Below are 125839 nucleotides of genomic sequence, written 5' to 3'. Positions count from 1 at the left end.
GCCTGCCTCGTCAGGTGGACAGCTGGAAATCCCACCCAAACCGACTCAGTCATCAGTCAACCCTGAGTAAGGAAGAGCCGCTAGCCCCAAGAGGGACAGCTTCCCCAGAATTAGCAGAATTTTTTTCCTGAAACGACTCAAACGAGGTGACCGGCCCTAATGGAGAGGGGCCAAACGAAGGATGACGATGGGACCCCCCACCCCTTTCTCCTCGAATGCCAGAAATGCCTCACTGTGCCAGTGTGCAATTCAGCCGGTGCACTGGCCATTGATGCTATTTTCCTCTCCTCGAGTCCTCCCAGGGGTATGAATTTTTCACCCTTTCCCCACACGACAGGGCTGCTGCGTTAGTCACCTTCCCGGGCCAGATTGGCGGTTATTGCGAGTGACACTTGGCGCTGGAAGACATCTCCAACTCTCCAACCGTCTCAGGGGAAGGAGAGGGGGGAGGAAGCCCTGAGGGGGCGCATAACCCCTCGGATTGTCGGATTGTCGGTAGTAGTGCATGGTTGTGTAAATTGCAGTGCATTCAGACATTTGCGAGAATTCTGGTTCCTGAATGGTCATGACAACCGAGCCGGTCCAGCCGGCAAATCGCCGGCTCCGCATGCATTACTGGCCTGAGGCGGCCAGGCGGCCACGGGAACGGTTCCAGTGAGGTTCGACTTGCTTCTTCCCCGGATTTTCCTGCCGGCATGGCTTGTTTCATCAGTCAGCATCTCCTCTAAGTTCTGAGGAAATAATCTTTCCCCTCTTTCCTAACCCCCGCGCTGCTGAGCATGACGTCCCCAACCAAACTTCACCTTCCTCTGAACTTCCGGATCATTACTCCGTAGCGAGGTCATTCCCCAACCCTCGGCTGATGCTGGATCACATTTTCCCCAAATGCTGGAAACGCCGACTACGCCGATTTGTGGGGGTAATGGCAGCACCTGATCATTACAAGTCCCTGACTCCCCGCGGACAAGGTCATGAACCACTCCTTACCGTCCCTTGAATCCGGGGATAGAGTGATACGTGTAGAGATCCAATTTTGGACCTCGAGTACGCGAGAGGCAAGAACATGATGACTCACGGGACCAGCCCTTCTGCCAGTGGCCACTTCGTCGACCTGCTCGGGGCGTTCCCCCTTCCCCCAGCTGCGGTGCAATTACCATCCAAGGAACCACCCCCGGGGCTCCGGATTATCTCCTCTGCTGCCCTGATGATCATGAATAATCCTAGCCAGTCGAGACTTTTTCAATCACCGTTTTTCGAGGTGTTCTGCATGGTTGGATATTCTCTATTTGCTGCTTTCACCTTCGCTTGTTTGGCCTCCTGGCAATGCAAGGTGCCCAACAGTCGAGGCTCGTTTGGGCCTCGATCTCAATAGAGGATCTCATTGTAAGAGCAAGGAACCGAGGGTCGTTTGAGCTTCCTTCCTTCGTCAGAGTGACTGTTGTGGCTCATTTCTCTCGACCTTGTCGTAGACATAGATAGTGGCGTCAACTGTGAGTCAACTCTACCATCTTCTGATGTCTAGCTGGCAGTCTGCGAGGCTGAAATCTGGTCGGCAAGTGAGTTCATCATCTGCTCGGTGTATAGATCTCGCCAGATGGGTCTCATACTCGCGTGGAATCCAGTTTGTCATGCCCGCGGCGTTCTATCGGTAAAGCCAACGTGCAGCAGATATGGATATATGTTCTAGGACAGCCCACCTCGAGACTGCTGATCGTGATCAAGGCAGTTGCTATCCGCCGCAGACAATGGGAAATCACTCGCAGAGTGGATGCATAGCCGTAGTATAGCATAGTTGGCACAAGACCACATGCCTCAACAAACACATTTGAACACGAGGAGATCTCTGGGATCATGCAAAACTTCGGTTTCCAGTCAAGATATTGCACCATTACACTGTCCCACGAACAGTCCCCGTTGTAGCATTGAATCTTTGGCAAAGTCTGTGAAGGGACTGCTGTCTCACCAGCTCAGGATAGTTTTCGTATCGACTGATAAGAAGTCCACACATATGCATGCACGCAATGTGCCGACTTAATGCAGCTGCTTTTCGGCACGATCCAGGAACTGTTCTATATATTGGATGCCTGAGGCTCCAAGACCGGGCTGAGTATTCTGCCCAATGATACCGCCTTGATATCGTCTCGAACTCCGCCGCCAGTCATTCGTCTCCGACTCAGTCAAAAATTCCGAGTATCCAACAATTCTACGCGCTAAACTCATACCTCAACAATTTGAACACCCGACTCTCATTTCTAGCTCATACGAACCGCGCTTCACACACTTTGAACGAACCGTCCCGTCCAAGCGCAACGCGCCGATCGAGCGCTGCTGAGCGAAGCTTAATCCGCCTCCCAAGAGCAATCGCTATCTCAAGATCAAGATGCCCAAATATAAGTATTCGATCAGTTATTTACCAGAAACCTACTGACTACTCCTCACTCTTCTGTAGGTCATATTCTACTCTTACACCATTCTCGACCTACGCGATTCCAGTGGTCTCGTGCCTGCGACATCAAGAACTCCGTGCACATCGCGAGATCCCATCCTAGTACCTTCCAGCCACGCCACAACTGAACTGACCGACAACTTTATACAACAGGTGACTACTGCGATGTCTACCTTACGCATGACTCGATGAGTGTGCGCAAGGCGCACAACTCTGGCCGCAACCATTTGAGAAACGTTGTGGAGTACTACCAACGTACGACGTCCCTCGTCCGATGTCAGCCCTGCAATGAGTCCGCAACCATTATCTAATATCTTCACAGAGATCGGACAAGAAAAGGCTCAATCCGTCATTGACTCCATCACATCATCATACGCCGCCGAAGGCCAGGCTGTACCCAACCCTGCGATGGTTCCTCCGGGCGCCTACCCCCCTCCCTTTGGATTCCCCGGTATGTTTCGCAAACCGTGCCCCAACGCTCCGCACGAATCGAAAGATTGATCGACGACTGATTGATTGCTTCCAGGCCGCCCAGGTCAACTGCCTCCTCCTCCCTTCGGGATGCCCGCACCTGGCGGAGCTCCCGGAGCCCCAGGCATGCCTCCTCGTACGTGCCCCCCAGTGCATACATACCTTGCGCCTCCCGCACGCAGCACTCTGCCCTCCTTAATCCCAAGCTATATAAATGTATAGATATATCTAGCTAACAAGACTCGCAGCCCCTGGAGCAAGAGGCCTTCCCTTCCCACCCCCGTTCCCCGGCGTCGGCGGCCCCGGTGCCCCTGGTGGTCTTCCGGCCCTACCCAATATGCCCCCCGGCGCCCAGGGATTCCCTCCCATCCCACCCCCCGGCGGATTCCCCGCTGGATTCCCCACGCCTCCTCCCGGTGCAGCAGGGTTCCCCGGCCTGCCTCCCCCGGGCCAGCTTCCGCCAGCCGGCTACAGTCCCAGCCCGACCCCCGGGATCAATGGCCCGCCCGGGTCCGATGCATATGCCCATGCTGCTCCACCCCCTGGCATGGGTCCTTCGTCTCTGCCTGGCCCGCCTCCGGGGTTGGGTGATAGACGATGAGAACCCTCCCCTCGAGGAGCTTAATGTCTTGATTGTTTCTACACATTGCATTTGATCTCATATCTTTTCCGCACCAAAACATCTCATGGACTCTGTCTGTCCCCACATGTTCGAAATTTACCTTTTATACCTCCCTCCACCTTGAACGCTTGGTCTGTTGCTTAGACTGTACTGTGGTCATGTTTCTCTTCCCTCTCTTTTCTCCATTTCTTCAAATCCTGGCGTGGTCTCTGAATATGATATTTGGGTTTTATCTTATCTGGTGTTATCATGTTTTTTTTTCCCTCTCTTTAAACGAAAGAAAGGAGGAGTGGAAACAGTTGATTAGGAGAATGAATAAGATGATGATTAGAAGCAAAAAACTTGTTGGCGTTCAGAAAATGGGCACCAGGCCTTGTGATGGGAACGCGTCCCCGGCGGCTGATTCGCTGGTAGATCTAAACCGCGCCGGTTTATATACGTAGCTGTCCCCCAATCTACAAGGTACAGCACCTGCAACAACTCGGTACATTTCCCGGCACGCATAGGGAATCAACGTGTCAAGTTCCATAGCCTACGATACTTCCGTCTTCTGTTCTCTTCTTCCCGTTCTCAAGGTTCCCTTTTCCCCGATACTCACAAGGAAGACAAACATACCACGGGATCGAGATCAATATACGCGATCTGGAAAAGGGACACACGAAGAACCAATCAAAACAAGCCTCTGCATTCTTCTTTCCCCCGTCTCCTCCCTTTTCTTTTTCTCTATTATTCGTACATCAAGGAAAGATATAAGGGAGAAAAATAATATATAGGATGAAAGTGTAAAAAAAAAAAAGAACAAAAAAGAGAATAAGTATATAAGGTAAAGCAGAAACCCCCCATAGCACAAAGAGTATAACCGATATATATCCAGGATCCTTTGTTGATTCAGAACGCCAGCGGTAGTAAAACGTGAGAGTAGCAGTAACAGTAGGAGGGAATAGGGAAAGATGGGGTTGATTGTAAGGAAGGAAGTAGTGAGCCCCCCCCCTCCGCCGGCCCGTGGCTCCCCCTTTTGGGAAAAAGGGGCGCCGGATGTCGGATCAGAGGTAGATGGATGGGTAATAGGTAGGTGTAGGCGGTCTAGGAAATGGAGAAGTCGGGTTGATGGGGAAGAGGAAAAAGGGGGCGGGAGGGGGCTCTCTGGTATATCATAGTATACGACAAGGGATGTAGGCAAAAAGCATGATAACAGAGAAAATGGATGAAGGTGGAAATCAGAAAGCGAGGAAAAAAAAAACAACGCACCTGGTGCGGGAAGAATTGAATAGGTAGTAGAAAGCTAGAATGGCTCGTGAATAGAATAGAATAGGAGTCAATCCATGCCTTCTCCCCGCACGCGCACACACACAAGGCCATAATTTCATCACAAGCAAGGCTAGAAAGCAATTCAGGTGAATTCTTCAACTTCAGTGATCATATCCTGCTCCTCTTTGCCATGGACTCGGGTTGTTTTGTTGCCGGTATGCGTGTGGGTTTTGCATGGGAGAGGAGGTGTAACCACGCGGCACAGGCGATGGTGAGCGTCCAAAATTGGCGTCATGCGAGCCATTGCGGTTGTCGCTGGGGAATAGCGGCAACGAAGGGTCCACAGGGGAGGCCGGCGAGCGCGCAGCGTGGTTCGGCGAGGGCTCAGGAGCCTCAAGGTTCTGACGGCTGACACTGGCCCCGTTACCGCTGGAGAAAGACGCGTTATCATCTTCAAACGGACTGGACTTGTAGGGCGAATTCTTCATGTCGCCACGGGCCGTCGCACCCAAGGCATCCAGTTCGGTCGTCAGCTGGCTGCCCGACTTGATGAATGAACCCCGGTCATCCCTCATCGGCTGATAGCGTGTGTCCGGGTTCTTGGATACAATGGCGTAGATAGAAGCGACCAACACCATGATCAAGAGCACGAGGGCGAAGATTGCGTTGATCACGAAGAACACGACGCCCATGACACCAGTAACAATGCCGGGTTGATTGAAGACATTCGAGAAGAAGAGGAGGAAGATGACGTTAAGAAAGTTGATCGCAGCGATGGCGATGTTGTAGATGTTGGTTTTCTTATCCATCCACGGACGCAGCACACTAACTGCGATGAGCATGCAGGCCTCGATAATGACCAAGGCAATAGTCTGGACAACAGGAGCCGGTTGACTCAAGCCAATGAACATGCCCTTAACGAAGATATAGCCGAGGAAAGGAAGAATGAAGTAGTATGCAGTTGCGCGATATTGCACATACAAGAAACCCCACTTGTTCAGGCAGGTTGGGTCAGAGAAGAGAATATAGGCCGGATTTTTGTGCATCACAGTTGATCGGTTTGCTAGGCGGAGCACCTTGAGAGATGCCCAACCCAGAGCGGCGACCACCGACAGGAACATGACGATGGCCAGAACCACCTCCGCAGCCGAGTCGCGCTGGGTAAGCTCCCATAGACACAAAACAGCCATTTGGGGAAAGCCGATCAGCGTCAGCCGGAAGAGAATGCCACGGGCTACCACTTTCCAGCCGTTCCGGAAGTCCTGGAACTTGTTGCTCTTCATCCTACCCTGCTTGGCTAACAGTTCACAGCCAAGCTTGAAAAGGCCGACCAAGATCATGACCAGAGCAACAAAGACAACAAAGAAGATGAGACCAGTCATAAAGATGTTCGTCGATTCGATTTTGGCCTTGAAACCAACACGCTCGATACCTCGTACAATGACAGTAGAATCGGTCGCTGTCTTGCTGTTCCCTGAGGCACGCTTGCGCATATAATTCAGATAGCCGCTTGCTCGTCTGAAAATGCCTTGTTCCTCAAGCTCGAGGTCACGTTTTCTACGTTTGTAGGTTGCGACCGAAGTTGTTGAAAGACTCGATAGTAGCGTCGCAGCGGTACCTCCGGTGGCTCTCTGATACCAAGTACAGATATCCTCCAAAAAGCCGACATGGATGATACCCATACTCCACTGGAAATTTTGGGTCCACGCTTCAACGATCGGGGGCATATGCACCGATGTCATGCCAATCATGGCCTGAGACTGCATGAAGCTGAACAAGGAAAGGGCATTGGCTGCGACATGGGCTGCGGTGTTTGAGTGCCCCAATCCCGAGGTGATGGCAGAGGCGGCGAGACCTAATCCGGAGATGACAGCAGTCGCCCAGCCGACACCCTTTTGATAAACCGTCTGGCCGTTCGAAAGCTCCGCCTCCATGCAGGTGATGCTGGAGTTCGTTGACGTGGAATTGATGTAGATACGCACACTAGCGTCGAGATCGGGAACAGTATAGGCGATGCCTGATAGGGAGCGGTTAGCAGGCCAAGGCGCTGGAAGGTATCGCCCTTGCCATGGGGCGCTACTCACCTGGGATATCTTTGATCACCGACTCGGGGATGGTCAAGGTAGCTTTGGCAACATCAATGGCACCGGTGTTCATAGGACAGAGACCCGCGATGCCCATTTCACATGGATCCAGGGTCTCTGACAAGACACTGATGCCGTAGGCTGTGAGCTGCAATTCCGCAGTGACATAGCCGGAAATCGCTGATACTCCATCGAAGCTGAAAGCGAGTGAGCGGTTGCCGGGAGTGAATACGACGCTGAAGTAGGTAACAGTGAAGTTGTTGCTCGCTTGACATAGATTGAGAGCGCTGGATTCGATCAACCTGATGGCAGTCACCTGCAGGGTGTTGAGCAAGGCGAGGAAAAGCCCGAAGAGGATGGAGGATAATCGCATATTGACCGAGCCGTGTCCGACGACAACAATATCATCAACTGCCACGGAGGGGATCTGTCAAATATTTTATGTAGTAATGCGGAGAAGACGTAGTTATCGGGGCGGTCAAATCGAAGGGTGGTACTCCAGAGCACCAACTTGGCGCGAGCCGAAAGCGGAAGTCGTGGGAAGTCGAATGTCGTCCTGCGGGAGGGTTTTAATGAATCAGGTTCCAGGGAAGAGATGCTTCCAAATGGTCGATGGTTGAGATGGTTCGGTAGTCTAGGAACGTATCGTTGCGAATTACGGTTCACAACGTCATTGATGGCTCAAGGCGGTAGTTGGTAGAAGAAACAGGGTAAATGATCGGCTAAGTAATTCTATTTAGTCAAAGGAGTGACGAAGATGCAGTAGTTCGAGTATATAAGCGAGTGTCAGACTGGAAGTCGAGTAGTTTTTGAGAGAAAGCGAGTGTATAAGTTTTTTTTTAAAAAAAAAAAATTGGAGAAATTTGAATAATGAGTGAGCGTGGACGGTGACACACACAGTATGGCCCTGGAAGGTTGTCGGGAGGAGGGGTGGGTGGTGGTGGTGGTGGTAGTGGAAGAAAGGGACAGGAGACCGGGTCGAATTCGGGTGCCTGAGTCTCCTCCCTTAAAGTGGGTGCGCTGCTTAAGAGACGGACGACGTTCACACCCTCCTGCAGTCAAGTGAAGGGCAAGTCGAGCAGAACGAAAGAGAGAGAGAGAGAGAGAGAGAGAGAGAAACGAAGGGAAAAGAAGGTAAGTACAAAGTACAAGGGAAGCGAAAGAAGAGAATGGAGAGACCTCTCTTCTGTAGATACTCTCTCTCACTATCAGATTTCACTCTCTCGTCCTCTTCTGCTTCTTCGTTCAGTGTTTTCTTCAGGGGAGAAGAGAACGAAAGAGCGAGCGAGACCCAGAGCTGGTCGTAGGAGAGACGGTCGGGAATGCTTGTGAAACCACCTGAGACCCTCTTACCGGCTGACTCAGCACGGGGGCAGTTGGTCGGGGGCCAATCAACAGCCCGGGTGGCCTTGTCACGGATGGGTGGGGCTCGACTCGATCAGGTTAAGTGCCCTAGCCTGCACCTAGTAAATGGAGACTGTATCCTGATTACATATTACCTGTTGAGTACCACTCCTCACTCACTAAATGATTACTACAGTACAGTAGTTACTGAATATCAATCCTGGATCTGGGGGAGCAATATATATGAAGAAAGGCATAAGAGAGGCATAAGAGAATAAGAGATGGACAAAATGACAGAAACTGGCTGGGGTCTTCTTGTTCCGTGGGGGCCCTGTTTCCCTTCCAGGTATGCACTAATGCTGACAACAAATGATGATGAAACTGATGCTGATGCTGATGCTGATGCTGATGCTGATGCTGCTCCCGCTTCTACTCCCGCTGCTATGCTGATCAAAAAGGGCCAAAATGTCAATCCAAACAGGAATGAGAATTTTGCCGCTGATGCTGGCGCTGGTGCTGGTGCTGGCAGAAAGCTAGGCATACCTCTCTGATGACCTCTACAGTATGGTCATTCGTACTCATACAAGGTACAGTACCAATATGCGTAGTACGTGCACGCGCGTCCCTCAGGGGGGTTGGGTCTGGGCCGAATGCGGGTGTTCTCTTGCTCCGCCCTCGACTTTGATTTGCCTTTTACTTACCGCCCAGAGTGAAAACCTTGGGGCGCTGGAGTGGGAATTGGGAAGTCCCATTCTACCCACGGATTCTAAGATTTGGAGTCTACGCTGGAGTTCCACCCGACTGCTACCTACGTTGTGTCGTTGTCGTTGTCGTAGTCATAGTCATAATCGTCCACGTTACGTTTGGACTTTTTGAGGTCTGGGACACCCAGTGAGTGAGTGGATCTCTTTTTGACTACGAGTACGGACGTTCATAGCTCTGGATGGTCAGAGTGAGTTCCATTGATGCCCGTCAGTCAATGCTACTACGGTAAGTATGGATGTGCAAGACTGCGACAAATCAGACCTTCGCTCTTTACCTTCTCTTGTTGCACATGCACTTGACCTCGCCGGCGGTAGTGATATTCTTGCTATTTTTAGTCGGACATAACCACTCTTACTATTTACCACGAGCGAGAAGCTGAAACTGGTCGGCGCATATTGATCCAGTAGTACAAGCGGGAGACTATGTTGATCGATTCCGCCCCGTGCCTTTGGCCATTTTTGATCCGCCCGCGAACTATGGTGTATAAGGCTCTGGTGTCTAGTACTGACTTTCCATTGACCATTGGATCACTTGTCGCCGACTGCGCCTAGATTGTTTGAACTGGTAGGGCGTTGAGCTTGGCTTGTCATTGCGAACTTGAAAAAGGACAGACGGCTCAATTGACCGTACGATAGATACACCTGCTACTCCGTACTTCAGGTTGATCTAGCTGATCCTCAACGTATTCGTATCCTTTTTGCCTACCTAGGAGTTACCAACAGCCCAAGTCTTACTGCACAGCCCCCCTCTGCAGCAGTTGCTTAACTCCAGGTCATTCCCACACAGCACCAGATGTGGGACTATGAACTCCTTTAATCAATCTCAATCAAAGTTGTCTCTTTTACAGTGTACAACACGATCTGACCGCTAGCATTGTGAGACAAATCGTACTATGCCCTCTCCACCACTTCGTGATTCACAAGCACATGAGCCTTATGGAGTACTCGTACTCATACATGTTGAGTAATTTGTTTGTGCTCGACATCTTTTGTACGTCCCTGATCAACAAGCAGTCGATCTTTTACCACTATGAACGGTAAATTACTCGACACTTGGCCGTCCGTGTCTGCGCATCATGACGTCTTTCCCCATTGATCCACTCCAACCCCATATATTATTGATCATAGATTTGACTATGGGATATCATGTCTCAACCAGCAAAAGAGAAGACGGTCACGCAGCAATCGATCGTAGAATATCTCCAGCAACGTTCTCCTTGAGGGGCTAACGAGCACCTGCACCTGCACCGGCACCAGCCCTCAGACCAGTCGGTACCTTAATAATCAGAAAAGAAAAAGGGTCCGAAGTTCAGACTCACTCCAACATGCTGGGCGCTGCGAACCATGGCACGCCCCCCTCCTATTTTTGGCATGGGAACTTGCAAATTCTTTTCGAAAATAAATCAACCAAGGTTTGCGTGGCTGTCCGCCACACGATCCATTGTGGAATCTAGTCCAGCAGCGGTCGTTCTGCTCCGCAACACAACCCTATTTTTTCCCGTTGCGCATTCTTCCAACCGACATGATCTTTCAATCTGATCTCTCAGCTGTCAATGATCTGTTACACATGCAAGGTGCACTTTCCTACAGTCACTTCTCACCCCTTAAATTCTGGAGGCTCTGCTCTGTGCAGTCCATGTTTATCTAGTCCAGGCTCTTAGCCAGCAGCACGGTAAAATGTATCCGAACTTCCGAGCGAACTTAGTCATTCGGTTGCCTAACTAACACGCAAACACCTTGGCTGGCTGGGGATCTTGTGTACGCATAAACCTTCTCAAGACACGGCTGGGAAGCCTTAGTAACCCCCCTGCTGTACCCATGCAAATATGTCAATCCTAGTATGGGCAAACAAGAACTCTCAATGGCATTCAGTGTTATGTGGACGGATCTCCGGTTTCCACATTACTATGACGTGTCTACGTGCTTCGAGTCTCGGCTGCCCCAGCAGGCCGCACAACAATGGCATCCATGTTCCAGCACACGCTTCCAATGAGAATCTTGCTATCCAATCACCGAGCTTGCAAGGCGAGCATGAAGCGAAGGATACAGTATATACATACCGGAACTCGCACTGGGTTACAGGCCTGCTTCATCGGAATATCACTCGCGTGTCTTCAAACTTACCAGTTGGACTAGCAGGATAAAGGCTACAACAGCGAATCTGTCTCACGATTCTCTTGTCTTTCTGAACAATTGAAGAGCTTGACAGTTTGCTCCACAGCGGCTTCTTCTCCTTTCACGCCATAATGAACGAAACTAGCAAAAAGGGGTATGCTGGCGGTTGGCGCAAAGCGCCAGGCTTCCACGGAATATACGGTCAAGTTCATGAATCTTGTTTATCTTCAAGAAGAGGTTTACATCGTTCACGACCACACCTATTAAAAGGGTGAGGCCAAGCAGTTCCAGGAATCGCCGACTGCTGCTGTTCTTCTCTTTATCATCAAATTTCATATACTGCCCTACGTTTTAGTTAGAGATGTGACTTACTCCTGTGTTATCGGATCCCGACACAGCTCTTCTCCTTTTTTTTGTCATTCTTCGAATATTATTTCATGATCCTCATGGCGTAATTTTGTGGCTATGCAAAGGGATTGATTGAATCACAAGGACTTGATCGGGCTAAGGCCCTCAAAGAGCACCGCAGATTGCGATACCAAGGGCAGTAATGTGATTGAGTGCGTATGCGCCAGGCAGCATAATTGTTGTTTCTTGGAGCAGCATTCTGTCTACTTGCACTGATTCCTCAGGACCAACGTCTACACGTACCTCGAACGTCAGGGCTTGCGCCTTATTCCAACGGAGTAGAATGAGCCCAAAGGCTGAACGGACGCGCTTTAAGCGACTAGTTGATTTGGTATAGTATGTCCTATAGGCACGACACCTATCATACTGGTCGATGCAAAGATGCCAACCTGACGAGCGGTGAAGCCTTTACATTCAATCAACATGCGCGTAGCCTGCCACTTCGTAGCTTCTACATCCTTCTATATTGGTCATATTGACAACATGCCACGTACAGGGAGATTACCAGCCGTGGATTTGAGTTTTCTGCTATTGGAGCGCGGCGGAGGGATGTGCTGATAGTTTATTCATGCCTCAGGCATGCATCCTATGTGGCCCACCTTTATCACCGTCTTATCAGCACGTGACGCGGAGTTTGGCAGAAACGGAGGAAAAAAAAAAAGAGAAAAGCGGCCGTCGCGATTCCAGGCCCTGCACTTCCACCACCAGAATCTATTTTTCGCCGTGAGGATTTCGTCGACACCAGACAACTCGCGAAAATGCCGATCCCCGTGGACTCCGCAAAGTCTCTCTCCAAGAAGCGCAAGAGAAAGCACGGTGGCGGCGCCCGCCCTGCGACCGACAACGAAGAAGCCTCCCCAGTCCAGAATGAAGCCGTGACCGAAGTGGCTGATGCTGTGGAGGAGGAAGTCGGCACGACCCCCAAGAAGAACAGCGACAAGAAGAAGAACAAGAAGGAGTCCTCCAAGAAGCGCAGAGTCGACAACTCCGACGAGGATGAGAACGACAGCGACGAGGAGATCCGCCAGGAGGAGGTAGAGGCAGAGGGCGAGGGTGAAGAGAGCGCCGATGATGAGAAGACTGCCGGTGCCGACCTTCCTTCGATCGATACGGTCCGCCTGCCTACCACGGACTCGGAGCCTAAGAAGTTCTCAGAATTGAACCTCTCGGAGAAGACGATGAAGGCTATTCAGGATATGGGCTTCGAGACCATGACTGAGATTCAACAACGGACCATCGGCCCGCTGCTCGCTGGCCGTGATGTTCTCGGTGCTGCGAAGACTGGTTCTGGAAAGACCCTCTCGTTTTTGATTCCTGCTGTGGAGATGCTGAGCGCTCTGCGGTTCAAGCCCCGTAACGGTGCGTGCTCCATTAGCTCGATCGTTCGATCCGTTTGCGTGCTAATCCACTTGTTATAGGTACTGGTGTTCTTGTGGTTTCCCCCACCAGAGAGCTGGCCCTGCAGATCTTTGGTGTCGCTAGAGAGTTGATGGCACACCATTCCCAGACGTATGGTATCGTTATTGGCGGTGCCAACCGAAGAGCTGAGGCTGAGAAACTCACCAAGGGTGTGAACTTGCTTATTGCCACCCCCGGACGTTTGCTCGATCACTTGCAGAATACCCCCGGATTCGTCTTCAAGAACTTGAAGACGCTTGTTATCGGTACGTCGGTATTAAACAGTGTTAACTTGGATGGTCTAACATCTTTTAGATGAGGCGGACCGTATCCTTGAAGTCGGTTTCGAGGATGAAATGCGCCAGATTGTTAAGATCCTGCCCTCTGAGGAAAGACAGACGATGCTGTTCTCCGCTACGCAAACCACCAAGGTCGAGGACTTGGCTCGCATTTCGCTACGACCCGGCCCTCTCTACATCAACGTTGACCACCGCAAAGAACATAGTACGGTCGAGGGCCTGGAGCAAGGCTACGTCATTTGTGAAGCGGACAAGCGCTTCTTGCTTCTGTTCTCTTTCCTCAAGCGGAACCTTAAAAAGAAGATCATTGTTTTCTTCTCCAGCTGTAACTGTGTCAAGTACCACGCTGAATTGCTCAACTACATCGATCTTCCAGTTCTCGACCTTCACGGCAAGCAGAAGCAGCAGAAGCGCACCAACACCTTCTTCGAGTTCTGCAACGCCAAACAGGGAACCTTGATCTGTACTGATGTTGCTGCTAGAGGTTTGGATGTACGTTACCATGATTCACCACTACGAGCCACAATTCTGACATTCTTCCTTTCTAGATCCCGGCTGTCGACTGGATCATCCAGTTTGATCCCCCAGATGACACCAGAGACTACGTTCACCGTGTCGGTCGTACGGCTCGTGGTGTGAACGGTAAGGGACGCAGTCTGATGTTCCTTCAGCCTTCCGAGGTCGGATTCTTGAAGCACCTGAAGGAGGCCCGTGTTCCCGTTGTGGAATTCGATTTCCCCGCCAGCAAGATCGTCAATGTCCAGTCTCAGCTTGAGAAGCTGATCGGACAGAACTACTACTTGAACAAGGTAAGCTTGACTACTGTCTTCGTTGTTCTGACGCGGATATTAACTTTTCATCCAGTCCGCCAAGGAAGGCTACCGTGCCTATCTCCAGGCTTATGCCTCACACTCGCTCCGCTCCGTCTTCGACGTGCACAAACTCGACCTGGTCAAGGTGGCCAAGGGCTTCGGCTTCTCGACGCCACCCCGCATTGATATCACCCTGGGCTCCAGCATGAGCCGCGACAAGAAGCAGCAGCAGCAGGGACGGCGCAACTACGGCAGCCAGCCCAACAACAAGGGGCTGAAGTTCAAGCGGAAGCACGACGATGAATGAGTCAGCGCAGAGCAAAAGTGATTGATTGTAACATTGTGCGGTTTTTGAGTTTTGGCATATAGTCTCGGAGTTCGATACTGTGGATATTTGGCTTGTCTACTACATATGGTTGATTCACAATTGTAATTGTTCCTCTTTTCATCCAAGCATCCAAGCAGAAGAGCAAGAGGTCGGATTTTGACGTATTGAAGTCATAGCTATGAGGAGATATTGAATACTCTCTGATTCATATGCTGAAATGCAATTCAGTAATTGTTGAGTAACATCGCATCAAAGTCACTGAGCCAGTCTTGCTCCATCTCTTCGTTATGAAGAAACTACAGACTAGCCTGTAGTCCCATGATTCGTGATCGAAGATACGCCTTTCATCCAAGATTGGGATTGTTGACAGTGCCTGCGGTAAGAAGAGTGGTACAACCGCCAATTTCATGCATTTCCTGTCAGATGCAAGCTCTGAACAGCTCCGAGCTCAGCGCTTTACTGCACATCAACAGCAGTTAAACCGGGATCTTAGCTACCTAGAATGGAATAGATTGAATTTGAATAACTTGAAGACCAAGTACATTGTTCTACCAAAGTTGACATCCACCGAGTATGGCATGGTCACCAGCTTGCCAGGTGGACGGTACCCCCTTAGTTAGGAGGGCGGGCAATAGATCTACCCTGCCTAATTTGGCAGCTAAGAATGGAGGGCTGTGAAGAGAGATTTCTTTCTACACTTCTCAGTGACCAGAAAACAACTGAACTCTTCCCTTTCCGCCTTCTGCTCGAATTCGCCATTAACTTATTGGGTACAAACAAACCCCATACGGGCGGGCACTGCTAGTGTGCACAACTGTTCTTTTGCAGGAAAAACAATCCATGCGACAAAAGAATTTGCTTGCTGCCCGGTCCGTCAAACGGCTGCACGTCCGATATGCGTCTTGACTCCTGCCTAACTGCCGGCTGCCATGGCTTGCTTCCCCCTCCGATCGGGTCTCTCACCGCAGGACAGACCTCCAATTGTGAAAAAAAAGAACCAGCGTCGGGAGTTAGATGCATCTTGCTTTCAAGCCTTGTCTCCTACTTGCAAGGAGCATAGGTGGCTGGTCGGGTAGAATCTCTCTTCTCCTCCCCTTCTGGTGGCTGGGAGAATAAGTGGCCTATGGATGGATCCCCCTGCCGTCGTTCGTCCCGTGAATCCACCCATTCACCTCCACCCCATATGGCCACCAGAAATCCGACATTCAAAAAAAAAAAAAATCAACGTTGCATGCGACATGGCAGTAAGCAGCCTGAACCTTGATCGTTGTGGTCCTACTGGATGACCCTCGTAACGGTGGTCACCAATCACCGAGGGAGTCTCGCAATCGACGGGATGTGATGAGTTGGCAGATTTTCCATCGTCCGAAGAGACCGGAACGTTGGTCGTCCTGGAGACCCGCGTGCAGTCAGCGGGCGGGTGTTCAAGACAGAAAAACGAACAGGCCTTCTCGGTGGGCCTTGGCCCTTGACTACTTTGGAGCTTTGCTCTGCCTGCGGCCTGGGGAACAAGTCAGACTCTCGAGCCCGCGGGTCCGCGACGGGTCGGACAGGCCCACTGCTGGGATAACCTGGATCGGTCTCCCTCTGCGGTACCTACACTAGTCGTTTGAATTTGATGCTATCCGCTATGAGGCAGACGATGATGATGATGGTGGTGATGATACTGGAATGGTATCCATAGTGGTGATGGTCCATAGTGACGCCGCTTCGTTTCAGCTCTGAAGATCGTGGCGAATTTATGATGGGTCATAGAGAGGGCTGCTTTTACAAATGTTCTGGTTGCTCGTGTTTCATGCTCTATAAATCCCAGCCAATTCCCTGGTCGCAAATCGCGACAACCTGTTATTCCCCAGCTCATTTCCTCGTCAGAATGGGGGGATAAAAGACGACTCGCTCTTTTGTTCGCTTTGGCTCACTTCCCCTCTCACACCTGTACAACGGTTATAGGGCCACCCAAGACACAGAATGCCAGACGGGCAGGATACAGATCACATCTTGGGTTGCACCACGGAGGCAATAACCCGTCTGTCGCTTCATAGTAGGTATGAAATGTCGACACCATCCCTGGAGCGGAAGATTCCCATCCTACGGAACTCGAGGCTGTCTTGCGGTTCAGGTTGAGTGCGGCAAGACCGGGAAACCCGAGAGGAGAGCGATTGATATCGAACGATTCGAGAAAACACCTCTGGAGGTGGATAGGTGGTACTTATACTTCGATCCCAAGGGGAGGTTCAGATCATCGCGCAAAGCTCGGTCACCTTGCACGGATCTCACTCTGCTGGGAAACGCTCACTCACACACAGAGACATACACGTAAGAAGGGAAAGCCCACTTCTACCGATCCCAGCCGACGTGGAAGAGAGCAATGGACACCCAAAGCGAGGACGATCCAAGCTCACTTACATAGCAGAATATAAGGTGGGAAACCCAAAGAGAGCGAGGCTGGAGAGTGATGCTTATGCTGTTAGTGGAAGGGCGGCAGTGGTGCTCTTATTGTTTCGATGTTGTTGTTGTTGGGTGACAATTCTTTCTTTTCTTTTTCTCTGTCTGGGATTTGATTTTCTGTCTCGGAAAATCGATTCTGTGCCAGCTCATCCATTGTAATCGGCGTACCTTACTTAAGCTTGGCTGGGACGACGAGGAAGAAGAAGAAGGTGGTGGTGGTGGTAGTGGTGGCTATGGTTTATGAGGACTAACTTGACAGCCAGCTAAATCTAACTAGCCATCATCAAGTGTTGATATTCCTTGACCAGCCTTCTGCTTTTTTCTTGTTGCTTGCCCACTTTTCCCCTCTCTCACTCTCTCTTTCTCTCTCTGTTAGCTTCGGAGTTATTCCCGCCAAACCCTGTCTTGTACCTGATTCCATCTCCTTCACTCCTGCTCCCTCTTTGGGCTGATAATTGGATTTCCTTTTCCTCCAGGTGTTCCTCCGTCTAGATTCCTTTTTTTATTTGATTTATTTATTTATTCTGGTCTTGTATTACTATTTGTTTCTTTTTACAACCTAATTTGCCTTCCTTTCCATCCCCCCTCCCCTTCTGTGATCTCTGGCTGGACAGCCACCAATGCATGGGGACTCTTGCGGTGAATGCACATGGCCACCAACTAGATGATTGATTGATTCAAGCATCCACTCCCACTGAGCGATCTTCAACAACTCGCCTCTTCTTTCCCTCTCGCGCTCTGTCGCACGTTCTCTTTTCTCCCTCTCTTCCTATTCTCCCAGTCGCTTTTCTCACCAAGGTCATTCTATCTTGCTGAGTTCTTCCGCGGGTGATTGTTGCTACACTCGCGTCTAATCTCCAACTGTCCAACCATCCATTCCCCCCACCACCTTCTCCAGTGCTGGTACGCTGTTCTTCCTTTGCTTGTTGCTGTGATATTGATCGCATCCTTACCTATCCTGCCTCCATTCCCACTCCCTCACCTCCATCTCTGCTTGTATCTGTTTGTCTGCAGTTGTCTGTCTGCAATTGCCGCCAACCCCAACCCACTTACTGCATCTTCCGATCGGTCCGAGCTTGTGGTGAGACTCCAATCTGCTAACTGGCAGTCGGGGATCCAGAACCAGTTCCTGTCATTCATCTATCCATCTATCCATCCATTCCGTTCATCACTTACCCTTTACTCTTCCTGTCTCATCCCTTCCCTCCTTTCTTCTGCACGCTTTCTCCCCCTTCTCCAGATCTCAGATCAAGACCCAAAAGAGATCAGCCCCCCCCCATCCTTTCAAGGTCCTAAAAAAAGAAACCCGAACCGAGTATGATTCGGGTTGGCTGAGAAAGGGAAAGACAACGAGACTGACTCCCTCGAATTCTTTTCCTTATCGACCATGATGGGCGTCGAAACGCGCTGCAGACCGGTCCTGCCTGCCCCCACTGAATCCATTGTCGACACCAACACCACAGGCGGCAGCGTTACAGGCACTGATCTGGCAACTGACATCTCTCGCCGCACAGACAAAACCTCTTACTCCATTCCAGACGACGGGACTCCCGTCACTATCCCCACCCGTCGGAAACACCACCATCGTTCCCGCGGGGACGATTCCAAGCTGTCCCGCTCGTCGCAACACTCCCAGACCTCCCTGCTCATCGAGTATTTCGAGGGCGGGAAGGGTTCTGGCTCCCTGGTTTCTCGGCCCAGCGTCCGTGTTAGAGTGACCCCTTCCTCCGCGCGGAAGCTGAAGGACCAAAGAGACCATATTCAAATCACCGAGTCTAGCGGCAACCGTAAACCGGTTTATTCCCGCCGCATTTCCCTCAGTTCGCCCCACAAGCACCGGTTACTGGCCGAGTCCGGCCCCGATGATCAAAGTATAAGCTCCTCCAACTCAGCGACCGATGAGAACCAGCCTCCTGGTCATTCCCCCGTTGAGATCGAGCTCATGGATCGCCACCGTGGTAGTGAGGTTTCCAGCCTGTCGCGCGACACACGGTACATGCTGCCCGCCTCGGATATCTCCTCCATGCCTGCAGATAGCATGCTTGATGCCCCCTCGTCTGGCCTCCGTCGCAAGCGCAGTCAAAGCCTAGAGCGGGGTCCAAGCCACGAGTCCAAGGACTACCTGAAGACCCCGAGACGGCAACGAAGTCGCAGCTTAAGCACCGAGCGGATCGCTCATCGCGTGGCAGAAAAGCTTAGCAACGATCCTCGCGACGGCACCCGACAGCGTCGACGGGCAGAGAGAAGTAAGTTCGACGACAGTGAGGAGGCAGATCTCAAGTCTTCACGGCATCGAGGACACGACGACATGATCAGTCCCGAGTCCAGCCTCCTCAGCGCCTCGGCCGTCTCCTCGCATCGCCGATCCGGTGACCAGTACTCCTTCCGGTCCGGGACCTCCAAATCGTCCATCAACAACCCGAAACTACTTGAAACCGTCGAAGACGCGATTCGGAGGTTGATCCTCCCCGAACTGAAAGAGCTGAAGAAAGATCAAAAAGTCATGTCGAATACCTCCAAGTTCGACCGGGACATGAACGCCTCGCACTCGTCCGCCAGTACACCCTCACGGGATGGACTCGGAAGGCGACTGTCAAAACATGCAAGTGCGCCTGACGTTCGAAAACCGAAAGTTGTTCTCAACAAGGATAGTCGTGACGAGGGAATCACTATCTCGGGAGATTCGGTCCCCTCTCGGGCCGAGCGACGATCGAGTAAGGGTAGCGAGAAGTCTCCAGATATTGGCTACATCAAATGGGCCAATCGACCAGAGTTGACTGAGCAAGAAAAGCTGCGGCGCCAGCGAAGCAAAGGGCTGCGCGAGGCAGAAAAAGCGGGCATCGTCGGTAGCGCCCTAACAGCGGCGGCTCTGCAACATCACGATTCGCGGTCGAGCTTGGCTAGTAGCGAAGGAGGACGCAGAAGCAGCGGCCCCCACAGCCCGATAGGAGGCATCAACGAAACTGAACTGGTCTTCCAGAGACACAACGTTGCTCCTATGCCGTTACGCAGTGCAATCGAGTCAGATCTGACAAGGGCTTCGCTGCTCTCAGAGCAGTCTGCCGATCCCTACCCTTACGAGGAGTCTAAAGAGCACGACCTTTCGCGTGGGTCGTTTTATCAGACCATGTCCCCAACTCCACGCTCCCCGGGTCAGGCTTCTGTGGGCTCGCAGCATGATTTGAAACTCAAGCACAGCAACCTATCTAGCCATAACTTGTCTCTGCGCAGCGTCTCGAGTCATTCGTCCGTCGGAGGTGCTTCGGCCGGAGCTATTGCGGCGGCGGCTGCAGCCAACTTGCTTGATGTACATTCAGGGCATCATGACACCGATTATAGTGACCTTACAAGCCGACGACGGACACTTAGCCCAATTCAAAGCGTGGCGAGCAACATTAGCCAGTCTCCGATGAAGCAGAACTCGACTTCTTATGATCACCACGACTTTTCGGACGATGAAAAGAGGCTGGAGCCACGTTTGTCGATTGACTCGCTCTCGTCTGCTCCCAGCACCAACCTCGCAAGGTCAACCCGCCCGGAGGGACTCAGCATCAATAGCCAGACCGAATCCCTTAGAAACCAATACGACCCTGGACACGAGCTGGGCTACGAGGAAACGCCTAGAGCATCGCCACGAGGCAGTCGCTGGGTTGAACATTCAGATGGAGAAGACGACGGCGATGATTATGCCCACTCGACTGCGAGCACGGAGCGTAACAGAATGCCTGGGCACAACGAGGACAGCGAAGTTACTTTCATGGACCACGCGAAGCAAGGCCAACCTGTCGCTGAAGGCGTCGCTGCCAATCCTCGCTTTGTCCATCCCCTCGCCGTAGAGTCGGCAGTTGCCTCGCTATTGGATCCCACTATTCTGGACACCAAGTCCAGCCAGTCTGCTGCTAATCGCTCCATGCACGACATTCCTGAACAAGCAGAGAGCGACCTGGATGAGGCGATGGAGAAATCGGAGGAGACTCCTCATGCTTCTCGTCAAGGAAGTCCCCTCAAGCAAGGCCACACTGTGTCCAGTCCTGATGCTACATCATTTCCGAGGCGTATGGGTGCCACTTCGCCTCCGCAGAGTGTCACCCAGTCGTACGAAGACCTGACAGATCCGACTCATATGTTCGCCGGAATCCGTGACCAGAGCCCCCTTCCCGAGGAAGACCCACTTCCAGATACTGAATCGGAAATCAATACCAACCCTTCCATCATCCAAGGACCGGCGGCTCAAGAAGCTAGTTGGTCGTTCAATCAGACGCCTTCCAAAGATGCTCCGTCCCCTCTCTTCGATAAGGGTGGCGCCGTTGCTGGTGCGGCTGCTGGTGCGGGTCTGGGTTTGGGGTCGGTCGACCACGCGCAATACGACCAGGAATATTACCCTGAGGACGAATATGCAGCGAATGACTACTACGACCAACAATATTCGCGGCAATTGTATGGGACTCCCCTTGGAGCTAAAGACGAGGGCTATGTCTCGGCTGCCAATCCCCGTTCTCCAAGCGTTGATACGCCTGAACCACTTAAAAAGGGGATGGGAGGGATTGATGCCAACATGGGTATGTTCGACAGTCCCTTGGGAGCTGATGATTTCATACCCGGCCATCAGCGACAGCTGAGTGGGTACTCCCATGGGGTTGGATCTCCGCTATATGACAGTGCCACCGGCAAAGGCATTGACCGTATTCAGTCCAAGGATATCGTCGCACTCATGGACCATGTAAGTCCCAGTTCCCTTTCACCAATACTCAGAAACCTCTGCTGACACTGTCTAAGCTTACTGTTCGCGATGCGCAACGAAACGCAAGAGATACGGAGATTCTGGTGACGCTGGTCCGAAGCGCGGCCGAGATGCGCAACTCGTTCGAGGAGATGAAGAAGTTCATCGCTCAGCAAGATGGAATGCTCATGGAGGCCAGCGACAGACAGCACGAGCGTACATATCGGGCTGTTGGGGGGCCACGTCCACTGCCGGTCAGTGCGCGGAGCGCTCGTCAAATGTCTATGGACGACGGCGAGGAACTGAGCCAGAAGCGGAAGAACATCTTCAAACGGGCGCTTAAGGGCCTGAGTATGAAAAACTCGAATGATCTGACCAAGATCGAGGATATGTTGGAGCAGTTGCTGGAGGAGGTTGAGGCTCTCCGTCAAAACCAGGATCACGGGTTTGCGCGTAACGGTAACCGGGCTGCCAGCGTGGATCCAGAAGGCTATGAGCCAGAAGGTCATGCGGGAACTTCCTCTCCTGGGAACCCCTCTGAATACCTTTCGACGTCATCACAGCTCGTCCAGGATCCCAATCAGTTCCGGAAAGGCCTCGAGAACCGTGTGAGCACGGTCCAAGAGGTTGATGAGGATTTGGAGGACGACCGCGGAGAGTTCCTGAGCCCTCACCTGGTGTCTCAGCCAAACTCTAACAACCGACAGGACCGAGCTGGCTCGGCTCCTGTCTCGACACCCCCTCGGGAGGCGATGGCTTCGGGGGCTCTGAGCACTGACACCACTCCGAAGACTACCGAGAAGGCAAAGAAGCACAAATCCAGCAGCTCTTCGTTCTTCCCCAAAATCTCACGTTGGTCGAAGACCACCGCCTCGTCGATGGGTGACAACATCCGTAACAGCATTCAACCGAATCGCAAGGAGCGGGCGTCTTTCGATGCTTCGCGCTCCGGGTCCGACCTTGCACAGGGGCCATATCAAACGACGAACTATTATGATCCTCAGGGCGAAGATCGACTGCGCTCCACTTACACCTTAGATGACCAGCAACATGAGAACCGACCTCCGTCGCCGTTGGTGCCATCTCAGGTGTCTGAAACGCCCAAATATCGGGCTCACCGCGGTAGCCTCGATCTGCACCATCCCCAACCCCGCCAGGGACCCACCGGACGGTACCAATCGCAGCTGGAAACGCAGGCTCAGGTCTACACCGCACCGTCCGACCAGTGGGGATCGAATCCCAGCCTGTCGGGTGTGAATGCCAACCCGCGCTACAGTGGTGGTGGCCGGCTATCTCCCATCTCGGACGCAGGCTATTCAGAAGCAAGTTCTCGCCAGACGGGACCTCCACGCCCCCCGAAGATCAAAGACGAAGGGCCCCTGATCCCGGAGAGGCCCCCGAAGATCAAGGATGATGACGAGCGATCGTATATGGATCGTGTTGTTTCACGGGTTAGTGTGCATTCCTGGAAGGGACGGCTGAGACGAGCCATGCTGACGAGATTTCTGTAGAGTTCTGCTGTTCAATCCCCACGCAGCACGCCGCCGCCGCGCAAACCGACGGGGCCTCGTCCCCTCAACTCGGGCAGTCACCACAGCCCGGCCCGACGGAAGCGAAGCCAGTATCGAGCGGCCAGTCCGGAGCAGGTTGATGCCGAGCTTGACTAGACGTTTCTGATTTCAGTTGATACCCTTTCTTTTTATTGTTTTGTTGAATGCGGACCGTTTACGACATAATGACATGACTAGTTGCACCATGTGCTATGACCCGCGTCTTGCATTTGTGCGAGCGTGATTTTTCTTTTTGTGTGGGTGGACGAGGTTGCGCCTGTGAATTTTGTTATACCATGTATCCCTTGCTGCTGTCGTATAGTGATGCGCTACATATTGAGTTGATTTGATGCACTGGGTGACTGGGGTGTAAACTTGTAGATGGTTCTACCCACGAGTTGATACTTGTTAGTATGTAGTTAGTATACGTATACAAGGTCATAAGGGCATAAGCAGCGGCCTTATGCATAGTGAGTATACTCCGTAGCTATCCATGATTGCCCCTAGCTTATCGGCTTGTGGTTGCTGGCATGAGAGGGGCACAGTATGAGAAGAATGGGGGGCGTGATAAGTGGGGGTTGCATAGCTGTCCTGTTTGTCAGTCAATTTACTACCTGCTAGTAAGTTAGTCATGATGACATGGGGACTCCAACCGCCATGGCCCTGCCATGGATCTGAGCTCTATCGTGTTTGATGGCCCATGAACCACGGAAAGGTTCCTTATGCGGGGTAGTCAACACGAAGTATAAGACCCAAGACGCCCCCCCCCCCCCCCCCTCACCAGGAATTTGACCATCTGCTCCTCACCTCTCGTCCTGTCCTCAACCTCTTTGCATGATAGCTTCAACTTGTATTTCCAATCCACCATGCCAGTCTCACAATCATCATCGTCATCATCCCTCGACCTCATCATCTGCGCAACATGCGGCACGCAATTCCCGACCACCTCCCCCCCACCCAACTGCAAGATCTGCGATGATCCCCGCCAATTCATCCCTCCCACGGGGTACGTATCGCCACTCCAAGCACGGAGTCCCATCCGTATAGCAAGAACCCTTGAACACAAATTCCGTCCCTACCTCCCCTCCCCCTTCCCCAGCACATCATTCAGAAGACTAACCCGGGGCAAGCACAGACAATCATGGACCACCCTCCGCGCCCTCCGCCATCCCGACCAGACCCATGCCCAAAACCACGAAACGCACCCCTACCACAACGAATTCCACCCCCTCCTCCCCACAGATACCCCCGACGCAGACCTGAAAAAAGCAACCCTGATCTCAATCCACACCGTCCCCAAACTCGCCATCGGCCAGCGCGCCTTCCTCTGCCGCACCCCCCGCCACGGCAACATCCTGTGGGACTGCATCCCCTTCCTGGACGACGCGACGGTCGCCACCATCGCGGCGCTGGGCGGCCTGCGCGCCATCGTCATCTCGCACCCGCATTACTACGCCACGCACCTCGAGTGGGCCAGCGCGTTCGCGTGTCCGGTCTATCTGGCGCGCGAGGATGAGGAGTGGGTTGTGCGGCGGGGTGAGTCACAGGAACAGGTTTTCTGGGACGGGGCACGGTTGGATTTGTTGGAGGTGTTGGGGGAGCAGCTAGAGGGGCAACGGCAGCAGCAACAGCAACAGCAACAGCAACAGGACGGAAGTGGGGGTGACGGGGGTGACGGGGGTACTCTAGGCCAAGGTGCAGGTCAGGCCCAGGGGCAGGGCCAGGGCCAGGGGCAGGACAAGCTGGAGGTGATCAAGACCGGCGGCCATTTCCCGGGGAGCACGGTGCTGTGGTGGCGGGCGTGGCGCACGCTGCTCATTGCCGATACGATCGGGACGGTGCCGAGTGGGATCTATCATGTCGATCGGTTGCCGGGGACGGCGTCGTTTACGTTTCTGTGGTCGTATCCGAATATGGTTTGTCTCGTCTTGTGGTGTTCCTTTCTTTTGTTGAGGGGGTTGGTGGTTGAGTGCAGTGAGAGATGAGATATGCTGACTCGGACTTGACGGTAGATACCGCTGCCGCCGGATGAGGTGTTGAAGATCTGGAAGGCGATCGAGCACACCGACTTTGATTCGACGTATGGCGCGTTTGTGGGGATGCATACGCACGGGGACAGCAAGAAACGGGTCTTGGAGAGTGCTAAGATCTTCGTCAGGGCTATGGGGTATCTGGATCATGCCATTTACAAGGAAGTCTGTTTGTGACGGAGCTATATAAGGTATACACTGCGCGCGCGTTGCTTTTCCGTTATTGTACAGTACAATCATACCAGGTCCCTGTCAGTGCGGATGCATGAATGCTCTCTCGCACAGCACGAGAAGCCTGTATACTCTAAGGTACAGTTGAGTTAATGATACTTGCATCTTTGACCTGACAACACTCCACACACACACTACCTTAAACTTCGGTACAGGGCCTCACAGCAATCTGCAACCCAGGAGCAGTGGGCGAGTTGTTTTCTTCATCTTCTGCCAGCTCAGCACCAGGGCGCTGCGTCGCCGTAGCCAACCAGCTCAACTCCACCCCATCGCTGATGAGAAACTGGCCCGGATAACTGTCCACCGAGCACGCCGGCTGCAGCCGGTCCATCGTCTCCTCGACCAGGACGGGCTCGGCGCGGTGATGCGCTGGCACCTCAGTACTATCCGGCGCGACGACCGAGACCATCGACCACGGCTGGCTCAAGACGCTGAACCGCAATCGCTCCGTCATGAACCCGGAATAGCGGATGTGGGGCAGCACCATACTCTGGCGGCGCTCCGACCCCAGCGACAGACTCCTCCTGAGGGTGGCCGAGTAGATCGAGTCACTCATGCGCGGCGGGTAGACGACGTTCTGCTGCTGCATCCCAGTGATTGGATCTGCCGTCTTGCTGCCAACCACGGAGTGGCTAGTCACGGCGCTGTCTCCTCGACTACGCTTCACCGGACGGTTGGACGGCCGCAGGGAGAGGATGCTCGCCGTTGGCAGCGGCCGTTTCGGTCGGAGCGAGGAGCCGCTCACTCGCTCGGTGGCCGCGGGGGACGACGTCGCGAGACTCTGCATCACCTGCGCGTCGACGGTGGAGTGGCGCGGATGCGCTTCGGGGTCATCGGGGTGGGAGGGGTCGGCGGGCTCGAGGCCCAGGATGAGGGAGCTGAGGTGGATGATGCGACGCTCTTTGCGGCGGATGGACTGGCAGAGGCCGTTGCGGTGGCACAATTCGGACGACGGGTCGATGTCACGGAGGAAGGCCACGAACAGTAGCAGATTGAGCATCAGGATGGTGGCCGTGAGGTGGAGGGCGCGAGCGAGGCTGGCACCCGGGAGGAAGGGTTGGTCGCCGCGGCGGCGGACAGCAGCAGCAGCAGCAGCAGCAGAGGAGGAGGCCATTTTCGTGATGAACGATCGAGCAGGTGGGTTGGGGCTTGTAAATGTGGCAGTCGGGAGAGGGGGTGGTGAGATAAAAAAAGATAGTAAATGCTTCCATGGTGTGGTTTCGAGACTACTTTGTTTAGGGGAGGCAGGGCTGAGGAGTGGTGGTGGTGGGAGGAGTGAGGAGGATGTGCATGGGCTTTGCAGGAAGGAACCACCCTGTGGGCTGGTCCTTACATGCCGAGTTTCAATGGACATGATGAAGAAGAAGAAGAAGAAGAAGATGGATAATGAGTATCTGCATTGCAGAGGAAACACGAATCCAATATTGACCATGCAGTTCTTACTTCTGTATAGTTAGTAGGGATGTGTTACTACATTGTCTCCGCATTCCATCGACGATGACTTTCGTTATCTTATCGGCGGCTGCGGAGCCACTCGGACCCGCAAACGTCAGACTTTCTCCCCTCCTCTTCCTCCTCCTCCCTCTCTCCCTTTCTCCTTCTCCACTCTCTCCGTCTCCAAATCCTGAACTATCCTGGATTGACTCACAAGCTTGCCTGATTCAATGATCCTTTCTCCCTTCAAATCATTGCGTCTCTCCCATCGCTTCATGGCTACTCTCTCCTCAGCAGCAGCTCCGCAATCCCCCCTGCGTCAACGACGCTTCGCGCCCCTCAATGCGGAGAACTCGCGAGATTCCTCCGCACCCGCGCTGAGGGGCATCGTCTTCGATGTCGACGGCACATTATGGTGAGCTTTCAGATGATAAACCACATACTCTATTCCTCCTCTTCCTCCTCTCCCTCCTCTCTTTCAACCAACCCAAAGAATCTAACAATCCTCACAAAGCCTCCCCCAGAACTACATGTTCGCCGAGATGCGGTAAACCCAAACCCCCCCTTTCCCCGGCATACATCCCCGATCCCCAAATCCACCCATCCATCATCCTAAACCTCCAAACAGAGCCGTCCTCAGCATTGACCATAAAACCGACATCCTGCACCACATCGCCGGCCTCCCCACCGCCGCCGCCCAACTCGAAGCCGCCGACAAGATCAAGGCCATCGAACGCGAGGCCATGCGCCATCAGCAACCGCAACCGGGGCTGGTGGATCTGATGGATTACCTGGAGCAGCGGGGGATTCGACGGGCATTGTGTACGCGGAATTTTGAGTGCGCCCTCCGTCCTCCCTTTCTCGCCTTTTGCCTGGGAAGGGCTGCGGCCTGCTGACTACGGTGGGGATAATGAAATGAATAGGGCTCCCGTGACGAATCTCCTGCAGAATCATCTCCCGGCGCACGTCTTTCTCCCGATCATCACCCGCGAGACGCCGGGGTTGATGCCCAAGCCGGATCCGGCGGGGATTTTGCATATTGCCAGCGAGTGGGGGTTGGAGGATGGTGGGGAGGGGTTGATTATGGTGCGTTGGTTCTCGCCCTTTGCCTTGACGGGTGTGGGGGTCAAATTTGAGTCAGACGGACTGAATGTTCCGCTAATGCTGAATCCCGTGGACAGGTCGGCGATAGTCTCGATGATATGACGGCCGGGCATATGGCGGGGGCCGCGACCGTGCTCCTCCTCAACGACCACAATGCTCATTTGAAAGACCACGAGCATACCGATCTCTGCATTGAGCGCTTAGATGAGCTGGTTGACATCCTTGACCAAGGGTTCGTCGGCCACAGAGGTGGAAACAAAGTTCCCACGACCGATGCACCCACGGCCGCGGCATCGGCCCAATGATTTAGATCAATAGAGAAAAGACAATGGCTTTTTGTGGCATTTGTACATAATGCTCTGAAGAAAGGACCTGCCCTGGCTCCTTTCCGTCTCGAGGGAAGATACTAAGACAAACAGAGAAAAGAAAGTTAATCATCCCGGGGTATTTTACCAAGCACGCAAACATGCATCTATACCCGCAGCCACTCGTAGAGGGGGTATCAGTCGTGTCAACTCAACCAACCATTCACATCCTGCATCGATCCACGCCTTTTTACCAGCGACGCGACGGACGGTACGCATCTCCACCAGGCCCTCCTCCTCTCTTCCCACCCCGACCACCACCACGTCCTCCCCCGCCGCCTCTGGTCGGACGCGAGGGTGCGGGTGGCGGTCTCGCATTTCGACCTCCGGACGAGGGCTGGTAACTATCTCTGCCTCTTCCACCGCCGCCGCCGCCGCCGCCGCCGCCACGACCACCGCGACCCGGGCGGCCGTTCGGCGACAAGGACCGCTGTCGATAACCACCACCAGGCGGTGCAATATTCCTATTGTTCGCGCCGATGCCAGCTCCGAACCGAATATGTCCGCGATTGCTGTTGTTGTTGTTGTTGTTGTTGTTGTTGTTGTTGTTGTTATTGTTATTACTGCGGTTGACGGGCTGACGCAGCCGACTCATCATGTCGTCGCTGTCGGAGGACGGTGGGCGGTGCTGGTCGGCCCGACCGCGGATCTTCATGCCGCGGGGGCCCGGCGCTTGGCCGCCTCGGTTGCCGCCGCCGCGTCGGGAGTTATTGACCACGGAGTTGGTGTTTGTGATCATCCCCGGTTCAATGCCGTGGAGGGTCCAGGTGGATGAGAGAAGGGGTTTCTTGAGAGAGGGACAATCGCCGATGAGGTGGCGGTTGCTGCAGCACTTGGCGCAGGAGATCGAGACGAGGACGGGGCCGGACGTGGAGTCGTGTGGGTTGCTGAGCTTCCACATCATGTCGCAGTCGAGCTCGAGGTGGTCGGACGAGCCGCACAAATCGCATGGGGTCTCGGAGGCGGAGCCTTTCAGGGCGGAGAAGCAGGTGTCGTCGTCGTGGCCGCGCTCGCGACAGCGTTGGCAGCGGCGCCAGGTGGGGCATAGGCTGCTTTGGTGTTCGTTCCAGGCATTGCAATGGACGCACTGTCTCTGGTCAGCTAACTTTTGCAAGTGGGCGCTATGATCGGGGAAAGCAGGCATACCTCCTTCGAGGGACAGACTTCCGCCAGGTGGCCTTCTTGTAAGCACTCCGTACAGGCGATCGGGAGCTGGAGATCGATGGCGTTGATGTCCCGGTCGTAGAACCTGTACTTCGCCTGGAAGTCCATGTCCTCCCGGTGAAGATCGGCGAGGACGGAGGGAGCCGTCGGGTACCTCTGGGCATATCGGCGGTGTGCGTCTTCTTTCGACATCTTCGGGGAGTCGATGAGATCGTCCTGTGCGCCGCGTTTTCTGTAACCATTGGTGACCGGCTCGTACTCATCGTCGCCGTCTGGGGTCAGAATGCCATCCTGAGTCTGACCAAGATTCTGGCCGGGACCCCGCTCGCCGATATTCAAAAGGATCGAGTCGTCCGCCTCCGAGTCCAACGAGTCCGAATCATCCGAGTCCACCGATCCCTGCATCTGGCTCGATTCCGCCGAGCTCTCCGCCTCGTCTACCTCGCCCTCCTCCATCTCATCGTCGCGATCGGACTTGCTCGGTGCGGCATCGCCGCGGTCACTGGCCGAGGAAGTCGACGCGCTCCGGCTGCGCCAGAATTGGTCGTTGACCGCGTCGAACTTCGACGCAGCGGGCTTCGGCTGATTCCCCTCCGCTGCGTTGCGACTCCCGCGGAGTGACGTCCGAATCGCACTCTTGCTGCCCTTGTTCCAACTGACGGGCGGTGCTGCTGCCGCGCCGGCCTTGTCCCCTTCCTCTTCGGAGGAACTGGTGCCCACGGACTCGCTGTCGGAGCCGGAGGAAGACGTCTCGTCGTCGGGATCGACATCCAGCGAGTGGGCGCTGAAGGTGGCCCCCTGGGGCACGAAATCCTGGATCTTGCGATCGTCCGCGGCGCCGTTGCGTCGTTGCCGCTTGCGAGGGTTCGGGTTCGGGTCGTGGGAACTTTGCCGGGAGGAGCGAACGGAGGCGCCGTTCAGCTGTCCAACGGCGGCGGTCCGGGAGTCACCGTCATCGGACGGGGGAGCAGACATGCTGCGAGAAGGAAGGTATTGGCGGGGCGGAGGAGAGTTGGATTTGGAGGACGATGACTGGCGCAGAGTCGGAAGTGCTTTTGTGCAACGCGAAGACTAAACTTGAAACTTGAAAGTTGAAAGTTGAAGCATGATCGGGGAAATTTACGGAAGGCGGTGTGAGAGCCACTGCCTTACCCGATTGGGATGGTCCGACCGGGTGCCAGGCAAGAAAATGGCACATTATTATTAGTAGCAATGCTATTATCTTATTTTATTCTGGTGGTTACGTACCTCCGTATGCATTATTTGCTTCCCAGACTCTTAATTGGACTTATATGACTTGTAGTTTGCCCTGCAGCAGATCGATGAGCGTCTAGACTCTAGAACAATGCCTCTGCGTCGATTGCCGAGGAACTAATGGCTGGATTCTGGCGGACCGACCGTTCGGTCGGTTCGTTTGGCTTTATCTATTCTTAGTTGTCTGTGTCTCTGTCTGTCTGTCTGTTTGTGTCCGTCTCCTGGAGCCCCCCTCGGAGATCAGGGCATCTGTCATCTTCTCTCTTGTTTTCCCTTCTGCATCTCGGAAGGTATTCAGACCTTACTTGGGGTCCTTTTGCATCTTTTGCATCTTTTGCATCCATTACATTCAGGATCCCTTCCAGGTCCTTATCTGTTTCAGTTAATTGTATTATTACTGGCTGTAACCACTTAATTCTCCTGACAGTTGAGCTGGGGTAGCAGGAATAGAATACAGCCGGTACCGGGAATACGGTACCGGTGCTCCCGTGACCAGTCGGGGATCCTCACCAGATCTCGCCCGTCTCGCCGTCGCCTCTAATCGAAAGTCGAATTCGCATCGGCCTTCCCCCCATCCCATCCTGCTACCTGCTAAACCTACTACTTACTTACTCTTTATCTCTCTTTCTTACGTGCTTTTGTTGTCCACCTCGATCAATCTACCTCACCCTCTCCTTTCTTTTCCTCCCTTTTCCTTTCTCGATCTCTATCAATCCATCTTCCTCTTCCTCGACTCCTACTCCTCTAACCTGCAACTCTCTCTTTCCTCGTGCCAAGATTCCCACCTCTCCTCCTTTCCGACTATCCCCTCCTCCTGCTCTTGCGATAATACCGCCAAAGTGTCTTCTCTACTCGTTCCCCGTGCCATCTCCTTCCCTCCGGAAGTCGACACTGGCCGACATCGGCTGACTCCGGACTCCAATATGTCTTCAGGCAAGGCTGGGCGGAGGAGACGGTCGAGCAGTATCATTTATCAGGAGCCTCCCGAGTCCATCGAGCGGACCAGCGACCAGGCTGCCCTCCCCAATCTGAACGCAAATTGGGTCAATGCTAAGGGTGAGTTAGGACAGATGAAGGCGGGCGCGAATCCCAGCGGGCAGTCACGCACAGCATGAACGAGGTGGCTGACGGTCTGTACGACGACAATCTAGGTGCCTGGACCATTCACTTCGTCTTGATCGTGGCTCTGAAGATCCTCTTCGACATCATTCCTGGCGTCTCGCAAGAAACCTCCTGGACGCTCACCAACATCAGCTATATGTTCGGCTCTTTCCTCATGTTTCACTGGGTGCGGGGCATCCCTTTTGAGTTCAACGCCGGGGCGTACGACAACCTCAACATGTGGGAGCAGATTGACAACGGCGACCAATACACGCCGACCAAGAAGTTCCTGCTCTGCGTGCCCATCTGCCTTTTCCTTCTCAGCACGCATTACACCCACTACGACCTGACGTATTTCACCATCAACTTCCTTGCTACGTTGGGGGTGGTTATCCCGAAGTTGCCGTTTGTGAGTTGGGCCCCACCGTCTCAGGTGGCAGTATCGCAGTACTAACCCGTCTCTCTCTGCCAGTCGCACCGTTTGCGAATAGGTCTCTTCTCTGACATTCCCGAGGAGTAGTCGCTCGCTGCTCCGGCTCATCGAATTTCCTTATTTTAATCCAACTCACATGTTCTCATTTTCCAGACTTGTCCTCCTTCCTATCTTTTTTCTCCATTCTTGCTAATATTCTCCACTTGGCGTCTATGTTGTCTTTCCCCTGCGTCTCTCGCTGTCATCACCTTCATGTCCCCCTTTTCTTCCACCCCACACGGTCCGCCATCGGGGCAGGACCTCCGGTCACATTTGGGGAAGACCAAGTGGGGCACTTTTGTTGCCAATTTGTGCCGGTGTGTTTTTCCAGGGTACCTTCCATGCGAAGTGGAGAGGACAGGACTGTCGGGGGCGTTCCTCACTCTGAAACTGGAAACTGGGGTGGGAAGACAATTGAATTGTGGTTTCATCGTCGAAGAAGAGGATTGGGCGATGGCGTGAAAAGGGGACGGCGCGCTACACTAGATGAAGAACCCAAAAATAGGGGAGAAATTGAGGGGTTCTTGTACTCCTATTCTCCATGCTCTCGATATTATCCTCACCATCATCACTACTACACACTACCTACCACCTACCTATATATCCTATCCATTAGTACTTGCTGGTGCATTGTCTTGGTAGTTCTGTTGTGAGTAGGCCTGCCGTGTTACTTGCGTGGTTCGACGATAAGGTAGCCTCGGGATAAATACTGGTATAGAAAAGGGGTCGACGCCGTGGACCTCACTCTTGGGATTGACACCCTCGCCCAGTCAAGGATGATAATGATGTTGGCGATCCGCCTGAATATCACGCAGTGTTGAACCTCACCTTTTGAACCTCGTCACGTGCGGTATACAACATCACTCCAAGGACTGAACGTCAACAGTCAGGGCATCCCAGGAGGTGCATTAGCCCACTCATTGCAACTAAACTCTCTATCGAGTCAGGTCCATGTTTATTTGATATGATGCAGAGAGTCACTACATGCCACAGTGGTGCGCGGCGGGAGAGTTCTTCATCGTTCCACATCCGTCTAAAACAAAGCCATTATCGCTTTGAAGTCCCAGCACTCGAGCATTGTCCTGAGGTTAGCTGCGCTGTCTCCGAAGAACTGATAGCAGCATGCACATCCAATCCCCACTCAGAACAGGATTCCAGATTCTTCATCGGAGGATGCCAGGTGGAATCCTTCCTTTATCCCTCCTCACCCGCGCTCCTTGTCCTCGGATCTCAAGCAACTCAGCTTCTTTATCTTTCACCATGCCCTTGACCCCATCCCTTTACACCACCCCAAGATAATGACATGCTACAGGAGAACTCCACAACCTCGCCTTTCATCCCAAAGCTATAAAATCCCCGCCCACCATGCCAACCATGCCAGCATTAAGGCTCCATCCCAAACCCCAAGCCCAAACCCCCCAGGGATCTCCAAGATACCTGATCCCCAAGCTAACCCAACCCAAATCCCCACTCCCCAAATCCCCACCTCCGTCAACAAAAACTAACCCAAAACCCCCGGCCCCTCCTCCTCAGCAGAGCTGCAGCTGCGACGCCCCCAAAATGTCCACCTCAACCCCCTCCGGCAGCACCAGCACCCCCAGCAGCACCCCCAGCAGCGCCGCCGCCGCCAGCATGCAGCGCCCGGTGCTGGCCTGCTACCCGGAGTGGCGACCCTTCCTGGACGCCTGGCCCGGCAAGACCATCATCCGGCTGATCGTGCTCCGCGCCCCGGCCACCGCGCCCACCACGCTGCATTCCGAGGAGGGCTGAGCGCGCGCCCGCACCGAGCTCCTCTGCCGGATGCGCCTGCTGCGCGACCGCTGGCCCTACCCGGGGGCGCGGCGGTTCGGCGGCGCCATCTTCTGGGCCGACCAGGTGCGCTTCTACACCGAGGTGCTGGAGTCGGATTATTATACGGTTCCTGGTGGTGGTGGTGGTGAGGAGGTGAACGGCCTGGTGAACGGGGACGCGGATGCGGATACCCGTGGGCTGGAGATGGTTGACTGCGGCGGGGGCCAGGGGGGCCCTACGCCTGAGGCGGTGCGGTCGGTCGAGGGATGGCTGGCGACGGTGGGGGATAATGATCCTCAGGGCGGGGTGTGGGGGTTGTTGGTTGATACGGTGGTGGTTTGATTTTTGTGGGTTTGGTTTTGGGAGGGTTGGTGGGTGGAGGTAGGTGTAGGGTGTAGCTGATTCGGGGATGATGCCCTGCGCTCAGTTCTGTGTCTTGATGGTTTAGCTACCTACTACCTAGTTTACCTAACCTGAATCTCCGTCCCTATCCCTTCCCCCCCCTCCTTTTCTTTTGTAGTTCTTGTATAATGTTTGAAATATTGAAAAAACTGTCGGTCACTCTCACTGGAGATGGAAGATTCTTTGATGGTGTGTGTCTGCAATTATTTGTGTCTGCAATTCTTATTATTATACTTATACCTTGAGATTGTTTTTTGTATATTGGCTTCATTTTCGGATTTAGTAGATGTGTTTTTGGGGTTGTAGGTTGGTCTCTCTATATAGGGTTTGCCTTCGGGACCCTAGACTGTACATACGAGGGGTGTGGTATGGACGGCATACTGTTAGCCCTAGTTTCTCTCGGGCTCCAGGTTTCAAGGTTTGGTGCGGTCTCATTCTCGGTGCTATTCAACTGCGACTACTCCTCCGAGAGAACTTGAATTGTTCACCTAATATGCGGTATTGCCCATCGCATGCATACATAGACTCATATTCAATTTAAGCAGGTCAGACTGAACCCGATCATCCTGCGGCAGCAGCATTCCTAGACCCCGACGACCCAGCCAGCAACACGAGAACCTATCAAACCCCCGCAATCTTCCCCACATACACGTTGAAGTTATAATACTTGTTGCACTGGCTCTGCACCGCCAACCCGCCCTGTCCACTCAGAATCGTCTGCCCGTTCCGACTCACGGTGAACGTCTGCGGGCCCGTCCCCATCGAGACGTTCGACGTCACAATCCCCGCGGGCACCTCGATCCGCACGGGGCCATTCGACCCGCTGGTCACCGTCAGCGTCGCCGGGCTGGTCAGCAGGGTCGCCACGAAGATGCTGTCCCCGAGCATGGCGATCCCGTTCGGCGGCCCGAGGTTGTCCTCCGGGCACGAGACCCCCTTCGGCGTGGGCCGGTACCAGTACACCAGGCTGTCCTTCTCGACCCGCGGCGCCGTGGCCCCGGCCTTGTACGCGGCGATGTAGGGCTGGTACAGGTCCCGCCAGGCGTCGTGCGGCATGCCCTTGGCCCACTTGGAGGACCCGTCGTCGCTGTGGTTGGCCGCGTAGGGGCCGATGTAGTGCGATTCGCCGTAGTCTAGATTCAGTGTGGGTATGTATACATGCAGTAGGAGGGTGATCCTGCTACGGGCTCATGGAGGATGTGCCTACCATTCCACGAGATGATCTCAATCAAACTGGGCCGGAGCGTCAGCATCTGCTCCCACCGGAGGGTCGGCAGGTTCTCGCAGATGAAGACCCAGTTCTTGCTGTTGAAGTGGGTGGCGAACCAGGGCGAGACGGCTGTCGCTCTGTTAGCTCGGTAATACCCAATGCTGACAACCACAGCGACGATGGAGCACTCACGCGCCATATAAGTGGTCCCGGCCAGGTCCTTGACATACCGATCATCCCAGATCGTCGTCATGGGGCCCCTGATGATGCTGTTGCCGCCGTCGGTGGGCCAGGCGTACCACGAGAAGGCGCCGTCCGCGGCCCGCGCCCGGTTGCTGGACGCCTCGGCCGGGTCCTGCAGGTTCGGGAGGGCGTGGATCGCATGCGAGGTCCCCTGCTTCACGGGGCCCCAGTTGAAGCTGTCGCCCACGAAGGTGCTCACCACCGCGCCGCCCCGGTACTGCATCTGCGCCGGGTGGGCGGCGTACTGCTGCATGTAGGCGGTGATCTTGGCCGTGTCGCCGTTGGTCCAGTACGCGAAGTCGAAGGAGATGAACACCTTGAAGCCCACCTGCTGCGCCGCCTGGTACGCCAGCGCCAGCTGCGTCGGCGTGTACTTGTCGATGCTGGCGCAGTTCAGCGCGAAGGCGTCGATGCCGATCGCTTGCGCCGCTTGCATGTCCGCGATCCAGTCTTCTACTTGGTAGTTCTCGACGATGCCGACCTGTGGGTGGTTAGCTTAGGTGATGCGGTATTGAGGTGTGAAGAGACATCTTGACGTACCATGAAGTGGGCAAAGACATATCGGTTTGAGGCCTGGGGTTCATCGCGTTCAACCTCGACAGTGGGGAAACCCCAGACTGATTGAAGGATACTGAGCACAACGACGACGAGTTGCAGAAAAGTATTCCAAATCATGCTTGCTTCTTCAGTGAGCTGTTCAAAGCTTGAATAGCTTCCTCATATCCTGGGGAAAGAGCCCACCCCCGCGCTTTTATGTTGGACTCGCCATTCTCCCCCGATTTGTGCAATCGAGCAGAAGGGAGTACATTTCCCCTCCTTCTCTTCATCCTGGAGCACATCCATCGTCGTTTCCCCTAGAGCAAGACACCTTAGAGGCTCGAGATCGCAGTCGATGAGACCGGTGTAACCCATGGCTGCACCTCAGAAATAAGGTTATGCGCGAGGTTGAACCACGTGAGATGCTGCAAACCGTCCGAGACCTTCTCCCGACGGGCTTTTCTCGATCCTACAGTAACACTCGGAGATTTAGTCTTCCACTCGATCAGCGCTGGCAAGCTTCTGACCTGGTCACATTCATGATGGTGGCTCGGCAGCGATCGAAGTGACAAGACGCCCTGCCATCATGCATGTCCAGGTACGAGCCGAGCCGCTTTCCGCGTCGAGAGCTTCTATGGACAACGTCCTCGATCTTCGCAGACAGCGAGTATATGACTCAGAGCAAACGGGTGCGTTTGTCACGATGCAACAGTCTGATTTTCTTGCTTCGCAATGCCCTGAATTGGCGGTCTGCAGCTGAAACTGCGAGTCAAACAGGTGTACATTCATGTCACCGCACAAGTCTCCACGGCATTGCCGTCGTGCATGCAAGCCGTGTACGACGTCGGTTCAACTGCATCATGCGCAGGGCGTATGACAACTACGGAGGAGAGTTGTTATTCACGTCGGACCAGAGGCTCAGCGTTGGATTGTGTGGGGATTGGCATGTCGCAACTAATGTACGGTACATCAACTACAGTAACCGGCTAGGGACTGTGCGTCGCTCCAGTCAACGAGCTAAGATACACCTTGCAGCGGATTCAACCACACCAACCACAGGAACTACCCACCGACTTCATGCCCCAGCATCAGTAGCTTCTCACGTACAGTGTCTGGCAACACGGATAAGCTGGGCCTTGAAATCCCAGTGAAGCGGATAGTTCCAAATCCTCAAGTACTCCGTCAACGAAGGCTGGGTCCCGAGCATGACCGTCCTCAGTTTCTCCAAGTCGGGATCGTTCTCCTTGCTGCTGCTGCCTTCCCATGCCATGTCACGGTTCGCTCGCACCCACGTCCCCGTCACAGTGGCACCCGATACCTCAAACCTCCACAGCTGTTTCCCTTCCACCGCCTCCGTCGCATACTGCCTCTCGTCATCCTGCTGCTCATGGGCCACCAGATACACCACTTCTAGGGCCCGCCAGTGCCAAAGGAGATGGACCAGAACCGCCGGCTCTTCCTGGATCATCCTCACCGACAACGCCACGTGCCGGAACGCCCGCTCCGCGGCCGAGTAGTTGGCGAAGGGGTACGCGGGCATGCTCCCCACCGTGGGTTTCTCGCGACAGAACCCATTCCACAGATCGGCGGGGATGTAGAGGGTGTCGGTCTCCGGGTGGAAGGGCCGAACGAGTACGTGGTGGTTGTGGGTCGGTCTCTTCCACGACGAGAGGGTCTCCGTGCCTTGCTTGCCCACCCAGCGCAGGGCGGTTCTGCGAGCCTCCCAGTTGACGAATAGGTGCGGGAGCTCGGCCACGCGGGGGTGCACCTGGCCGTGTCTGAAGTCCATGCTCTGCGGCATCCCCTCCGGGAGGGAGCCATCGTCTGCGGGGGTGTCACGGGCGCAGGTGGTCGGGCGCTGGCTGTAGAAGTACAAGGGCTGTTCGATGAGCTCGGGTAGGGCTTCTTCCCAGATCTTGAGGCGCAGCTCCGCGGGCAACTTGGAGAATTTGGGGAAGGAACTTGTTGCCATGGCTGGTGAAATCTGTTCGAAAATGTTGTGGTATGGAGTATGGACTTGGTGGAGTTGGTTAGGAAAGGCTTATTTCACGGCAAATACAAGATGCCTTACCAATTTAAGTTGATGTGCAAGGAGCGATCAGTCTTCCGGATATCGTCACTTTTCAACACACAGCAGTTTACTCAAGCCAACATTCTTGAAGATCAGGCAGTGGGATGTGTGAACAGCGTTGAGATGAAGGTGCTCAGGGTGATCCGATACTCCTAAAGTGAGGTAGATGAACATTGAGAACAGCTTCCTCTTGAAAACACTTAGTGGGATCTCACTTCTTGATAATCATAAGAGTGGGTGTTAGATCGATGAGGGTGATCTGAAGGCATAACTTCTTTTCAAGTTGCCTTTTTGCATCAAGCTTAGTGAGGACGTGTCCCACGTCTTCACATATCAATATACATTCACATAGAAAATTCATTCACCAGGAACACCGGTATGATCTGCCCACGGTCTTCACAGCAACAGTGCTTCGCCCATATGAACATCACGTGAGCAACCAGCATCTTGCTGAGACCTGAACTCTTCTACAGTCTCATATCCTCTTTGCCAGAAACATGCTGGCTTGCATCGATCGTTGCCTGTGGGTCTCATATTAAATTTATAGACTGTGTTTGGGGTATTTACTACTGCTGGATGCGCCAAGACCAGAGAAACTGCCTTTGGTAGTAGAAGTATAGAGTATACCTGCATATATCAAGTAACTCGTCAACTGTAAAGGCTACCGAGGAAGGGTGGAAGGTTTGCGTAGGCTACAGTGGGAACTAGGTCCTAAGAGATCCGTTATCTGTATAGCTGATGCTTATAGTTATGATGTATATATCAATATCGCTGTCGTGGAAAGCAGTAGAAAAAGCTGTTCTATATGTCCTACTTATGCAAGGAAATTCCGGTCATACCTGTATATTCTATGACCGCAAAGATTAGGATCGGTTATATACACCCGCAGACAAATTGGAGTAATAGACATGTATGAACCGCAACGTTCAAGTACATAGCTGGATAGATGTACTAGGATGCTAGGCTATGTGTTGAGGCTGCCTCCGCACGGCCCATCTGGCTCCAGAAGCAAGAATAAATTATACACATATGTACACGTATATGTACGGATACAAGTATCAAAGAGCTGGGTATGGTTGTCAGTAAAGGGCTGACTAATGCGCACTGATGTGTACTGTAATATGTATACTATGCAACATTCTAGCATTGATTGAAGGGTGGACAAGTGGTCACAGTTCAAGAAAACTACTAGAGAATGTGATAAAGTGTCTATGGCTGAGGAGACCCTGGTGATAAAGGATATTACCGTCGCCAATAAGAGGCGCAGTAGTCAAGTAAACTCAATTGATAAAGGATATCACTGTTGTTAGAAAGAAGGAGCAGTGCTCTATTGTCAAGTATATCGACAAACACTCCAGGCGATTGAGAGACGCCTGCAGTCCACAAGGTGTAGTTACCTCTACTTAAGTCAAAATTTGTACTTATAGCACTAAGTTGAGGCGGATATCACAACAACAGGTGCTGTGGTCTAGTGGTATGACGTCACGTTGTGGCCGTGCCAGCCCCGGTTCGATTCCGGGCAGCGCCACTTTCTTTTTTGGTTTGTTTTCTTTTTACTCCTCATAACATGTTGCTCGCACCCAGCTGGAATTATTTTGTGCCTGTACTTTGTCAATTTTGAACATACCGGTCATACGAAAGTCGAACAGGCTGTCTGGCTATCACTCATCTCATACTTATATACACAAATGGCTATATACAAAGCGGCAGGCGGGACGTGAAGCAACACGTCCAATGCGGCTATCGATAAGCGCCGCGTTTCTTTGACCGGCTATCAGCCATTATCGGCGCGATTCTTTCTCTCCGCGCATCGCATCTCTTCCTCTTCAATCGACTCCTACATCATCCTCTGCGGCTTTTGATGGCTATCCCAGAAGGTGCAGAGGCGTCTATGCCTCTCTATCGTCCTGCGAAACCACTTCCCTTTGAGCTGGTCCAGCACTCCGGCATCTTCCTCGAAGAGAAGCTATGTATGTCTCGCTCTATACAGTTCATCTACTCCTTTGTTTGCGAACGCTCACATTTCCCACCAGATACACAAGCTCTTAACTTCCTATTAGAAATTCTCACCGCGGGTACTATTGCTTATACGCCAGCCTACGTTCCACCACCTCAGCACCTGGCTGTCGCCGCGACCTTCCTTGTACACCCCTCCACGACCACTCGCGCAAAGACAGCCGAGGAGGAAGAAGCCCCCAATGCATCCCTCCGTCTCCTCCGCCTTACCAACGCGCTCGTTGGGCCCAAAGCCGCCAAGTTTGGCCTCGCATTCTCCTTCAAGCACTTCGAAACATCGCGCCATGGCCGCCGACGTCGCGGGGCCGACAACGCGCTCACCTCGCCGGATGCGACAGAGGATATCATGACGCCGATAAACCTCGACCTGGGGGAATCACAATCCATCTGGTCCCGTGCGGAGGACTTCTGGCATGCCGTCGGGTGGGCATTCCAGTGCTCTGTACTACACCACGAGCGCTGGGAACACTGGCGGATCTGGCTCGAGTTCATGTGCGAGGTGCTCGAGAGTGACTGGAATGAGCGCCATCGACAGTGGATAGAGACCAAGGACGCCAGCACGGACGCCGAGGATGTGAACACTACGAAGCGCAGGTCCAAAATCACGACCAAGAAGACCGATGCAGCCGATCAGATACTGAAAGACAGCCTCATCGTGCGCTACATCGAAGGCGCGAGCGCCACCTACGGCCGCAATCGTCGAATCGTGAAATCTATCTTCGCCGACGGCCGGGCTACAACCTCCAACGAGTTCCGCGAGGTCTTTGAGAATGAACTCAAGCATGGCAAGCACAAGAGGTCCAGCCACAATAGCAAGAAGCGCGGGATGCGAGTCAACATCGACGCGGAAGAGTATGGAGATTATTTGACCGACGACGAGGAGGACGAGGACAGTGTTGATGCCGGTGACACCACCACGACAGATGACTTTATTGTCGGAGACGTCGAGCCACGGGCTCTACAAGGACGCGGCCGTGGTCGCGGTCGCGGTCGCGGCGGTGCAGGGACTCCAGCCTCGTCGAGACGAGATGCTGGTGGTGGTGGTGTTGCTCTCCGACAGTCAAAACGAGCCCGACGAGGTACTCGCCCGCAGGAGACCCGCCCAGAGCCCACCATCTTCACCACACCGGCGAACTTCAAGACACCGGACAACTACGGCACGCCTACAGGCACGTTCAAATACTCCGATCCGACCTCTCAACGCTATGTCCCGGACGACCAGATCCCCCCCGGCCACCTCGCCACCATGCACGCCGACCCCTGCACCCTCGGCGGCATGCGCTCCATCACCCTCCGCCAACGCCTCCTGCACCTCCTCTCCACCGTCTCCGAGACCATCCCCCAACACTTCATCCCGCTCGAGGAGCTGTATCACCTCTTCGCCGAGAACATCCGCCACCTGCCCCTCCCCTCGTACCAGGCCTTCATCAGCCCCACCGCCCTCCCGCACTTCACCCCGGCCGCCCAGACCACCCTCTGCGAGTACCTGCTCTTCCGCATGCGCGAGTCCGCCGCCCCCGACACGGACGACGAGTACCTCAGCCAGGCGAAGCTGGAATACTGCTTCCTGCCCTACGGCGCCAACACGAACTCCCCCGCCGACAACGCCAAGGTCTCCATCACCCTGGAGGCGCTGCTCATCCTGCTCGCCGACAACGACATGCTGACCGTGACCCCGGCGCTGAAGGAGGCCGTCGGGGAGGGGATCATGGCTCGCGAGCAGCGCCCGATCCACGATGGGCGGAAGAAGCGCGAGGCCGACCTGCACGCGGGCGACATCGAGTGGGCGTGGCTGTTGGAGAGCGGGCGGCGGTTGTGGTTCCTGATCGACGAGATCATTCCGCTGACGCAGGGGAATGAGGATCACGGGATGCCGGTTGCCGCGGTTTGAGACGTTTGGGCTCCTGACGCGAAGATTGATTGTGGATGGTGGTAGTGGGCGGTTGAAGCTGCGAGTCGGGCATTTTCAAATTTGTCTTGTGCTGCACAGCCTGTGCTTGTTGATCGTGTTGATCTCTTCTCCTGTTTTTCTTTTTTTTTTTTGTCATGTTATATTTCCGGGCGAATTTACCTAGGAAGTGCTTCTTTCTCGAATAGCCAGATAGATACCCTGTTGTTGTGATTGTAGCAGAGATAAATTTCTTGAGTTGAGCATCTGAATTACATTCTTATTTCGATTATTCGTTCTTCCTCTACTTATTATTCTTCTGAAAGAAACATTCGTACTACAGAATCCACCAAGCCATGGTCCCTTTCCAAATGGGCCTGTTAACAAAAGCAAAACCAACAAATCGCATGCAAAATGCATCTCAATTCCAAATATTACCATGCTGATAGACCAAAAAAAACGGGTATAAGTACGAACATCCTCTCCCGCAGACTAAATCCCCTCCATCCATCACTAAATCCTCAAAACATCCACCAGATCTTAGCCAATCGCTACCTATCAACCACATCACCAACCACATTTCCAACCACATCTGCACCCACATCCCCAGCGCGAAACCCAACCCGAGAATTCGAAATAACCGCAGTGAACACCCTGCAGATACTAGGCTCAAGGCGCAGGCCGCGGCCCGATAATCTGCCTCCGGGCGCCGCCGACGCCCAAGCCGGGCCCGCCGCGGTTCTGGTTGTCGCCGCCCATGTAGCCGTACTGGTGGACGTCCCAGGCGCCCTGGCCGGGGCCGGAGCCGAGCGAGCCGTCGCGCAGCCCGCGGGCGGCGGCCACCTGGGTCTGCTTCTGGCTCTCCTCCCACTCGCGCTGGCGCTCGCGCTCGCGCTCCATCTCGCGCTCCAGCAGGGACTTGGAGGCCCAGCCGCCGGCCTTGGTCGTCTGCTGGGCGGCCAGGCGGCGGCTGTTCTCGGCGTCGACCTCGGCGGTCGTCGTGTAGTCTGCGGGGCGGTGGGTGGCTGGTTTGGGAGAACTGGGGGGGTGGTTGGTGGAGAGGAAGCGGTCGACTCTGGTTGCGGGAGAAGCGGGGACGGGTTTGCGGATGGGGGACTGCGGGGGCGAGGTGTAGGTTGCTGGGTCGGGGAGGGGGCGCGGGGGCATTGCTGGGGATTGTGATTCGGTGGGGGTGGGTTCGGGCAGAGGGCGGCGGGCGGGTAGGGATGGAGGGGGTGGGCTGGAGGGACTCTCGGCGATAGGAGTGGGGAGGTTGTTGTTGTTGGTGTTGTTGTTGTCTTGCTGCTGGTCGTCGTCGTGGTGCTTCTGCCACTCTCCGCGGAGGAGTCTGCGTTCTTGCTCGAGGGAGGAGAGATCGTAGCTGGGCTTGGGGGGCACGGGGACCGGACGCGGGCTCCGCGCGGTCTCCGGGGACGTTGCGCGGGTGGCATCGTCCCGTTCGCGCTCGTACTGCCGCTCGCGCTCCTTGGCCCGCTCCAGTTCGTGTTCCAGCTGGCGGATGCGGTGGCGCTCCTGGGATTCCGACGTCGCGGCGGGTTTGCCGGCCCCGGCGACCATGCTGGCTTGGTACTGGCTGAGGAACTGGCCGTTGAGGCGGCTGTCCTGCGCTTCGCGGCGCTGGAGTCGCTCCTTCTCCAGCCGTGCCTCCGTCTCGCGCTCCTCCTGCTGGCGCTTGTCCTCCTCCTCTTGCCACTGGCGCTGTTGCTGGTCCCAGCGTTGGCGCTCCGCCTCCACCTGCAGGCGCTCCTGTTCGCGCGTCCGCGCCGTCTCTTCCTCCCAGCGACGTTCTTCCTCGAGACGGGCCTGCTCTTCATCGACCTCCTGCTGCTGTTGGCGGCGCCGCTGGTCCTCCAGCTCCTGCAGCCGTTTTCTCTCCTCCTCGTCCCGCCGGCGCTTCTCCTTCTCCGCTAGACTGGGGACGTGGGGCGCGGCGGTGGTGATCTGGCGCCGCGCGCCGAACGCAACACCCTGGTTGCCCTGGCTGGCTCCGCCCATGTAGCCGTATTGGTGGATGTTCCAGGCCGGGGCCGTGCTGTGCTCGTCCGACTTCTTGCTCCAGGTGCTGACAGGCTGCGGCGATCGCGCTGGGCTGGAGTGACCCGAGTTGCTACCGCCCAATCCGAGCGACTTGGTGGGGGTATAGGCACCGCCCTGGCTGGACCCCGTCACATGTGGACTGAGCGAGCTGCCCTTGGACTGGGGGCCAATGGCGTAGGGGAACTTGCTGGGCTGGAGAGCGTTGGCCCGTCGGCTGAACGAGGTCAGGCATTGGAGCACCTGGGCGGGGTCCTTGGCCTCGTAGAGATCGACAGTCAGAAATACGTCATGCGGGGGCAGGCTGAGAGGTGGCATCTGGCAGGCGCGCAGGAAGTGGGAGATGTTTTCCATCTGCACGAACGGCATGGATGACTGCTTGTATTTGACACCCGGCGATACGGCGAGGTTTACTAGTCTGTGAGCAGGCTGCGATCAGTTTGCGATTCCCATCCGGAAGGGAGTTGTCTCTATCAGACGAAAATTCCAGCTCTTACCTGCAAAGAGCCACTCCATCTTTCAGAGCTTCTAGAAGATCTCCTGCTGGGAGTTTGTCATGGAGCACTTCTTCGATCCAGCTGCGGACTTCCGCGGCTGCTTGCGGGGTATAGCGGGACAAGCGCAGATTGCGCAAGTCCTTATCCAGGGATGTGACGGAGGCCATTTTTGATTATCACACTCAGCTGTGTTTGCTCACAGATGTGTGAAGCATGTAGAAAGATCCTAGAAGAACCGAAGATGGCGAGTCGGCGCTGAAATAGGGGTGGAAAGGGGGGGCAGTGTAGGGCTTCTGTTTATATAGTGCCTAACAGCGAGTGGGACGAACCGCGGTACGTCACAGGGGGGGGAGGGGGGGAAGTGGTGGCTTAGGAGAAGACTCGCGGATCGAACGGATGCGAGATTGGAATGGAATGCGAAGGGACCAGTGGAGAATGATTGAACTAGAGGATTATGTTATGCCAGTCAGCAGAGGAAGAAGAGAGAGAGAGAGACACTCTCAGAGCTGATCGATGAGGACGAGGACAGGAAAGTCAAAGTCGAGAAGAGAGTCAGTCAGTCAGTCAGTCAGTCAGAAAACGAGGGCAACAGGCGGAATGCGGGAATCTTGGCCTCGTAATACGCCGCCAATACGATCGTTCTCGTATCGCTCGTACTGTACCGGCCGGTATGCGCCGATGACGTTCCGGCCGCAATAATAATTAATTCTAGTTATTGCTTGCCATCCCCAAATCAACTCCCTTCTGAGTGGATGAAATACCGAATACCGCATCTCATCTTACACACGCCCCCCCCCCCCCCGTGTTGCTGCCTGACATCGTTGCTCCCAGGCATTTTCTGACTTGCGTCGGGCAAATGAGTCCCATCAACAGTCTCTGGTTCAAGTGGAAGAGCCTGAAATTGCCGTGGCGCACTTCCTTTCTCGTGGGTATGTCCGCTCCAGTAAATCGCATTAACACAAAAAGACCCAGTCCAATGCTAATTCTGACACTCGCATCGCAGGCCATGATTTGAAGGGAAACACTTATTGGGAATTTAAAGATGCCCTGAATGCGAATCGGTATCGTCGCATCGTCAAATGTGACCCTAAAACCCACCTCTCCGATGTCCAAGTCAGCCGTAAGTGCTCCTAAGCGTTGGGTCAAGCCTGCAGTGCCACTGTTAAAAACTGACCTGTTCTTTCGTCTAGCACAATGGCACCAATGGCTTCGATACGTACGAGCGGACCCTCCGTCGATTGCAGAACAGCAACAGGATATCATCCGACAGATCCAACTCAAGGAGTTGGCTCGTCTCGCTGACGAACGGTGGGCGAGCAAGGCATCTTATCTCGATAAGCCGAAGACTCAGCAACCTGTCCCTGCTACTCAGACCAGCGACGCTACATTGAACCCTCCGAGGGAGGAGGCGCAGGCAACGGAGGCTACCCCTGCTGGTCCTCGGAACGAGAAGAAGGAGAAACCAGCTGCAAAACAGGACCCTTGGGCAAAGGCCGCCAGTGGACCTGGTGAGAAGTGGCAGCCGGATTCCTGGAATCCGACCTCTTCCCAGAGATGAGCTGGTTTCTTGCTTTGATAAAGTCCGACCTCAATCGCCAAAACGTCGATTGCTACCCCAAATTGCGTACATGATGCGAAGCAGGCTACTAGACTAGCCGTGTATCCTCCAAAGCTGCTGAAATCCTGGATGACCGTCTTGATGTTGGCAGGATTCACCCTCTCCACTCTCTCTCCATTTTACTTCAGGGGTCATGAGAATTGATCGGCGTTCCTCATCAGATCGGAGTGTCGGCGCGCCATGTTGGTGTGTAAGAAGAGGCGCATTAAGCATCAGTGATGCATAGAGGGGTCTCTGATGCAGGGACTTGCGAACGCACTGGTGTAAGCTTCGGGCGGCGTTGTATATTACCTACTTGAAGGATGTACTATATATATTGAACTAAGCGGGGCAAGTCCATGGCATTCTGACAAGTCTTCTGGGTACAACGGGTTCGATCATCAAAAGCTCGGCGCCAGCTTCGCATGACACTCAGAAAGCACATTCAAATGTTGACATTGCACCGGTCTCCAACAATTCCCCGGTCCAGTCAAGTCCAGTCTACTGTCTACATGCAGTGTTCAACTCCCCATTTTGAACTGGCAGAAAACGCGTCGTAAATGGAAAATACATGTTCAGAATTTCAGTCTACAGCCCCTTCCTTTTTATAGTACACGCGCGACATCAACGACGACCATCGAGACCCCTTTTACCTTTTCGCTTCTCTCCCCTCCGCTCTAGTTAAACACCTGCACATTAGGCATGCGACCCAACCCAGCACCCCCCGTCTTCTTACTCTTCGCTGCATGGAAGCCCGTTGCGCTATTATCGCGCACATGCGCCCGCAGCAGCTCCAGCACCTTCGACTCCTTCCACCGCGTCGGCACGGGCCGGTATGCAGCCTTGTAGGCGCCCACGGTCTGCGCCCACTCGCCGCTCTTGGCTCCAGTCTGCTTCCAGGTCTCGGTGACGGTATCCTGGGCCCCCTGGGCCGTGGAGGAAGGGGACTGTTCGCCGCCATCGGCCGGGGGATCCTGCGTAGCCCAGTAGTAGATATCCCAATCGTTCTCGTCGAGGAAGCGGTCATACTCCTGCAGCTGCGCCTGGTTCATCGTACGCAGGTAGACATCGGCGAAGGTCGACAGCAACAGGTCGGACTCGAGGATGCCGCGCTTTCTGCTCTGATCTGTTTCACCCAAAGACGATTAGTGAACGTTTCTCTCCCCTACGGTCCTATGAATTCGACAAGCGGCATGAAGAGCAGAATCATCTCGCACGAGGGGTAATATAGATTAATGATGCCAATAGCGAGGAAAGGGTAAGACATACACAACAACCGCGCGCGCATGGTCGTTACATCCTCTCCCGAGCGGCGGAGAGGCTCAACCCGGAAGGTGATACCCTCCATCTCTCCAACTCCCAGCTCCGGCTTCTGGGCCCCGGTCTCCTCGCGCCCGCCGGTGAAATGCTCAACCTTGCCGGGGTACGGGTCCGCCGGCTTGTAGTTCGGGTCGACGGCGCCCACGAGGTCCGGCGGCGCGGACTTGGCGCCCACCTTGGGGAAGTCCTTGGTCATTGTGGAGGTCGTGTTGGGGACATTGGGGTTGTGGGGCTTGTTGATCTCGTTCTCACGGTGCTGGGGCGCGGTCGAGGGAGCGCGATCCTTCACAGCGCCATCGCCGTTGAGACGAACAGCCGAGTTGCCGAAAGAGCGACGGGCAAAAGTGGTCGTCGTGGTGAACGAGAGGGAGGATGCGGAGGGCCGCACGAAGCGGTGGACAAGTCTAGATGCGGACATCGTGTCTGTGTGTCAGTATCTCGAATGAGTTACTGGGGGGCAAAGGAAAAGTCGTGAGGATAACGATTTTTTTGATCGGACTCTGGGGAAGGCCGTCGGCAATAGAGCAATTGATCCGGCGAATAAAGACCGGGTTGACATCATCCGCAGATGAAGCTGTTTGTTGTGTTTGCACGGCACGATGCAACCAACCGCAACCTGCTGATTTCGAAAAGTGGCAGCTTTCGCCTCTGCCCAGTGATGCTATCATGACTTCAGTCGAGGATTCTCTTTTGATTGGGAAACTGTGGGAGTTGTCGGAGAGAAAGGATATCCTATTCGCTGAATCTAGTTGGTTTGGGTGCTTTGATAATCACCAAGTGCGACTTGCCCACCACGGCTGTCATAGACTACAAACGATCAAAAAGTTGTATATGAATGCAATTGGAAGAAAGTCCATATATTGGTCATGACAAGTAGAGAAGCATCAACCTGTAACCTCCTCCATCCCCACAAAATACACCCCAAGCTACAAAGAAAGAAATCTAGATAAGGTGCTTGGATCTGAATGCAAAAAGAATTGGAAGGATTAGCCAAACCTTGCCCCAGATCCAGATCACCAGATACGCAATCAGGCAAGAGAAACGAGAAAGGAACATACCGGAAGTAGGCCCGCAAATAGACCACCTGCCAAGCGCCCAATCCAACCAACATGCCCATAGTGCCGAAAGCGAACCACTTGACACGCTCATTCGTGCTCTCGTTGGTGTCGCGCAGCTTCTGCTCACGGGCGCGCAGGTATTCCATCTCGCTAACGATTTCCGCGACCATCTCCTCGATGCGACGGAGGTCGGTCTCGACGGGCTTGAGCTTCTCCTGAACCTGGATGCTGGACCAGTCGCGGGCGTCGGCACCGATCTCGACGTCGAGCTCGATCGACTTGTAGGGGTTGGGAATAGCGTCTGCGCGATCACACCCAGAAGATGGTTAGCTATGGATTCCACTGGGTACGTTCTTTCGGAAGACTTGAAGGGAGAGCAAGGTGAGACGTACGGCGAGTGGTCAGCTGGTTGTCGAAGCAAACATCGAAGGCAGTGTCGGCAGGGGCAGTAAAGGCCTGGCGAGTCTCTCCAGCAATGTCCTTGGGACGACCGTGCTCATTGCCCAGGGCATCCTTAATCTATTCCCAGCATGTATAGTTAGCTGATTGATTGTCCCGACCCCAACCCTTCGTAGATCACTGGAGAATCACGACGAGTTCGACGCTTTGCTCGAACCGACGTCGTAAATATAGCTCTGGAATTATTGCCACGTACGTGCATGTTGACCACTTGTCCGTCACCCTTGTTGCCGCTGACAATGGCAGTGACTACGACCAGCTGGTCCTTGAAGACGAAGTTGCGGATACAGCGCTCATTCTTTCCACTGACGGCAGACAGGTCAAACTTGAGGGCAGTAGAGAGTTGAACAAAGAGAAGGAATAGAAGGCCGAAGAGAGACCTCATCGTAAAGTGAGTTGCCGCCATTGTTAACGGCGATTGTCGCAGCAGCCGACAGTAAGGTCTAGGAAATTGACAACGAAGCTCGGAAGCGGCCAGTATTATTGATGCCACGCCGCGCTCCAGGGGATCGGGCAAGGCCGGCATAACATTGATCCGGTTATCGCCCCCCCTTCCCGTTTCAGGTTGGAACAACAACGCCTACCATCAGCTATTGGCTGCAACATCATACTTACACTATATGCGACATGGCTCGTGACTCGTGGCTACAAGCAGTGACTGTACACAAAAGCCCTAATTTTTGGTCGTAGACACTATCATTCTGCGTCAGACAGCTAAATTGTGTTGCTATGTACAATATCGGCACAGGAGCCCCATCCTCTCCATACAAAGTAGGATGTAAAGATGCTTCGAGGAACCAAAAGTGACATCATAGGACGTAGATCCCAGATCGCATGATTCTTGAATTGAAATTAGTGGTTCTGGGAGTCACCGACAGAAAAGAAAAAGAAAAGATGAGACTTTGGGGGAATCAACCAAGAAAGAAAAGAGAATCGCTGCAAACGAGGGGTGGTACTGTTCGAATAGAACATGGCCAACGAGGGTAAGGGGGTGGGAAAAGATAGAACGAGTAACAGTTCCAATGTAAGAAATAGTGTCATTATGGACATGGAATGGAAAAGATTGAAGGTAGAGGTATCATCATCAAAAGTCACAACGCTCAGAAAGACAGGTCATTTGCCAGTGATAGCATGTCGTGTTCAGGGCCGCAGAGAAAACAACAGCTGTGATCAAAGAAAAAGAAAGTCACGGTGGCATGAATCAGACTTCAATCTTCTTTCGACGTGCGAAAAGGCGCGAGAAGCCTGATTCCTTCGGCTTAGTTGGGGGAGCGGTTTGCGTAGGTCTGGTCACTGGAGGCTCAGGAGGGCCAGTATTCCTCAGAAAGTCGGCTAGCGCACTAGTCTCGGTTTGCCTTTGAGAAACAGACGGTAAACCGTAGGCAGCATTCATGGATCCACCAGATTTAGTCGTATAGTTGTTGTTTGCCCCAGTCATATAACTCTCAGACGTCTGGCGGAGGGAGCTCCTTGAAGGTTGTGCGAGGACGTTCTTTTCGGTAGCCGTGGTCCGAGAGAGCAGGGTCTTCACAGATGAAGCACCAGCAAAGCCAGCAGATGAGCCCCGCCGGGCACCCATATTCGTAGTCAACGGTTGCGGGGGAGCTGCAGATGCAGGGGGTGGTACGTTTCGCAGGAAATCCATCAGACTTTCCTCATCGCGCTTTGGTTTCGCGGGTTCGAGAAGATCTTCAAGGTCGTCATCATCCGAGTCAATTGCATAGGGGTCTCGGACGCGACGCTGCGTTCGTTTCGGTCGAATATCTTCTGAAATCTCCTTGCTATATGTGGTGGGAGTGCTTGACCGAAGACCTGTCTCCAGAAGGCCGGTGTGGGAGCCAACGGAAGTTAGTGTATTTGCCGTCAGCGATCCTTGCATACTCGGACGCCCCGACTCTAGAGCCTGCAATTCGTCTGAGTCCATAGTATCACGAAATGGCGCCACCGCACGTGAGATCCGGTGAGCTCCGGGAGTAGGCGGTCCCTCGCGGATGAAATCAATCAGATCGGAGGTCTGATCTCCTTTCGGGGCCACAGCAGGGCGTGCTTGCAAACGTGCACTGCTGTTACGAGCTGAAGCACTCGCTGGTCTGGAGACCCTGCGTGAGACATCTGTCGCATCAGAAACGCGGCGCACGCTTGATGGCTTGCCAGAACCGCTTTTGTCAAATCCAGTGATCGTAGGAGTACCTGATCCAGTAGAATTGATGGATGTCGGCGATACGATACTTGGCTCGGTGGTGGGCTGTGGTGGGAGCACAGAAGGAACCACGATCGGGGTGTATTTTGGTTGGTCCGATGATTTGCACTTGGACATTGGAGCAAGGTCCATGATGCTCTTGGAAGATGCGTGAGATGTTCTTGGTCGCGCGATATCCGATTCGGACGGGGTGGTCTGCTGGGCTCGCCATCTGGGTGAATCAGGCAGCTGGTTTGACAATTAGTGGCATTCCTTGACGACTTCATGGTTGAGGGACTCCAGACATACCTCCATTTCTCTCATGTTTCTAGGAGTCAGTGTGAAGTGTAGAGTTTCTTCGCTACGGATAAGCTCATCTAAGCCGGTGGTGTCATCGAAAGCTGACTCCTGAGTTGACACCCTGCTTATCTCAGACGAGTTTCGCAGGCGCAAAGAGTTGGAATCCCCTGTACGGACGATCAGGCCTTTCAGCTTGCTTGAAGCGGATGATGAGCCGGACGTCACAGGACGCCTCTCGCGGCTGCTGCCGAAACTGTCCGAGCGGCGCGGTTTGGAATAGCTTGAAGATGCCACCGAGGTGGTTGGTCGCCCTGACAGTCTTTGAACGGCGGCACGCTCAATGCCGGATTTGACAGACGAGATTCCAGGGCTGGACCGCCCGTAGCGATGATTGGTATCGTTGGAGAGGGGGCTAGATTTGGGTAGTTTCCGCGAGACGTCAGAGGAGGCGCTATCTCCAGAGGTAGAAAGGGGCCTGGAGGCCTTGTACGAATTGCCGTCATCGGTCGAAGAACGAGTGGTAGGAGGGGCTACAGACTCCTCGGATGATAACTCGTCGAGATCGACAGCGGGCGCTACCGAGGCGGAGTCAGCCCCTTGCGTCTGCGGTGCGTCTTCCTTGACCGTTGACCCAAATTGTTCCTCCACCAAAACAGGAGTAGCAGGCGGTGACCGCTCTTCGTAAATCGATGATTCTCGCATCGTTTTTGGTCGTGGTCGCTGCGCAGAAGCCAACCTTGGTCTTGCACGTGCCCCTTGACCCTCGAGTTCTGTCTCGATCGGTGACGTTGGGGACACCGGAGTGATCACCTCGTGGGCGACGGCAGAGGTGGCTAGAACAGTGGTCGTCTCCGGCACTGAGTTTGTCTCTTGGTCTACTTGATTCACGAGTTCAATAGTTTCCTCCTTGTGTTCCTGGTCGGCATTCCGCTCGTCATCTTCATCATGTTCGTACATGGTCTCCAAGCGCCGCCGCTCCTCGGACGCAGTCGGTGACGGTCGCTCTGGAAACTGCTCAGGTTCCGGAGTCTCCTCCCCGGGTCCAGCGTTGGGCAACGATCTTGATCGAGCATGACGGGTGATTGTCATGGTCTGTAGCTTAGGAGTAAGGGGCGAGTTGCCGTTCGATGATGGCGATCTCGGGGAAGGCAGGGTGAGTACCATAAGACTATGGGGACGAACTTTGTGGGCTACTACAGCCTGCATGGTCTGGATCTCGCCGGCCTCAAGCTCTGGCAGATAACCAGGGACCTCGATTTCCTGGATATCGTGGTCATTAAGCGGCAAGGGTACCAAGGTTGGGTCGACATCTTTTGGTGTTTCGGGGACTGGTGAGGTTGCCGAACGGACGGAGAATTCATCTGCGGTGAAAACGCTGCTCTTCCTACTGCCGGTAGTGGTGAACACGCTATGGCGGCGGCGCATTGATTCTCGTGAAACTGCCCGCGACAGGTTGGACCCCCGGACGCGTTTGCGCCATGTTCGCCAGAGTCGGCCCAGTGTCGGGTTCAAGGCCAACTTCTCCATGTCATGATCCTCCACTACCAGTCGGTCCATACTTGCGCGATTGATACCAGTCTCCATAGATTCTTCAGAATCTTGCTCGAGCTTGGTCGACAATCGTGACCGAGCTGTCTCACCCGCGATGATCAATGCTTGTTCGCCCAAATGCTCGATAATCGAAGTCAAGAAAATGGCTGCGGCGGGTGTGATATTCCCTACGTGACTAGCCAGTCTTCGCGGGACGCCGTCTTCATCGGCTAAGCCTTCCCGTGCGATATGCTCTTCCTCCTCGTCCTCTTCCATGTCCCCCAGTCGCGTGTAAACCATACATCGCAGGCGAGTGAGCTTCCACGAACGAATCAGGTCGAATTCACCGCCAGGGGTCTGGCCGCCACGGAATTCGAGCTGCTCGTCTTCCGGGCCACCCAAGACCTCACTCAGCTCATCGTCCGCTGCCTCTACCACTTCCTTAGCGAGACGGGGCTTTAGGACGTCCGCCACCGCTGGTCGGATGCAGGCCAACTGTGTTGATTTTGCTGCAGCTAGGATATCAAATAGAAGGTAGTCAAGGAAACCGTTGAGGGCTGACAGAGCCTCGCGAGTCACAAAAGCACTGGCAGGAGAGCCCGGTCCATCTTCATCGGGAACGAAGTCGGCCGCATTAAATTCCTGGTCTGTGGTGATAATCTGGGCTGCAGCGGAAGAGGCGATAAAAGTGGGCGCTGGTGTAACTACTGTGGGGGCGAGCAGATGGGCTCGGGGGAGTTGGGAGTCGCTGGAAATACTGGTGCTGCGCGAGCGCGAGACCGTCCTCCCCATCTCCGGAGAATCGGGTCCTTTGCTGTGCTGCATGGTCGTAATGCGAGGATCACATACAGTCGCAAAGAGGTCGGCCTGAAGATCGCAGATCGAACAAAGAAGACGGGAGCGGGGTGAATTATTATTCGGGGTGTCCAGCAAGCTCAGGAGCGAATGAAGGGGACTTTAGTATCCTGAAACGCGACAGAGACATTTGGTCAGCCTTTGAACAATACGAAATGAGTTGCACAGCCCATATTGGGGGCCTTGCGACTTGATTTTTTCTTTTTTGGGTACTGCCTTAACGGTAGATGTCGTAAGATTGCGTCAAGCCACAGAGCATGCGGCAAAAGCAATTATTAAAGCATGAAGAACAAAGGAAGATCGGGTAGAAGAAGTAAAAAAAAGCAAAAACTGGCAGCACCAGCGGAGAGGCGCACGCAGTCGCAAAATGGGGTCGAGGCTAGAACGTACCCGGTGTAACGAACCAACTAACAGAACGTAGTGTGCATGTCGCAGTACTTGACTTATGGAGGGATTGAGAGACCGAAATCCGAACGATCAATGAAGATCTGGACTATGCTTTGAGATAGGGCTGGTGTTGTGGTTTTAAGGAGAGGGTGATTCAGCGGATGGTCGGAGAGAAGCGTAAGGGAGTGGAAATGTGAAGAAGATGAGGTGAGGTGTAAAAAGGGAAAGCGAAAGAAAGAAGAGAGGGGGGGAAAGAGAGAGAGAGAAAGAGAGAGAGAGAGGAAGAGAGAGGGGGTTCGATGAGTAGGGAGAGAAGAGAAAGAGTATGAGTGAAGGACCTTATGGGAGGTGGTGAAAGTTCAGGAGTAACAGTCAAGCCATCAGGTAGGAGTTTGTATGTATGTACAGTACTGTATGTACATAGAAGTGGCAGCAACAGCAACAGCGACAGCAACAGTCAACGAATGTGAATGGACGACTGCCCCCGTCTACACCGTCTCTGTAAATTAGGATCCGAGAGATTCTTACAATTTACAGACAGACAGACACAGCAGCGGGACTGAAAAAGTGACTACTAGCAAAATCAGGAGAGGTGGAACCCATCATCCGCTTCAATTCCACCCGGAGGGTCAAGAGAAGCAAATGAACATCGTTGTCGGGTGGTGTGGGGACTTATACGCTTTGGCTGCACAGGAACTGGAACTGGAACTGGAACTGGAACCGGAAGGTAAGAATAGGCCAGTGATTTCCCTTTTTCCTTTTTCTACATAGTACCGAATAACTTACCAAGGACTGACTGACTGACTTATCTTCTACACCGTCCATGCTTCTCCGCTTTGTGCATCGAAGGGGGTGACTGGAAAAAGCAAGCTGTTCATGACTTATGACTTGTTAAAGTTTCCAACCAGACCATCATTCTGATGGGACCCCCACGAGTCGGAATGCATCAAGCACGAGGGCTCTGGCAAGATCGACATTGGCCTCGGGGTCGCCACCGACTTGAGACCTTCTCGGGTCAGGAACAGCTTGGCCTCAGATATCGGTTTCGGGGAGAGCGACAATCCATGGACGAAGCACTGCAACTAGTTCGCCCGACAAACGGCCAGCACCATATTATTCCACGGTTCCTCCCTCGATTTCGATAAACATGAGCCGTCTGTTTTCTGTTTTTCCGAGCATCATCCGGAATCATGGTTGGAACGTCCGTTGGTCATGGTCATGGTCATGAGGCTTTGAGCATGATGAGAGAAAGAGAGGCCAGCATCCGGACCCCTACCATCAGCCACCAGCATCCAGGAGAAGTGGCCAGTCGGTTGCGACTAGAAGCAAATAAGAAAAGGCACCGAAGCCCAAGAAAACCGACGATCGCCAGAGCCGAACTAGTGAAAAAGGCCCCACCAGGCAGGCAGGGAAAAGAACCCTAAAGGATTAGTCACTTTCACTAAGGATGAAATACCGTCCCGACTGCAGGGGCACGAGGGGGAGTTAAGGGGGCGCTACTGCAAGCCGACTGGAATGTAAGCCTCCCACCCTGTCTCGTTGCTCTCGCCTCTCGTAGCGAGCCGTGTCTCATGCTTGCATTCAATCATGTTAAATTGACCACGAAGAAGTGCAATTTGAATCCACCTCCGAAGTACTCAGAACAGGTGCAAAGTGATAGTACTGTACTGTACTCCAGTACTTTTACCGGATATAACCGAGGAGATACTCATAGAAATTCAATCTAACCCAACCCCAAGGACAAAATCCGTCCGTGATCCCGCTCCAAGTTTCGGTTCCCCCCCTCATCTCTTCCCGAAATCGGTCTCAAGCCCAGGCACCATGGAACTCAAAATCTGATTGCTAAGTACTGTTATCCGCCCGGTAAGCAAATCATGGCAATGGCCACTGTCCGGTGGCTTGCATGACCAATCAAGCCACTATCATCACAGGAGCTGTTTCAACTTTCAAGAGAAATGGATAATCGTTCGGAGATGTTCTGCATAGGTAAGTACAGTACACAACCAAGAAACAGGAATAATACACTCGACTCGGGAACACTCCCTTGACCCTACGTTGTGCCCCCCCGGAGTAGAATAGGAGGCCGCGCAGTCGGACAGTGATCTCTAAGCTGACAAGGGAGATCACTGGTGGGTGCACTGATGATGATCGTGGGACATGCCTTTCTGGTATGCTGGTTTCTCCATACCCCATATACTACTGGATTTTGCTGTGGCCCGCGGGGAGAATTAAAGGTTAAAAAGGACGCCTTGACAAATTGTCCATGTCTATCAGCTTGCGATGCCTCTAATGGGCTCCTGACAGCACTTTCCTTCTCGAGAGTCAATAACATCTGATCTGCTACAGTGCTCCTACAGTTTGCGAGTCAGGCATCCCCTGCTTTGACTTTCGCAGCCTCCCACCTCTTGCCGTTCACACGCGGCCTTCGAGACTAGGGCCAGAGACTTTCAAATTCTATTTCATCCTCCCGTTCCCACTTTTGTCGGTCTTTTCACGAGTCACTGATCACTCCCACGATCTTGGATTGTGAGTAGGTTCGAGAAGAGACGAATCAAGCACCGAACTATCGCCTGAATCCCTGCTCTGCATCGGTGGGACCGGTGAACTGGCAGCAGGGATCCAATCAGGGAGGGATCCATTTCCATTTTTCTCCCCAGCGGTTCAGGCTGGTTCACCATGACCATGTCGTGCTCCCACACCAATGGTTCCGATTCCATTGAAAGTACAGTAGGCCTCTTCCGGGCAAGCCAGCGGGTAAGAGACATAGTTAATCGGGTACACCTCGCCGATGGCCGCCTATGATTGGGTTCCAGACTCCGATTTAATATACGATTGTGGGAACGTATCAACAATCCACTCTTCAGCTGAGGTGCAACTTGAACCCAGGCCCATTGCCGGTGGAGGCGGGCGCAATATATGATACGAGCTGAGAGGGGGGCTTTCCAGGCTGGGTTTTGTGAGTACTATCGATTTTGCCTAGACTAGGTGTTGCTATATTCAGTCTCCGTGGGTGGTGGGATGGATTAACCGATATCAGCCCGGTAGGGAGACCTCAAATGCAACAAGCAACACCAGAACAAGCCAGTACAATACTAACGTAGCTGCTGTACTGCAACCCATGGATCGTAATCTCATGATCTCGAATTACATCATCCGAGAGGCTTATTGTTTCTTCGATCCGTCAACCACGACCGGGGATGAGGCTGCCCCGCTACATATTGTACAAAAACACGACTGAAATTTGAGACCCTAACTTTCGACAGGACGGTTCAACACATCATTCCTCGCGCCTGCAATTGGTGCCTTTAAGCACTCTATCTTGAAATATCCGGCCGATTATCCAGGTCGCGGAACTTGACCATATACCCACCAGACCAGCACGCATGAGTTGGAAGCGGCTGCTACACCCGATAACATACCTATGCATCCACCTGGCACATGCATCCTCATCCCCAAAGCGCAACGACTAGACTCAGACACATGTAGCCACCAATCAAACAAGTAACCCCATAATTATATCTACGAGCATAAATAAACCCCCAGCTACCACCCCGCCAAGACCACCTTATCTCCATCCCAACTATAAATCCTTCCCTGCGTGCATTGACCTCGACAACCCTACACATCAGCACAGTACATGCAGCCCCAACCCTAAGCACAGGGCAGGTAGGCAGGTAGGCAGGGCAATAAACCACCGGACTAAGCCTCCATGGAGCTGGGGCTGATACAAGGCCATTCAAGTCTAGATGCAACCAACCAAGGCGCCCCCAACCCGGCCCCCAGACATGGATAAATGGACCCCAACGAACGAAACACCTCGTCCACCTCGAAACCTGTAACCAACATAACATGGATGTCTCCCCAATCCCGCAGCGGATAGGCCTTTCCCTGTCAATACAGTAGGCAGCCAGCAATCCATATACTGTATATGCATGATCGATCAACCAGCCAACCACGACATAATCCAGCACCATGATTTTTGGGGTAGGATCTAAGCGATACGTACAATAGCGCCGGAGGGAGGCTGTGATTCATCGCCTATGCATGTTTGCATGTACATGTACATGTACTGTGTACTCCGTACTCGCAGTGCATCTAGTGCAAGAATCCGGAAGGCCTTGATAGGTGATACCCATGCTAGTAACTAGCGTGGCAGGGATCAAGTCTCAGCGCCTGGAGTTTCGGATCGTATGATATGATGTGACTGGATGTGTCAAGATCCCCGCTGCAAACGTCATGCAGCGGTGCGTGCCCTGCAGTGCTTTCCTCCCATGCCCGATAGAGCAGATGCATATACCGGTAGTCACAACCCAACAACCCTCCCTTCACCACCATCACTAGATTTGCGCAACCAGATCTGACATCAGCGCATATGACTACCTCAAGCGGTACAGTACGCATAATATAGCCCATCCGTCTCAACCCCAACATTGACCCATCCATCCTCTTCCTATTTGCCCTTCGTATCAACCGGAGCGGATGTAGCACGGACTTCCCCGAAACTCCCGCCTCGCCCCATCTACTCAGCAGCCTGCATCCAGAGCCTCCCTTTTCCTCTCTTCCTCTTACGGTTCCCTACGGGGGTTACCTGTGGCGTAATCTGGGATCCTACTGTCTCGAATACCATCGAAAGTCTAGACCTCCGGGGTCACTATCTTCCATAGGTGTTTTGTACTCAGCATGAGTACACGGATCGAATGCTTCCGATTGGCGAAAGACTCAATCAGTGATCGACCGGGTCTAGCCCTGCATTCATCACATCGGCACCCTCATACTCCAAGTGTTTCAGTTTGATGGGATACTGTAGGGGAGGGGTGGACGTGTACGGTAGGGCACTGCATAAGTACCCATGAGTTATTACTGAGTGAGTATAGTGCTGATGTGTTATAGCCAGCGCCACAAAATATGCGTTTCGAAAAAATCTCTGAAGTGCGGCAGGGGTGGCGCGTTGGCCTCATTGCGTGGCAACTAAGATTGACCCTTTCAGGGGGTATATTCTGCTCGGATTATAGTTGCGATCTTGCCGGGATCAGGAGTTGTGCTTGCTGATTACTGGATGAGTGGTGTACTGCACACTGTACATCGCCGCTCGTCTACGAAGTCACACTCGTTGAGAAATGGAGATAGAAAATTTGGGATTCATAATCATTAACGATGCGGATAATCCCCGCTCGTAAGCTTTTGCGAAGTGCTTTTTATTCTTAGGCCATAGCAAATGAAATAGCAACAATTTTGAGCCCCTTGGGCATCTTTCGGCTCTTGGCCATCTTTTTTTTTGCTTTTATTGTTTTTTGTTTCCCTTCGTGGTTCTTCATGGACAGCGTATCATATTCATCGCGTCATGTAACTGTTCCAGTGGTCTAGAGCGTAGGCAAGCCCACTGGTGAAGAAGCTCAACTCGTCAGGCCCGATATTGACGACATCTGAGGCCAGTCTCTCTGAGAGGATATTCTCAAGCTTGGTCAAGAGCTTCTGGTTGATGCTCCCACTTGGCCCTGGGGAGCAGCCCTTGACGTGGCTGAGGTCAACAAGTTCGTTGAACTCCTCCTCGGCGACGATGTTGCGGAACACTCCGATAACGTGGTTGAGCGCGTTATCGATGTACGCACCAGTAGTGCCATCCTCGTCTAGATATGGCGTGTGTGCACGACCAGACTTGATATCGTCAACGCGGCTGCGAAGGCGAGATTTGTACTGTGGGTCGGTAAGCCCATTGATGCCATTCATGTAGGCGACGAAGAGACTCTTGTCCAAGTCAACAACATCATCGGGGTGCTCTTCCGGGAGCTGCTTCAAGGTTTCCAGGATCAGACTATCGTCGTCCTCGCAGTCATCAGGGTGATCTCCAGGACCTGTACCCTCTTGTAGCCGCAGGGTACCAGACGCTCGTGCCATCTCCATCAACTCGTGGCAAGTCAATCCGGCCTCAGGACTTTCATCATCGTCCTCTAGCTCTGGCGCTTCGATATAGCATATGTTCGCATCAAACTGAACATGAGCTCCGAACTCAATGAATGAGCCGTCTAGTGACGCGACATCGTCTTCCTCTCCATCCGATTGAGACATGATGTCAGAAGCTTCATCCCAATCTGAGATTTCACACATGTCATCATCCGACTCGTCAAAGCTATCATATCCGTATTCGGATTCCTCAGATGCGTAGCCAGACTCTGCCTCTTCGTCGTCTTCTTCAATTTCTGAATATGGTCTTTTCAGGATCGGCTTCAAGATCGACTGAAGAGGCGCCGCTACCGCGGTGACCAAAGATGGAGCGTCAGGAGTGTGGACGGCAGTGGTAGGTTTTGCAGGGGCGGAGTATTCATCAGAGGCATAGCAGCTGTCATGGGAGATGGAAATTTCCAGCTGGGAGAATGTCGATGACAGGGACTCCCACGACTTCCTGTTCATGTTTTGGCTGCTCATGGCGATGCGATGAGTGTCCAGATGCTGGCCGGCCTCCCCGGATTTTCCGCGCCGGTAGCTCAAAGGACTGGTTTGTCCTGTGACAATGAGATGTAAACGTACAAGGTTTAAATCCCACCCGTACCTGTCTTGGCGACTGGCGACTGGGAACAGAGATGTTGCTTTATAAGATGTGAACAAAGAAAGTTTTTTTCACGTTCAAACCGTGGCTTCCAAGGCCCCCAATGGTTTTGAAGGAGTCCATCGTGAAGCACAAAAACTGGGTGAAGATTTTCACCTAGTGAGAGCCGGCAAGGCCCTGAACAAAGATAACGTTGATAGACATGTTGGTTTTCAATTAGTTCGCTTCAAAATTCAATGTTGGTGAAGGTTGTGACACATGCACGCGCAGTCGTTCCGATTGTATGCAGTCAGATGACAGTATTTCAGTCCGCCTTCCTTCAAAATGCGATCGTTTTTGATGGATGATTTCGAGTGATACATATAGACTGTAAGACTGTAGACCACTCTGAGGCGACTAGGTCAAAGACGCAGTATGTGACGAAGGATCAAACACTGCGACGCGTGGTGCCTGAACGTACTCCTCAGTATCGAGGGTGAGCAATGAAGATCTTGACGGTAGGTGAAATGCCTAGGGAGCGGCAGATCGATTCTCGGTGAGGGGCAGGGACCGATGAACGACGCGCAGGCGCTAGAATCTTATGCCCACTTTTCGTTGGGGAGTGGTTGGTGATGGTGAAGCGGGGGCAAAGGGCGAGGAAGCGAGGGGTAATGAGCAAAACCCGTCGGCAGTTCTCGCAGACAATATCTTTTTAAACAGGCATATGCAGCTCGACGTAGTTTCAAGTCGAGAAGAGTCTGGAAAAGATGAGAAATGGCACCGGATGACAGTGCTTGGGCAGAGGAAAGGGATTAGAAACAAGGCGAACCTCGACTGTCAGATTTCCGTCATCACCGGGCACCTGACTTGGGCTTTGTTGCCTCTCCTTCCGGCCTGCTCGTCGGGCCGGTTTCGGAAGTCCCCGGAATGGCTTAGTGTACAGGGATTGCACTCGCGATTCTGTCGGGTGGTCGTCATCCTGAGTCAGCACGGCAAATCTCATTCCCGAACCGCAGTACTCAAACCTACCCCAGATTCACAAAAGATTTATGTCATGACTGAGTCAGCGGACATAGCAGCACGTGACTCGCTTGTCCTGGCTTAGGGTTGGGCGAGGCGCACAACAACCAGTCGGGCGGGCACGCTAGTTAGGGCTCAGGCGGGCACGCTGTCTCCTCCATCCTCGAAACAGTTGCTGTGCATTTTTACTTCCCAGCCCAGAGTCAAGGACAATTGCTCCGCCCGCGTTCATCCCTCTCTCCTCATCGTCACCCAGACTCCAACATGGCTGAGCAACTGGTCCTCCGCGGCACCCTCGAGGGTCACAATGGCTGGGTTACCTCCCTGGCTACCTCCCTGGAGAAGTAAGGGCACACCAAACACACATACCGAAAAATTACCACACAACCCCAATCGAAGTGCGATTTTTGTTTGCGAATCTGCGAGGAATGGTGCAGGGCGATGGAACAATTCTATATATGCTGCGCCCCCCAAAAAGCCAAAATAAGAAGAACGGATGTTTGGAGTGGTATATATAGGTTGTTTGATTGTCTGCAGCAGGAATCATGAAATGATGGCAACAAAATCGCACTAGGTTGAGAAAAAAATGATAGTTGATATGGACAACATGAGTTCTGACATTTTCTTGTTCTTGTGACTTCTAGCCCCAACATGCTGCTCTCCGCCAGTCGCGACAAGACCCTGATCATCTGGAACCTTACTCGCGATGAGCAGGCCTACGGTTACCCCAAGCGCAGCCTTGAGGGCCACTCTCACATCGTCTCTGACTGTGTATGCTACCGATCTCCGTTCCATTCTCCAACCACCCGTGTTCAACCCGAGGGCCAAGCGACTGCCACTCAAGGCTGTTCGAGATTAGGGAAAGGGCCAAGAAAGAAGGAAAGAAGGAATGATGGGCTGACCGTGTGCGGGCTTCGTTTGTATAGGTGATCTCCTCCGACGGTGCCTACGCTCTGTCCTCCTCCTGGGACAAGACCCTCCGCCTGTGGGAGCTCTCCACTGGTGAGACCACCCGCAAGTTCGTCGGCCACACCAACGACGTCCTCTCCGTCTCCTTCTCTGCCGACAACCGCCAGATTGTCTCCGCTTCCCGTGACCGCTCCATCAAGCTCTGGAACACCCTCGGTGACTGCAAGTTCACCATCACCGACAAGGGTCACTCCGAGTGGGTCTCTTGCGTTCGCTTCAGCCCCAACCCCCAGAACCCCGTCATCGTCTCCGCCGGTTGGGACAAGCTCGTCAAGGTACGTTCCATTGTTCGGGTTGCGTCGGTTATTTTCTCTTCGATTCGTCCAGAGGATGTTTGCATATCTACGTATTTGCTACTTCAGAGCCTTCTGGCCATGAGACAAACAATCACCCAATGCCTGATGGACAATCGACATGTATTTGCTTTTCTGTGCTTGCGAGAATGGTGGAATTTGAAATTCGGATCCAGCCAATGTTTGGTTTTCTACTTCCAGAAACTAACCCGAAATTGTTAAATAGGTTTGGGAGCTCGCTTCCTGCCGTCTCCAGACCGACCACATCGGTCACACCGGTTACATCAACACCGTTACCATCTCCCCCGATGGATCCCTCTGCGCCTCCGGTGGCAAGGACGGTACCACCATGCTCTGGGATCTCAACGAGTCCAAGCACCTCTACTCCCTCCAGGCCGGTGACGAGATCCACGCCCTCGTCTTCTCCCCCAACCGCTACTGGCTGTGCGCTGCTACCGCCAGCAGCATCACCATCTTCGACCTCGAGAAGAAGAGCAAGGTTGACGAGCTCAAGCCCGAGTTCATCGAGAAAGGCAAGAAGAGCCGCGAGCCCGAGTGCATCAGCTTGGCCTGGAGCGCTGATGGCCAGACTCTGTTCGCTGGTTACACTGACAACAAGATCCGTGCCTGGGGTGTCATGTCGCGGGCATAAATGTGCTCCACCCACCTTTTTAAAGCTTAATTAGGATCTTGGCGGGGCGGAAAAGTGTGAGAGGAGAGAGAGAGAGACAATATCAACTTGAACTCATGTTTGTTATTTTTTTTCTTTTTTTTTTTTCCCAAGATCAAAAATAAAAAAGGGCAGGCATTGGTTTGGGATGTATGAGCCATGAGCAAATGATAAAAAAAGCACTCTGGGTTTTTCTTTCCGCCTGGTGTTTCTAACTCTCACTCACCCACCCAACTCACCCTACCCTTCACCTCCCCGATTATCCCCCTCTATACCCATCCCGTTCATTCGGGCTTCTTTCCCCGGGTTATCATTTCTCTCTCTTCAGCATGTCTACCTCTTACGCAATTCGTGGCTCTCAAAATCCCGATGAATTGTCTGGGGGATCTTCTGAAGTATGAGATGTGGATTGTTCGAATACCATTCAAAAGACGTTAAAAACTTATATCTCTGCCCCCTTTCCCCGGAGCCTGATGTAATTGGTGTCGTAGTGTTCTAGACTTCATGTATAAGTTCGTACTCTCTCGATGAAGTCATAGTCCTGTCAGTTAGAGCAATACTTCAAGTCCTGCAGTAGACTTCGGCCTACTGTCTAGATCGTCCGCACGCCTATTTCGAGCACCACTACGCACTTACTAGATCTACACGGGCTTCCGAAAGAGGAAGCGGCAGAAGGAACATGGAGATCGGGGCGGTCAGAACAACCTCCCCTCGTTCGCCAGGCTTCGTAGGATTATTACCTTCGAGACATTCTTTACGTTTGTTAGATGCACATGCACCGGGTCAAGACCACCAGAGTCGAATAATGTACATTTTGTGGGAGATGTGTATGCAAGGCCACGGTTAACCCAGCCTAGCTAGCGTTAGCTGATGACGAGGTCCTTCATTGCGCCTTGATCTCTTTCAGCGCCGCCTTGACCCCCTCCACCAAGCCGGGCTCCTCCAGGCGCTGCGCGATGCTCAGGGCGTCTCGGTAATGCTTCCTGGCGACGTCCGGCTTGTTCTCCAGCCGAGCCAGCTCGCCGAGACTCTGCAGCGCGGCCACGCAGGCCTCGTTACATTCCGCCTCCTGGCCCTGGGGGTCAATCTTGGCCGCGACGTCGCGGGCCTTGTCGAGCCACTGGCGGGCCTGCGCGATCACCTGCTCGCGCGGGGCCCGCATCCCGGCAATCGGCTTCGGCGCCGCGGCGATCTCGCCCATGGTGGCGCCGATCGAGGACATGAGGAACGGTTGCTTGCACGTCGGGGCGTCGCCCTCCGCGGCCTTCATCACGTCGCTGGCCCGGATGAACAGCGGCAGGCAGAGATCGTACTTGCCCTGGGTGAAGTACAGGTCGGCCAGATCCTTGAGGGCGACGGCGATCTCCTCGAGGTTCATCCAGCCATCGTCCTCCTCGCTAGCTTCGGCGGTGGTGGCTGGTGCCTTCGTCTGGTTCCCCACGGGGAGGCCCAGGGCCACCCGACGGTTCATCTCGGTCAGGCAGAGCTCCACGGCTTGCCGCTGGTTCTCCTCCGCCTTCTCGAGATCCTGCATGTAGTCGCTCTCGTAGAGCTCGGCCAGCTTCATCGACATGCCGACGCACTTCTTGAGCACCTTGCTCTGCTGGCGGTCCTCCCACGCCTGAAACTCGGCCTCCTTGGCTGGGTCCGGGGTATTTTCGGGTTGCTCGTCGGACGAGGCTCCGACGGCCTCTCCGGTCGCCTGGCGGATGCGCTTCTCCACGGCTTCCTTGCTGGTGTCGTTGGGATCCACGGGCGTGGTCACCGTCGGCTTCTGCGGGAGCGAACGGGACCGCCGCGTGCGATACACCCAGGCCAGCGCCCCGGCCCGCGTCTGCTCCAGCACCTTCACCGCCGCCGAGACCAAGCCGGCCTTCTCCAGCATATGCGACACCTGCAGGTGGACTCCAAGGACTTCGTCCGAGTACTGGTGCAGCCCCATCTCGAGCCCGATGTGGATCGCGTCCTTGTACGCCGCCATCGCCTTCTGCGGCTGCAGGTCCACGTCCGTGTAGTAGACCGCCGTGCGCAGCCGCTCCGCCATCGGCGGCGGGAACTTGGTGTACTGCGGTGCGACCTGCGTCACCTCGACGTAGGCGATGTAGGCGAACAGGCAGGTGGCGCTGAAGACGGAGAGGAGGGCCAAGGGGAGCACGATCGGGTTCTTGCGCCAGATGTCCTTGCGGGCTTTGCGGAAGCCGAGCTTCCATTTTTGGGCCGTGGTGAGCGTGCGCCGGCTTGCTTGGGTGGTGGTGAAATTTGTGAAATGCGAGAAGAGGGGGGTCGTCGTGGCTGGGAGGCGCGGTTGGGAGGCGATGCGTGTCGTTGAAAAGGGATGGCGAGCATTCTGGGGTGTGAGGGTTCGGATTCGGGGGAGGGCGCTGGTGGCGCGCCGGGAGAGCGTGCTGAGCATTGTTGCGGTTTGTCTTCAATATCTGTGTGGGTGTTGATATCAGAAGAGTATTTTTGATAAGATGCGTCAAGGTTCGTCTCCTCAATTGATGATATTCGGGGAGAGGAAGCGTGGATGTGAAGAAGAGGGGATAAGTGAGTGTATGGAGGCAAGATTGCAAAGACGACAAGCAGCGGAGCGGAGGTTGTCGGCGGGACGATTTTGTACGGCCTAAAGCGGAATGGTCCGAGCTTCTCCTCCGCCGCCCTGCGCTGAATGACATGACGTCGGATATACCCTCTGTCAAGGTAGTCTCTCCATCTGCATTCATCGCATGATCTTTGATCTTAAATCTACTTGAGCGTCAGAACTACCAAAGGCATAATGTGTGGACGATACGCACTAGGCGTGGTACGTAACCCCAACACATCTATTTCACCCCCACCCCGCACTCCTCCCCCATATATACATTTATAGTCCCGAGTGAATCAGTATTCAGTCCACAATGAGCTAACCACAGCACAACCCCCACACGAAAAGCGCATGAACTTCGTCCAACGCCGTCTCCAAGAACAGGGCATGCCCGTCGACGAAGTCCCAGACGACGACGAAGTCCGCGAAACCTATAACTTCGCGCCGGGGAACAATGGGGCCGTGTACCGCGTGGAGGAAGCACCCACTGGCGCAGTGAGGCACGAGCACCGACACCAGCAGCAGCATCAGCCACCCGAGCACGACGACAACGAGACCCCTACTCACCCCCAACAAGACCCTAGCGCCACCACCCAATCGTCAGGTAATGAGAACGTCAGCAACCGCCCCCGCTACAAAATTCAAAGCATGCGATGGGGCCTGATCCCGTTCTGGACGAAGCGCAAACCCGACTACGGCTCGCTGATGCGCACGATCAACTGCCGGGACGACTCGCTGCTCGAGGACCGCGGGATGTGGACGTCGATGAAGCGCCAGAAGCGCTGCGTCGTCGTCTGCCAGGGGTTCTTTGAGTGGTTGAAACGGGGCCCGGGCGGGAAGGAGAAGGTCCCGCATTTTGTGCGCCGAGGGGATGGGGATTTGATGTGTTTTGCCGGGTTGTGGGATTGTGTGAGGTATGAAGGTGAGTTTTTTTTTTTTTTTTTGTTTGTCAACCCCCCCCCCCCCCCCGGCTTTTGAGGGGCGGGGGGAGGTTGTGATCCGTACGTGGGGTTGCAAGCTGATGGGATGAGGGCATAGGGTCGGATGAAGAGCTCTATACGTTTACGATCATTACGACATCCTCGAATCCGTATCTTAAGTTTCTGCATGATCGGATGCCTGTGATTCTCGAGCCTAATAGCGAGGAGATGAACCGGTGGCTGGATCCGGGCCGGACTACGTGGTCCAAGGAACTGCAGGCCATGTTGAAGCCGTACGAGGGCGAGTTGGAGTGTTATCAGGTGCCGAAGGAGGTGGGGAAGGTGGGCAACAACTCCCCGGACTTCATTGTGCCGGTGAACAGTAAGGAGAATAAGAGCAATATCGCCAATTTCTTCGCCAATGCCAAAAACGCTGCGCCGGAGAGTGGTCGTGGTTCGTTGAAAGAAGAACCGGACGACAAGACCGTCAAGGATGAACCTGACGATCGAGACACGGTGGACACCGAGTGGACTGAGGACAATGCGCCGCTGCCGGCTACGGGGGTCAAACGGGAGCATCCGGCAGAGAGTCCTGCGGAGGTCGAGGATGAAGTTGCGAAGAGGCAGAAGACTCAGCCTAGCCTGGCAGCCTCGCCGGTTAGGGGCACCGAGCAGAAAACGAGTCCAACGCAAGCACCGAGTCGAGGAAAGCAGATGCGAAGTGCAACTCACAATCAGAAACCGGCCAAAAAGCCCCAGCAGAAGAAAGCGGCGGCAGGGACTCAGCCCATAACGAATTTCTTTCAAAAGTGAAGTTGATTTTCTCATCTGGCTTGGCGGCGAAGTATATTTTTGGCGTTGCTTTGGTCGTCTGCAATTAAGAGCTGGTCTCTGAGCGGCGTTGTTCCATTTTTATTTGGGGGGAATATTTTACAGGTTGTGTCAACTGTCCAGCAGTTTTGGATCAGTGCAGTCTTTTAAGACGGCATTGAGGACAGCATGAGTCTATTGTACATGGTCACTACCGACGGAGACTGATCCCGTCTCCTGCTGGCGCAGCTTTTGCACCAGCTTTTCTCGCAGAAATGGGCTCAGCCCCAGACTGTTATACTCTGGTTAGTGTTGGGTCCAAAATGACGGTGCTTGCATGACTTACATTCCATCCCGAGTCACAACGCGATACGTCCCTGTCGGTTGCGTCAGCTTGGGTCGGTGAAGAGCTTTTCGTGTATCGGAGTACATACCGCTCGACTGGTAGTTACCGTTCCCACCCACGAAGTTTCCTTCCCCGTCGACTTCCAAGCTCCCGAAGATATCTTCCGGCCTATATTCACTCGATCAGTCGTTGGTTTACACCACAAGCCGGACACCATCCATACCAAGCGATACGGCCATACTCAGGTGGCCGTCGGTTGTCCGAAAGATGAATCCAACCACCTCTCCCAGCCGAGCCAGCGCCGCCTTGACCACTGGCTCCGCCGCTGGAATCGCCCTCGCTGCGGCGTTTCCTCGTACGTCCCCCAGTCAAAAGCACCCCGCCGGTGCTCAGATTAGCTCCTGACGTAGACACCATGACCTGTGCTTGCGATATAGCGTCGGGATCTTTGTGGCCATGCTCAGTCATGACATCTTGCAAAGTTTCCAGGAACTTAGGGTTCTCTTTGAATGAGTCTGGCGTCGGAGGTAGTTTGGATGAGACACCGATGGCCAGGTCGGGATTGGTTGGCTCAGAAGGGAGCAAGGACAGTATGTTGGTGCCATTCTTGGGAAACACGTACTATGAAAGATTGTGAGCATAAAAGGGGCACAAGAGAAGCAAAATGGCTTCTACTAAAGTTCGCGACGCTGCGCTAATGGCTTGAAGGATACACTTACTATGTGAGGATTGCCTTCCAAGGTCGACACAGAGCGAATCTGTGCCCACCGGGGCATTTGGCGCACTGAATTCCTGAGAGAGAACATGCTGGGGGAAGAAAAAGAATCAAAAATTAATGATCCTGGTGGTATCTTCGGACACTGAGTCGAAACAATAAATGGAGCGCAAGCTTGAACCGATGACGATTGTAGAGCAAACCAGACAAACTCATGTGATTGCGCGTTTTCGGGCGGGCTGGAAGCAGCTCCGCCCGCATTGAATGAATGACCTTCTTCCATGTCCTTGTCAACTTAGCGGTTCCGTGGGGGGTTTTCCTTCCTCTCTCTCTCTCTTTCCTTGCTTCTCAATTGATGTTCAGTGTTTGTCGAGTCCTTTCCTTGCAAATATCATCTGAGTGGTTGTAAAAGCTCGTTGTTTCTTTTCGTTACCAGCTGCATTCCTGCGTAAAGAACGATTTGAGTCCGTATGGCTCTATCTTAGCAAGTGTGGTTCTATTCTCTTATTGTGATACCTGGGTCCAAGTTTCGCACCTCTCAGCCTGCCTCCTTCTCTTCTTGATCGCATAAAGTGCAGACTACGATTTCTACTACGGCCTTGCCTACACAAAGAGAGCCCGTCATGGCGACGCCATCGTCCAAGCCGAACCCAGGAGCAACACCGACTTACCTGACTTCCTCGCCTCACCCAGCTGGCGCGCACCCAGCCCGCCCCATCGCGCACAAGTCACCCGCAGGGAGAACCCCCTCGGTCTCCGGACCGGGCGGTCACATCCAGCCCCCCAGCAGCAGCAACCCCGCCAACGCCTCGGCGCACCACTATGCCACGCCTCTCGCGGCGACGGCCGGGGCCGATGACCCCGTCACACTGAGCTCGCCGTCGGCTCTGCTGGCGCTTGGCGGCTACAGCGGGATCAGCCCGTCGCCGGCCGGCCACGACGGCGGCCTGGTGGGCGCGGGGATGAACGACAGCGACATCCAGGCGCTGGGCATGCCGGGCCTGAAACTGGGCGGCGGTGGCGGCGTGCGGGACAACGACGAGGAGCGGAAGAGACACATTGAGGATGTGGTGCAGCTTTTGCGGACGCGCATCGCGGGCCGCGGGGTCTGCCGCGAGGGCATTGAGCGCTTGGGCCAGCTCGAGGGGTTCGAGTCGATCTGGCAGGAGGACAGCCTCAGCATCGCCGGCAACTTTGTGGACCTCGAGATCGAGTTCCACCGCGGCCACAATGTCGTCAAGGAGGTCAGTCTGAGCTACGTGACGCCCGAGTCGACGGACGGGGAGCAGCGCGAGGAGGCGACGGCCGTGCTGAAGCGCGACCTGATCCAGTCCCCCGCGGACGGCGAGCGGGGCGCGTGGAAGCCGCTGACCGGGTTCCATGAGAACCTGCAGTGGCTGGCGCGCCACGATAGACTCAGCCAGGAGGTCAACTGCTTTGAGGCGATCGAGGGCTTGTATGAGAGCCTGAAGCGCGTGTGGGAGGCGGAGTGGGATCAGCGCAAGTTCTTGGGCGTCTACGACCACCTATGCAGCGGCTGGGTCGGTCGGCCGTCTCTGCACAAGGGGGGTCGCGTGGGGCTCGGCCTCGATTACTGGGTGCAGCAAGCGCGGGTCCTAGATGCGAAGCAAGCGAAGCAGAAGTCCGCCTCCTCCGACGAGATGGCCGTCGATCAGCCGGCGGAGGAGGACGAGGCCGGGCGAAAGGGCAAGTGGAGCGTTGTGGTTGAGTGCGAGGAGGGATATCCGTCTCTTCGCGTGTCGAAAGACTGGGTTGCCGCGGAAGTTCTGACGAAAGTCCACAATGGCGAGAATGGTCCCTCCTCGAGTGAGTCAGCCGAGTCTTCTGAGGGAGTTGTGGTCAATTGGGCCGAGCCCCCCGAAACCGTGATTGCGGCCGCGCAAGGGCACTCGGACGCCATGGCGCTCGACTCGAACATGCTGGGCTCTTCTGCGCCCAACCGCCGGTTTGTAGCTAGGATGGAACCCCCGCTGGATCTACCAATCTTGGCCGCGTCAGATATCTACCGTCATCTCGGCATGCAGTTGCCCCCTGAATTCAAGATGGTCACATACGATGGGCTGTTGGCTCCTGGCTGGTCGCCATTATCGGCGGCCGGTGCGATGGGACTGGGACCGGAAGAAGCATCGCAGCTTGGGCGCAGAAGCCGTAGGCTATCGTTGCAGACCATTGACAAAGATGGCAAGCCGTGCAAGAAGCAGCATTGCTACACGTTCCAGCCATTTGAATCTGTCGCAGGTCGGACCCTGCGAGACATTCCGTTCTCGCACCCAAGACAGCTTGCAGACATACTTCCGGTACGGATCCTCTGTTCTAATGTGCCTATCACGTGGGTATACTAATTCTTTAATCTTTAGATCTTACGACAGTACGCGTTTCTGGCGAATCTGATCCGTGGCATCTTCACGACCACGACCAAACCCGACAACGACAAACTCAATGCACAGGAAGATCTGCTCAAAGGGTTCTTCAATCTCTCGAATGCGAACAAATCGCAGACGATAACCAAGGGTGACATCATTATTCTCAGCAATGACGATCCCAACGAGAGGAGGTTAAATTCATTGCTTGGAGGCTTTGGACAAGCTGGAGGCTTTGGACAAGCTGGAGGCTTTGGACAAGCAGGTGCCCATACTATAGGCAAGGGGAAAGGTGCTATGGACGGAAGATCTGACGATGATTCGACCACCGAAGATGACGTCAAAGTAGACGTGACCTTGCGTACGCAGCTCGGTCAAGCCCCGGTCATCATGCTTCTGTTTACTGTGGACAACCTTGAAGGAAAATCGACACTGGACCAAGAATATTCTGCGCTGAGCAAAGTCTCTGTCAGCCTCGAAGTTGGACTCAACGGTCGCGTGTCCGTCATCGACATGACTGGTTTGTTTGACGATGAGAACACCAGTATGGACCAGATGGACACTCAAGCAAGCGGAGGCCATGACAATGAGATATCTGAGTTGCAGAAGACCATCGCGAGGGTGTTAGAAGTCTCGCAAGACCTGGGGATTCTGGTAGAGTGGGTATTACGATGGGCCCGGCAGCGCAAGAGCCGCTGATAGCTTGACCCCCCAGACCGGGGTAGGTCACGGATATGCTGCAACCGCGGTGTGTGGGGAAGAGTCGTCTTCAGATAGTGACTTGTCGATTGGCAATCGGACGAGGCGGTGACGTAATAGGGATGGCCATGCGTTACCTGTCCTATCTCTCTCTTTCTTTGTGCATGGAGGCTTGAACAAGCTTTGCTGGCCATTCTGGAAGCAGAATCTCCGCCGTTTGCTCGAATTCAGTCCCAATGCAGTGTCTGCATGGGGCGAACGGGGACCGCCAGATCCCAATTTGGCGACTCTGATCTGCATGGGACTGGGACTCGTCTGGTGCTATCTGGGCCTAGCCGGATGTGGAAGAGACGATGCTCAGCTCAGACTCCCGAGTCTGCCCCAGTGGTTCCATGTGAGATCACAGAGCTGCGTCACGTCATGTGCCATGAGATCGTGCAGCGTGGGGATTGCTCCCTCGGCCCCAGGGGCCTTGGACCAGCCGAGGACCAGGGGGATACGAGCGTCTCGAGCCGAACGATACCACGATCGATATTTGCAAAATGGGCCGTCCGCTCCGGCGGAACATGATTGATTCCTGGGCCATTGTACCTGCAGGACGTCGCTAGCTCTGCCTCTAATATAAGACAGGATCTTACTTCCCATGGTACTGTACTACATACTTTATAAGTTAATACCTACATCCTATGTAAGCTGGCATATACCCATCGAATCCAGGCACGCGCCACAAGTGTTAGAAACAATCCAGTAAAAAGCCCGAAAAACCGGCCGTAACCGAACGGGGGCTCCCCAACTTCTGGGAAGGATTGAAGAAGACCCTGAGTCGGAGGTTCCGCCCCTTGGAAAGGCGGCAAGACCAAAGAACGGGGCTGGCTGTAGGCTGGCTGTAGGCTGGCTGTACGGAGTACGGAGTCAGGCCAGGAACCCAGCAGGCTGATCGGATACCTCGCATTGTACGGAGTACTTCGTATTTCCACGAAAGTTCCGTAGAGAACTCATCTGCCAGAGGTCGATCAGTTGGACGGAGTACTCTGCAGATCAAGCCAACACTCTCCCGTCAGTTATAGTGTACGAACTCACGGAGTAGTATGAGGGATTTTCCCCCGTTGTTCCCGCCCATCATTCCTCTTCTTCCCCGGACATTTACACCTTCCCCAGCGAGACGCAAGGGGAGAGATGGAAATGGACGTGGAAAATGCAAGAGAATAGGTTTGAATTCAGCGGAGCACTGCTTGCAAATTTGGTGTTCTTCTGGGTTGGAGGTGTTGGTTGGTTCGCCGCCGGGGCTTTTTTTCCCGCGCGCAAAAACACTACCTACTAGGAGAAAGCATGAGCTGTCAAACGATTCTTTCCCTTTTCCCTGTTCCCCCAAATTCAATTTTTCCAATGGGACATCGCGAAGAATGCGGGAATTATTCATTCTGTTGTGCTCTATAACTGAGTTTTCTTTTTGATTTTTTTTTGATGCGGATCAACTGCGCGAATTACTCTCCTTGACTTTTGTCTGTAGGGGAGTGTCCATTCCTGCACCGTCAAGTAGTCTAATGAGTCTAACGAGTCTAAATGGGGGTGTATGTACAGTACAGCTGCCTAACTATGGAGCTTTTTTGTTCGGTTGTTTTGGCCTGAAATTTTTGGATACTCGGCTTAGCCAACATACGCTATTTAGCTCTATAGGGAGAGGTATTTTTGCAATTGAAACTGAAACTGAATCCATCCCTGAGGGAGTAAGGCTGCTTCCTGTTCTTGTGTTTCGGTTTTGGTTTGGTGTTTTACTTTTGTATATCTGATGAATTTGGGGATTGGGAGGCTACTCGGCTTGCTTAGATCGATTCTTCAGACATAAGCTCGGTGGGAGTCTCCGTAGTCATCTAATGAATATCTAGAGTATTATAATAACACAGTATGCGCGTATAACAAATCCGAGATAACCATCTCCCAAACAGTGCGCGGTCATGGACGCCATTGCTATAGTTCAATCGCTCGCCCGCTTGCTTGCTCGCGATTCGCGTCGGATGAATGAGTCACCAACCCCTCCCTCCCAAAGGAACCAGAAAAAAAAAATCTAATGCTGAGGACAAGCAAATCGGCACAGAAGCAGATCGTTCCTGTTCCTGTGCCTGTTCCTGTTCCTATCTACGGTCTTCAATCCGGATAAAAGTGGGGAGGGGAGGGACAGGGAATATGGGCTGGTCGATCAGAATGGGAGCTGTCATTTCGTTAGTTTGATGTACAGTACTGTACTGTGTGATGTACACTCACCACACAGTACTTCGAGTCAGGCCACGGGGGTTTTGTGCTGGTATCTTAGGAGAGGTAAAAGATGTGGCTGGGGTGGAGGATGAAGATATTCAGCTTTACAGGAACTGAGATTGGGCGGGTTGAAGGGTTGTTGGGTTGTTGAGGTGAGGATAGGATAGGATAGGATATAGATCTCCGACGCGTCTCTCAGATGGAGTACAGTGAGAGCATTGAAAATTATACCGATGTACTGAGTAAGTTTCAACCGGCAGCGTCGCAGCTTACCACTCTCTATTATGCATGTCATCCCACACCCGCTATACAGTCGGACATCTAGAACCTCGACCGACCGCTCTCTACCTACCCAACTAACCTTCCTTCAATCACCACCATCGCGTCTCGTATGCGTTCAGCGATTTTGCAAATTCTCCCATCACACAAAAATGGTAAACCTGACCAACTGCAATATACTTAGTCCAGTCCCGAAGAAGTACTAAACTATACTAATTCCTTCCACTATCAAAGGGATATCAGGTGTTCTTTCTCCCCCCTCAGGGATCCATACTGAGATCCACCCGCCAAATTAGTCCTTACCCGACGGCCGGCCCGGCCATCGCACAATCAACCATCTGTAGCTCCTATCAACTTCTGCTGTACCCGCCACACGGGCTCGATTGTCTTCAGCCAAATTCGCCGAGGTTCCTCTCCCTCGCGAGCATGGAGCGAGCGCAATTCTATACTTCCTGAACCCCAAGTCCAGAAACCTTCCTCCCCTCTAACTACACAGGCTGAAATCGGCCCGACACCAGTCAGCAGCGTTTGTCATGGCCCGGGGCAGGGAGCCAATCGGCAATGGACGATAAGAGGAGACAGGCAGCGGAGAAGGTGATTGATCAGGAGGCGGGGATCTACAGCTGGTCCCATGGCTGTGGCCATGTTTCCGATAAGCTGATTGTCTGTGGCTTTGGGCCGGTGAGGGATTATTTCCCCATTTGTTTCCAGATGCTGCACTCGTCGCTTGAAAGGGCGCATCTCCACGACTCCACCCTGTGCGAAAATTGACGCCATGGCTCGATAATCGGGGATGATTCGTGCCTGACCGCGACGACTGCTCTTTTTTGTTGGCAGTCAAATTTGCAATCCTGGATGTTGTTGTTGGATCGTTTCATTCATCACAAGAGTAATGTAATGAATGGAATCAAAAATATTCCTCCTCCGGTCCGAGTTGAGACAGGAATGGTGTAACCGTGTACGGAGTACGAAGTACTGCTCAGCCTCAGGTTTCTTGAGCCTGCGCCACAATCAGGAGTCACAATTTGAAACCACTGCCCATCTATTCCTGGCCTTGACCGCCTCCGCAGACGATACGGAAGCCTGTTTATAGAAACATTGTCTCGCCGTAGGCGCTGCGACTATTGCCGCGATTGCGTGGAATTAAGCTATGATGCTTGGACGAGTTTCCCATGACATCTGAGCGATCAGAAGGACGAGGCTCTCTCGTCGGGTGGAGGCCTGAAAGAACCTTGACGACATCCACAGGGCTGATCGAGGAGAACAGGAAAGGCAGCCACTCATTCTTGCCCGGATTCCTGAATCTCCCGGCTTAGCCCTGTTACCATTTGTCGCAGAATACCCGGGGAAGGGCAAGCCATAATGATGACGATGATGCTGCGGGAGCCCCTCCCTTTGATCGGACACTAAGACACTTGATGAGGGTCGCCACTGCACTCACCTTGAGGCTTGAGAGAAGCAAAAGTCTGGGGGATAGACAGGGTAGCTGGATGGATAAGGGCTTCTTCCCTCCGGAACCACCCATCTGCCAGTCACCAAAGAACTCTTCTCTTCTCCCCTGCGCAGTCACCCCGTTCACCCCGTTCACCCGTCCATTCTTCCCTTCCCCCCTTTGACTTTACCCCCGTTGCCGGTGCAAGGAACCTTTTCCCCCTTTTCTTCGCCGTCTTGCACCCAAGGCGGTGGCAGGGAACGGCTGGGACTCGGCTGATTGTTCATATTAGTCACCCGAACCCAGAAATAACTGCCGTTAACATGGAAACATGGCCGGTCTCGGGGGTGACGACGGTGATGGTGACGCTTTCTTCGAGAATGGGTTTGCCACGCCCCACCGGACGCAAAAACTGGGTTGCCCGCGTGGTATTCGAATTACCGGCTGCCTGTATGGACTATGGAGGACGGACAGGCAATGCATTCCCCGGGGTAATAGCTGTCAACGAGGATAGGTAGACATTCAATCCTCAATTCTCTCCCCAAAGTTTTTCCACCACCGTGTATGGGGTGGGAGATTGGATCCGATCTGTGCGCGCTGCTCCCGACACGCTACACGGAAAAATCGAGAATTGACGCGGTCGAATTCCATCCATGCGCGATTAAAATGAAAACTCTTTTTTTCCCCCGTTCAGTCCGGCAGGCGCGCCAGGATCCACCCACGCGACTCATGGCGGGGTTTCGAGGGGCAGTCAGCGATAAGACATCCTCTCAATTTAGATAACCGCAAGGTGCAGTTTGACCAGTACGTATTGGGGTATCTGGTGCGGCGGTAACATCCTGGTACGGATTCCTGTGATATCAAAAGCGCCGCCTCGGTTGTTTTTCTTTGGTAGATTGGAGAAGAGCAAGGGATCAGTTTAATCCCAACTCCTCGATGGCAATATGGTCTGACTCCAGCCACATGTGTCCTTTGCGATAAGGCAACGGAAGATAGGATGCGGCAGCCTGAGTGCCTCTCAGGTGCTTCCTATCAAGTATCAACTCTATCCTATCCATGCCATGGCGCTCTGCCAATAAAAACCCCGGTCATTGCGATTAGGCGCAGGTCACGTCCGAGCTATTCGGGTCCTGCAGCTGATATGCATGGGGACTGACGTCTGCTTGATATTGATAATAGGTTTTAGCAACCATTTCGTGTTGCTATCTCTCAGCCACCAGGGATAGGAAGGTCAGCAAAAAGAAGGCAGACGAAGAGTTGGCTCGGTATGTCACGGTCTTGATGATGGAGGGGGAGGGAAAGGAAGTCAAGAAATACTGGTGGTCAGCCGACATGGAAAGAGGTGCGGCCTGCCAATTATCAGCCCTGATAGTACTTTCGTTGCTTCTGTGCTTCCTGTCTGTCTGATAGGGATAGATGGATCCAGGTCTGAACCCAGATCACCGTCGCGTGGGGGGCCCAGCATCGAAGATGATCCATCTGGGGAAGTCCAACCGCTTCCGGCCTGACCTGGGTTATCATTATCAACGAAGGGCTTTACCTATCAGAAACGAAGAAGATAGGATTACACGGCGAGGAAGAGAGAGACCATGATAATTGTAGATTAATGGCGTGTGACAGGCAGTTTCCTTCCTTTCGATAGCTTCAATTGCGCATCGAGATTACCCGTTCGGGTAATATCCGTGCTGGACTGACCGCTGCATTCTACGAATAACTTTAGCTCGAAAAGTCTATCGAACGGAGAGTCGCAATTGCCTACACACACTACTGTTGGCTGTCATTGTTATTTTACAAAACCTTTTGACGGTGAACTGGCTGACATAACTACGACGACTGCCAGCGTAGGTAAGAAGAATCTTGACATCGGGAACAGCGAGTGGTCGAGGCTGGCCCATTGACAGAATGCGGGCGCAGTGATGGGTGGCGCCTCCGAGCCCTGGTCAATCCTGCAGCCTTGGTTGCATTGTGCTGGTTGAAGATGTGTCGCATCTCTGGAAGCTGTCGACTTGGTAGAACTGAGGAAGAAAATGAAAGAGAGAGAGAAAGAAAGAGTAGGGGTAATCATTGTAGAGAGAGCAAGAAGGACAGACGATAAACCAACCTCATTATTGATGCGCATCTCAAGTTTGCAAGTGCAAGTATAAGTGCAAGTGTAAGTGCAATGGAGCGATAAATTACCAGGTCCCAAGACCGTGCCCAACCGGAACGGTAATTTTCAGTACGGCCAGGTTTATTTTTGAACTTTCTTTTCCCAGAATGGAAGTGGAAATGGGTGGGACTGGAGTCTTTTTTGGGAAATGGGAATGGATTTTTGCCTCTCTCTCTCTCTCACTTTGCCGGTAGCCCCAGGCCCGGCCGACCACAGGTTTTGATTGAATGAATCAATGAAATGATTAAATCGGTTTAGAAATTCAGAACATGGGAAAAAGGGAAAAAAGGAAAAAAAGACGCGCCCGCCGCCTTTTTCGCTCTCCTTCCCGAAAGAAAAACTTATTCTCTTAAATTTAAAGGATATCCTCCCCCCACCCAAACTCCCGCTGTGACTTACTTTCTCCATTCTCATCCCATCATCTCCTCTCCGCCATACTTTATCATCTCTCCCTCCCCCCATCCTTCACCTTCTCTCTCTATCTTCAAAGAGCAACGTTTGATCCTTCCGCCGCTCTCGCTATAAATCGCACTACATCAATCTTTTGATTGTCCTGTTTGTGTCGTTCGACTGTGATCTGAACAATCCAAGTCCACGAGCTTTGCACCTGCAAGCTTAATCGCTAAAAAGCATCCTTTGTTTTCTATCTTTCACACACACACACACACACCCACACACATATTCACAATGGTACGCATCCCTCGAGTTGCTTTGACAACTTCCCCGGTCATTCTTTGTCCGAATGCATGCACGGCAGCGACAAGAACTGCGCGCTGACTCATACTCTCTCCCACTGCAGGCTGAATCAACCACCATCTCCAACACGGAGAATGTGCGTTCTTGTCTCATTGCTACCTTACAAGATGTTTCTTGAACCGCATTGCGGTTCTAAGGAAATCTCATACTGACTGATGCGCTGGCAACAGCTCATGAAGTACATGTCCCTCGACCAGCGGGGTAACGTCCAGGCTGAGTACATCTGGATCGATGCCACCGGTGGCACTCGTTCCAAGACCAGGGTACGCCTCCCCTTTTTTTTTCTCCTGCTTCTTCATCTTCACCATTGCAGGTGACGCAGCGTGTGGGTTGGATCGCGCGGATGCGGAGAGAATGGGTGTTATCTGGAGGGAGAGAGCGATATTGCTGCTCCCGATAAGCCCTGCGCACGGGGATCCGACCCTGCACGCCCGCCCTGCAACCCACCTGCATTAGTATCACGTGATTCATCCACCCAAATATGAAACCATGACTAATCAATCTCTTCCACCCCCCACAGACTCTGTCCAAGTCCCCCAAGTCCGTTGATGAACTCCCCGAATGGAACTTCGACGGCTCTTCCACCGGCCAGGCCCCCGGTGACAACTCCGATGTCTACCTCCGCCCCGTTGCTATCTACCCCGACCCCTTCCGTCTCGGTGACAACATCCTCGTTCTGTGCGAGACCTGGGACTCCGATGGAACCCCCAACAAGTTCAACCACCGCCACGAGGCTGCCCGTCTGATGGAGGCCAACGCCAAGGAGGAGTTCTGGTTCGGTCTGGAACAGGAGTACACCCTCCTCGGTAACGATGGCTGGCCCTACGGCTGGCCTAAGGGTGGTTTCCCCGGTGCCCAGGGCCCCTACTACTGTGGTGTCGGTACCGGCAAGGTCTACTGCCGTGACATCGTCGAGGCTCACTACCGTGCTTGCTTGTACGCTGGTATCAAGATCTCCGGTATTAACGCCGAGGTCATGCCTTCCCAATGGGAGTACCAGGTCGGCCCTTGCCAGGGTATTGACAGTGAGTATCCCGTTTGATCGCCGTCTCGATCATCACATACTAATCTCTCTCACAGTGGGTGACGAGCTCTGGATGTCCCGCTTCCTCCTCCACCGTGTCGCTGAAGAGTTCGGCGTCAGAATCTCCTTCGAGCCCAAGCCCATCAAGGGTGAATGGAACGGCGCCGGTCTCCACACCAACGTCTCCACCGCCTCCACTCGTGCTGACGGAGGCATGAAGGCTATCGAGTCCTACATGAAGAAGCTCGAGGCCCGCCACGTTGAGCACATTGCCGTTTACGGTGAGGGTAACGAGGAGCGTCTGACTGGTCGTCACGAGACCGGCAGCATCGACAAGTTCAGCTACGGTGTTGCTGACCGTGGTGGCTCCATCCGTATCCCCCGCCAGGTCGCCAAGGACGGCAAGGGTTACTTCGAAGACCGCCGTCCCGCCAGTAACGCCTGCCCCTACCAAATCACTGGTATCATCGTGGAGACCCTTTGCGGTGGCAACTAAGTGCGTCTAGCACATTTACTCCAAATGTGAAAAACATTTCATCTTAGCGCTCGTATACCCTCCGGCGTCGACATGGAGTCAGATTGCGATGCAGCCTGGTCATGGGAGAGCAAACTATAGAATTTCGCTTCTTTCTTTCTCTCTTCATGATGGTACTTCGGAGTTTCTCTCGAACACTCTCTCGTGTGCCAGCGCCTGTTGATGCATTCGTTGTCCTGTTGCTGGTCTTGCATGTTTCTTTCTTACCTTGGGTTATGTGTTACGTATGGCATAGAGGACTGGTACTCGGAGGAGAACCGACGACGGTCTTTTGAAATTGAAACTGGGGATGAAACTGGAAGGATCAAATAGCTTCAAAGGCCGGAACCACGGTCAGTATTATAGTGTTCAAATAATCAATCGTTACGAATAAGCACATCCTCAGGATGTGAACATGTCAAGTCTTGCTTCTTTACCACTGCGCCTGATTGCGTCTCAACCAGATCGACTGTTCATCAAGTTCAACGTCAACATTTGCAATATGATACTAGAAATTAGATTACAATGATTTATAAACTCCCTGAACAGTCACATCTTCTTGGCGATTCATGCGATTCCCGTCCAGTCATACCACGTGATTACCATACCATGCTCGATGTTTAAACATCTCTTTTTTTGGGGCTCAAGGCCCATGCACCGGTCCTCAACATCATCGTCCGCATCATCAACCACCCCGCTTGAAGACCTTGAACAACCCGGCCCCCAAGCCATCCAGCCCCCGCTGCCGCGCCTCGCGCCTGGCCGCCCCATCCGCGGCCACCGCAGCCCCACCTTCCTTATCCGCAGTCTTCTTCCCATCCACGACGCGCAGCAGCACCTCCATGGTGACGGCGGCCAGAATGCTGGCGCACAGGATCCCGACCATGACGAGGTTGCTCTTGCGGTACTTGGCGCGGCCGGGGGCCTCGTAGTCGCTCTTCCAGCCCGAGTACAGGGCGTAGGTGGTCATGATACTGCCGAGGTTGCCGAGGCCGGAGACGACGGCGGAGGCGGCGGCGACGCCGACCTCGCCGTGGCGCGGCTGGAAGATCTCGGTCGTCCAGGTCATGGTGATGGGGACGGTGGGGCCCAGGCCGAAGCCCACGATCAGGAGGCCGCCGTAGCGCGGCCAGGAGTTGGTGGCCGTGCCGGCGTAGGTGGTCAGGAGCAGGCCCAGGATCTGCAGGAGGACCGGCACGGAGAAGAAGAGGGAGCGGTGGCGGTGGAAGCGGTCGCTGATCGGGGTGACGAGGAGGATGGCGATTAGGTCCATCTTTTTATTTTTGGTGTGGGGGGTTAGTTTTGGGTGTGCTGGGGGGTTTGGGGGCAGGGGGCAGGGGGCAGGGGAACGTACAATCCAGATCGGGGCCGTCAGGAGACTGAGATCGATCCCGTTCAGCGACGGGTTGATGCTCTGGATGATGACGGTGGCGTAACTCTGCGTGCCGATGCCCACGCCCACGACGCCAAAGTACATGATCAGCAGCGGCCACAGGCGCCAGTCCAGGAACACGTTCAGCAGGTCCTTCCACGTCCACTGCGCGCGGTGGTACACGCGCTTGAGGTCGTGGTAGTGGATCTCCGCGTCGCGGCCGGTCAACGCCGGCGGGCTGCGGGGGAACCACCACAGGTACTTGCGCGTCTTGGGCTCCGCGCCCGGCGCGAGCGGCCGGTCGGGCAGCCACCACAGGAGCAGGAAGCCGACGGCGGTCGTGATCACCCCGTAGACCAGGAACATCCACTGGAACCCGACCAGGCCGCGCTCGCCGTCCATCTTCTGGAAGCCGGCCGAGACCAGACCGACGACTGCGGCGGAGACCTGCGCGGCCGTGTAGTACTGGCCGATGCGTTTGCCGGTGCGCGAGGGAGGGTAGAACAGGGTGAGGTAGTAGGTCATACCGGGCCACATGCCCGCGATGACAATACCCAAGAGCAGACGGAGGAGGCTGATTCAAGGAAAGTGGTTAGCATGACTGCTGAGGGCAGGCAAAGAGAGGGGCATAAAACATACTATAAACTCCAGGCGGCTTTCATAGCCGTCATGCAGCTCCCGATAATTCCCACGCTAATGACAATCCGACTCATCCAGACGTGGGGACTCAGACGAGTCATGATCAGGTTGGAGGGCAAGTCGAAGATCACATAGCAGACATAGAACAGGGCGAGAGCGGTGGAGATCTGGTGTGGCGTCATGTTCAGCACCGAGCCCAGGTCATGACCCGAGCTCTCGTTCATGGTTTGCGCGAGGCCGACATTGGAGCGCACCGCGGCGCAGAGGAAGTAGAGCACCCAGAATGCGGGAATGATGCGGAAGTCTAGCTTTCTGCAGGGGTTCGATTAAAGTTAGCATGTCATGTCATGTTATGTCAGACGATGCAGGATAGCAAACACACTAGTACAACTAGTACAACTAGTTCGACTAGCAACCAACTGTTCAACTCACCTATAGATGCGCTCGATCTCGGCAAGGTCGGCCTCAGACTCGGGCTCACTGCCCGTCTCCAGGTCATTTGCACCCTCCCGACTGTCGAGCGACCGTTCGTGAATGCTCTCTGTGTTGGGTTGCTTGGTCACCCCGTGAGGGTGATCGGGGTTGGACTCTGCGAGGGACATCTTGGCGGAGGGGCCAGTAGGGGCGGTGATCCTTGTTGAGGTCCCAGGAATCGAAGCAGTGGTGGCGCGCGGTCGATGCCACGAGTAAGGATGCTTACTCTAGACTGCACGTGCAGGTATAAGATTGTTTGTCGGTGGTAGAAGTGATAGAGAGTTCACGGAAGAAAGAGAAGGTGGTTTGGCCACGAGGGGGAAACGAGCTGGGAACCCCGCACTTTTTATTCTCGGCGTTGGGGGGGGAGGAGAAGATGGCAGTGATCAGCCCTGGAATGGAGTTCGGAGATGGTCAGTCTTGGTCTGTTCTGCAGGCTACTGTGATTGATTGGGTTTGGCAAAGGAGGGGAGGGGAAAGATGCAGCTCGAGCACGAATAAACTTGCGATAACGTACCTGCAGTGCGACGGTCATGATGGCTAGCTCTAGAATTGACGACGAAAAGAGGCGAGGCAAACGCTATTAAGCAAGGGGAGAGGAGACAGGGGAAGATGAGAACCTGCAGGAAATGCCGAAAAGAAAAGCTTGGTGAAAGCCGAGGAAAAAGCAAAAAGCGCAGACGAAAAGTCAATGGAATGGAATTTGCATGCGACTCCGTAACAGTAACTTATCATTGATTGATTGATTGATCGATAAAAGCGTAAAAGTAACAAGAGAAGGACCCGCCGGAGGAACCATTGGCCCGGTCGGTTCCAGACCCTTTTCGACACCCCGAGTAGGTCTGACAGACAGACAAATCGATGTGACTATCTATGACCATCTATGCCCATTCTGCTCAAGGAATGACAGGAAAAAAGAAGCAAAACCAGGCCATTCAAAAGCAACTCTATTCTCCGGAAGAAAACATTGCCTGTTTTCTTCCTTTAGCCCTCGGGCGGGTAGAAACGGGGCTGTTCTTCTTCCTCTTCCTCTTCCTCAACTACTCCGGAACTTCTTAGTTCAACGTTAATTCAACCTCAGTGACTCACTCTGTCTGCCTGCAGAAACATCCGATACCGGAAGTAAATCAGCCGTGGATGAAGAGAATAGGGATCTTCATCCATCTCATCATCGACAACTTGCACGGCGACAATCGGTGACTCAATCTATCAGACCGGTGAACCTCCCCCCCCCCTCTTTCTTGTTGCCATCAGCCATGGCGGTTCCTACTTGTTGAGTGCGACAGACGCGATCGAGGCCCACCGCGCATGTCCCAACACCCGTCCCCACTGCTTCCATGTCTCAACTGCCGGACAAGGAACGTTCTTTGAAATGGGATATTGCGCCAACCTCTTACGCTCAACAAAATTGGGATTCAGTGATGAGACTTGGCTCGGCAAGCTTATGGCCTCGTGTAGTTGACTACTCTGCTTTGCAGCCGGGACCTTCCCAGGATCAGTGACATCCTCGCCACATGCAAGTCTTCGATGCATCTATGCAGTCGGCGCATCAATCACAGAGACAGTTGTTAAATAATGCCTATTGAAGAACACTGAGAAGGAACGGAACAACGGGCAGGGGTGATTGGCAGTCTACACTCTCTATCACTTGTTCTTCACAGTACCTGGTTGATAAAACTGCCATCCGTGAAGTTAGAGCGTAGGAGTGGTCACCGTCGTTACTCACAAAATGTAAACCCCGGTTTGGGGAGGATCAGCAAGCCTTGAAGCCTTGACAGGTGCCAGTGCTGGGTTCAATTCCTGTTTGCTGGCATCCACTATACATCAAGATTGGCTTGTATATAGCGCAGGCTTGCATGACTGGCCACTGGAAAGAGTATGTATGCTGTCCGACTGGAGACTGGCAACCTTGTTAATGAGGACTCGCCGCAGCGACGAGTAACATGATCTGGTCGCTACGCAAGCAGTGAAAATCTAGACGGTTCTCTGCATGGTTTGACGGTTCTCAAAAGCTTAGTATAGAATATTGCATAAGACGGTTGCATATGAAATGTGGCAGTCATCCTGGTATGAAGGGCCATGTCAAGGTACCCGCTGCGCTCACTAGGATACAGGAATTGGCCAATGCCACTCTGCGTCAGGCTCTAGTCTGGCGGGATTTGCACCCGGTCTGGACCGTGAAGTAGATCGGGGAAGAGCCCGAGGTCTCGACAGGCCGATCAGGATCGCGGTCAGCACATAAATCACCCAGATGCCGGGCAATATGCAAGGGCGCCTGGATAGTACATCACACACGCGCTGCCTGGTAAGGAAGAGGAACTACAACATTTACAGGACACCAATCATCTGGCAAGGGACAAGACCCAGCCCTTCTTCATTCGAGCACCACGTCTAATCGTATAGCATCGTCCATCAGGGGTATAATCAGTAATCGTCAATCGGGCGCCAAGGCCCCAACGCAGAAGAAAGTAAATCAAGTCGTGCAGTCGTCAAGGCGCGTCGGAGAATAACAAGCAAGCATAATTGGAGCAATCCGCGCAGATTCGATGGCCGATCATTCTAGATCTTCTCGGTGCTAGCCACATCATCGCTATCCTTATCGGCATCCTTGATGGAGTGGTTCAGCACGCTCGTGCGACGCACCGCATCATCCTCCTCGTCGTCCAGCGTCCGCAGCAGCTCACCGCGGGGGCCGTACATGTGAGGTTCCTCGTTGGCAACCTTCACCACCTGGAAGATACTCTTGGTCTTCCGGAAAATGCGGTCCATCTCTTCGAGTGACCGGCACGCGGTCTCAGGGTAGAAGAAGAGCACCACGGGGAAGATGAATGCGTTACTAATCACGAGTCAGTTGGTTCGGCGGCCTCGACGCATGCAGGTTGGCGGCAAGGGGTGTACTTACATGACAGCAAAGATAATGTAGGTCTGGTACCCAATGTTGTCGAAGGCCACCGGGGTGATCATAACCACCATGAAATTGAAGATCCAGTTGGACGACGTGGCCAGCGCGTTTGCCGGAGCCCGAATCTTGAGAGGCACCACCTCGGCTGGATACAACCAGGTCATGCCCAACCAACCGATGGCGAAGAATGTGTTGAAGATGAACAAGAACACGACAACAGTCACCCTGGCCCCGTTCGTATCGAGACTGGCACATACCGCCAGAATGACCATGGAAATGGACATACCCGCTGCACCGAACAGCATCAGCTGACGCCGTCCGGATTTCTCGATGGTGAAGACGGCAATCCAAGAGGCAAGGAAATACTCTGTTCCATTGCAAGCTGCAATCAAACGAGACATTTCCAGGCTCATTCCCAGCTGGTTTTCGAGAACGATAGAACAGTAATAGGTGATCAGATTGATACCTTGATTGGTTCATTAGCGAATGCATTCGAGCCCAAAAGGGGCATAGAGAACGTACCTGAGATTTGTTGGAACATCTGGTTGACATAGGCCAGTACCACGCGGTGAAAGTGACGATCTTCAGTCATGGTAAACATATCGCGGAAAGAACCCTTGGCCATTTCCAACACAGTGGCTTTGATTTGTGCGAACTCGGTCTCGATGAAAGTCTCGTCGTGTTTTCCATTCAAGGAGTAAAGCACTTCACGCGCTTCATCTTCACGTCCCTTCAAGATGAGCCAGCGAGGTGATTCCGGGAGAAACATGACGAAAGCTAGAATGATCAGAGCGAAAAAGATCTGGAAGGCGAGGGGAAACCGCCAAGCCACTTCGCTGGGATCGGCGAACAGCAGGCCAAAATCAATCCAATAGCTGATGGTAATGCCGCAGGTGATCATGGCGCCTTCGATCATGACTAGCTGGCCACGGCGATTCGATTTGCAGCATTCGGATTGCCAAGTGGGCACCGTTGAGGTGTTCATGCCATTGCCTGAACAGTAAGAGTCAGCTCCAAACTTGGGAATTTCCTGCAGAGACCTCCCATCACCTACCGAAGCCAGTCACCAGACGCCCGACAATGAACTGGGCTAGATCGTACGAGGTACATTGCAGCAGAGCACCAACAACCATGATAGCCGAGCCGACAAAGATTGTCTTCCGTCGACCCAGCCAATTGCCAACCCATATTGTTGGAATTGAGCCCGCAAAACATCCCAGGTTGTAAGCTGCGACAACAATACCTATAATGGGTCAGGTGAGCGTTGCTCAATCGGAGCAGTCTAGCGCGTTCTTACCTTGGCGAGTTGACTGAGCAGATCTAGCACCCGGGCTCAAGTTTTCATAGTAAGACCCACTCGTCGAGATGGTAGGGAAATATTTGATGAATGAATCGAGGGTTAAGAGGCCTCCAGTGACACCCTGGTCGTATCCGAAGAGCAAGAAATCCAAACCAGCAATCAAACTGATCGCGATCTGCAACTTGCCTCCTGTGAGGCCTAGGTAGGTACGCGCCATGCAGGTGAAATGGAATTCCCTTCGTTGACGAAAATCTTCTAGAACGTGGTTGAAACGAATTTGTGGGATGAAGAAAGAATTGAATCCAGAATCAAGTCGGTGAAGTTTTGGGATTCATTGAACAGAAGGGAAGGTATCAAGGAAGAAGAAGATCGAGAGAAAGGAACAATAATTGAAGAAAAGAAAGATCATCTTGACAGTTGCAGGGGCGATGAATGGGGTTTTAAACCAGCAAGACGCATGGGAGATATTGGCTCTGACGGGCTGCGGTCATAATTACCGGCGCATGGAAAATTAAACCTAAGGGCTGAATACCTGAGATAGTCTGGTCTTGGTCCGAAGTGCTTCGAGGTACCGATAGTTCATCCAATTGAGTGTTGATTGGATAACGTGGTACTCCTGGTCGCACTCTCCAGACAACAACAACTGAAGTATGCAGTAATCAGTTAGGTACTAGAGTACGGTTGTACTGTACCTCCAAGGAAAAAGTGGATCCGCGCTGGAGGTCAGATGCACTAGGACCATTCGCTAGTGGAGGAAACCGGGGTTTCCCATCCAAAGCAGGACATCCATTCATTGTCAGGCCTTCCAAAGGTGGTGGGGAAATGATTCAGGCGGACGAAAACGATCAAGATGCTGGTATGCAAGAGGGACAGTGATTGGTCTGGGCCAAAATAGATTGGGATGGGAGTTGGGATCTTAGAAGATGGTGCATTTTCCCCACCAGCGCGATAATTGACAAACTGAAAACCTGACAAATTGTCTGCGTAGGACTTTCAGCTCATGCCTTCCCCTTGTTTACCCCTCGCCAGAGGCGAAGAGATGGAAAGACGAAATGGCGAGACTGACTCAGTGGGTTCATTCCACAGTCGAGGGAAGATGCTAGCAGAGAGTGAAATGGCAGACCATCAGGTCGCGCGGGCGGTGCAGTGATCGGCGGGGAGCGGCTTGATTAGGCTTGGTTAGTGGTTAGTGCCAGGCGGGGAGGACTGTAGTCTTTTACTGTGGTCACCTACTGTTGGTGCGCATGTACCGTATGTACTCGAGTACTAAGATACTAACATTAAGTTAACTAATTTAATTTGCATGCCGTCATCACAGCCCTGGGAACAGTGTCTAACAGTGTCTGTCTAGCTGTTTTTGGTCAATCCGAACAAACTTGACTTTTAGCCACTGACCGACCGACCGACCGCCATAGAAGACTGATCTGTACACTACACGTTACAGTGCCAATCAATCCCTCCGGACATTAGTAGGTATCAGACCGAGAAAAAAGGAGGCTTCGATGCAGCAGCGCCGATCGGAGAGAGTGTCACTTTCTCTCGTTGTTTCCATTCGCGTGGCTGTTTTCTCTTCTCGCGTGGTTCGAAAAGCAGGAAAAGGCAACGATCGGGGCTCTAATCGTCATTTCCCTGCTCACTTGACCAGTGCCCACTCACAGGGTTCAAGTTGGTCCAAGTTATGTTACGCCGTAAGGTGCCATGACCCATAAATCATGATACCCACTGGCGGGGGCCTCCTCCGTCTCACCCCTCTTCCCCTCAATTCGGGACTCGGGATGATTGCTGAGGGTGAATATTCAGAATCCGGGGGTCTGGAGAACTCCGCAAAGCCCTGAGGCACTCTTACTTTACCTTTTTGGGCAAAGATCCAAAAGGGCCTCGGCTCGATCCGCCTCGTGGCTGTCGATTTAGGATCTCTTTCTCCCTTGCTTCGCCGCCAACACTCCCATACCTGGGCTACAGGTACTGGAATTCCAACCAAGGAGGCGGCAAATCAAATATTGATTGATGGCCTAGAACCACTTATCCTCTCCAATTCTAATAACGACCAGAATCTACAGCGAAGCATTTGATATGCGACTGAGGCTCATGCAGGCGGCCGGTTGTCTTATTCTGGTCCCGTAATATTATCGTCAAGCCCGTCTCACTGCTGACTAGCCCCGACCGGATCCTCTCCAAGCCGACCTGTCTCTTTTGTCGACTTCAGCCGGCGAATTAATATAATCCAGCATCAGTTATTCTGTTACACTCGTCAATTGCATGCGCTCCAATCGCAGTGAGGACGGAGCTCCACCCGGGCCATCCAAGACGCGTGCGGGATGCCGCTTAGTGAGAGCCTGGTCTAAATAATCTGAACGGACCAACCGCAAGTAACAATGTCGCCTGATCAGCCGGCGAGAGATTAACCTGGAATCAGCCAACAGCATCATCAGCCATCTGGGAAGTCGGAAAGAGGAAGGTATGGCTTGACCCGAATGTGACCAGACGGAATCCCCGTGGGGGCGCCTCCAGTTGAGGCCGCCCGGCTCTGCCGATGATGCTGGAAGAATTGCCCAGATGGGCCGAAAGCCCGCCCCCGAAGCATCGGCCCAAACTTGATGCAAGAGCAGTCAGTGCCACGGCACCTTCAAGTCTCTCGAAAGGTCACCCAGCGGCATATCTCAAATATCCAGTGCTCACCATATATTCTCAATTTCGCGGGGATGCAACCAGAACAACTGGTATGTCTGCTTCAAAACCAATTGACCGTCGCCAACCGCCGACTTGACGGTTGGGGGACGGCAAGTAAGTCTTCGCAACCCGCGCCTCTGACTGGCCGACGATGATAACAGGCAAAAGCCACCATTCCTGGCTTGCTTCCTCAATTCTGCTACAGTTGCAAAAAGCGCGCACGCTTGAAGAGGGGCCATGCTCATGTAGCCCCATTATTTCAGCCAGCGCAAGTGAACTTGCCAAGAGAGACCGCGGTAAGGGCAACTTTCTAACCCCGTCCCCACCTCCGCAGTCGAACCATTCGGTTGTGGCCGACACAGTCTTCCCCATCCATGCGCTACCTCGGGTTACCCAATTGGGCAACCCGAAAACCTGGGGATAACCGCAACCACCCTCCACGAATTGGCCCGTCTTACTCCGTGTCTTACGCAGCCTATCTGGAGTCCGTTCTTGTTGATCGTTCATCTGTCATGCACCCTAGGCTTGTCCCTCCCTCTACGTTCACAGCTTCTTCATGAAATCCAGAAATGGTGATGGCATGGAGGCATGGATCCAATGCATAATTAGTCACTGTGCATCCACCTAATATAACTAGTTTTCAGCAAACATATATGTACATACGCGGTAGGTCACTTCTGAACCACCGACTAGCATGGGACGACTCTCCTTACCTATTTCAGAAGACCCAAGGACACGGTTCAGCAGGCATTGCTCCGCCGTGTTACACCCGATTCAAGGCCGACGCAAGATACCAATTTATCATGTATGTATCAATAAGTCATCATGCAGAGGCGGATAGAGACATGACATGATGTATTTTGGCTTGCTATGATACCCACCCAGTCACGGGATTCTCAATTGGCAAATGCTGTCTTAGCATATTCCTACTTGTCTATTCTGATACCGACTAGAACCTTTTCACACTTGCATATTGGCCCAACATTCGGGAATGTTTCTACCATCCCCATGGACCATACTACACCGACAATTACTACTGCCCCGGTAGCCAAACCGGACAAGGACAAGCATGTAGCCTCAAAGAAAGACGAGTTTGACGTCTTAGTATGTTTACTCTGAGTAGCTTTGTAGCATGTCGCAGCACCATTTTCCCTCTCTAGACCCTCAACTATTCGAACCGCTCTCCATCTTACTATGTAGAAAATGCGTCGCAATCTCGGCACACGCGCATTACTCTCCGTAGATACCAGCTTCGCAACCGCGCAAAAACTCACAGGTGGAGCACGCCAAGTCTCCTATCCTTTAGCTCTTGACGCAGCGGTCCTGGTCTTGGCTCTGGTCTTTCTCCTCGTGGGCATCGTGATTTGCGGTTCAAAATACTGCGTGTGTCCTGGATTGCCAGATGAGTATTGAGAAGTGAACAATGCTCCGACATTCACAAAGGAAAGTATTTCATGCCACATGCATAGTTTGTTTTGGTTCTTAAGATACAAAGTCCATTGAGTCGGGAGGTCACCATAAACTTTGCGTCCCTGGGGGTTCATTCGACGAGTGCCCCTCTGTAGGGTCAGCCACCGAGCTAAGTGGCGTGGCTTGATCAGGATTTCTCCATGGAGGGTTTCTAGATGTTTTCTGTATGGAAGGTGTGTTTTGGATGATCAACTCTTATGGGGGCCCGAAAGGGTCGGTGCGGGATGTGATGTGACGTCATTGTTGAAGTGACTGTACAGTACCCCACGTCGCGGCAACGGACCGAGGCAAGGTGTTGACAGTTTCATGTCAATAGGAAAGGATGGCTTTGCGCATTAAGGCGCACTGATTACTCATCTCGCTGAATACATTGTATGTACGGATACTGTACATGGAAGAACCCTATTGTCAGCTTAGTCGGGGAGGAAAGATCCAGATTTGAGATAAGGTTCTGTATGTGCTTTTTGGTGTTTGTTTTGAGGTTTGTCTTTGACAAGTGAATATTCCTATTCCTATATAAGATGAGGGTTATTTGGTAGTATTCATGTATGGGCAGCAAGCAACCCGAGATCCTTGGGTAGACAATAGCAGAGAGCTTGACAACAGGTAAGTTGGTATTCACCACCTTTGTCTATAGAGACAATACCATATTCAATAACCCATACACATGACATCAAATTTTAAGACAATATCTTAACCACCAGGCCTTACTTCTGTAATCGAAATCATCCGATCAGATGCCCTTCTTCGAGGAGTGACCGTGATTCAGTTTGATTATCTGTACCGTATACTATGGAACAAGTCTTGGGATGCCATTCGGTAGGTAGGTTGAGTTCTTTCCAATGAGAAGTGCACCTTCCTCATATGAAAGGTTTGAGACTCACTCGTCCATGCAATCCTTTTTCTCAGTCTCGTACTCGATTTTCCCCAACTCACACCACACACTCTCTCATAACTTACCCCTCCACTACAGTCATCATATCGATTCAGTCACCATGTTCTATTTCATCACTCTGCTCACGCTCATCCTCACGTTGCTGCAGTCATTTGGACAAGCGGTGCCGCTGACCAGCTGCAACGATGAATACTGTGTCATGTCGCGTGCAGAATTGACACCTCTCGAGATACAACTCGAGCTGGGCCCACAACTCTGCGGATCCTCTTATATCTTTGGCCCGGATGATCCTCGATGGCCACAGCGAGTGATCCGGTTTCAGGAGTATATGGCCCCGCAATTCACAGTCTGGGTTCAGATTGGCTGTGAAGATGATATCTCTACAGTGGTAGGTGTTCTTATTTTCCCTTTCTTGCTGCCAAGATCTCTTGATTGAATTGGAACAGGTTCAATATGCCTATCAAAATGGCATTCCTTTCTACACGGTCAACCGCGCCTATGGACTGCCAAAATCGCAAGGGAAATTCCGGGGTATGGCCATTGACGTCCAGCGCTTGACCGACGTCGTGGTGGATCGAGAGAGGCAGATTGCGCGTGTATCGGCGGGAACAGGCACCCAGGATTTGATCGACACGCTGTGGGAAGAAGGCTATGTTACAGGTCTGTCACATTCTGTCTATGACGCCATCTGTTCAGGTGGCTAACCCGCCTTCTCCTTCAGTTACCGGAGCCAGCTCGTGTGCAGGCATCGTCGGCCAGGCTCTTGGAGCAGGCCACGGAAGGTACAAAACGCGCTATGGCCTGATGCTTGACAACATGGTTCGACTGAACGTCGTGCTGGGAAATGGAACTACACTTGTAGTCTCGGACGACAGCCATGAGGACCTGTTCTGGGCCATGAAGGGTGCCGGACATAATTTCGGCGTAGTGACCAGCTACGAGATGAAGATCTATCCGCATGAGGAGGATACTTGGTACTTTCGAAACTACGTGTTCACACAAGATAAGCTTGAGCCCTTTTTTGAGACACTGAACAAAGTAGTAGCTCGCAACGGGTCGCAACCGGTGGAGATGGACGTTGATTTTGGCCATTATGAATTCAACCCCTTGTTTAGCGACACTGATGTGAGCTGAGTATCTCTATTATACCTCTGACTCAGCTTCTGACGTCCACAAGGTGATCCTCTACTGGACCTTCAACTACGCTGGTCCGCAGATCGATGCAGAGAAGTACCTGGCTCCATTTGATGCTATCGGCCCGATCAATATCACCGATGGGACTGTGCCCTATCCTGACATGCCCCTGGCGTCAAGAAATGGTAACCTCGACTCAACTTGTGCGAAAGGATTTGCAAAGAAGGCATCTACGGTTGGGCTACAAGTCTACAACACATCGGCATGCCGCCAGGTCTATGATCTCTTCGATGCCAGGCTGAAGGAGTATCCGGAACTCCGGCCAGCATCTTTTGTCTTGTTCGAGGGATACTCCAATCAAGCTGTCAAGGCAATTGACCCAGCGACTTCGGCTTTTCCGCACCGCCATGATTATGTCAATCAGTACGGCCTTTCATTTCTCGTACTTGAGCTTGATATTACAAGAGGGTGAAAGCTGACATCATCGTCACCCAGGATTACCACAATAACACACGTTCCGGATCCCAGTCTTGATGCGCCGGCAATGCAGCTTGCTCATGATATTCGTAAACTCTTTATTGATGGCCAGCCAGACCGGCTACCCAGTGCCCATGTCGTTTATGCATTTGGTGACGAGCCCCTGGAACAAGTTTATGGATACGAGCCATGGCGCTTGGAGAAGCTTTGGGCTCTCAAGGCTATTTACGACCCGACCAATCAGTTCGCCTATCACGTCCCTCTTATCCCCCTAGAATAGAGGCTTGCAAAAGAACAGGATGCGCTCATTCTTACCGGTGATGTGAGATAAAGAGATTGAGTATTGTTATGATTATTCTTTACACTCACCATTGAGCTATTTTCAAGGCACTTTCAACGAAGTAGTAGTAGCTTGATAGTGCCCTGACTTCTCCTTCTAATTTGCATAGGCTGCGAGAGCATGAGCTGCAGCAATCGTCTACTCGAGTCGTTCTCATGTTCAATTTTACTTCATCATGCAGGAAATCACAACAGTTCAAAGCTAGTTTTGACCCAGATCTTTCATATCTAGGTGAAATATCTTCAAACTGACTAGGATGTGTGGTTTAAGCCTACTCTAGAGTTCAGATGATTTGATCCGAAGGTCAGATCGTTTACCCTACCCCTTGCTGTCGGTTAAGGGTCGGAGCTCGGGCCAGACTCTGGTATATTAGGATGCGCGAGGAGGGTCTCCAGGACACGGTTTGGCTCGCCAACTGTAAGGGAGAGGTTCAATCTCGGTTCTATCATGTCAATTTCCATGTGGCGACGGTGTTCATGCAGCTGCAGGTGGGTCAGCTAGAGTTCTCGACTTCCATGGGCGCTTGAATCACGGGATGGATTCAGGGAAATTGTCTCAAGTTTCAGAAGCATTGATGCGTCTAGACTACTTTGACAGACTAGTCTAGACTACGTCGATGTGAATTTGGACCTCATATTGATAGCGTTTAGGTATAGGATGCCATTCGTTGGATGACCGTGAGGATGGAAGATGTCTGGAACGATGTGCTCTCCTTGCAAGGCAATAGAATGTGCCTTGGACGCCGTAAAGAAAGTCATTTCTGCTCAACTAGTATTCATTACTATGCCCTCTGAGTGGCGAGCGGTGTGTGTACGGTGTATGTTGTATGTTTGAGTTGCTGGATTGCTCCCAGGTGGATGTCTTCTGTGTAGTCCTTCGTGATGGGGGGTAACGAGGATTTGCGAATCGTGGAGGTATCGTCTGCATTGAAGATACTGCTTATGTCTATCAAGAACCAATGGTTAGTGATGCGCCCAAATGAAGAGAAGTAAAAAGTGTCTTCCCTGAGACGGGCGGGTTTGACTTATCGCTTGTGTGCTTTTCACAGTCCCAAATCTCCTTCGGTTGTCTAGATTCATGACACTTTCTCGCAGAGATCATCGACTTTGCAATGGACGTCATCAAAATGAGAAACGGATGAGATGCTTAGGAAAGGATGGGCCGAGCTCAACAGCATAAGTGCTATAGCGATTGGTGGGCTCTCGGGGCGTGGTTATACTGTAGCAGCTATGGAGACTACGGTAGAAAGATGGCTGGAGGGACGAGGCCATGCCGCTTCCTCTCCGTCTCGGGTCTGTTCTTCCAATCTCATCTCTCTCCCGTCCTCTTCTCCGCTTCTCACTCCTCCCCGTCATCCCTCTACTCTTAAACTCCCAGCTCATTGTGAGAAACATCCATCATCATTGCATCGATATGATGAATGTGGCTATCCACAACATGCCTCCATTTACACAAGAAGGCCTGATCGCTAATTGACCTACAAGCATGGCTACAACGGTTTGCTTGGGCCAGAGCTAGAGGACCCCTTGGGAAGTATGGGGATCCTTGCAACGAGTGTCTCAGACTGAATTAACCTCATCAGATGCAAACGACCACTCCCATTGCTCCGCTGCCAGCATTCAAGACATCATGGGCTCACGGATAGCTCGATGATGTGGTTCCATACAGCTCTACCCATCCCATGTAACCGTCTACTTCGTCGCTGGCATGTCTCAAATATGGCCAAAGCTGGGTTGGCAACTTCAGTTGCACGGATAGGAGCTCACTGTTCTCCTTCGGGATACATCGGGACATCAATATCAGGAGATCTTTCACGTCCTCCTGATTCTGCTTCCATTCTCCATCCTCTTCTTTGCTGGACAGCTTACACTGACCAGAGCTCAAGTTGGTACATTTGATTCCTCCCCTAAGCAAGCATCTTCGTCGACATTGTTGCAACATTATGAAGTCTGGTTCCTACATCTGTCTACCTCTAAGTTCATATTCTGTCGTCTTTTACTCTCTGGCCCTTCTCTGTGCCCCAAAAGCCCTTCCAATCTCTCCTTCCGGTCACCCCCAGCCACGCTTAGGTTGTTCCGTTTATCTGCTTTCTCTGTTGGCCGACCAGCCCCATTCCTATAGTGACAGCGTCGGCCTCGGAGTCAATCTCGAATTGCTCATTTGTGGTACGTATTTGCTTTTCTTGTGCTTGGATGATGCAGATTAGTTGATCCTAACAATCTCAGCACATCATGACTCACCCGTCGGATCAGCACCCTGTTGAAAGGGACACGTATGCCCACGATCTTGAATTCGATACCAACGACCAGCCTCCAGAGAACGACCATGTCGCCGGCGATGGGAACGATGTGGAACATGGACCTGATTCAGCAGGAGCCACAGCAAGCTCCAGAAACCAGAATCTACGTCGCACTGCTCAAGCGTTCCCCGAAGACTTTGCTAGCCCGCAGACCATCTTTCGGGCTATTCAGACGTCCAAAGATATGGGCCACGCGAAGATGGCGGAGAATATACATGACCGACCATCTTCCTCCGTCACCTTTGAACGAAGACTGGTCAGGATCAAGGGACTGGAGGATGAAGTCGATTCGCTGCGAAATGAGCTTGAGAGTGTCAAGTATAGCTTGACCCTCATGCAAGAGGTAGTAAATGACTACGAATCTGATAACCACGTGACCCGCGCCGACCTTTCAAAGACGATGCTCAAGGTGAAAGCTGACAGCGATGATCGACATTTCGAGTCCCGAATGATCACAAATGAACTCCACAATCTCGGCAATGATTATCAAAGACTAACTCAGAGGATCGACTATCTCCAGAGACTCGTCAAGGACTACGAGAGGGACTGTTCCGGTGCCAAGCGCTACGCAAAAGCTCTCGAGGCGCGGATCGACAGGCTCGAAGCGAAAATAGGGACTCAGAAGAGTCCACACGCAGAGCATCGGCAGATCCCTGGGAGGGCCCTCGGTATGCGTCACATGTACCCCGACAATCTCGCGAGACTCCGAGGCGGCTTTTTCCGCGCTGAGGGGTGGGAGGACCGAGCAAGGGTGGGCAATGAGATAGCGCACGATGCGGATTTCCTCGCAGGCTTGGGGAATTCTCGGGAGAAGAATCGAGCGGGCGATGGCCTCTTTGAGAGTCGGTATGGACTTGCACCGCAGTGGAGCGAGGAAAGTAAGTATCCTCCTGTTTAATCACATCAGCCGTCATGATCAGGTGGGACTTAAGAAGACTTCTAGTACTTTTGGAGTATGAGTCCTTCGTCAAGGTTTTGAGTCTGTATGCCTCGGAACATTTGAAGAAAGTTGAAGTGAAGCTGAGTGAGGACTTGGAGAGGGCTCATAGTAAGGCGGTGGAACTCGCTAACAACAACAAGATGGAGGCGGAGAAGGTGTGCAAGAAGTACTTGGAAGAAAGGTCCAGGATTCAGGCGGCATTGTGAGTAGGACACGGACGGGTTTCAAGGTTGACGTTTCATATTTCTGCGTGGAGGATAACTTTGTCTTTTTTTTCTTGCACGTCAGATTGAGAGTTTCCTTGCTCGTCATTGTTCGGCAATAGGTTTAAGCGAATGCTATAGAAGAACAGTAAATCTAATGGGCCTAGACTGTCTCTCTCGTATTGAAGCAATCAGAGCCTGCTCCGCGTGCGAGAAATTGAATCTGCTGTTAGCTGGTCAGTGTTCTTTCTTGTAGGGGCCAATTCCTCGACTGACATGTACAGTACAGGACAACCTAAGCTCTCACTCTCATCATTACATAGAAACCACCCCCCCGCCCCCAACCTACAACTTTGCGTCCCGAATCACCGGAGTCCCAGAGGCTGGATCCAACATATTCCTCATCCGCATCCAGATGGCCTCACTCAACCGCCCCTGCGTCCAATACCCGTCCGTCCGCCCCTTCCACGTCACCATCACATCGTCCATCACCACCCCGCACGCTGTCAGCATCTGACAGAGCCCGATCTCCCCCTGCACCACCGCGGGCGTCCTGCCCTGCACCTCGAGCTCATACGCCGGCAGACTCGTTCACGCGGCGACGATCTCACAAGGCGGGGCGGTTTCTCCTAGGATGGAGAGAGATTCTTTTTCGATGTGATGAATCCTTATTTCACAATGGGATTAGGCCGGTTAAGTCTGTCTGGAGAAGGTCAAAAGCAGCATCCATGATGCTGATAAGATAACCGAGCGGCTCACCGGTGGCATCACACAGCGGGTCTTACACTGTAGAACAGAGTACGCACGCATCCTGAAGAAAGACGGCGTGGATGGTGAGCACATGCTGACGAAAAGCGCCCTTTCGCTGGTGGAGAAGGTCCTGCGGCTCTTCGGTCTCGTGGAGACGGGCAGTCGACGGACTCTCTTCGGAGTCCAGATCAACGGTCGGGAGAATCTTACGAAGGCGCTTGTTCGCTTCCTTTTTCATGCCAGATGTCCTCGATTCGTGGTTCTTCGGAGCGGAGGAGCCTCGTTCTCTGTTCAGCGCAGATTTGTGTGACCACTATCACTAATATAGTGCACGACATGTTAAGCAATGCCGATTGAAATTCTGACCAGACTGGCGAGAACTGTATGGCGTCTATCAGTAGCTTCAACCTCATGCCCATGGGCGGATACTCCGTCACCAGTGGTTGAGCAGCTGCGCGACAAGCATCTGGTTCGGGCCGACCTTGCACGACGAGGGTGAGACGCAATTCCAGCAGGCGGGCGAACGCCAGATCAAACGGGGAAAGATCCATTTGTTCCATGTGCTGATTCTGTTTCCAGTGCTTTGGCTCAATTCTCCAATGCACCTGAATCACACAGTAGCCTGGGGAGGGGGGGAAACAGAATAAGCAAAAAATCATGATAGGCAAGACCTATTCAGCTTTTAGGTGAGAGGTCAGGCGAGGATACAAGGTCTCGCTAATAGGCGACATTTCGTTATCAAATCGCCTTATCACATGAATTATGCTCTTGCTTTAGCGAACTATGATGGGAAGCCAGTAGAGGCTCTTCGATACTACTCGTTCGAACCCTTTTTCCCTGTTTTGCACCATTCCTTTTCTCCGGGAAGAGCAACGAAAAGCTCAGGTATGAGGTAGGCGCCACTGATACACATTTCCCTGGAAGAGGCATTTCGACGAGGGAGGTTTCACCCTTGCCTCGCAGGAAAGGCTAATCTTTGCGCAAAGGAATCAGGATCCATCGCCAAAATGAAGTGCGTGTGTATGTGCAGAGATAATCCAAAGAGCTGCTGCTATTGGTGGCTTGGAGTACCACACTTTATGCAGGGCTGTGATCGGGTTGTGGGTATGGCTGCAGAATATGCATGACCTATCACACGGAAACGCGGTTTTCTCCTCCATGTACGTAATAGGTTGCTCGTGTTCTGCTGCAACACCTGTGACTTTTGCACTAAGCAGGACAGCAGAAGAACTTGGTTTCTGATCTGATTCTATCAGAGCTAATCGAACATTAAACATGGATTTGCTGGGGCAGAGCACACCGTAGCTTCAATGCCTCATATGTAAAGGTCAATCTTGATAAGACGATTCGGATGACTATGTGACCTCAATTCCCTGTATATTGTCTATGGTCAAGTTCAGTCTGAGTCGGCAATGCGCTAGCTCAAGCTGAACGATACATCAGTCCATTCACACTCGAGACAGACACTGTGGGCCCCGGCGCCGGCCCGCACATGGCGGCTGAGATTGAGATCGAGAGCATCAGTGGTAGATCTTGCGCACAAGACTACACCAATCATCATGGGTTATAGAGAGTTTCATGAAGCCTTATCAAATCATGCGGCAGCTGGTGGTCTAAGACACCCTTGCTGAACACACGGGCCAAGGAAAGCATTGATGGTGTCGACCTAGGCAACCAATGAAGATGTCACAAAGAATGCAGCGAATGTGCCTATGTTGGCCCCAACGCCGGGTCAGTCATTGCTTCAATATCACGTATTTCAGAAGGTGGGCGATCAGCAGCTTCAGCGACGTAATAATATAAGGGAAAGACGATACTTATTTCTTGGCACGCGGAGTACAAGGCCGGGAGACTCCCTGTTTTCGAACAATCCATATTCAAGCATAATATGGCCAAATACTTTCGTCAGTTCTAGGCTCACAGCAACGTCAAGAGCACCTTCGCACACATCGCATGCCGCGTAGGTGGCCGTGCTGATGTAGACGACAAAAGTACAGATGCTGCGAATGTCTCGCTTAGCCCTAAGACGGCCCACTCACGAGATCACATGGATGTTCGCACGTTTTCTTCTATTCAGACCAATTGCGTGGGTTGCCCGAGTCATGACCCGACCCCGACTCCTGAATTAGCAAGATAATTGAAATTCTAGCGGCAATTGATACGATTGAAAGTTCGTCATGCGTCGCAAGCGACCGTGAACTATGTACCGTCAAATGTGCACAGACGCTCTCATGGATTAGGAACATCCTGCCGGTGGGTAGGGAATCGATTGCTGAGCGTTGCCGTCGATTTGTTCAGCTAATATGCCAACAGGGTTGGTACACATGCAGAAGCGAAAAAAAGCAATGATTTCGCTTAATGTCAAAGTGGAGGGATATGCTAATCTGCATTCTCAAGGGGTAGAGTAAGCAGCACGTAGAAGATCCACATGATAGCTGATCAATGCTTGGGGTCGTGTCGTCCTCGGCAGGAATCTCTCAGTCTTATCGATGCATGTCAGATTCAAGCGATGCCACATCGTCATGCACGCCTGTGACTGTGACTTTGTCGGTACGGCTATCTGGATTTTGGCCTATATCTGGGGAAAGGAACTCAGCCAGTACGATCTATTATTTAAACCCCCTGTCGTGATCGAGGTGATCCGGAATGTTCCTTTCCCGGAATATTTTGACGACAGATATTGACCACCAACGAGAAGTTTTGTCCTCTGAGCGTCCCGTATTTTCGACTGAATTGCCATTATGTGGAATGCATACGACAAGAAAGTACTCCTTATCACGGGGGGTACAGGGTTTCTGGGGACAACCCTCCTCTATCGCTTGCTCACTGAAGCAACTCCTGCTCGAGTTTACGTTCTCTGTCGCGGCGGTCGCAAGTAAGTGTGACCCTAGTAGTCCAATTAATCATCACCTAACACAATACCCAGGAGAGCATTTGAAAGATGGCTCGAGCACTTACCAATGCCAATCTTTCAGCCAGTTTTTCAGGCGGCAAACTCGATCGCTGTTCTCGACGGGGATATCACTCAACCTCGAATGGGTCTTTCAGAGTCAGACTGGAAGAACCTCGGAATATCAGTGCATATCGTTGTTCATGCAGCATCATCGATCAATCTAATGAGTAGACTTCCCGCAATGTCAAAGTCAATCATCATCCCCACCGTATCACTAGCAGGGCTAGCACTTGATTTTGTGAACCTCGAGCGCTTCGTCTATATCTCAAGTGCGTATTCCAACTCGCATCTCTGGAAGCCACAAGCCCCGGCTACGGATGTGGTTGTGAGAGAGAAAATTTACTCTCTTGGTGGGGACACGGAGGACTGGGCTCAATCCGCTCTGAAGGCATGGGAGGAAATTCAAGCTAGAGCCAGCAGCACTGAGTATGAGTCGCAAGACCTTTTCCCCTGGGCCTATGGATATGCCAAGCATCTCACCGAACGCCTGTTGGTCCATCGCTTTTCCGAAGCAGGCGCCTCAGATAAGTTGCTCATCATCCGACCGTCCATCATGGGCCCTGCGTGCGAGTTTCCTTTCCCCGGATTCTGCGTGCCATCATCCACACCATTTTTCACCGTGACAGCTATGATCATCCCTGATCCGGGACGTGAGATCGTCTTCAATTCTCGGCTCAAGGATCCTTACCACGAAGCCACACTGGATGAGGTTCCCATCGATGTGGTCGCCGACCGCCTGTGGGCTCATCTGGCTCTGGGCACCACGGAATTTGTGCATGCTGTTAGTGGGAAAGCCCACCGATGGCATTGCAGGGACTGGTGGCCGGTCATCATGAAGGAGCGAGTGCTGCCCTGGAAACCCAGAATGGTCTTTGAGCCCCTGGACTGGCAATCACCGAGGCAGCATCCGGCTGCTCGCCTGGGGGGTGTTGTCGGCACGTCGTTCGATTTCGTCGAGGATAAGACCCGGCTCCTCGCGGAGTTGCTGAGCACGCAAGATCATCAGCTCCGGCTCTTCACCAAGCCACGGGTTTTCTCCTTCGGTACGGCACGCGACTACATGCGCGCGCTGGTGCGGGCCAAAGCAGAGCGTAAGACGCCGTCGAAACTGCGAGCGAATCTATAGCAAGTGTAGTGTGATATATGTTCCGTCTTCCTTGGCGCCATCTTGAGGTGTTTCGCGTTTGTACGTATGCTGATGAGTCTGGAACACGGCGGAGTCTCATTCAGTATGTCAGGGAGGTACGGGCACGAATCTGCTTTGAGATATTGTTATTCTGGCGACCACAATGTATAAGATGTCATTATCGGAGAGTTTGTATATACTAATCTTCAAAGTCCGATAGTGAATGAGGATGGAAGTTCATGGTAGGTGTGTGTTGCTTCGGGAAACAGAGGCCTCGACGTCCGAGGATAGATTTGGGTTAGCCGATGGCTCCAACCCGCGCACTTCCTTCAATTTCTCCAACTGTGCATGGCAAGCTGGGAAAACCAGCTGTGATAATTGCCAATCCTTGCTACATGCCTTCAGGCTCTAGCCTATAGCTATCTGGCTACCATTGTTTGGTAGGTTGACAAGGCAATTCAAGGCAATGAATTGAAAACATTTTCTGGAGCTGACTTGAAATATGGGCCATAACAACATTAAAGACATAATCATCTCGCTAGATTCCAGTTTGCTTCGCGTTTTGCTTGTCTGTCTCGATCTTATTCAGGTGCTTATCCAAGCATTCCAATATTTGTCGACGTAACACTAAGGCATCAGATTTCTCAAGCTCCTGCAGCTTGCTGAACAAACGACCCCAGTCGACGTCCCGTCTCGTGACAGCCTGTATCTCGTAGAATAAATCAAGAGAAATTCTAGGACGCCAGAATGAAACCCCAAGGCGAACATCTAAAATCTTTTCTAGGCTTCTGGCCTCTTGTGGCGAAAGGTATTCAGCGACCATGTAGATTAGCTCAAACGGAAGAGCACAGAGTCCAGTCTGGTGGTCTACATGCTGGAGTGTATGTCGTAGATTCTTTGCCTTGCCTGCTGCCTGTTTTCTATACCACTCCGCTTCGTTGATTTCAGCATAGATCGTGTCAAAGACGGAAGATGTGTAGAAAGGGTCTGGTGTGGATGGGTGATCTATCGCGTGAATATCAAACATCAGTGATCAAGCAGCAACTATGAGCATCAAAAGGCAAGAAGCACTTTACCTTTCCCAGAAGCGAACGAGATCTGAAAGTCCATCCATTGGTGCTGAAAGGCTACCAACAGAGTAGACAAGTCCGTCTCAGCAAGCGCCTTTAAGCGATGGGTCTTGAGTAGTTCCCAACAGCAAGAGTGAACCACATAGCCGAAACACACTCTATCTCTCCGTCGCCCTCGACGATTCGGACGATTCCTCCGTGGTTTCCTAGGTAGACACTCCTTCATGAGGTGGAGTAGGGCTCTAAAGCAACTCAGGGGTACGTCGTCCGTGAACATCTCAGAGGCCCGGCTACAGGACACATAGCATCCACGGTGATGTGTATCGTTTATGACTGGATGCATATGTCACTCAATCAGTTCACGTAGAAAGGGTTTTCCTGTGCATCTGCCGGAGACACTAACTCAGCCGATACGTGTCTTTCCAGTTCATTTTCGTCGTGTGCGAACCGACAGCTTTCTTGAATTTACCATGTTTGCGCGGGATCATGTGGGCCAGGGCCAGGTTCTGAGAGTCGAAAGTCCAATACCCGCATATCAGGCAAAATATGTTGGCTACTCTGACCCTTAATTCGGTGTCCTCCCAGTCAGCGGTTGGGCCTGGCATAGGCTCAAACTTGAGGATTACCCCCATGTTGCCATGAGTGCCTGGAAGATGTTTGATTGTCAGAGCCAGGACGGTGAAGGCCCTTGTTGAGAAGAGGGAACTGTTCGTCTCATGGTGAAGTCAAGTAAGGGTGACGTGGAAGAGGAGAAGTGCTGGAGAAGTGTTCCGGACGGGGAACCTTTCAGTCGAGCCCAATCGGTAAGGCTGCATCGACTCTCGTCTCCATCTCCATCCCCCTCATGGCCAGAGAAGTCTAGGCCTCCAATCTTGTTCGCATGATAGTATTGACTTGAGAAGTACAATTGTTTCCGCACTTTCTATAGAAATTGAGCTGACCTTTCCTCATTTCCGGCAGTGATGTCCGCCCTACGTACTGTACTGTACCTCTTCAGCCGCCCTCGACGTCAACGTCTCCTATCCCAAGCCCAGCATCCCTACCGCCCACGCAGCAGCATTTGGACATACAAATAAGGACCTCGTGGTCAGATGACTGCAGATTATTCAGGGGTCCAAGATTTATTGGCCTCCACCAGCTTGTTCCACCCTCTCGGGACGGCACTTCACCGTACGGCCTGTGACGGATCTCATCCAGAAATGAGGATACAGGGTATCAGAGCTTCGGTTCCTCTCGACATAGAGCGGCGCGAATACTTCCAGACTACTAGTACATATAGATGGTCTTTGACCTTCCAAATAGCGTCGACGATCCCGCCTTGGACTCTCGCGATCTGCGACGATCCGCTATCGCGCTCTCGCCTGCATTTGCTCATCTCGGAATTTGAGGATCTCAACGTCCCGGTCGCGTTATCTCGCGTTATCCTGACGACAATCTCTTGCTCCTTTGCAATGAGATGCATTTATTTTGCCCAGACGTACGCGTCCCCCAAAGCCAACGGAACCACGTTGGCAGCTACCTCCGCTTAGGTGAGATTTTAAGTTTATCACTCCCGATTAATCAGCAATGGTGACAGCCTGGAGGCATTCATCGGATCCGTGTTTCATGGTTCCTGGAGCAAAATCTGAACGGTTGCCCATCGTCCCGGGGGGTCCAGCGCCCCGAGTGCCTTGCTTATGGGGAAAAATATGACGGGAGCTGAGGGATCCGATTTGAGCTGGTCTCGGTTGTGAGGCCTTCCGCCATCCGGGCCCACTTTGTGATCTCATTAGATTCACCACCTGCCAACGAGACGAACGATATGCTTTTCGGACCCATACTCTGGACTCCATAAGCCTAATATCCCAATCCCGATGAGAAACGGCCCCTTACAATAGGCTGCGATTACAATATCTAGACTTTCGGCTAGCATTCAGGGGAGATCCCGAACGTTCTCTGAATCTCAGACTCCGGTTCCCCATTGCTTATCAAGCATAGTAGGCTTTGCATAATCGATGCATACTTCGGTCAGATCAGTGTGAAAGCGACCGATTATGGCTGCCTGTTTCATTCTTTAAATCTAGAAAAGCTCCTCTTCTCCAATCTGCCTCTCGTCGCTATTCCACATGGTAGAACCAGTCCAATTCAACATGTCGATAGAAAAAGCGCCACTGGAGCCTGAGCTCCATGCAGACAACCAAGGGAGAAGCTTCCTTGAATCACAATCACAGTCGTGGTCTTCACCTTCCATATGTGCATCTGCATCAGGTCAACCTGAACGAAGAGAGACCGATCCAGCTCACGCCCATTCTATCTCTTCCACAAGCTCCACTACCGAAACCGAGGTCGAACACCACCAACCCAGAAATACCCACCGTGCATCGCTGAACCCGAACGACGAGGCCTACCTCACTAAACTTGTCAGCGCAGATCACAGCATTGCTCGAGTCAACACCCTAGCTAATATCCCCACGAACGACCCGGCACTCAATCCAGATAGCAAAGACTTCGATCTGTACAAATGGCTGCGGAAGATCTCACACTTGCTGAACGAGGGAGGAATCCAGCAAAAGGAAGCGGCCATCTACTTCGAGAACCTCCGAGTGTCAGGGACTGGATCGGCACTGCAACTTCAGCAAACTGTGTCAGACTTGATTACAGCGCCCCTGAGGCCACGTGAAACCTTCAATCTTGGTCCCAAGACCCCCAAGCAGATCCTACGGGGCTTTGATGGCGTGTTGGAGAGTGGAGAGTTGCTGCTGGTGCTGGGGCGCCCTGGGTCTGGCTGCAGTACATTTCTCAAGACGCTCTGTGGCGAGTTGAATGGACTGGACCTGGACCCCGCATCAGTGATCCACTACAGTGGTATTCCCCAGAAGACGATGATCAAGGAATTCAAGGGTGAAGTTCTCTACAACCAGGAAGGAGACAAACACTTCCCGCACCTGACCGTGGGACAGACGCTGGAGTTCGCAGCATCCGTTCGGACACCCTCAAAGCGTCTACAGGGCATGTCCCGAAAAGAGTATGCCACGATGATGACGAAGGTAGTGATGGCGGTGTTTGGCTTAAGCCACACGTACAACACCAAGGTGGGAAGCGACCACGTCCGCGGTGTATCGGGTGGTGAGCGAAAGCGTGTCAGTATTGCAGAAATGGCTGTCTCAGGAGCCCCCATCGCTGCGTGGGACAACTCGACTCGCGGTCTGGATTCAGCGACTGCGCTGAAATTTGTGCAAGCTTTACGACTGTCGGCCGATCTAGGATCGTCATTGCATGCGGTCGCTGCCTACCAAGCTAGCCAAGCGATCTATGATCTCTTCGACAAGACCGTGCTGCTCTACGAGGGACATCAAATCTACTACGGATCGGCCGCCAAGGCGAAGGCTTTCTTTGAGCGCCAGGGATGGTTCTGTCCTCCACGCCAAACGACCGGTGATTTCCTGACTTCCGTTACCAACCCGGTTGAGCGGCAGCCAATTCCTGGTATGGAGGCCCGAGTTCCCCGTACACCTCAAGAGTTCGAAACATACTGGCGTCAATCACCCGAGTATCAGGAACTTCAGAAGGAGATGGCTGCTCATCAGCAGCATGTTTCTTCCCGCTCGAATGAGAAGTTGCTGGAATTGCAGCAGCAGAAGCGTCAAGAACAAGCCAACCATACGCGGGCAGCTTCGCCATATCTTCTTAGTATTCCCATGCAGATCAAACTCAACACCATTCGAGCCTACCAGCGGGTTTGGAACGAGCGGACCTCGACAGTGACAACCGTGGTCGGAAACTGTATACTGGCTTTGATTATCGGTTCAGTTTTCTACGGCTCCCCTGTGTCTACTGCAGGGTTTTTCTCCAGGGGTGCAGTACTCTTCTATGCGGTGCTCCTGAACGCCCTCACGGCCATGACAGAAATCAACAGCCTGTACTCCCAGCGTCCCATTGTGGAAAAGCACGCGTCCTTCGCCTTCTATCACCCAGCCACGGAAGCCATTGCCGGCGTCTTGAGCGACATCCCGGTCAAATTCCTTCTCGCGGTGGTTTTCAACATTATTCTGTACTTTCTGAGTAATCTGCGCAGAGAGCCATCGCAGTTCTTCATATACTTCCTCATCAACTTCATCATTATGTTCGTGATGAGTGCTGTGTTCCGGACTATGGCTGCGATCACCAAGACTGTCTCCCAAGCCATGACCTTGGCCGGTATTCTGATTCTTGCCTTGGTCATCTACACAGGCTTCGTGGTTCCGGTGCCCAAAATGCATCCCTGGTTCGGATGGATTCACTACATCAACCCGATCTACTACGCGTTTGAAATTCTGGTTGCCAACGAGTTCCACGGACGCGAGTTTGCCTGCTCTGAATTCGTCCCCTCCTACCCGAACCTCGAAGGCGACTCTTTCGTGTGCTCGGCGACTGGGGCTGTTGCCGGTCGTCGGACTGTCAGCGGCGATGACTTCATTTGGGCTTCATACAGATACACTTACAGTCACGTCTGGCGGAACTTCGGCATCCTGATCGCATTCCTCATCGGTTTCTTGGCCATTTATTTCCTCGCCACCGAACTCAACTCCTCTGCCACCAGCACGGCCGAGGTTCTGCTGTTCCGCCGAGGACACGAGCCTGCTCACATGAAGCAGGAACAAGGGGCTAACGCTGATGAGGAATCCGGCCAACCTACCGCTACTTCAACCCAGAACCACACGCAGGACAATGTGAACGACAAGCAACAAGGTGGGGCCTTCTCTATCCCACCTCAGCGGGACATCTTCACCTGGAACAACATCGTCTACGATATCGAGATCAAGGGCGAACCGCGTCGACTGCTCGACCACGTGGCCGGTTGGGTCAAGCCAGGAACTCTGACAGCGCTGATGGGAGTCAGTGGTGCCGGCAAAACCACTCTTCTCGATGTCTTGGCTCACCGCACGACCATGGGTGTCATCACGGGCGACATGTTCGTCAGTGGTCGTTCCCTGGATTCGAGCTTCCCTCGCAAGACCGGTTACGTCCAGCAACAAGATCTGCACCTTGAGACCGCGACGGTCCGCGAGAGCTTAAGATTCAGTGCTATGCTCCGACAGCCGGACTCGGTCCCGATCGAGGAGAAATATGCTTACGTCGAAGAGGTCATCAAGATGCTGAACATGGAGGAATTCGCTGAAGCTGTTGTGGGTGTGCTCGGCGAAGGTCTCAACGTCGAGCAACGCAAGCTGTTGACCATCGGAGTGGAATTGGCCGCCAAACCGAAGCTCCTGCTGTTCTTGGACGAGCCAACCAGGTAAGCATTCATCCAACCAACCCCTTCAGCTACTATCTCAAACACATCTAACCATTCATCTATAGTGGTCTGGACTCCCAGAGCTCTTGGGCTATCTGCAGCTTCCTACGCAAACTGGCCGATGCCGGCCAAGCGATTCTCTGCACGATCCACCAACCCAGCGCTATCCTATTCCAGCAATTCGACCAGTTACTGTTCCTTGCCCGCGGCGGCAAAACCGTGTACTTCGGCCCGATCGGCGAGAACTCGCGGACGCTCCTGGACTACTTCGAAGCCAACGGCGCGCCGCGGCCCTGCGACGACGAGGAGAATCCGGCCGAATACATGCTCGAGATCGTCAACGCGGTCAGCAACAGGCACGGGGAGGACTGGTTCGAGGTGTGGAAACGGAGCCCGGAAGCCGCCGCCGTGCAGGCGGAACTCCACCGGATCCACGGCGCCGCCAGTAGTACCCAGGCTGGCGGACTCTCCGAGGCCGATGCGGATCCGCGGGAGCAGGCGGAATTCGCCATGCCGTTGACGAAGCAGCTGCCGATCGTGATGCGGCGGGTGTTCGAGCAGTACTGGCGGACGCCGATGTACATCGTGGCGAAGATGATGCTGGGGATCTGCTCGGGGTTGTTCATCGGGTTCAGCTTCTTCCACGCGGACAGCTCGACGCAGGGGCTGCAGGACGCGATCTTCTCGGTGTTCATGCTGTGCGCGATCTTCTCGTCGCTGGTGCAGCAGATCATCCCGATGTTCATCATCCAGCGGTCGCTGTACGAAGTCCGGGAACGGCCCAGCAAGACGTACTCGTGGAAGGCGTTCATGGTCGCCAGCATCCTCGTCGAGATCCCCTACCAGATCGTCATGGGCGTGCTGGTGTACGCGTGCTACTACTACGCCGTCGACGGCGTGCAGGCCTCGTCGCGCCAGGGCCTGGTGCTGCTCTTCTGCATCCAGTTCTTCGTCTACGCCAGCACCTTCGCCATCCTCTGCATCGCCGCCCTGCCCGACGCCGAGACCGCCGGCGCCATCGTCACCCTCCTCTTCTCCATGGCCCTCACCTTCAACGGCGTCATGCAGTCCCCCTCCGCCCTCCCGGGCTTCTGGATCTTCATGTACCGCGTCTCCCCCTTTACCTACTGGGTCGGCGGCGTCACCGCCACCCAGCTGCACGGCCGCCCCGTCCAGTGCAGCACCACCGAGCTGTCCATCTTCAACCCCCCCGCCGGCCAGACCTGCGGCGACTACCTCGGCGACTACCTCCAGACCGCCGTCGGGTACCTGAAGAACCCCAACGCCACCGCCAGCTGCGAGTACTGCTCCATGTCCGTCGCCGACCAGTATCTGGCCGGCGTCAACATCTTCTACAGCGAGCGCTGGCGCAACTTCGGCATCTTCTGGGTCTACATCGTCGTGGATATCGCCGCGGCCGTTTTCTTGTACTATGCCTTCCGCGTCAAGAAGTGGAGCTTGGCCTCGCTGAAGAAGGGGAAGAAGGACTGAGTTCGGGTGGAGATGACTTATTCCTCCTCCTCTGTCCTTGTCTTCTCTTTTCTAATATCCCTTATATAAACTCGATTTCTTTTTCTTGGCATCTCTCCCTGCACACTATCGCCATAGACGAGCCTGTCATTTGATTTTGTTTATCCGCGATTCCCACATTGGGCGCTTAGAATTTGTTCTATATAGATCAGATCAACACTACATCTATGTAATTAGTTCCCTCTAAATTTAGATTACAATTAGACTTACCATTCTTCAATCTTTACTACTACAACGGCTAATTCACACACATAAGATAGGGACGAGGATGGATGTAAAGGACGTAATGTTTGTCTCAAAGTCCACCAACACCTCGGGCCATTCAACACGAAGATCCTCCGCTCGTCCCTTTATCAGAGGACAAAAGGTGGTTCCCTCGTTCTGAACACAAACCCGGAGGTGAAATTGACCTTGCCTTTTTTTGGTTCTTGATTTGTTTTGGAATGAGTTGTCTGGAAATACACCGTTATGTTCAAGCGGAAATGCACATACAACGATGGATGATATCATCAGAACTCCTCAAGACCAGGCGTCAAAATCCGAGGTCGACAGAGTCCTATATCACTCATCAACCAGATCTAATCACCCGTTCTATTAGAAAACCGAACGAATTATCACCGCATGATGAAACACCGAACATCGTCGTAGACGAACAGCTCGCCGTCCTCCCTTCGCAAGCTACTGCAAAGCTGTGGGAGCATCGGCTTCACCAGGCCCCGCCACCACCTCCGGCATTATTCCACTCGTCAGTGTTCTCCTCCTCGAAAGTGGGCGCATCATCATTGTCTCCAGCACCGGAGATCCAGGGTTCGGTTTCGGTTGAATTCTTATTGTCGCCATGGGCAGTGGTTTCCTCGAACGACTCTTCGGCTGGAGCCTTAGGGCAACGTCGGATGGTGTGGCCCACTGATAGAAAGAAATGTTTAGTAATTAGTAATTTGTGTAGGGAACATTAGAAGGAAAGAGACTTACTCTCTCCACAGTTGCGGCATTGAACTCGTGAGTAATCGCGCTTCTTAGTACAGTCACGACTGAAGTGACCAACTGAGTCCTAGTGTTAGGTATCGTGCTATGCATTTTTGCGTGATAGCATACCCTCATCGCAGTTACGGCAAGTGACGGTAGAGACATCACGGGGTTTGTCGCAGTCGCGCGCAATGTGGTCCTCGGATCTGTTGAATCAATATCAGGCCATTTCAGCAGAGAAGCTATGAAGTGCATCACTTACCCGCAGTTGCGACAGGTTCTGGGCTCAGGCTTCTGAGGGCAGTCCTTTGCGAAGTGTCCGACTAAGCTTGTTAGAAAGGCAAGGGAAGGAAGGTTGACTGGGTGATTTACCCTCGTTGCAACGCTTGCACTCCACACCCTCCGCTGAGCGAGGGTTAGGACATTCAGCAGCTTTGTGCTCAGGAGAACTTGCAAATGTCAGTTATCTCAATTCTGGAATCTCAGGGCCAACAACATACCCGCAGTTACGACAGGCAAACTTGTCACGACGAGGCTCAGTGCAGTCGCGGGCGCGATGACCGACGGCACTGCAATTGACGCATTTCACTTCGACACGCTCAATCTCGGCTCGTTCCTGCGTGCACGCGCGGGCAGTGTGACCCATTTCTTGAGCAGGTTAGTGGTTGTCTTATGATGGTGGAGTCAACTTACCACCACAATTTCCGCACTTGGGAACCTGACGATCGTAAGGCAAGCCAGCATCCTCGAGGCGCTCGAGATTGTCCTCGTCACTAGATGGCCAACGCTCTCTAAGGTGCACACGCTGTGGCTTGGAGCTGAAGAAGTATCCAACCACGTATGTACAGTCTAGCTTGCCTTGGAGATTGATGAAGCTGATACAACTGTTCGCTTCCCTTTCCTGTGCCGTCCAGTCAATACAGAATCGATAAATGATTAATTAGTCAAGGCCATGGGCTGTACGAACCAGCGCGACAATATAGAACTTGAGGTTTTCCTCACGCATCCTCTTCTCGATGTCGACGAAAGTGGCTTCGGGAACTGCCTTCGAAAAGATCTTGATACCCTAGTCTGGGTCAGTCTTATCCCATAACAAGCCGAATACTTAAGAATGATAAACGGGTAAAGCCTCGGTGAAACATGAGTCTTACAATGCGAAAATCCTCCAGGTCTTTCTCATCGCTGGCCTTCTGTAGAAGGTTCCAGGCGTCCTCGGGGAGCATGTCAGGGACATCATTCAAGTCGAACTTGCGATTCTCTTTGCAATCAAGGGCACGATGACCTGTTCCAAGATATTAGTTCAGTTTATTGCTAAAGGTCAGGGTTTTCTGCTTTGCCGTACCTTCCATCTTGCAGTTCTTACAAACATCAGCAGGTCTTTCAGGACACTCAGCAGCAGGATGTCCTTCCTGGTTGCAGACACGACAGGTACCCTTGAAGACACGGGGCTTAGTACATTCGGCCTTCGAGTGCCTATTCCGCGTCACGTCAGCCAGCGAAAAATAGTGTATCTTTCATCTTCTAGGCTTACCCTTCCTCGCCGCAGTTGAAGCAAGCACCCATAGACTTTTTGGGCTCAGGACACATGCGCGCGAAGTGGTCATCGGCCCCACAGCTGTGAGGTTCACAGTTAAAAATCTGGCAATATTATATAGCAGTGAGGTGAGCACTTACTTGCGGCATCTGTTATCGTCGTGTCCGTCGGCAGCAGACGCGCGGTCGTAGTCATTGCCACCATAGGGAGCAGAGTTGAAATCACCAGGCCTGGCATTTTCGTCGTTGCCGTAACCTAGCGCTACGTTAGCTGTGCATTGTAATTGACCTATGTTATATTTTTGGAGGTTTGGAAACACGCGGATCCCAAAATGTATGGGTCAGACTTAGGATTGGAAGGTCACTAACCAGTGTCACGACCGTCTTCGTTCCACTCCGCGCTATTCCAGTTGTCCATCTTTGCTATGCAACCGAGCTGTTGCTAGGGAAAAGAGAACTGTGGTGCACACATATCATCAGTCACTCGGATAATCTCAAGGAAGGACTAAGTTTGTCGAAGGTGGGTACGCGTAGAATGAGCCTCCAGTTGCCTGAAGTGAGACTGGAGACCCGCGAATAGGACCTCGCGTCTTCTGATGTGATCTGGTGTAGCTTTATTGCAAGAAAAGCATCTTGTAATAAAGTGTTGTTTCGGATCCCTTGACATTTGTGTGTAGAAAGTGAACTAACCTGTGGTGCTGGGGTGAGAATCGTTGAGGATTGGAAAGTGGAAACCAGAGTAGAAAGAACCTCGATGACAAACGGTAAGAAGAAGTAAGATGACGAAAGAGGAGGAGGGGAAAGATGTAGGGGAGAAGGGCGTTGAAAGAAAGGGAGAGAGGAGGAGAGGAGAGTGAAGAAAAGTGAAGGTGAAGAGAGCAGCAGGTAACCAGTGACAACAGTGGGAACACAGACAAACGAGCCAAATACTCCCTGCAGTTGCCATCCACCTCCCTCTCTCTTATGCTCTGGTTTGACTATCTGTTCAAGTACTTGTAAATTCAATCCTAAAATGATTACATAGGAGCTCTTGAGGCCATTCATATGATCTCTTGTAATAGACATTCTTCAACTAACTTCGTTCTTTATCCATATTTCACGACTCCGAATATCATAAGAAAAACCAAGCCATAGAACTAAAGAATAGATCAGACCTGTATCCAGGCACTTCGACGAAACAAAAGCAAAATGAAAAACGCAAAAGGTAGATTAAGGTCGGCGAAGTCAGAGATATTGAGGAAGTCCCAATGATACCAACGAGATCATCGACAAGGAGGGGGGTGGGGGAAGAAACAAAACCAAAGTATTCAGAATCATCCTCAATGAGCCGCAGTATGCTTGAGAGCCTACTTTGGGGCAGGGCGAAAGCTCATAAAGAGGTGGTTGAACTGTTCTTCGAGCTCAGTACAACGCTTGCAACCTCCATTGTCCGTAGCGGTCTTCAGTTCTTCCTTCTCGGTCTTGATCTGAAGCAACTCTGCTTTGAGGAGCTCCATCTCATCTTGCAAGTCGGCTTTAGCCACCTCAAACTGGCATTTATCAGTCATGGTGCTCATTTTCAGACTTTTCAGCTCATCCTCGCTCTTCTGGAGCTTGCTCTCCGTCTGTATCAGGGTCTGCTGCAATGACTTGTACTCATTGATGATCTTCTCAAAGAACTGCATTCCTTCTGGTAGCTCGGTGATGTCGCAAGAGGGTTTATCGATCTTTGCTACGTCGACGGTTTTCGGAGCCTTTCGATTATCACTTTCTTCAGCAGCTTGCGCCTAATCAGAATTCGAAAATATGTTAGCGCCCAAAGTGCGACTAGATAGCAGATTCCCCATGCCTACCTTCACGAATGTGTTCTCTTCCACAAACAGCTGATTGGAGGGCTCGTCTTCTGAGTCATCACTGCTGTGCTGTCAGTACTGTTGCGTTGGACCCTTCAGAAGACGGTTTCTTACTCAAATCCACAGACCGTCTTCGTCTTTTTTGCTTCAGCAAAGCTCTCCGGTGTTCCTGAGCCAGTCACAGAGCGCTTTTTGCCCTTGCTGATAGCCGAGCCTTGACTACCTTGAGCGAGCTAGAGATAAAGATATCATGTTAGAAGGGAATAGCCCGAGTGAGGTTGGAGGGCTGATAGGTACCATCTTTTTGGGTTCCTTTTCGCCGCGGCAGTAGTTCTGACAATCTTAGTAGGAGACTCTGCAAGTATAAAATGACATAGAGTATGCTTACTGAATAAGCCCCTTGGAGTGCAGCAAGACTTCGGTCAGGAAAGTGTCTCTAGCAAAGTCAAATACGTGTCAGTGACTGGAGCATAACTCCCGGATGAGAGATGATACCTGCTGAAAGACCACCCACGGCACCTCTTTCTCCTGCTTTCTGAGCTCTGCGAGGCGGGTCCTCTCGGCTGTGGTCCAAGGGCGGGCCTGTGCTTTCTTGCGAGGCTCTGGCGATTGCATGGGGGAGATTGGCACGTTCGAAGGGTAAAGAGGGGTTGTGTGGAGCTGGATAGCTCGATTGAAACAGCTTGTAACTCGGTGGGAAGAGTGGATCAGAAAGGTATAAGTCCGCCCAGCTATGTGGCAGTTATCGGGAGTCCAACGTGCGGTGGAAAGACAGACGTGAAGCAGACGGTAGGAGAGAGGGGTGAGATTGGGGCAAGAAGAATTACACCAAAGGATATTAGGCCAGCTTGTAGCATCCAGGAGTTGACGGTCCAATTGTGCACTTGGTGTGAGTGACAGCTTCAGTACCAACTCTTTGAACTAACAGGCCAACAATTGGAGCAACTCATAGAACTGTAGAGTACTTGTCTGGATCTGCCAGAGCAAGGAGTGAGAATTCCCAGTTGTTAAAAAGAAAGAAGAGAGGCAGGTAATATCTTGAGAAAGTTTGTGTATGTTCAAGGGTCAGATGAGACTGCAGGTGTAGATGTCTTCAACAGAAATCATCACAACGCAAAACGCCCCTCGCCTCCACAAAGAAAGTAAGAAATCTGCAGAGGGTGTAGGCAGTAAGGAAAGCACACAACAAGACAGAGAACTAATTGGTCGGCTGCTGGTTAATCAAAAAGTAGACACTGCCGGGTTCTAAGCATAAGGTAGAAAGTAAATTGCTTGATGGTGCTAGTGATAATAAGAACCAAACAGGCAAGGTTGGTTCAAAACCTATGCAAGTGGCCTTTAATGTAAGCCATCTTAAAGGTATTCTTCTGTTTGTCCTAGAGATCTTGAACCTGTCGAGATAATACAGAACATTACTGTTACATCACTTTCTGATTATGAGTTCATATAAGAGATTTCAAAGTTACTCTTGATATCAGGATGGTTATGGTTTCCACTCAAGGTACAAGTGAAGAAAGGTCCTGGTTGCACTTATACTGTAGATAGCTGTCATTAATAAGAATTATGATAATACCTGTTAACAGGGCTTAGGTACCACGTGCCTCCAACCACGTGCTTGCAGTGACAACGTGGTACACTAGATTTAATCAATCGCATCTTATCTTTATCTCACTTCGAAGACATCTTGTCCCCACAACATAAACAGCCGAGCTCAGATCTCACTTGAAACCAAAGTTCCTTGAAGTGATCCCGGGGGGGGTTTTTCACCCGGTGTTGAGGATCATCTTGAGCTCTTGATATTCACTTCTCACATTGACTATATCTGAGAGGGCCAGTATAACTTGTGGTAATATTGCTCACATCATTACTTCTTTGCGGTTATTGATAAGAGAAGAGCGTGTGTGTGAGCTAGAGTTTCAGAGGTTGCTCAAATAAAAATCAGACAACATTCCAATGATCGTAGCCTTACGCTCGCGAGCATGGGTTTCCTGAATCTATCAAGTCATATGGCTAAAGACCCGGCAGATGTCAGCCTAATTACATAGATGTACTACTTCTTCAAAGAAACCCAAGATAGTTTTGTTGATCTTGCAGGCAACTCAAAGCTCCAGGCAAGTCGGTTTCTGGTGCCTTTTCCAGCAGATCAGTTCAGTCTCGAAAAGATGCCACGCCATTTTCAGCGGGCCATCTTGTTCAAGTACAGATCGAGCCTTGGATCCCAAGAGCAGCCTGCGGTAATCTCTGGCAGTGACAAGCACTGGCCACACATGCAAGCATCAGGCTAGATGCCATTAGGATATGCTAGTCATTGGAATGTCACGCAAAATATTACTTGTCAGGGTGAACGATATTTCATCACATCTCCAGGTGTTTACGCCGCTCTGCGATGAGTATAGTGCAATTGAAAACCTACATCCACTGGTTCCAAGATATTCTGGATTGATAACTGAGTCTCGCTACATGTTGGTTGGCGGGTCCTGAATCGCGCATACATTCAGGCCAGTGATAAAGGGATACAAACAGACAGACGAAGATCATACACAGTACGAAACACGCCGATTTTACTTGAAGAGCCTGCCCAGCAGTCCTCCCGCAAGGTTACTCATTATGCCCCCGGAAAGCGCACTGTTGGCGACGCTGAAGCGATCGCACCGGGAGAAAGCGAGCGTGTTCGTGATGGTCAGTACTAGAGCGATAGCTGCAACAGGTTAGTAGCCAGATCGTAGAAGCTGGGAACAAGGGGCCGCAAACGTACCAACCAAGCTCAACCAGATCACACTGCTCAACTTGATGATGGCCAGAACAGCCAAGCCAACCCAGAGCGTAGGCGTAAGATACAGACTAAGCCAGAAGAACCGCTTGTCCGTGGCGGCAATTGTACGGGTGGTAGGATCCGAGGACTCGAAGACCCAGTGTGAATCGCCGCTCGCGGTGTTGACTTCGTTCCACCAGCGCAGTCCGACTAGTCGACGTCCAGCAATATTCTTGAGGTAGTAGAAGTCCGCAGAGAGGAGCAGCAGCGTTAGGATGAAAACTAGGACACTATTCGATTGAGATCAGTCAGATGAGCTCGGACAATTGGTCGCGTGGCCCATGAGGAGATATCGCCGACACCCGTGGGATCGTCTTGGGTTAAATAATGATAAAGAGAGCCAGAGTTCTCCAGTACGTACAAGTTCTTGATGAACAGAACACCAAAAAGGTACATCAACAGGGCACTGATGCGGAAGCCCAGGAAGAACAGTAGGGTGATCGGGTGGGCGCTGAGGCGCCAGTTCAAATCTCCCTGTTGCGGTTGGAGAGGTTGTTGTTCCATGTTGACTGAGGTGCAGACTCCAGAGTCAATCAGCTCTTCAGAGGTTTTCAAACGAAAGGATAATGAGGGTGGAACAACAGTCAAGCTGTTTAACACGCAACGAGAAGCAGGAATGTGCTCAATGCGTTGATGCTGCGTGTCTCCATGTCCCGGCGGTGGATACTGGCAGAATGCGGAGCCACCGCCGGCTATATGAACGGTTGTTATTCTTCCATTTAACGGATGCGAATCCTCTCGCCCGACTCTCAGCACATTACGATGGCAGAATGAAGCTAACTCAGCACTTCGCTGGGTTCCCTACTATTGCTCATGAATATGCAGCCAGGAGGCAAGGAGGGAGAAGAGGATCTCTCCACGGCGGACCGTGCATGGGTGATCCACCCTAGTGGATGAGGTCATTGGACCGATAGAGAGTTCCTGACGGCGGGAGAAGCCTTTATGCGCCGCGGCCAGCAACCCGAGGATGTCCATCGGTCCAGATTCTCCTCTTTCCTCCACCCTCTCTGTCTCTGTCGCACTCTCCACTTGCACCGGATGAATCTCAGCTGGTCAATCCACACGCCAGGATACTCAGAAGACACGATCAAGCCTCGAATCCCATCACAATGGCAGCCCGTAACACGCTCCGTCGAGCTCTTCTCTACAGTATGTCTCAAGACTATCGTACACTTATCGCGAACCCACCGGAGCTCTCCCCGCATTTTCCTACAGAGGCGTTGTCCACCCCCCCAAACCACCTACACCAGCACAGCCCACACACAACGTCCAACGGATGAGAAACTTAGATGATATAAAATAGTCCCCGGCTCCTCCCAACGCTTCATCGACAAATCCCGCACCCTAACCGCCGACTGCGTGGCCTACGACCTCGAAGACAGCGTGACTCCGCACAAGAAAGCGGAAGCCCGCTCGCTGGTGCGGAGGGCGCTGGACCAGCCCGCACCAGAGGGGATTCGCGAGCGAGCGGTCCGCATCAACTCCGTGGACAGTGGACTCGCCCTGAGCGATCTCACCGAAGTCGTCGGTTCTCCTCGCACCTGTTTTATCATCCATATAATCCCACCACAGCGCCAACTAACCGCATGCCACAGCTCCAATCCCCCAACCTTACCACGATCGTAATCCCCAAAGTCAACTCCCCCTCCGACCTAACCTTCGTCACCGACGTCATCACCCACACCCTCTCCCAGCAACAACAAACCCCCAACCGTCCGCCCATCTCCCTCCTCGCCCTCATCGAATCCGCCAAATCCCTCACCAACCTCACGCAGATCTGCGCCGCCACCCCCCTCCTCCAGGGTCTGATCTTCGCCGCCGAAGACTTCGCCTTGGACCTCAGTCTCACGCGCACCCCCGCGCTCACCGAGTTCCTGTTCGCGCGGTCGATGATCGCCACCGCGGCCCGCGCGGCGGAACTCCCCTCGACGATCGATCTGGTGTGCACCGCCTACCGATCGAGCCAGGGCGACGGGGCGTCACCCCCCGCGGTTCTGGAGGAGGAGTGTCGCGACGGGCGCCGGTTGGGCTTCAATGGGAAGCAGTGTATCCATCCGTCGCAGGTGGAGACCGCACAGCGGATCTTCGGGCCCGATCCCGAGGAAGTCCAGTGGGCGGTGCGGGTGTGTATCGCTGATGACAAGGCGGCGCAGGCCGGGCGTGGGGCCTGGACACTGGATGGGAAGATGATCGATGTGCCGGTGGCGGAGAAGGCGAGGGCTGTGGTCAAGAAGGCTGAGGCGTGTGGATTCAATGTGCGAGAGCTGAGGGAGAAGTGGAAGGGTCAGGAGCCGGAGTAAATAGTTCGGCTTGTTACGAGGGAATCAGTACGGCATCAGCTAGCATCAGTTCTCGATTACTTAGACGCATATATGCATGCTGGAAAAAAGGTATATACATGTTATAGTGTTCTTCCATATTTAGCATAGCCTACCCCGGCCGGCGTAAGGTCGGACTTGTCTGCATGGTGGGAATAATAGAAAAACGCACGCTATAATAGGTAGCTGGCTTAACGCTCTACACGGGGGGAAGTGAGAAAGGGACGATCTAAGTTAGCTCGTGCCTGTGACTTGCGCAACATGCTCGTGGCATCCGTCCTCGGGCAGGGCCCCGTTCGAGTTCGATCCCGCTTGCTGATAGTGGCTGTCGAAGCGCGTGGTGGCACAGCAACCTCCCGAGATATTATCTGAGCTATGAGCAAGGAGACTAGAGTAAAAATCGATAGAGAGGAGTAAGATATGATGAGAAGGTTGCGTGTGCCATCTCAAGAAAGGAGACACAGGGCTGGCAGAAGATGTATGGATTATGACTTCGGTTCCAAATCCTCGCGTTTCAACAACTGAATCTTGCCCATCGTTAGCACAGGCGGGGTGGTATCGACGTCAGATTTTGCCTCGGCACTCTCTTCGAGGCTCTTGGCCAGACTCTTGTCATAACTCGTTGGGTCAATGCCTAAGATTCCCCCGACATATCCACCTCTTTCGCCTGGGACGCTGAACTCGCGGAAGAGATACTTCCATTCGTTCAACCAGGCCTTGACGGCCTTGCCGATCTTGTCCTTGCCGTTCTTGGAATGATGGCCGGTGCCAGTGATGGCATAGACCACTCTCCGGCCCTCACGAGCATGCTTCAACAAAATCTTCTCTAGGTATTCAATAGCCTCTTCTGGATGCAGCCCATGCAGATCGACATATAACTCCTCTGATGAATCCTCTAGGCCAGCATGAGATAGATGTTTGTTCCGTTCTTCATATAATTGCCGGGCTGCTTCGCGATGGCACTTCCTCATTGCTTCGTTCTCAGCTTGGCCCCGCAAAGAAAGTGCCTTGGCTGCCCTGGCATCATTCCGGTTCCAGGCTTGGGCGGCACTTCAACAATGGATTAGCTTTCATAAGCCAACTTCACAATTGCGGTAGACTTACCCTTGAAGGAACTTGTTTCTCACCGTACCATGGCCTATTGCCTTCGTCCGATACTTGATATACTGTTCGTTGGCACGGGCCCCTGTCTCGAGCCAAGGGATATTCTGTGGCGCTGGAATAGACTGGGCAGCGGCGCTGAACTCTCGGCCTCTGGCTGTGTCCTTGCCATTCTTGGACGTGGATTTTCCTTTTCCTGGGACTGGGGATGGTGACATGCGAACAACATCTGCTAGGGAAGCGGGAAGATTCTCCTTGCTTGGATTGTTCTCACGATTGTGCGCGCCTCGTTTTCCATGATGCTTCTTTCCACTGTTCCTCGCGCTCATAGCAGCCAGGGTAGGGAATGCGTCCGGATCATCCACCGACAGAGCAGCCGGATTCAAGTCCCTATGCTGATGTCGGCTCCCTGGTCGAGAATGGGGGCGAGAAAGATTTGTCATGCTGCCGTTTCGTTTCCCCATAACATACTGCATAGCCTGCGGCGAATGCTTCCCACCAGAGAGGCCCGATAGGTGGCCGGGATACTTTCCAATGTATTGGCCACCCCACTGGTCTCCCACCCCAGACTGGAGAGGAGGGAAAGCATCTGAAACATTCTCTATATGGAATTGCGGACCGGTCGGGATTGTCTGACTTCCGTCTGACAAGCTCATGTTTGCAACCAGGGCTGACGGATCATGAGAAAACGGGCAACCGTCACCGGCAAGGCAATTGCCCATCACCCAATATCTATGTTTCGTCAGTCTGAGGAGGTTTCTGGATCGCGCCTGCGATAGTTTCAACATACTTGCAAAGGTGATTGGTGAGGTCGTGGCTAAACCGACAGTCCGCACGAAGACATTGTCCGGTGGACAGCCAGTATTTGCAGACCACCGGACTGCGACTCTGCAGCGACGGACTGGCAGCTTTGGGCTGCTCCATGGACATCGATTTTCCCACCACAACATGGCTATCATCCGATTGATTCAGCAAAGCGTCTCCGTCTGTGAATTGTGAAAGGGATGCGATTGTGGCGCCAAGATCGTAGCTATTCGCTTCCAGTGCTGCTTCAATCTCATCATTTGACCGTTTGTCTCCGAGAACAGTGCGCAGAATGTCATGCGGACTCATATCGGGAACGAACTCTGGAGCCGTCGCACTCAATGCTGCTGTGAGACTCGGCGTCCCTAAGGATGATGCGACACTGTTGGCATCATCCGCGACCAACCAATCGACATTGCTATCACTGCCAAAATCTCCGTAGAAGTCTGACACATGACTCTGGTCGGAAAACTCGTATGCATTCAAGTTCGGAGAGTGGGGTATAGGTTGAGCCAAAGCGAGCCGAGGTGACGGGCGCGGGGAGGTGAAGGGTGATACTGTTGAGGAAAGCGGGGGTCGCGGATACCCCCCTCGGGAGCTCTGAAGCCAGGAAGTGCTTCCAGGACTGGTGCCTAGGTTGGAATGAGGCGATAAGGGCGTGGCTGAGCGGGCCATCTGCCAGGGAGCGGGGGACGAGCGACGGATGACTGTATGGCGAGGAGGAGGTGGAGAGGCGTTGGGCAAAGTGCGATTTCGATGGCGCCAAAGAACGTCCAGCACGGCATTCTCGAGAGCTGGGCCAGAAAACGAGGTCTTTTCTCGAATAAAGTCTTCGACTTTCTCGGCCTGATCTTCCTCATCAAGAGCTTCATCCTGGAGAATCTGCAAGCACTCCTCCAAAAGTTCTTCTGAAATCATGGTGAAAGAAGGTGTTGTGGCTGGCTAGTGCAGCTAGAAAGCAATGGAAACACGGTGGGAAGGAGAGATGTGGGGTAACCGTTGGTTGCGAGGCTCGGGCAGTTGAACAGAGGGCATGGGATTTTGGAAGGAAAGCTGCGCGTTTCACAGAACAGTATACATTATTGAGTTGAATCCCAGACGATTTCTTTGTTGGTTATATGAGTGACTATGAGACAGAAAGAGGTTAGCACATTAGATGGGAGACAGGACAACAAGCTTGCAGTTCCACGGGTGATTACATTGCATCTGCGCTCACCATATGATCAACAACGACACGAAAGACGGAAACAATAAAGAGGCATAAGGAATGAAAGAAAGAGAGGGTCGACCACACGAAAGCTTGTTCGCGGGAGTAAGAAAGGGTGAATGAGAAGAGGGGTCGGGCGAAGAGGGGAGGAGGTAATGAATCAAGAGAGGAGAGAGAGAGGAGAGGAGAGGAATTGGGGGGAAGACTGACGGGGGGGATTGATTGGGATTGAGATGGGGAGTGATTAATCCCGCCAGTAGAGTACCCGTAGGTACTTGGAACCACTGAATAGCCCCTAAGGTACAACAGGTACCTACTGTGTACCTCCTAGGAACCGTGGCCACCTCCCCCTTATTAGTATGGCTTCGATGGTTTCCTCAGTCACCTAGACCAGCTAGATCAGCCTGTATGCTCTTGATTCTGGCCATGACAAACATTATTGGATTGGTCTTTGGCTGTCAGGCTGTCATGTCAGGCTGTAAATGATTTGCCCCCTCGGCCCCTTTTTCGCCCTCCTGGTCATCTTGCTGGTCTGATTGCTGAAGGAACCGACGGCTTATCCGGGGAGAGGGGGAGTTTCTAGACTGATCACATAACTACAGACTGAGTAACTTACATACATACAGCAACAGATCTGCCGATGTGTTCTAGGCAACACAACCTCACCATCCTTTCGAAGAAGCTAGTGGAGTGTATACATTTGTTCCTGTCCTGGTGTACTTAATACTGAGTACAGTACATCGATCAAGGTCAAGAAGATGATATTATATTCGCAATGCCTGCCATTGAGAGGACAATAGTATGGTTGATTGTCTGGTATCCATCATACCCGTATTGTGGTATGGTAAAATTCCGGAACACCCGCTCAGACCCCGTTCCTGCCTTAGTCAGAAGTTGATGATGTCGAACTCTCTCCAGGCAACCAGCTAAAAAGCACAAGAGAGCTTCAACCGTTCTTCGGACCCTGCACCCTACGGTTGCCCTCAATAATTGATCATTCCGAAAAGGGAGAAAAGCTTCGTTAAGAGGTAGGGACTTTGCACTATTTACTGGGCAGCTCCTTCCTCTCTTCTCAACTTGAATTCTCCTTTGACCCCGTTGCTGCTTCTTCGTTCCGTCCGACTGCACTTGCACACCTCATCATCGCATCACCCGTGGACGAACCCTTCCGCTTATCCCCGCCCATGTCCGATTTCTAGTTGAGGGCTTGAAAACGCCCTCCTTTCGAGAAACAATTGGGAATTGAGGTACTAGGAACTCCATTGGGTACAACACGTGCTGCGACCGATATCAAAAAAAGTTCCCTGAGACGATATCAAATTCCCTCGGATTGCGCCCGTTTCGTCATTCTTCCTTTTCAGGCTCCCGCTCCACTTTCGGCTGTCGATCCTGTGGCCTTCACTCGGGGTAACTAATCGATCTCCATACTCCAACTCTCCCCCGACTCGCTCACATTGCCCATATCCCAAAAATGCCTGCGGATTATACATCCACAGCGCGGGCTCTCTCTGTCTCCCCGACATCGCCAGAAGCTTTTTCTCCGTCGGACGAAGATATCTTCCCGCCATGGAGTCAACGAGCTTCCGCCCAGCGAAATTCACCAGGCACCGCTGGCCGGAAACCCACAACCTTCCGTGAGCAGGCCATCGACCGAGCGACTCAAATGTCGCGGCGCATTAGAACAGCATGGCGGAAGATGACTTTCTGGCAAAGAGTCGGCGCTGTAGGTGCTTTTATCTTGGCTAACATGCTGGGACTGGCATTCCTGTTCTTTACCGGAAAGGTGTTCATTTGGATCCGGCCCGTGGCAGCACAGTGGGAGAAGTCCCGTTTGGCCTTCTTCATCCTTTGGCTATGTGTCTTTTTCGTTTCTTTTCCTCCATTGGTAGGATGGTCGACGTTCGGAACAGTCTCCGGCTATCTTTTTGGCGTATGGAAAGGGTGAGTTGGGCATCATTCGTCTACGATGCTTCATGGGTCTGACATTTCCACTAGATGGCTCCTCTACGCCTCTGCAACCGTGCTCGGCTCGACGGTCTCATTCATCGTCTCTCGCACGGTTCTGTCTAAGTTTGTGCATCGGCTGATTGAGCGCGACAAACGATTTGCAGCCCTCTCGTTGACGTTAAAGTACGATGGCCTAAAGCTGCTGTGCATGATCCGCCTGTGCCCACTTCCCTACTCCGTATGTAATGGAGCCGTATCGACTTTTCCGACCGTTCATCCGTTGATGTATGGACTCGCCACGGCAATTGTCTCCCCGAAGCTACTAGTGCCCGCCTTTATCGGCAGCAGGCTTCGAATTCTTTCCGAAAACAATGAAAAGATGAGCGCTGGCTCGAAGGCGGTCAACATCTGCAGTATAATCTTCACAATTGCTATCGGAGTCTTCACCGGACTGTATATATACAAAAGGTACTGCATGCGATCCAACTTGCCACCGCATCCCCGCTAATGTGATATGCTAGAACTCTGGCTCGAGCCAAGGAATTGGAGGCCAAAGAACGTGAGGACATTCGACGGA

At 52.9% G+C, this 125839-nt stretch overlaps 40 protein-coding genes and 1 non-coding gene across 41 annotated transcripts in view; 20 read left to right on the top strand and 21 right to left on the bottom strand.

Annotated features, from left to right (window-relative positions):
- Nucleotides 1-2359: 2359 nt before the first annotated feature.
- On the top strand, nucleotides 2360-3843 carry BO86DRAFT_385072 (putative U1 snRNP complex component Yhc1). The gene is made up of 5 exons (XM_025671024.1): nucleotides 2360-2390; nucleotides 2440-2701; nucleotides 2769-2897; nucleotides 2973-3053; nucleotides 3166-3843. Exons 2-5 carry the CDS (start codon nucleotides 2635-2637, stop codon nucleotides 3516-3518), a joined length of 630 nt encoding a protein of 209 aa, XP_025532974.1. The 5' UTR covers nucleotides 2360-2390; nucleotides 2440-2634; the 3' UTR covers nucleotides 3519-3843.
- Nucleotides 3844-4822: 979 nt separating this feature from the next.
- Nucleotides 4823-7420, bottom strand: BO86DRAFT_77472 (transient receptor potential ion channel family protein). Its single transcript, XM_025677663.1, has 2 exons — nucleotides 6872-7420; nucleotides 4823-6804 (listed from the first exon to the last, which is right to left on the bottom strand). The coding sequence occupies exons 1-2, from the start codon at nucleotides 7242-7244 to the stop codon at nucleotides 4949-4951; spliced, it is 2229 nt and encodes a 742-aa protein (XP_025532973.1). The 5' UTR covers nucleotides 7245-7420; the 3' UTR covers nucleotides 4823-4948.
- A 4760-nt stretch (nucleotides 7421-12180) lies between these two features.
- On the top strand, nucleotides 12181-14525 carry has1 (ATP-dependent RNA helicase HAS1). The gene is made up of 5 exons (XM_025676404.1): nucleotides 12181-12861; nucleotides 12921-13166; nucleotides 13216-13691; nucleotides 13748-14008; nucleotides 14064-14525. Exons 1-5 carry the CDS (start codon nucleotides 12261-12263, stop codon nucleotides 14316-14318), a joined length of 1839 nt encoding a protein of 612 aa, XP_025532972.1. The 5' UTR covers nucleotides 12181-12260; the 3' UTR covers nucleotides 14319-14525.
- A 3551-nt stretch (nucleotides 14526-18076) lies between these two features.
- BO86DRAFT_77331 (uncharacterized protein) lies at nucleotides 18077-23260 on the top strand. Its single transcript, XM_025677662.1, has 3 exons — nucleotides 18077-21507; nucleotides 21564-22958; nucleotides 23019-23260. The coding sequence occupies exons 1-3, from the start codon at nucleotides 18175-18177 to the stop codon at nucleotides 23172-23174; spliced, it is 4884 nt and encodes a 1627-aa protein (XP_025532971.1). The 5' UTR covers nucleotides 18077-18174; the 3' UTR covers nucleotides 23175-23260.
- A 594-nt stretch (nucleotides 23261-23854) lies between these two features.
- Nucleotides 23855-25445, top strand: BO86DRAFT_352329 (putative metallo-beta-lactamase domain protein). Its single transcript, XM_025669474.1, has 3 exons — nucleotides 23855-24063; nucleotides 24193-24973; nucleotides 25070-25445. Exons 1-3 carry the CDS (start codon nucleotides 23924-23926, stop codon nucleotides 25262-25264), a joined length of 1116 nt encoding a protein of 371 aa, XP_025532970.1. The 5' UTR covers nucleotides 23855-23923; the 3' UTR covers nucleotides 25265-25445.
- Nucleotides 25446-25457: 12 nt separating this feature from the next.
- On the bottom strand, nucleotides 25458-26432 carry BO86DRAFT_452696 (uncharacterized protein; the record flags this gene model as incomplete). The annotated part of the gene is made up of 1 exon (XM_025676945.1): nucleotides 25458-26432. The coding sequence occupies one exon, from the start codon at nucleotides 26430-26432 to the stop codon at nucleotides 25458-25460; it is 975 nt and encodes a 324-aa protein (XP_025532969.1).
- A 595-nt stretch (nucleotides 26433-27027) lies between these two features.
- BO86DRAFT_415039 (putative haloacid dehalogenase-like hydrolase) lies at nucleotides 27028-28161 on the top strand (the record flags this gene model as incomplete). Its single annotated transcript, XM_025674880.1, has 5 exons — nucleotides 27028-27167; nucleotides 27267-27299; nucleotides 27381-27590; nucleotides 27676-27838; nucleotides 27934-28161. 5 exons carry the CDS (start codon nucleotides 27028-27030, stop codon nucleotides 28159-28161), a joined length of 774 nt encoding a protein of 257 aa, XP_025532968.1.
- On the bottom strand, nucleotides 28047-30576 carry BO86DRAFT_385059 (zinc knuckle domain protein). The gene is made up of 2 exons (XM_025671023.1): nucleotides 29368-30576; nucleotides 28047-29308 (listed from the first exon to the last, which is right to left on the bottom strand). Exons 1-2 carry the CDS (start codon nucleotides 30358-30360, stop codon nucleotides 28412-28414), a joined length of 1890 nt encoding a protein of 629 aa, XP_025532967.1. The 5' UTR covers nucleotides 30361-30576; the 3' UTR covers nucleotides 28047-28411.
- An 890-nt stretch (nucleotides 30577-31466) lies between these two features.
- Nucleotides 31467-32351, top strand: BO86DRAFT_328888 (ORMDL family protein). Its single transcript, XM_025668659.1, has 3 exons — nucleotides 31467-31695; nucleotides 31791-32149; nucleotides 32213-32351. The coding sequence occupies exons 1-3, from the start codon at nucleotides 31563-31565 to the stop codon at nucleotides 32258-32260; spliced, it is 540 nt and encodes a 179-aa protein (XP_025532966.1). The 5' UTR covers nucleotides 31467-31562; the 3' UTR covers nucleotides 32261-32351.
- Nucleotides 32352-33577: 1226 nt separating this feature from the next.
- On the top strand, nucleotides 33578-33982 carry BO86DRAFT_394852 (uncharacterized protein; the record flags this gene model as incomplete). The annotated part of the gene is made up of 1 exon (XM_025673259.1): nucleotides 33578-33982. One exon carries the CDS (start codon nucleotides 33578-33580, stop codon nucleotides 33980-33982), a length of 405 nt encoding a protein of 134 aa, XP_025532965.1.
- Nucleotides 33983-35026: 1044 nt separating this feature from the next.
- Nucleotides 35027-36533, bottom strand: BO86DRAFT_428945 (glycoside hydrolase family 71 protein; the record flags this gene model as incomplete). The annotated part of the gene is made up of 4 exons (XM_025675623.1): nucleotides 35027-35538; nucleotides 35613-35744; nucleotides 35808-36339; nucleotides 36399-36533. 4 exons carry the CDS (start codon nucleotides 36531-36533, stop codon nucleotides 35027-35029), a joined length of 1311 nt encoding a protein of 436 aa, XP_025532964.1.
- Nucleotides 36534-37226: 693 nt separating this feature from the next.
- BO86DRAFT_452692 (2EXR domain-containing protein) lies at nucleotides 37227-38402 on the bottom strand. The gene has a single exon (XM_025676944.1). It carries the CDS (start codon nucleotides 38365-38367, stop codon nucleotides 37495-37497), a length of 873 nt encoding a protein of 290 aa, XP_025532963.1. The 5' UTR covers nucleotides 38368-38402; the 3' UTR covers nucleotides 37227-37494.
- A 1521-nt stretch (nucleotides 38403-39923) lies between these two features.
- BO86DRAFT_t20 lies at nucleotides 39924-39994 on the top strand. The gene has a single exon. It is a non-coding gene; the product is annotated as a tRNA-His (tRNA).
- Nucleotides 39995-40272: 278 nt separating this feature from the next.
- On the top strand, nucleotides 40273-42542 carry BO86DRAFT_405948 (uncharacterized protein). The gene is made up of 2 exons (XM_025674137.1): nucleotides 40273-40436; nucleotides 40500-42542. The coding sequence occupies exons 1-2, from the start codon at nucleotides 40328-40330 to the stop codon at nucleotides 42371-42373; spliced, it is 1983 nt and encodes a 660-aa protein (XP_025532962.1). The 5' UTR covers nucleotides 40273-40327; the 3' UTR covers nucleotides 42374-42542.
- A 126-nt stretch (nucleotides 42543-42668) lies between these two features.
- On the bottom strand, nucleotides 42669-45358 carry BO86DRAFT_352317 (calponin homology domain protein). Its single transcript, XM_025669473.1, has 2 exons — nucleotides 44923-45358; nucleotides 42669-44843 (listed from the first exon to the last, which is right to left on the bottom strand). The coding sequence occupies exons 1-2, from the start codon at nucleotides 45087-45089 to the stop codon at nucleotides 43040-43042; spliced, it is 1971 nt and encodes a 656-aa protein (XP_025532961.1). The 5' UTR covers nucleotides 45090-45358; the 3' UTR covers nucleotides 42669-43039.
- Nucleotides 45359-45778: 420 nt separating this feature from the next.
- On the top strand, nucleotides 45779-46480 carry BO86DRAFT_375000 (uncharacterized protein; the record flags this gene model as incomplete). The annotated part of the gene is made up of 3 exons (XM_025670466.1): nucleotides 45779-45851; nucleotides 45926-46042; nucleotides 46113-46480. 3 exons carry the CDS (start codon nucleotides 45779-45781, stop codon nucleotides 46478-46480), a joined length of 558 nt encoding a protein of 185 aa, XP_025532960.1.
- A 615-nt stretch (nucleotides 46481-47095) lies between these two features.
- Nucleotides 47096-48350, bottom strand: BO86DRAFT_328878 (succinate dehydrogenase assembly factor 2). The gene is made up of 2 exons (XM_025668658.1): nucleotides 47789-48350; nucleotides 47096-47645 (listed from the first exon to the last, which is right to left on the bottom strand). Exons 1-2 carry the CDS (start codon nucleotides 48255-48257, stop codon nucleotides 47197-47199), a joined length of 918 nt encoding a protein of 305 aa, XP_025532959.1. The 5' UTR covers nucleotides 48258-48350; the 3' UTR covers nucleotides 47096-47196.
- A 318-nt stretch (nucleotides 48351-48668) lies between these two features.
- Nucleotides 48669-49819, bottom strand: BO86DRAFT_385053 (emp24/gp25L/p24 family protein). The gene is made up of 4 exons (XM_025671022.1): nucleotides 49553-49819; nucleotides 49290-49416; nucleotides 48898-49198; nucleotides 48669-48800 (listed from the first exon to the last, which is right to left on the bottom strand). Exons 1-4 carry the CDS (start codon nucleotides 49760-49762, stop codon nucleotides 48782-48784), a joined length of 657 nt encoding a protein of 218 aa, XP_025532958.1. The 5' UTR covers nucleotides 49763-49819; the 3' UTR covers nucleotides 48669-48781.
- Nucleotides 49820-50557: 738 nt separating this feature from the next.
- Nucleotides 50558-54190, bottom strand: BO86DRAFT_394845 (uncharacterized protein; the record flags this gene model as incomplete). The annotated part of the gene is made up of 2 exons (XM_025673258.1): nucleotides 50558-51784; nucleotides 51845-54190. 2 exons carry the CDS (start codon nucleotides 54188-54190, stop codon nucleotides 50558-50560), a joined length of 3573 nt encoding a protein of 1190 aa, XP_025532957.1.
- Nucleotides 54191-57896: 3706 nt separating this feature from the next.
- On the bottom strand, nucleotides 57897-58662 carry BO86DRAFT_77163 (uncharacterized protein). Its single transcript, XM_025677660.1, has one exon. It carries the CDS (start codon nucleotides 58579-58581, stop codon nucleotides 58054-58056), a length of 528 nt encoding a protein of 175 aa, XP_025532956.1. The 5' UTR covers nucleotides 58582-58662; the 3' UTR covers nucleotides 57897-58053.
- Nucleotides 58663-59518: 856 nt separating this feature from the next.
- BO86DRAFT_77189 (uncharacterized protein) lies at nucleotides 59519-61376 on the bottom strand. The gene has a single exon (XM_025677661.1). The coding sequence runs from the start codon at nucleotides 61028-61030 to the stop codon at nucleotides 59939-59941; it is 1092 nt and encodes a 363-aa protein (XP_025532955.1). The 5' UTR covers nucleotides 61031-61376; the 3' UTR covers nucleotides 59519-59938.
- Nucleotides 61377-62305: 929 nt separating this feature from the next.
- Nucleotides 62306-64514, top strand: cpcB (40S ribosomal protein RACK1). The gene is made up of 4 exons (XM_025671021.1): nucleotides 62306-62494; nucleotides 62795-62921; nucleotides 63077-63394; nucleotides 63639-64514. Exons 1-4 carry the CDS (start codon nucleotides 62415-62417, stop codon nucleotides 64062-64064), a joined length of 951 nt encoding a protein of 316 aa, XP_025532954.1. The 5' UTR covers nucleotides 62306-62414; the 3' UTR covers nucleotides 64065-64514.
- Nucleotides 64515-64844: 330 nt separating this feature from the next.
- On the bottom strand, nucleotides 64845-66805 carry BO86DRAFT_444799 (TPR domain protein; the record flags this gene model as incomplete). The annotated part of the gene is made up of 2 exons (XM_025676403.1): nucleotides 64845-66323; nucleotides 66772-66805. 2 exons carry the CDS (start codon nucleotides 66803-66805, stop codon nucleotides 64966-64968), a joined length of 1392 nt encoding a protein of 463 aa, XP_025532953.1. The 3' UTR covers nucleotides 64845-64965.
- BO86DRAFT_385048 (SOS response-associated peptidase) lies at nucleotides 66776-68774 on the top strand. The gene is made up of 4 exons (XM_025671020.1): nucleotides 66776-66885; nucleotides 67015-67588; nucleotides 67705-68688; nucleotides 68743-68774. The coding sequence occupies exons 1-3, from the start codon at nucleotides 66859-66861 to the stop codon at nucleotides 68397-68399; spliced, it is 1296 nt and encodes a 431-aa protein (XP_025532952.1). The 5' UTR covers nucleotides 66776-66858; the 3' UTR covers nucleotides 68400-68688; nucleotides 68743-68774.
- BO86DRAFT_328861 (uncharacterized protein) lies at nucleotides 68631-69548 on the bottom strand (the record flags this gene model as incomplete). Its single annotated transcript, XM_025668657.1, has 5 exons — nucleotides 68631-68688; nucleotides 68743-68773; nucleotides 68831-68910; nucleotides 68966-69363; nucleotides 69462-69548. Coding segments are annotated over 5 exons (654 nt in total), but the record flags the coding sequence as incomplete, so codon positions are not given.
- A 362-nt stretch (nucleotides 69549-69910) lies between these two features.
- Nucleotides 69911-72662, top strand: BO86DRAFT_77053 (RNA polymerase II mediator complex middle subunit MED1). The gene is made up of 2 exons (XM_025677658.1): nucleotides 69911-71775; nucleotides 71836-72662. The coding sequence occupies exons 1-2, from the start codon at nucleotides 70081-70083 to the stop codon at nucleotides 72535-72537; spliced, it is 2397 nt and encodes a 798-aa protein (XP_025532950.1). The 5' UTR covers nucleotides 69911-70080; the 3' UTR covers nucleotides 72538-72662.
- Nucleotides 72663-73188: 526 nt separating this feature from the next.
- BO86DRAFT_77060 (uncharacterized protein) lies at nucleotides 73189-74264 on the bottom strand. Its single transcript, XM_025677659.1, has 2 exons — nucleotides 73618-74264; nucleotides 73189-73536 (listed from the first exon to the last, which is right to left on the bottom strand). The coding sequence occupies exons 1-2, from the start codon at nucleotides 73955-73957 to the stop codon at nucleotides 73271-73273; spliced, it is 606 nt and encodes a 201-aa protein (XP_025532949.1). The 5' UTR covers nucleotides 73958-74264; the 3' UTR covers nucleotides 73189-73270.
- A 3925-nt stretch (nucleotides 74265-78189) lies between these two features.
- BO86DRAFT_77035 (uncharacterized protein) lies at nucleotides 78190-78617 on the bottom strand. The gene has a single exon (XM_025677657.1). It carries the CDS (start codon nucleotides 78564-78566, stop codon nucleotides 78285-78287), a length of 282 nt encoding a protein of 93 aa, XP_025532948.1. The 5' UTR covers nucleotides 78567-78617; the 3' UTR covers nucleotides 78190-78284.
- A 720-nt stretch (nucleotides 78618-79337) lies between these two features.
- On the top strand, nucleotides 79338-80926 carry glnA (glutamate--ammonia ligase; the record flags this gene model as incomplete). The annotated part of the gene is made up of 5 exons (XM_025670465.1): nucleotides 79338-79340; nucleotides 79450-79482; nucleotides 79577-79669; nucleotides 79927-80431; nucleotides 80487-80926. 5 exons carry the CDS (start codon nucleotides 79338-79340, stop codon nucleotides 80924-80926), a joined length of 1074 nt encoding a protein of 357 aa, XP_025532947.1.
- A 375-nt stretch (nucleotides 80927-81301) lies between these two features.
- BO86DRAFT_76937 (putative MFS transporter) lies at nucleotides 81302-83703 on the bottom strand. The gene is made up of 4 exons (XM_025677656.1): nucleotides 83388-83703; nucleotides 82956-83267; nucleotides 82299-82890; nucleotides 81302-82217 (listed from the first exon to the last, which is right to left on the bottom strand). Exons 1-4 carry the CDS (start codon nucleotides 83555-83557, stop codon nucleotides 81630-81632), a joined length of 1662 nt encoding a protein of 553 aa, XP_025532946.1. The 5' UTR covers nucleotides 83558-83703; the 3' UTR covers nucleotides 81302-81629.
- Nucleotides 83704-85988: 2285 nt separating this feature from the next.
- On the bottom strand, nucleotides 85989-87848 carry BO86DRAFT_301502 (sugar porter family MFS transporter; the record flags this gene model as incomplete). Its single annotated transcript, XM_025667494.1, has 5 exons — nucleotides 85989-86265; nucleotides 86332-86797; nucleotides 86854-87324; nucleotides 87386-87574; nucleotides 87629-87848. 5 exons carry the CDS (start codon nucleotides 87846-87848, stop codon nucleotides 85989-85991), a joined length of 1623 nt encoding a protein of 540 aa, XP_025532945.1.
- A 4985-nt stretch (nucleotides 87849-92833) lies between these two features.
- BO86DRAFT_428921 (FAD-binding oxidoreductase) lies at nucleotides 92834-94592 on the top strand. Its single transcript, XM_025675622.1, has 5 exons — nucleotides 92834-93054; nucleotides 93113-93326; nucleotides 93388-93791; nucleotides 93844-94223; nucleotides 94296-94592. Exons 1-5 carry the CDS (start codon nucleotides 92866-92868, stop codon nucleotides 94555-94557), a joined length of 1449 nt encoding a protein of 482 aa, XP_025532944.1. The 5' UTR covers nucleotides 92834-92865; the 3' UTR covers nucleotides 94558-94592.
- Nucleotides 94593-96531: 1939 nt separating this feature from the next.
- On the top strand, nucleotides 96532-98576 carry BO86DRAFT_452679 (uncharacterized protein; the record flags this gene model as incomplete). The annotated part of the gene is made up of 5 exons (XM_025676943.1): nucleotides 96532-96782; nucleotides 96843-97794; nucleotides 97860-98058; nucleotides 98255-98295; nucleotides 98383-98576. The coding sequence occupies exons 2-5, from the start codon at nucleotides 96849-96851 to the stop codon at nucleotides 98574-98576; spliced, it is 1380 nt and encodes a 459-aa protein (XP_025532943.1). The 5' UTR covers nucleotides 96532-96782; nucleotides 96843-96848.
- A 2974-nt stretch (nucleotides 98577-101550) lies between these two features.
- Nucleotides 101551-102910, top strand: BO86DRAFT_352283 (male sterility domain-containing protein; the record flags this gene model as incomplete). The annotated part of the gene is made up of 2 exons (XM_025669472.1): nucleotides 101551-101684; nucleotides 101736-102910. The coding sequence occupies 2 exons, from the start codon at nucleotides 101551-101553 to the stop codon at nucleotides 102886-102888; spliced, it is 1287 nt and encodes a 428-aa protein (XP_025532942.1). The 3' UTR covers nucleotides 102889-102910.
- A 448-nt stretch (nucleotides 102911-103358) lies between these two features.
- BO86DRAFT_76861 (uncharacterized protein) lies at nucleotides 103359-104746 on the bottom strand. The gene is made up of 3 exons (XM_025677655.1): nucleotides 104362-104746; nucleotides 103965-104291; nucleotides 103359-103893 (listed from the first exon to the last, which is right to left on the bottom strand). Exons 1-3 carry the CDS (start codon nucleotides 104588-104590, stop codon nucleotides 103427-103429), a joined length of 1023 nt encoding a protein of 340 aa, XP_025532941.1. The 5' UTR covers nucleotides 104591-104746; the 3' UTR covers nucleotides 103359-103426.
- An 856-nt stretch (nucleotides 104747-105602) lies between these two features.
- BO86DRAFT_328847 (putative ABC multidrug transporter) lies at nucleotides 105603-110952 on the top strand. The gene is made up of 2 exons (XM_025668655.1): nucleotides 105603-109212; nucleotides 109278-110952. Exons 1-2 carry the CDS (start codon nucleotides 106064-106066, stop codon nucleotides 110701-110703), a joined length of 4575 nt encoding a protein of 1524 aa, XP_025532940.1. The 5' UTR covers nucleotides 105603-106063; the 3' UTR covers nucleotides 110704-110952.
- A 3635-nt stretch (nucleotides 110953-114587) lies between these two features.
- BO86DRAFT_374984 (uncharacterized protein) lies at nucleotides 114588-115373 on the bottom strand (the record flags this gene model as incomplete). Its single annotated transcript, XM_025670464.1, has 4 exons — nucleotides 114588-115007; nucleotides 115074-115142; nucleotides 115202-115306; nucleotides 115371-115373. The coding sequence occupies 4 exons, from the start codon at nucleotides 115371-115373 to the stop codon at nucleotides 114588-114590; spliced, it is 597 nt and encodes a 198-aa protein (XP_025532939.1).
- A 2118-nt stretch (nucleotides 115374-117491) lies between these two features.
- On the bottom strand, nucleotides 117492-118677 carry BO86DRAFT_452676 (DUF846 domain-containing protein). The gene is made up of 3 exons (XM_025676942.1): nucleotides 118247-118677; nucleotides 117829-118115; nucleotides 117492-117771 (listed from the first exon to the last, which is right to left on the bottom strand). The coding sequence occupies exons 1-3, from the start codon at nucleotides 118387-118389 to the stop codon at nucleotides 117635-117637; spliced, it is 567 nt and encodes a 188-aa protein (XP_025532938.1). The 5' UTR covers nucleotides 118390-118677; the 3' UTR covers nucleotides 117492-117634.
- A 208-nt stretch (nucleotides 118678-118885) lies between these two features.
- Nucleotides 118886-120280, top strand: BO86DRAFT_76796 (HpcH/HpaI aldolase/citrate lyase family protein). The gene is made up of 3 exons (XM_025677654.1): nucleotides 118886-119034; nucleotides 119189-119409; nucleotides 119481-120280. The coding sequence occupies exons 1-3, from the start codon at nucleotides 118995-118997 to the stop codon at nucleotides 120183-120185; spliced, it is 966 nt and encodes a 321-aa protein (XP_025532937.1). The 5' UTR covers nucleotides 118886-118994; the 3' UTR covers nucleotides 120186-120280.
- Nucleotides 120243-123464, bottom strand: BO86DRAFT_385040 (CCCH zinc finger and SMR domain protein). The gene is made up of 4 exons (XM_025671019.1): nucleotides 123325-123464; nucleotides 122095-123234; nucleotides 121308-122036; nucleotides 120243-121253 (listed from the first exon to the last, which is right to left on the bottom strand). Exons 2-4 carry the CDS (start codon nucleotides 123024-123026, stop codon nucleotides 120689-120691), a joined length of 2226 nt encoding a protein of 741 aa, XP_025532936.1. The 5' UTR covers nucleotides 123027-123234; nucleotides 123325-123464; the 3' UTR covers nucleotides 120243-120688.
- Nucleotides 123465-124786: 1322 nt separating this feature from the next.
- BO86DRAFT_301210 (TVP38/TMEM64 family protein) overlaps nucleotides 124787-125839 on the top strand; it is a gene marked incomplete at both ends in the record, with an annotated part of 1355 nt that continues 302 nt past the window's right edge. The window contains 3 exons of the mRNA XM_025667478.1: nucleotides 124787-125256; nucleotides 125311-125730; nucleotides 125784-125839. The exon at nucleotides 125784-125839 is cut by the window's right edge and continues 302 nt beyond it. Coding sequence (XP_025532935.1) covers nucleotides 124787-125256; nucleotides 125311-125730; nucleotides 125784-125839 — 946 coding nt within the window. The remainder of the gene's footprint in view (nucleotides 125257-125310; nucleotides 125731-125783) is intronic.

Source organism: Aspergillus japonicus (genome assembly GCF_003184785.1).
Source record: "Aspergillus japonicus CBS 114.51 unplaced genomic scaffold BO86scaffold_2, whole genome shotgun sequence".
NCBI lineage: Eukaryota > Fungi > Ascomycota > Eurotiomycetes > Eurotiales > Aspergillaceae > Aspergillus > Aspergillus japonicus.
The sequence above is the reverse complement of the archived record's forward strand: the minus strand, read 5'-3'. Positions and strand labels throughout refer to the sequence as shown.

Excerpts from the sequence above, each read along its gene's own strand:
- BO86DRAFT_385072 (XM_025671024.1), top strand. The coding sequence starts at position 2,635 with ATGAGTGTGCGCAAGGCGCACAACTCTGGCCGCAACCATTTGAGAAAC. Across the intron at positions 2,702-2,768 it reads CGTTGTGGAGTACTACCAAC|AGATCGGACAAGAAAAGGCT; the intron begins GTACGACGTCCC and ends ATATCTTCACAG. Across the intron at positions 2,898-2,972 it reads CCCTCCCTTTGGATTCCCCG|GCCGCCCAGGTCAACTGCCT; the intron begins GTATGTTTCGCA and ends GATTGCTTCCAG.
- BO86DRAFT_77472 (XM_025677663.1), bottom strand. The coding sequence starts at position 7,244 with ATGCGATTATCCTCCATCCTCTTCGGGCTTTTCCTCGCCTTGCTCAAC. Across the intron at positions 6,805-6,871 it reads GGTGATCAAAGATATCCCAG|GCATCGCCTATACTGTTCCC; the intron begins GTGAGTAGCGCC and ends GCTCCCTATCAG.
- has1 (XM_025676404.1), top strand. The coding sequence starts at position 12,261 with ATGCCGATCCCCGTGGACTCCGCAAAGTCTCTCTCCAAGAAGCGCAAG. Across the intron at positions 13,167-13,215 it reads CTTGAAGACGCTTGTTATCG|ATGAGGCGGACCGTATCCTT; the intron begins GTACGTCGGTAT and ends AACATCTTTTAG. Across the intron at positions 13,692-13,747 it reads TTGCTGCTAGAGGTTTGGAT|ATCCCGGCTGTCGACTGGAT; the intron begins GTACGTTACCAT and ends CTTCCTTTCTAG.
- BO86DRAFT_77331 (XM_025677662.1), top strand. The coding sequence starts at position 18,175 with ATGATGGGCGTCGAAACGCGCTGCAGACCGGTCCTGCCTGCCCCCACT. Across the intron at positions 21,508-21,563 it reads TCGTCGCACTCATGGACCAT|CTTACTGTTCGCGATGCGCA; the intron begins GTAAGTCCCAGT and ends ACACTGTCTAAG. Across the intron at positions 22,959-23,018 it reads TGGATCGTGTTGTTTCACGG|AGTTCTGCTGTTCAATCCCC; the intron begins GTTAGTGTGCAT and ends AGATTTCTGTAG.
- BO86DRAFT_352329 (XM_025669474.1), top strand. The coding sequence starts at position 23,924 with ATGCCAGTCTCACAATCATCATCGTCATCATCCCTCGACCTCATCATC. Across the intron at positions 24,064-24,192 it reads CAATTCATCCCTCCCACGGG|ACAATCATGGACCACCCTCC; the intron begins GTACGTATCGCC and ends GGGCAAGCACAG. Across the intron at positions 24,974-25,069 it reads TGTGGTCGTATCCGAATATG|ATACCGCTGCCGCCGGATGA; the intron begins GTTTGTCTCGTC and ends ACTTGACGGTAG.
- BO86DRAFT_385059 (XM_025671023.1), bottom strand. The coding sequence starts at position 30,360 with ATGTCTGCTCCCCCGTCCGATGACGGTGACTCCCGGACCGCCGCCGTT. Across the intron at positions 29,309-29,367 it reads AAGTCTGTCCCTCGAAGGAG|TGCGTCCATTGCAATGCCTG; the intron begins GTATGCCTGCTT and ends GACCAGAGACAG.
- BO86DRAFT_328888 (XM_025668659.1), top strand. The coding sequence starts at position 31,563 with ATGTCTTCAGGCAAGGCTGGGCGGAGGAGACGGTCGAGCAGTATCATT. Across the intron at positions 31,696-31,790 it reads AAATTGGGTCAATGCTAAGG|GTGCCTGGACCATTCACTTC; the intron begins GTGAGTTAGGAC and ends ACGACAATCTAG. Across the intron at positions 32,150-32,212 it reads TTATCCCGAAGTTGCCGTTT|TCGCACCGTTTGCGAATAGG; the intron begins GTGAGTTGGGCC and ends TCTCTCTGCCAG.
- BO86DRAFT_452692 (XM_025676944.1), bottom strand. The coding sequence starts at position 38,367 with ATGGCAACAAGTTCCTTCCCCAAATTCTCCAAGTTGCCCGCGGAGCTG.
- BO86DRAFT_405948 (XM_025674137.1), top strand. The coding sequence starts at position 40,328 with ATGGCTATCCCAGAAGGTGCAGAGGCGTCTATGCCTCTCTATCGTCCT. Across the intron at positions 40,437-40,499 it reads CTTCCTCGAAGAGAAGCTAT|ATACACAAGCTCTTAACTTC; the intron begins GTATGTCTCGCT and ends ATTTCCCACCAG.
- BO86DRAFT_352317 (XM_025669473.1), bottom strand. The coding sequence starts at position 45,089 with ATGGCCTCCGTCACATCCCTGGATAAGGACTTGCGCAATCTGCGCTTG. Across the intron at positions 44,844-44,922 it reads GATGGAGTGGCTCTTTGCAG|ACTAGTAAACCTCGCCGTAT; the intron begins GTAAGAGCTGGA and ends GCCTGCTCACAG.
- BO86DRAFT_328878 (XM_025668658.1), bottom strand. The coding sequence starts at position 48,257 with ATGTCCGCATCTAGACTTGTCCACCGCTTCGTGCGGCCCTCCGCATCC. Across the intron at positions 47,646-47,788 it reads CATGCGCGCGCGGTTGTTGT|ATCAGAGCAGAAAGCGCGGC; the intron begins GTATGTCTTACC and ends TGGGTGAAACAG.
- BO86DRAFT_385053 (XM_025671022.1), bottom strand. The coding sequence starts at position 49,762 with ATGGCGGCAACTCACTTTACGATGAGGTCTCTCTTCGGCCTTCTATTC. Across the intron at positions 49,417-49,552 it reads GACAAGTGGTCAACATGCAC|ATTAAGGATGCCCTGGGCAA; the intron begins GTACGTGGCAAT and ends TGCTGGGAATAG. Across the intron at positions 49,199-49,289 it reads CAACCAGCTGACCACTCGCC|ACGCTATTCCCAACCCCTAC; the intron begins GTACGTCTCACC and ends GTGATCGCGCAG.
- BO86DRAFT_77163 (XM_025677660.1), bottom strand. The coding sequence starts at position 58,581 with ATGGTGCTGGATTATGTCGTGGTTGGCTGGTTGATCGATCATGCATAT.
- BO86DRAFT_77189 (XM_025677661.1), bottom strand. The coding sequence starts at position 61,030 with ATGAGCAGCCAAAACATGAACAGGAAGTCGTGGGAGTCCCTGTCATCG.
- cpcB (XM_025671021.1), top strand. The coding sequence starts at position 62,415 with ATGGCTGAGCAACTGGTCCTCCGCGGCACCCTCGAGGGTCACAATGGC. Across the intron at positions 62,495-62,794 it reads CTGGCTACCTCCCTGGAGAA|CCCCAACATGCTGCTCTCCG; the intron begins GTAAGGGCACAC and ends TGTGACTTCTAG. Across the intron at positions 62,922-63,076 it reads CTCACATCGTCTCTGACTGT|GTGATCTCCTCCGACGGTGC; the intron begins GTATGCTACCGA and ends TCGTTTGTATAG.
- BO86DRAFT_385048 (XM_025671020.1), top strand. The coding sequence starts at position 66,859 with ATGTGTGGACGATACGCACTAGGCGTG. Across the intron at positions 66,886-67,014 it reads GACGATACGCACTAGGCGTG|CGCATGAACTTCGTCCAACG; the intron begins GTACGTAACCCC and ends CCACACGAAAAG. Across the intron at positions 67,589-67,704 it reads GGATTGTGTGAGGTATGAAG|GGTCGGATGAAGAGCTCTAT; the intron begins GTGAGTTTTTTT and ends ATGAGGGCATAG.
- BO86DRAFT_77053 (XM_025677658.1), top strand. The coding sequence starts at position 70,081 with ATGGCGACGCCATCGTCCAAGCCGAACCCAGGAGCAACACCGACTTAC. Across the intron at positions 71,776-71,835 it reads AGCTTGCAGACATACTTCCG|ATCTTACGACAGTACGCGTT; the intron begins GTACGGATCCTC and ends TTTAATCTTTAG.
- BO86DRAFT_77060 (XM_025677659.1), bottom strand. The coding sequence starts at position 73,957 with ATGAATAATTCCCGCATTCTTCGCGATGTCCCATTGGAAAAATTGAAT. Across the intron at positions 73,537-73,617 it reads AAAATCCCTCATACTACTCC|ATGAGTTCTCTACGGAACTT; the intron begins GTGAGTTCGTAC and ends GACCTCTGGCAG.
- BO86DRAFT_77035 (XM_025677657.1), bottom strand. The coding sequence starts at position 78,566 with ATGATTACCCCTACTCTTTCTTTCTCTCTCTCTTTCATTTTCTTCCTC.
- BO86DRAFT_76937 (XM_025677656.1), bottom strand. The coding sequence starts at position 83,557 with ATGTCCCTCGCAGAGTCCAACCCCGATCACCCTCACGGGGTGACCAAG. Across the intron at positions 83,268-83,387 it reads GAGATCGAGCGCATCTATAG|AAAGCTAGACTTCCGCATCA; the intron begins GTGAGTTGAACA and ends GAACCCCTGCAG. Across the intron at positions 82,891-82,955 it reads AAAGCCGCCTGGAGTTTATA|CCTCCTCCGTCTGCTCTTGG; the intron begins GTATGTTTTATG and ends TCCTTGAATCAG.
- BO86DRAFT_428921 (XM_025675622.1), top strand. The coding sequence starts at position 92,866 with ATGTCGCGTGCAGAATTGACACCTCTCGAGATACAACTCGAGCTGGGC. Across the intron at positions 93,055-93,112 it reads AAGATGATATCTCTACAGTG|GTTCAATATGCCTATCAAAA; the intron begins GTAGGTGTTCTT and ends GAATTGGAACAG. Across the intron at positions 93,792-93,843 it reads CCTTGTTTAGCGACACTGAT|GTGATCCTCTACTGGACCTT; the intron begins GTGAGCTGAGTA and ends GACGTCCACAAG.
- BO86DRAFT_76861 (XM_025677655.1), bottom strand. The coding sequence starts at position 104,590 with ATGGGGGTAATCCTCAAGTTTGAGCCTATGCCAGGCCCAACCGCTGAC. Across the intron at positions 104,292-104,361 it reads GAAAGACACGTATCGGCTGA|TCATAAACGATACACATCAC; the intron begins GTTAGTGTCTCC and ends ATATGCATCCAG. Across the intron at positions 103,894-103,964 it reads CTCGTTCGCTTCTGGGAAAG|ATCACCCATCCACACCAGAC; the intron begins GTAAAGTGCTTC and ends TTCACGCGATAG.
- BO86DRAFT_328847 (XM_025668655.1), top strand. The coding sequence starts at position 106,064 with ATGGTAGAACCAGTCCAATTCAACATGTCGATAGAAAAAGCGCCACTG. Across the intron at positions 109,213-109,277 it reads TTCTTGGACGAGCCAACCAG|TGGTCTGGACTCCCAGAGCT; the intron begins GTAAGCATTCAT and ends ATTCATCTATAG.
- BO86DRAFT_452676 (XM_025676942.1), bottom strand. The coding sequence starts at position 118,389 with ATGGAACAACAACCTCTCCAACCGCAACAGGGAGATTTGAACTGGCGC. Across the intron at positions 118,116-118,246 it reads GTTCTGTTCATCAAGAACTT|TGTCCTAGTTTTCATCCTAA; the intron begins GTACGTACTGGA and ends TCAATCGAATAG. Across the intron at positions 117,772-117,828 it reads GATCTGGTTGAGCTTGGTTG|CTATCGCTCTAGTACTGACC; the intron begins GTACGTTTGCGG and ends AACCTGTTGCAG.
- BO86DRAFT_76796 (XM_025677654.1), top strand. The coding sequence starts at position 118,995 with ATGGCAGCCCGTAACACGCTCCGTCGAGCTCTTCTCTACA. Across the intron at positions 119,035-119,188 it reads CCGTCGAGCTCTTCTCTACA|TCCCCGGCTCCTCCCAACGC; the intron begins GTATGTCTCAAG and ends GATATAAAATAG. Across the intron at positions 119,410-119,480 it reads TGAGCGATCTCACCGAAGTC|CTCCAATCCCCCAACCTTAC; the intron begins GTCGGTTCTCCT and ends CGCATGCCACAG.
- BO86DRAFT_385040 (XM_025671019.1), bottom strand. The coding sequence starts at position 123,026 with ATGATTTCAGAAGAACTTTTGGAGGAGTGCTTGCAGATTCTCCAGGAT. Across the intron at positions 122,037-122,094 it reads CTCACCAATCACCTTTGCAA|ATATTGGGTGATGGGCAATT; the intron begins GTATGTTGAAAC and ends GACGAAACATAG. Across the intron at positions 121,254-121,307 it reads AGAAACAAGTTCCTTCAAGG|TGCCGCCCAAGCCTGGAACC; the intron begins GTAAGTCTACCG and ends CCATTGTTGAAG.